The sequence below is a fragment of the Macrobrachium rosenbergii genome, chromosome 5 (assembly GCF_040412425.1).
Source record: "Macrobrachium rosenbergii isolate ZJJX-2024 chromosome 5, ASM4041242v1, whole genome shotgun sequence".
NCBI lineage: Eukaryota > Metazoa > Arthropoda > Malacostraca > Decapoda > Palaemonidae > Macrobrachium > Macrobrachium rosenbergii.
In genome coordinates this window covers 38,578,715-38,722,893 of record NC_089745.1, presented here as the reverse complement: position 1 = coordinate 38,722,893, position 144,179 = coordinate 38,578,715, and the positions used below count along the sequence as shown (strand labels likewise).

Here is a 144,179-nt window from a genome sequence, read left to right as displayed (position 1 = left end):
AAGGAAGAAACAAGAGGTCGCAGGAGAATTTAATCTTGACGTGGGAGAGTTGGAGTACAATCCTACAGCAAGGGACATCAATGATGCCAAATACCATCATCTCTTATCTGATGAATATAAACCAATGAAAAGGGTGAGTAAGAAAAAGTTAATTCATTTAATTTTACTGATTTCTTTAAGTGGTGGTATCCTGATATTCATTTGCTGAGGACAGCAAAATCAGCAAATGTTTAAGAGCTTTTATATAACATAATGACTACAGCAGTTATAGAAGTAACTTGACCCACATTGAAGTGGTTGTATGTTGTTGACATTCATTTGCTGAGGACGGCAAAATCAGCAAATGTTAAATAGCTTTTTTGTAACTTATTTTGACTACAGTAATCCTAGAAGTAAATACAAAAATTAATATTTGCCAGATAATTATTGAATGTAAGATAGCATTATCTGCGATCTCAGCAAGAATTTTTTAAAATATGCAGTGATTCAAGATCTGTAAATTAAACTCCAAAGAAGTTAGTGTTGTAGCAATGTTTAAGTACTTTTTATTGAAACTTTTTATCGTAACATATTGGGCAGTCATATATTGTATATTAACTGGACTCTTATCTGCGTCGTTCCTTATTGTAAATTAACGGACTCTTTTCTGTGTCGTTCCATAATAGCATCGTGGCAGCACATACAAAAGGCATGCTGTCAGGGATGACGACGTACAGACACAAAGCGACGTCAACCATCATAATGTGTACCTTCATACACGCCAGTATGTCCGCAATATCAATATCAGGAATAGGAAAGCAAGAAAACCAGTAAGTTTTTTTTTTTATAAATATTTGTTTTTATTTTTTTTACAAACTCTATTATCTCGTAGGGACACGAAAAATGCAGCTCTTTGTAAGTTGTCTAATAGCTTCTTGAAGTGCAGACTGTTTCAGTGAAGTCTTGCATTTGGAGAATTTATTTTCCTGAAGCTAAGTTTGGAATATGTGAATATCTATTTTTCTTCCTTATTCTTTTCTGCTTCAGGAAATTGAGTGACCTTTATTTTGGAATATGAAGCTATAAAGCTGATTGTCAATGATTATTTTAAAGTGCTCAGCGTATTTGGCCTTTTGATATAATTCTCTACTTTTTCCCTCTTGAATAGGTAACTTAGAAGACTCCTTATATAGTTGCACTGTTTGACTGATGCTTCATTGAAATACGAAGCTGAATATGATTAAATGCCTCTGGAATGGTTTGTCTACAAGTTCCTGTAAGATTAAATTGCAGATTGTGTGTGTGTGTGTGTAAGCAAGTCTATTATGTCATAACATTTCCAGTTTTTTTTTTTTCATTGTTCAACATGACAGTTATGGGCAAGCAAACAATAGCAGGGTACATTTTGTGGACATGGGAGAGAGATATGTTTTTTTTTTTTTTTTTTTTTTTTTTTTTTTCTTGGTACATGTTCTGGCTACCAGATTATGAAAGATAAAATGATGATAATTACATTTCTGCAGGAAAGCAGCTGTGAGTCAATACTTTTTCACCATTTTTTTTATTTTATTTGAGGTATCATTGTCCATCAAGGTTAGTTCCTGTGATGGAGCATTGGCCGTTCACATAGGCTGCTAATTCTCGTGACCAAATGGGTATTCTTTACATCAAGGAAAGTTATCACAGAGGTTGATGGGGAGGTCGAAGTTGTGGCAGTAAGTTAGCAATGATATTGCAGATTACATTGTAGAAAAATTAATGGACACCTGATCACCAGGCTATATATTGGTAAGGTTAGTGTGTTTGTATAAGCTAGGCTACATACTGTTAAGGCATTCTAACGCTGAGGTAAACAAATTCCAAGTATTTTATTATAAACATCCCCATTGCTGTAATTGGTCAGTTAACAGAGATCACACAAACATTTATTGGTTGACTCATGGTGCCTGAAGCTAATTTTGTGCTCTTCGTAATCAGTGTTATGTTTAAAATTCCAGTGTTTTTAACGGAAAATATTCATCCTAATCCCAGAGGTCCTAAGATTGTGTGTGTGTGTGTGGTATGAAGAGAGAGTAGTTTTTGTATTTTATCCATTTATAGAATCTTGAATATGCAAAGTTGTCAATTTGCAAATGTCCAAGGTCACATGGCATAAAGATAATTTCCTTTTTTTGTCAGTTGCCTCAAACCCATCATTCACTCTCATTTAAAAGGTAACAGGAGTTTATTAAAATGACAGATAAAACTGCTTTTGAAAAAGGAGCATTATGATTACAAAAAAAAAAAGAGGAGGAATGACAGAAGGGTTTGCAGTATTCAGTTATTTAAATAACGGCTTCTCCTTTGTTAATAAAAAGAATTGGGAATGATCATCACCACATTTCAGTGTGGATGTAATGATGTTAAAATTGATTTCGGTCTATCATTCTGTTTTCGACATTGCACACTTTTGCTGTGTTGTATCTCAATAAGTAATTATGAATTTGGTCAAAATTAAGAAAAGTAACCACATTCTTAGGTTACTGCTTCTTTCAATAATGAAAAAGCCTTTTTTGTATTAACTGCTAAATACTTAGTTTTCATATTTTTTCTAGGCGTATGTGTGAATGCATGCCTGCCCATAAACCTCAGACCAAGTGTTAGGTCAAGTTGTGTGTTATGTACACTCTTACAGATCAGCCACGCCTACGGTTCAGGGGGGGATTTTGTAAATGAAATTTATTATGAACTCATCCACTTTGGTAGCTTTAACTCACTGTTACTGCACCAAGCCTTCCAGATTGGATTTTACGCTCCTCATGCCTGCACCAGACTGTAATAATTGTTATAGATGAGTCCTTTTTTTTCACAAGACAGCAGTTTCAATTGTATGTTCAACCTCCTTTGGAACTGGTATGAGGGATTGCTCTAAAAGGGTGGGAACTTTACTATGCATAATCATTGCAAGGGATAATACTGCAAGCCCAGCACCCTTGTCCCCAATGTGCCCAAGGAAGTGTAGCCTCTCAAGCCATGACATCATTTTTACTAGGCCTGGGGAGAGATGAATTCCCATCATTTAGTATTTGGCTGTTTGAAAGACTGAGTGTTGAACTAAAGTAATTTTTTCTTCATTTGCCCAGACCAGAGTTGTTTTCATATTGAAAATAAGAGTGTCTTTAAATCTGTGACATAGTCATAACCAAGGATGATGTACACAAAAGGAGCAAATTTGAATTTTTCAGTACTTAAAGGTGCAAATTTATTTTGTTCTTGATTGCATATTTATTTTAGTGACAACTGGTATTTGTGTATTACTAAAATCATCTATGAAGGATTGTCTTTTTAGGTGACATGAAATTTGTTTATTTTTCATGAATTGCAAACCTGGATAACAATTGATGTCAGTATTGTACATGGGAACAAACTGTTGTGGGATGGTAAATTTTGGTGGTGGCTAAACTGTTTTAAATTATTCTCAAAAGGATTTGGATCATAGTTTTTCTTGAGTTATTTCCAATGCTGTGATTCCTTATAATTAATCTCCATTCTTTAGTATTTGAGTGTTTTAAAGTTGAAAGTGAAAAGCAAAACATGCTATTAAATGGAATATTAGAATATGACCAAATATTTCGTGTTAAGGGGGCATGCAGTAAAGAATAATAAAAAAAAAAATTTAACCGAGTTTTTTTATATATATATATATATTGTGCCCCTTCAGTTTCCTTATGAGGTGATTTTTATGCATGTTTTCTTATAAGTTTAGCCTAATGGTTTATTCTTTATTCCCATTGGCCTATGTTGTTAATTCAGAACAGCTCTAATGTAAACTGATAATTTAGGGTCGTGTTGATGGTGGCATTAGTGAAGAGTATCTGTCTCCTCAGGAGTTCTCTGAGATCGTTCAGTTTATAGATGTGCTGGAGGCCTACAACAAGGTAATTGCATTGACATGCAAGCAGCAAATTGGATCTCGATGGTACTCGTGAAGTTTGAACAAGTGCCATAACAAAACCACAAAGTTGGCTTAGTCATGTATTTGACCTACTAAAAAACTGCTTTAGGATCTGTGTATTGTGTATCATTAGCAGTAGCACACATTGCTACCCCATTACTCTACAATATTAACTACACTTTTGACTGAGAGTTGCCCTTTTTTTTTAATTAGCTTATATTTTTAGTGTAAGAGTTGCATGGTGATCTTTATATCTAGAGGATGTGTACCTTGTTCGTTTCTTGACTTTTCTTCTATGCCACATCCTCTTTATTCCTTTCTTCATGACTGTGATCAACATGCGTACTGTACATGATTACTGTGTACTCATAAGTGACCAATATCCTTTACCTGTTCTTTTGCTCAGACTTCTTGATCCCTTTATAGGATAAACTGTTAAGCATGTGCAGTGTTTCCTTAACTATTCTTGAATGTGGTGTGTGGTATTATGTATGTACATCTGAGGAGATTTACTTCCTAATTAAAGACTAAACTGTATGTACCCTGAACATTTACAAAAAAAAAAAAAACTACTTGTGGTAGTGCTCTAAATGCTTTGGATATCAAGTAAAATATTTGAAATGTTTTTAGTTATACTAGCCCCTGCTTGCATGGTTAAGGTGTGTCATGGGGTATTTTATTAACTTAATAGATTGTGTAACAAAAGATTTACTTTAAAACGCCCTCTAGCAAAATCAATTTTAGCATGGAAATTGTCTGTGGGAGGTGATGGGTAATACTGGAGCACTTCCCATATTTCAGTAGAGTTGGTGGAAGAATTGTGTGGCATGGAACTAATTTGCATAGGTGTTGGTACAAAATGAATGTCTCCATGATAAACCCCTTGTTAGTTAACTGGGTATATGAAGTGCATGTGGTTAAGGAGAAAGTAAGTTCTGTTATAAAACCCACTAGGTGGTTGGGCTATTATAAAAGACTTTTTTTATTTTCTCTAACAAAAGGAAATAGTCTTTGATATCTATATTTCTCCCTTCACTGTTTGATCTGATAATCTCAGCAACCTAAAAGGCATTCTTTAATTTACTATAAATAAAAGATTTGTTAAAAGTTCTTCTTTATATAAATTTCTTTTGCATCTTTTCTTGGTTTTCCTGTATAACAATTAATACTCTGTACAAGTAATTGGCTAATTGTTGGTAGGATGGAATCTTGAGATGTAAAGTCAAGATGGTTATAGATATTGGACTGTATTTACAGTAGTTTGGTATTTTTCAGGCGGAGAATAACGTCAAGGGAGACAAAATGCTGTCCAGTCCACAAATGCAGTACCAGAAGAATGGAAGTGCCATCAAATTAAAGAATGGTGAGTACTACAGTTTTCATGAGCAGAAAATGCTTGCATGGATGGTGGTTTTATATAGTGCAGTATTTTTTTCCTTTTCTGTTTTATTTTGCCAAATACTTAGGCATGTGCGTAATTTTGAAGATTGAGGCTTGTTTTTATTCGCTCTTAGCAAAAAAAATATAATTCAATAAATGTTTGTACCATGACCAGATTTATATTATTAGTGCAGTACTCACAGTTCATCACAAATGCACCACTGCACAACTGTGAGACAGTGGCATACATATGATATTAATTGTCCAGTAACTGCAGATTTCTGTCACAGTCTAAAGCTGATCATTTTAGTTTTATTTGCTGACATTAGTTTTGCATGGTGTTTGTATAAATGTCCACCTTATCCTTAGACTACATGGAGGAAGTGCTTCGTGACAACCCAGCTTTCGAACCAGATGAATATGACTTCACACCAAGCTACCAGTATGGTAACAACACAGGTAAGGCAGCATCACTGTTTTGCTGCAAGTGGAGAAGGATGTTTGTCATGTCATTTTGAATTTGGTTCCAAATATATGCCTCTTGGAAGCAGCTGTAGTTATGCCTTTGTGTTTGTTATATGCTTTTTTTGGAATACAGTAGTAATGGTAGCATTTAGCATATCGTTGCTCTTGTCAGCCTAGAAAGAATGCTGCTTTTGCTTTTAGTGATTTGGCAGTAAGAAAATTTGTCTGTTTCAGTTTTTTAACTTAAATTTTAATGTGATTGTTGCTTTCAACAATCTTCTTTCCAGTAGCAACTCTATTCAAAGCATCTGTTATAACATTCTCAGTCACATAATGTACATGTACTAAAAGTATCTTTCAGTGAGAAGTTTTGTATAATTTCAATATTGACCCAGATTTATTTCTCTTTATTTTTGTTATAATTTCAGTGTTATATAATACAGTAATGTATGCTTCATGTACGAGAAGTTTTATGTAGTTGGTTGTGAAGATACTGCACAAGGTCTCATTTGAATGGCTGTCAATTTAACATCTAGTGGACATCATTGATTCTAAATAGTTACAAGATGTTTATGTACATCACAGCATCTATTTTAATGTGTAAATGCATTTTTTGTGGTGTAATTTTGTTTGTTGTATGTATTAAGTACTGCACTTTGTTTTGGGCATAGATTCAGTCAGCCAACCTTTGGAAAGACTGGAAATCCAAATGCACCTTCAGGAGACCAACTTAGTAAATAAAAAAATAAGGGCCAAACATTCAGTCATGAGGTTCCATTAGGAGACCCACTAAGATGTTGTAAAGGAAGCATCTCTCTACTGCTGTACAGAGTCAAGCGGCCCAGGTCATTCATTGTTTGTCAGCTTCCTTGTACGATGCTGCTTGTTTTATAAACTGAATTTTGTTCTGTTTTCCTTTGGTTGATAGTTGTTTTTGTATTAGGTTTTTGTAAGACCCCTATGATATGAATGCTGCAAACTATCGTTAATCTTCATGTTGTTAATGTCATAATCCAGTGTAAACACAGTAAGAATTAGTTCTTCATTATGATAAATGTTCCAGTTAGGTTAGACATGCCCTAATTGTATGGTTCGTTTTAGTGCAAAGGCCAATGGGGCAGTCAGATGTCCCTTTCTGTTTCAGCCCTGACCTGGAAAAAAAAAAGAAGAAGAAAGGAATCTAACCACAAAAGAAGCAGGAAGAGAATTCTGAAGCTGGGAACCACAATCATTGAACTAAGTAACCTAAGGATATATAAGTTTCACAGAGTAATGTAGGAACAGGTGGTCTGGTGTGTTAGAAGGCTTCTTGAGGGAATTAGGAGTCCTCTCCGTGACTCATTAAGATAACTGAAATGCTGTAGTTCCAATAGCAAAGGAAGAAAGGTCACCGTTCAGAATGGAAGAAGGATCATTGATCAGATGAATTTTAGGGTAGCACTGTTCTTGGTCAGTCTCATGAAATCTTTTGGGCTAGTCTTCTCTCTAAGTAGCCTGTCTTAGGTTGTCCTAGATTGAGCTATCACTTCGATAGTATCGTGCTTCACATTTAGGCTAAGGTAATTCTTTCTTCCGTTTGGTAGGCAAGTTTCATGATAATACCAGTTTTTCAGTAGTCCATGTGAATAAATCTGTTCACTATGGGAAGATTATTTATCAGTGTATCAGATTATTTCCTGTACAGTAGTTCAGTTTGCCATCTAGTCAGATAAAGTTTTTTATTTGCTTTATTTTGCCATGCTCACAACTCGCGTATTTTCAGTTTCTTGTGCAAGTTACATGGTCAGCCTACTGGTGACCAATTGCATTATGAGCTAGTGATTTTGATTTTTTGGTCAGTTGCATTTTTCAATGCATGTGTCAGTCTTCATATAAATCAGGTAGAATGACAGTCTGGTGTTTTTCTGCATGTCTTCTATGTTCTTGAATTTTGTGCACCTTTTTGAAATGTCAGTATCCAAGCTGCAGTCAGACCTTTCATCTTGCATATTTGAACCCCGGTTATGTTACTAGTGAAGAAGAAATAGTTGTAACTCCATTGGTTTTGCTATTATTCCAGAAGTAGTAGTTGAATCTTGACATGCTACTACTTTAGGTACTGTACTTAATTTGTAATTATTCAGCATGACTGATAAAGATTTATTATTTTTTTGTGTTGGCTAATCTCAAGTTGATGGTGGTATTTTTCCCTAGACTTAGAATGAGTAGAGTTGACTGAAGTTTAATCTTTGGTGTTACTGTAAGTCATGATGATGATTGTATGAAGCATGTTTACACAACCTGGCCGATGAAGATCATTAACTTTTGTGCCCAGACCATGTCTCAAGTGAAAATTATTATTTAAAACTCCATATGATCACCCAATATGCTCATACATTAATTTTTGTGACTGCAAGTATGTTACCTGTCAGAAAATTAATTAATCTTTTTTTTAGGATCTTCTACACAGCATTGTTGGGTCGTGTCATTGCCTGACAGTTGTAGGTACATTTCGTATCCTGTCAAGTTGCTAGGTTTTCTTTGTAGTTTTATATAATAGTTTTATAAATGACTTACAGATTCAGCAACAGAGAAGCCAGACAATAGGAAATCAAAGAAAGGACCAACAGCTGCAGAGACTGCTCTGCCATGGAAGAGATATATAAATGGTATGTTGTCTGTCTTTCATCCATTATGTGCAATCATTCATCTTCGTATCACGTGGATTTTGTGCTTCATCGTAATCGGTCCTAGAAATGTTAATTAATTTTATTACTCATTTTCAGAGGATATGCCAACCTCTGCTAGAAAAGTTCAACGGCAGCTTAGCTTAGCTGTTGATGATGGAGGTAAGATAATATTTTTGTTTGGAAAGTAAAAATCTCATATAACTTTAATGTGATAAAGCTTAAAAAAATTAGATTTATGACTTTAGATTCTCTACTACTCTACATAATACAGCACTTTAGAAGAGTTATTTTTAAATGCATTACTACCCTAAAACAATTCATCTTGTACATTCTCTTTTTTCTGTATTACCTATTATCTAATGCAACTGCTTTCAAATAAACACCAGATTTCAAGGCAATGGCCCCTGTAGGCTTGTTCCACATGAATAGGGTTTATCTTCTGAATAATAATAGTGATTTAACTTTTAATTTTATACTTCTGCATTGTTGCCAGTACTATTTTGTGATTAAAGTTTGACTAATCATGTGATTTACAGTATTTACGAAGTTCTGATGAGAAATGCATTGCTATATTCTATATTTTCAGATGATGGTAATACCGCACCAACTATGGCCGAGATTCTGCTTCCCTGGAAGAGACCAGAGGATGAGGAAATGTGTGACAAACCCCTAAGGCAGTCAGAATTCCCAGCATGGGCTTCTAACAAGGAATATGTAGGGTACTACTCCCCTTCAAATACCTTCTTATGTAAGGCGCTTGTGTATTTTATAAATAAGTGTTCGTCCTGATAGCATTGTATAATTATTGTTTTGTTTATATTGTGTAACAGTTTAGTGGTACATGCCTATTTTTCTTTAGGCCAGTTTTGAAGTAAAGAGGTAAGATGTTTGCTCTATTATCATGACAACCAGGAACATGTTTTTTGCATATTATTCATAAGGAATTAGCAGTTTTATTATACAATCAGTGTAAATTGAGGAGGGATGATAAATTAATCAGTTCCTACTTTATTAGTTTTATTCTCAAAGTGATGGTTACATTTAATGAAGATCTTTTGCTAAATTTTGCCTTTTTTTAAGCTATACAAATTGGTTTACCACACCAGTATAAGCTGGCTTCGTAACAGGAAAGTTACTGGTACCAAAAGTATTATAATTTGGTGAATGAGAAAGGATTGAGTAGCATTGTTTATTGTTGCTAAGGAAAGTGCATGTTGAGGTAGTTAAGATTAATCATTTTTGGAATATTCTGATTTCAGGTGGCATTGGCATTAAAGATCAGCCATATCCCAACATACGAGACATCTTTGCAAAACGCACAAGTAGCAGTATGTCCCTAGGATCTAGACGTGGGTCTGTGAAGGATGGCTTACCTGGATCAAGGAGGGGATCTGTCAAGGATAATATCCCAGATTCAAGACGGTCGTCTTTGAAAGACAGTGTTCCCAGCTCGAGACGAGGGTCCCTAAAAGAGGGCTCTCGAAGTAATTCCTTGAAAGAAATACCCATTTCACCTCTAGCTAGTCCAACACACAATCAGGTATGGTAAAGTGTGCTGTACTTTTCAAGCTTGAATGTTGATTGTAGTAGTACATACTTCTAGAGAGGATTCTGAATTCACATTGTTGCATTGGAAATTTTGATGTTGAGCAGTGCCCTTAGAACTTTGTTATCTTGTATTTGTGAGAATATTGCAGTATTTGTTTTATAGCATCTCCATTTTTTGAGAATTAGAATAAATCATTTGGAAAAGCATGTGATTTTTTATATAAATACACATTTTTTTTTACCTACAGGACCCGAGTGCCTTACGTCGGAGGTCCTCCTCAGGGGATAATTCCCTTTTAAATACAACAATAGCTGAGGAGGATGGGCGTCGAGGGGAATATGTTATAGATATGGATCCACACGGAAGCTCGGAAAATACTCGTATGTAAAGTGAAATGCACTTAGTGATAGGTATATTGTATATATATATATATAATTAATTTTAATAATGTTAATGTATAATGAATGCTTTTACTTACTTTCCCAAGCCATGTATAGTATCAGTATCTCGTTTATCAAGTGTACCCCATAAGTTACCTCTAAAAATGTGACGAATTTTATTATGCCATAGCTTATGTACTGTGAACAATTAAAAGTTCAGTGCTTTTATCCTTTATTATTTAAAAGAAGTTTTAGACATGGAAAAATTTTCCTTTTTATTTTACAGAGCTGTAAAGTTTTTATGTCTGTGCAGTGGGTAAAAGACACCCCTTAATTTTAATAACACATTAAAGTGACCAGTTTTGCAGTTTCTTGCTCAAAATATTTGAAAAATACATCCAAGGGAAATCTTTTAAATAGGTTTGTCTTGAATGTACTATGGTATGGTATCATACTTGAGTAATGATGTGATATAATGTAGTTTAATGAAACACCGAATTTTAAAGTTACTGTATATGAAGTGCATGAGGAAAAAGTTACAATTTGTATCCTTTAATAGTTACATATACAGTACTGAATTGTAGCATTCCTGTTACAGGTTTTTAAAAGTTTAGAATTACTTTTTAAACCAGTTTGAGGATAGAATGTGTATAGATGTTGCTGCTGGGAGTCATTCATTAATAAGTCTAAATTTTGTGTATGTGTATATATTATATTTGTGCATGATATAAATTATATATATATATATATATATATATATATATATATATATATATATATATATATATATATATATATATATATATATATATATATATATATATATATATATAATATATATATATATGATTTACTGCTTATATTCACCAGAAATATGCATTTTTAATAACCATGGTACGCTCATGATTCCTTACATTTCTTCACACTTTCTGCTTATGTGAAACACTATAAGCCTTGAATCCTTGTGGGAAGTAGCTGAAGAAGCTCTCTCTTAGTGAGATTTGAACCTATGCCCACCAGTAAGGAAGAGGTTAGTGCTGTCCAACTATGATCTTGAGAATGATAAGTGTATATTTCAGCTTGTACATGCATATATCCATCAAACTCTGAAACATTTTACGAGAGCAGAAGTAGATCCATCCTCACCATTGGAAGTTGGTGTTTTTCAGTATTTTATGCTTCGCCATGAGGATAGATATGAAGTGTATTGGTGATATTCACCAGGAACTTGTGTATCCCTAATAGTTATGTTGATTTAGACTTCTGTGGAAGTTTATTGTCATTGTGGCTAATATACTGTATAGTATATAAATACACATATATGTACACATTATTTGTCGCTTAAGCACATGAGACTTTTTTATATTCATAAATGTTAAGCCATAAATATCACTTAATATCCCATTCACTATACCTCAGGAATAACTTACACCCAAGGATGATCATAATTGATAAGTACTTCATCCTTGGCAGGATTCGAACCATTTCCTGGTTCAGAAACATTGGTAGACAGTGACTTTGACCACCTGGCTATCAGTATGATAAAATATATATATATATATATACATATACAGTATATACATATATATATATATATATATATATATATATATATATATATATATATATATATATATATATATATATATATATATATATATATATATAATATATATATATATATATATATATATATATATATATATATATATATATATATATATATATATATATATATATATATACATATACACACACACACCCACCCCACTCTATCAAAGGATACTGTAATATATAAGAGGGTCATCACGGCATGTCCTATACATAAAGTCATCACTTACCTACCTTCCAAGAGCTCAGAGACAGGTACCTTCATTCTCCTTACATAAGTAGAGAAGCCAGTGGTGAGAGAAATTGGCTCTAGGCTGGAAAATGGCCCAGTTGTATTCTTTACCCTTCAAGTATTGTTGTGACACAAGTGATAAGATGTATGGATACAACACTTAACAGTATTCTTCTTGAGAAAATTAGTCATATATATATATATATATATATATATATATATATATATATATATATATATATATATATATATATATATATATATGTGTGTGTGTGTGTGTGTGTGTGTGTGTGTTATATATATATATGTATATATATATACACACACACACACATATATATATATATATATATATATATATATATATATATATATATATATATATATATATATATATATATATATATATATATATATATATATATATATATATATATATATATATATATATATATATATATATATAGATGTGTGTGTGTGTGTTTTATACATATATGTATATATATATACACATCTATATTTATATATATATATATATATATATAATTATATATATATATATATATATATATATATATATATATGTATATTGATATAAAATTAAATTTATGGTTAATTATAAATTTATAATAACCGAATAATGTAGACAGTCGTTATATAGTATTTAAATTATACATTTATATTTTGTTCAAACTACATAAATTATTTTGTTTGGGTATTTCTTGTAAGCATAGGTCTGTAACAGAAATTTATAGAAATAATATGCCATTGTTCGAAGCTTGATACTCTGTGGTGCTGTCAAATGCAGTGATATGTAAAAAGTTATATTATCGAGTCGAGGCAGAAGCTGATGGTTTAAACAGATGCTAATGTGAAAGTGTGTCTTGAAATTTAGTAGTGTATATAAACTTTTTATTGCAGTACAATCTGCCTAATACCTCCTATGTGGGTGGCTAACTTACTTTTGCATTTTTAGATTAGTGAATTTTGTAGGATTTTGTAGATTATAGGGTGCTAATAGTTAGACAGCGTGTTTACCGCATAAGTTTTCATACTGTATATTGATAGTTAAGTGTTAGCTGTGGTTATCTGAATTATGAAAAAAAAAATTTTTTAAATATTCATATATTTAATCCTTTGTAAGCTTGCTGTAGGTCACGTTGCTAGGTAACCAGTTGGTTCTTAGCCTCGTGAAATAAGTCTAATCCTTCAGGCCAGCCCTGGAAGAGCTGTTAATCAGCTCAGTAGTCTGGTTAAACTAAGGTATACTTAACTTGATGAACATTTTTTTAGGCAAGTAGTGGCAGTATACCTTATTTCTTCATCTAAAGAAATTTAATTAATGCTAACAGGTCAATTTTAGTCCCAGTTATTAGAGCAAGGTCTTCAATAGCTTGCTTGCAAAATTTTATTTCTACCAGAATATAAACCATCACCTTTTATGTAGGAGTATTCCTCATTGTGTGCTGAGTCGGTTGTTGGAACTTTGTAATGATAGTTCATTGGTGGAGGTAAGTGAGTTGGGGGAAGCCCCTCCCTCACCTCCCATCACCAAGCACTTTTTCTTTAGCTATGGTTAAGTTAAGACTTCTTGCTGCACTCTGGTTAACTGTCAGATTGAAACATCTTTCATAAAAGTGAACAAAGCAAGGTGTGAAGGATGCAAGCAGGTGTTTTACTGCTTCACGTCTGTAGTTTCCAAGAAATAGTTTTGCTGTTCTGCACTGTTGCAAGGACTTTGCTGGCTGGTCTCCTTTGATGTGGAGAGTTTTGGCAGCAATGAAGGAGGGCCAGCAGTTACTAGTCAGCTTCTTCAGATGGGATTTCAGCACTTCCTTCTTGGACTGGCCCCCCTCTCTCCCTATCTTCTGCTCTCATGAGGTGGCTAAATTCATTGAGATGCTACTCCCTGAGGAGAGTACAACTTTAGGACAGAGTAAGAGGAAGAGAAACACGGGGCACATCATGTCGAGAGAGTATATTCTAGGATACATTCAGGAGGTGAAGGCAGTCGTAGTAGCTGCTTGTTCATGGTGCTTTGAGTCAAGTTAACAGTCTGGTCTGCACCTCAGAAATTTCCTTGTTTTCTGGCAGGTTGAGCAAGCTATTTTCTTGCCATTAATATTTCAAAGGAAATTTTATGTGCCAGAATATAATTAGGCTTCTTAGTCTGATCTTTTCATAAGTTTGACTGCGAGTAGTATTGTTCAGGAGAATGGATTGCTCATGGGATTTGTTTCACACTTTCTAAAGACTAAATTTATGGCAGCAGTGGAGAAAAGTCATTTTGACCCGTGGCACCTTCATCAAGCTTCTGGTCTCCAAGTCCTCAAGGGACTATGGCCAAGCCTACAGGGGCCTCCTTTCCACAAAACTGAGACAAGGAACCCAGACTTTCTTTAGAAAGGGCCAGGAGCCTTCCCATACCTTTCAGCCTCCTCCTCCAGCTCCAGCTAGGAAGAAAGGTAAGAGAAGAAGGGAGTGGCATATGCTGAGGTTGGCAATCCCCCTTGCCAGTAGCCATGAGTAGTGACAAAGGTGGCAAAGACAAGGGTTAGAGCCCTGGATAGTCTGTGTCCTTCAGGTTGGTTACAGACAACATTTCAAAGATTGATCCCCACAATTTTCTCGTTTACCAAGACCATTCCCGACCTACTCTCCAGGATCTCTTTGAACGCTCTTGCATAGTCAGCAGAGGTGAAGGGGATATTGAACAGTACAGTAGTTTCTTCCTGTGGTAGAAGATAACTAGCAGCTGAATGGTTGAATGGGTGAGTAACTGGTTCTGTCTTTTCTTCCTTTTTTTTTTCTTCCTCTTCGAAGCAGCAGTCAGCATGAATATGTGCTGAACTTCACAATTGGGCATCCTTTCTTGAAGCCTCAGCTCATAAGGTGTGCCTTCACTTGGCATTTTAACAAGGGGGTGTATTGTTGTTAAGCTATTATCTGAAGTCATCACTTCATGATTGGCTGCTTTCCAACCTGTACTACCTGATCTTTAGGGCAGCACTAGGTTCCCCTAAGTTTTCCTAAAGTGACAATTCCAAAACTTCTTACTCTGACTCAGGGCCTTATCAGTTTTATGTAAGTCATTGCTCTTCTGATTATGATATCTCTCCTACATAAAAGATGATGGTTGTATTCCTGTAGGAGCAAATCTCAAATTTGAAAGGTGGTTTGTATTTTTCCTGTGGAAGCAGCCCAGAGCTGTTTAATCACACTCAGCCACACCACACTTAGGACCTTAAGTTGAAGGAAATGGTGCTGGGAGCAAGCATATGAGTTGGAGTACCCCCATCAATTGTTACCAAGCTTCAGTGACTGATTCCAGCTCATGCTGAGGAATACAGCTCTTATACATAAAAGGCTGTGGGTTTTATATGATAAAAAATGTACATAATTTCTGATAATATAGTTTACAAGTACGTACTGTACTGTAATTGGCAAAAAAATTTTTTTAAACTGGTAGGACTATTCACATAATACAACAAAAATTTATAAATTTGTCATTGGAACATGTGTTGCTCAGATGTTTTATATTTAATTTACATTGTCCAGCATTTCTGATACCTTTCCTAAAAATGAACTTACATATTCATTATTCATAAAATTGCCCATTGATTTTGAGGAAAGTTGAATTCTGCTCAAGAACCAAGTTAAGTATAATAGCATTTATAATTCATTTGTTTATATCTTTTGACTAATGCTTTTTTACCTAGTTTGTTTTGGCTACCTAATTAACACATTCCATTATCATGTAATAGAAACCCTGATTCTAACAACTGTATAAATTTTCAAGAACCAGTTAGATAAATAATGATGTTCTTTTAGCAAGACCACCAACTAGCACCACTAACAATGTGAATATTGTGAAATATTCTGTCTTGTATCATGAAAATGTAAAAAGTGCTTATGTTAAATATTTATATAACTATCACAATAGAAAATGTATGGTTCGCTCTTAGTGAGGTTAGGCCACTGAGATTGCCTTTAGCTGCTTTACAATTCATCATCATCTAGTGCTCATCAAGCAGTTCGTCATCATCATCATCATCATCTAGTGCTTCACATAAGTTAAATTAGTAGAATGAATTTAATCTATGCAAACTGTAAAGTTGTGTGAATCAAAACTCTCCTTTTTTTATGAATACCTTAGTTAAATACTCTCATATAGTCCCAATTGATAATATTGCAATAAAATAGGCAGTGCAAATGGAGGATTTGAGTACCCTGATGTATATAAATTGTTGAATTTATAATTTATATAAATATTATATGAACTAAACTCTTCCACTGATATACAGTAACCACTTTAGATTTTCCTGTAGTAATTCCCCTGAGGATGTAAAGGTGTAGGCATCACCAAGTTAGGCCTTTGGTCCTGCCTTATATAAGGACTGTGATCTAAATTTTAAGGTCCTGAGTCAACCACTTTGTGAGCACTAAGTTATATTGTCATTTTGTAAGATTCTCTTGTTGACTGATCTGCCCCTTATCCTGTGTTTTGAGATAACTGAGATGATTATCAGAGGAAGTGTTGTAAAAGGTAAGTTTGCAGTGAGTTTATTTAAACAGGCTGTGCTAGCTGATGGTCATCATAATGTCATTTTGTAGAGCTTTTCAAGTTTGTTTTTGCCATCAGCTGTGTTGAGCTTATTGAGAAAAAGCCGAGAACTACATCCCCCCATCTGTTTATCTCCCTTAGCTAATTGTACATGTGATATATTGTCACTGCATTTTGGGAGTTTATTTTTATATGATTGTACATAGTCAATAAATGCTACAGAAACATTTTTACTGCTTCTTTAACCTTGATGAATTGCTTTTAGCTTTAAGGATTTAACCATTTTATCTTACAGCTTTCCTGTTAGGGGAGACCAGTTAATAGGATTTGCATCACACAGTGTGGGTAGTACTACTGGAAAGGTTCTTTGCATTATCCTTTTTGACCCAGCAAAATTAATCTGTAGTTTTTATTTTTCGTATCCATTCAGTTTAGTATGTTTGTAATTAGGTTCAACTTTTAATTGCTTCATGAACTAGTTACCTCACAAGCATGAGGAATCAAATCTAGAGTTAGGAGAGAAAGGTAACAGAGGGAACATTAAATTAAAAACCAGTATTATGATCCCAAGATGGGGGTTTATTACCAAATCAGCAATCCCTCAATGAAGAACCAAGAAGAATTGCATGTTTGTCAGTCAAATGGGAACTCTCAACACAGTTGGCGTTGTGTGAATGGAAGGTATAGAAGAGAGACAAAAATTAAACAGAAATAAGACCAATCTGAAGGTTCAGAAGGGATTAAGATAATGAATGTTTGCTATCCTATCATGCTCATCTGGGATTTGTGTTGCAAGTTGAATGAACTGTCCTTTCTCACTGGCAAGAGCAAAGGCAAGTGCATCATTGAGATTATTTTGAAATCTTGAGAATGCATAATTTACTTAAGTTTTCTTTAAATTCAAGTAGGTACTGTCTTAGCAAGCTATTGATGTGCTTTCCAAGATAACTATTTCATAGCATAAAGGATTTATACAGGATGTAGTAATGGTTCGTTGTTGCTAGAGGACAAGCATGACCTATTTTCTAGACGGGATTGATTTGTTTTTTCCTGCAGGCAATGTAATTACATTTCCATGCTTGGAATTTCTTCACTTTAGGTGGCATTGGCATTAAAGATCATCTGTATACAAACATCCGTGACATCTTAACAGAACACGCAAGTGGTGGTACTTTGTCAGTAGGATCTAGGCATGAGTCCACGAAGGATGACTTTTCAGGATCAAGGAGGAGATCTGATGGGGATATTTTCACAGATTTGAGGCGGATGTCTTTGAAAGGCAGTGCCCTTAGCTCAAGAGAAGACCCACAAATTAATTCCTTGGAAGAAATGCCTGTTTTTCCTATAGCTAGTCCAGTATACAATCAGGTATGGTGAAGTACTTTGATATTTTTTTCATCTTCTTAGTTTTATTGCATAGGTTTTGATGATTCCTGTAGTTGCCCTGTTGTGTTACAAATGATGTGATGATGATGAATAGTCCCCAAAAACATTAGTTTATATACCTACATTAGCCCCATAGAATATTGCAGTCATTGTTTTGAAGCATCTCCATTTATTGTGAGTTGTAATAAATCATTTAGAGAAAGAAATCTATGATTGCCAGTTGAATACATTTACATTTATGTAATCTACAGGAACAGAATACCATACGTAGAAGGTCCTCTGTTGGAATTCGTTCTCTTTTAAATATGATAGCTGAGGAGGATGGGCGACGAGAGGAATACATTATGCTTGTGGATTCGTGTGGAGACTTGGAAAACACTTACATGTGAAAAGAAATACACTTATGGATAGGTCTACTGTACACTAACTTACTTTTTTTTTAACTGCAGTGCAATGAGGTAAACTTATGCTGGATTGCGTATCCAAAACCTTATTTGACCCTTGTATACTGTAATTAGCCTACTCTGTGAGAACAAACATTAGTTACTAAACCATAAAGATTCCGTAGAAGATCACAGCATTATAAATTGAGTTTAAAATACACATTTCACTTTCCTGTAGCGGAATAATGCTGTCAGTGCACCTCAGGTAGTGCACTGGAGGCATTTACTAAAGGGTGTTTGTAGCATCCCTTCAATCCCTAAAATAGCTACATCCACTTTTTAGCCTTTTCCTCTACCTTCATTCCCCTGACTTCCTAACATCTTGCAGTCCAACCACTATAACTCACTCTTTCACTGTCTTTGGTGCTAGATGGCTGAAAGTGCCCCAGTGCTTGGCCTTAAAGCCCAAGAAAGAAATTCATAAAAAGCTTTAGAGGTAAACAAGCAGGTTTTGGAAAAGGCAGAAGTTGCACAGATCAAATATTGAGTTGAGACATACAATACAGCAGGATGTTAAGTCTAAAAATACCCTCTGATGGCTTTTATCGATCATAAGAGGCAGTTAACAGCACCCACAGACCTATTTTATGTAGTAAGGTCTTGCGCCACTATGACATTCCTCTTAAATATGTAAAGGTGATTGAAATTATCTCTGAATGATGTAGATTTAAAGTTAGTTAATGTTGATGAAGTCTTGTCAGATGAATTTGCAGGTCAGGTGCTCCAAGGGGATGTTATGTCACCTTTATTGTTTGTCATTCTCATATATTTTATATGTAATGAAAAAGGTGGTTGGAGATGGAAAAGAAAATTAAGACTGGAGTAATGATAAAGTCGATACTTAACATATGCAAATGATGCTGTTTTAATAACCAAAACATCACAAGATTTGCAAAACTTGCTTAATAGAGGGCATCATGTTTCTGGAGAGATGTGACTAAGAAAAACGAAAGTAACGAAGACAGAGTATACACAAAGGGATGAAAGACGCAGGGAGAAAGAATTTAGGAAGAATTTCGGAACCGATGTCCACGACAAATTCTCTTCAGCTGGAATTTAGTAAAACATACCAAAAATGGAAATGAATTCGACAAAGCATATATATTATTATACATGTCTAGTATGATCTGCATTACTATACACACATGAATCATGGGATGACAGCAGAACTATATCTAAAAAATTTTGTCCATTTGAAAATAAAGCTTTGAGAAGAACAGAGTGAGAGAAATGATAGCATAAAGGAAATTACAAGGGCTCCATATCTGGAGATGGCTGGTACATGTACAACCCCTGGGAGAACAGTAGTGATTGTGTCAGCTGGGCTCCTGTGGTCACCAGAAGATTTAAAAAGACCTAGACCTACTCATATAAGAACTATGCCCCGTAGGGGGTACGTAGTACCATCAGTGGGTGCACTATAGGCTTTACTTAAGGTTCTTTGCAGCTACCCTTCAGCACTTAGCTGCAGCCTCTTTCTTTCCTTAATTGACTGTACCTCCGTTCATATTCTCTTTCTTCCCATCTTACTTTCCACCCTCTCCTAACAATTTTTTCGTAGTGCAACTGCGAGGTTTTCAAATCTCCTTTACTCTCAATTTTCCTTTCAGCACTGAATGACCTCATAGGTCCCAGCACTTGGCCTTTGGCTTAAATCTTGTATTCCTTATTATATTCGTATAAGAACTATGAGAAGGGAAGCCAAAGATTTCTGAAAGACAAAGTGATGTTAAGATATCTACGTTACTTCTGTTTTTCTTAATCCCATTTCTCTAGATGCATGATGCCCCCTATTAAGCAAGTTTAATTAAAACAGCATCATTTGCATATTTTAAGTATCCCCATAGTGGGTAGGGCTGTTAGTACACCTCATGTGGTGCACTGCAGGCATTACTTAAGGTTCCCTGTAATGTCCCTTCAGCCCCTAGCTGCAACCTCTTGCTGTCTTTTTACTATACTTCCATTCACATTCTCTTTCTTCCATCTTGCTTTCCACCCTCTCCTAACAATTGTTTCATAGTGCAACTGCGAGGTTTTCCCCCCTGTTACACCTTTCAAACCTTTTCACTGTCAATTTCCCTATTTTCAGCGCTGAATGACCTCATAGGTCCCAGCGCTAGGCCTTCACCCTAAATTCTATACTGTGTGTGTGTGTTTACTCAAGAGTAGTAGGCCAGTAATTAAAGTAGCAATCTGGTATATACTGTACATACAGTATATACTTTAGAGGTATGTATGTATGAATGTAAAGGTAATTGAAATGATCCATGAGTGAATTAGATGCAATGTTAATGTTGATGAGGTCTTGTCAAATGAATTTGCAGATGGGGTGCCCCAAGGAGATGTTATTTCACCTTTTTTGTTGGTCATTCTCATATTTTATAATGAAAAAGGTGCTTGGAAATTTTGAAAGAAAGCTTTTTTGAACATGCAATGAATTGAAAGCATTAAATCATCTTTATTCTGAACTCCATATATTCATTTTTCAAAGGCAAAAATGCTGCTGTGCTCTCTCTCTCTCTTTTCATATATATATATATATATATTATATATATATATATATATATATATACATTATATATATATGTTTATATGTATATATGTGTATGTGTATATGTATGTATATATATATACATTTATATATATATATATATATATATATATATATATATATATATATATATATATATATATATATATATATATATATATATATATATATAATATAAAACTAGATCTGAGAGAAGAGTTTGTAATGTTTCATTGGCTTTTAAATATGTCTATGGATGGGGTATGCAATAGATGATGAAAGAAAGAGCACAAATAAGTGCAAAGTTGTGGACTAATGAGGGTCTTGAATGAAGTGTGGGAAACCTGATGTTTCCAGATGATACAGTGCTGACTGGGAATGGTGGTGAAAAACTGCAGAAAGTAGTGAAAGACTTGAAAGTGTTTGCAAGAGGAGAAAGTTGAGATTTGCCCAAATATTCAGTAGTCTTCGTGAGGGTAGTGCCATCAATACCTCATGCGGTGCACTGTAGGCATTACTTAAGGTTTTTGCAGCGTCCCGTCGCCCCAAGCTGCAACCCCTTTCATTCCTTTTACTATACCTCTGTTCATATTCTCTTTCTTCTATCCACCTTTCCACCCTCTCTCAACAATTGTTTCATAGTGCAACTGCGAGGTTTTCCTCCTGTTACACCTTTCAAACCTTTCTTTTCTCAATTTCCTTTTCAGCGCTTAATGACCTCATAGGTCCCAGTGCGCTTGGCTGTGGGCCAAAATTCTATATATTCCATTCCAAACATTCAGTATTGATATTAATGGGTTATGGTAGAATGAGAGAAGAGGCATTGTATATGGAGGAAAAAGAACTATCTGATAAAGTAAGAAATATTGAGATTTGCAGAGTTGGTAAAATGGTTAGTGTATGTGAAACAACGATTTTTTATATGGTTCGGTCGTGTGAAAGAATGAACAATTATAGGTTGGTTAAAGGCGTGTGTAATGCACAAATGTTATAAGGAAAGAGGAAAGGAAGGCCTTAAAAGTGTTAGATATTTGATGGGAAAATTCTACTGTACTGCTCAAGAACCGAATTAACATAAAATAACCTCTTCTTTTTATTTATTTTTAACAAACTCTGCATTAGTTTATTTGTTTTGGCTACCTAATTAACGTATTCCATTATCATTTAATAGTAACCTTGATTTATTTCTAACAATCTTGTCCATTTAAAAGAATCAGTTACATGAATAAAATATATTGTTCACTCAACAATACCACCAGCTAGTACTACTAACAATGTTTAAGTTGAATAATCATATAACAATTATAAGATAAATCAGTTTCACTCTTAGTGAGGCTTAGGTTAATGAGATTTCCTTTAGGGCTCACAATTCATTATCATCTGGTGTTCACATGAGCGCAATTGGAAGTATAAGATTAATCTATGCTCATTTGTGGTAGAGCACTGAGCTGTAAGTGGTACACTTCGATTATGCTCCCAAATTATACTGTTGCAATGTAGCGATTGCAAATGTAGCATTTGCATACCTACTTATATACAGATGATTTTACTTGTAATTCGAAAATGTTATATTAATTAAAACCCTTTCATATCTAAAGGTCTGTAGGCACTTGACTAAGCCACTATGAGTGTTAGGTTAGGTAGGCCTTTTCCTATACTGTTAGATTATCATTAGTAGTGGGCGAGAAAGTTTTTTAAAAGGTAAGCCTGCAGAGACTAATTTATTTAAAGCCTAGTACTACATCCCTCCCATCTGTTTATCTCCTTACACTAATTGTACCTGTGATATTGTCACAGCATTTTGGGAGTCTATATTCATATGATTAGTCAATAAATTCTGAATAAACATTTTTACTGTTTCCTTAACCTTGATGAAATGCTGTTAGCCTTAAGGATTTATCAATTTCATAATTAATTTTTATCTTACAAATTCCCGTGGAGACCACCACTCACAGTGTGCTTCGCGTAGCAACCTCTTTGTAGTAGCAAAGGTTCATCGCATTACTCCTTCTAAGCCAGCTGCATTATTTAATGACTTTTTCTCTTCATCTCTTTAATTTTGTCTCTATTCACCTAACGATCTCATTCATTAACTGTAATTTGCTCAAGAACTAGCCTTGTGGACGAGTCCTATGGCATAGAAATGTGGGTTGGCAGTCTTATTCGATCACATACATATTGATTAAGCCAACATAGGCTTAATGTTCTTCCTGTGATACCATGCCGGAAGAACAACTGGAGGAATGGTTAAAAGAACCATAGCTTGGTTATGCAGAGTATTAATGTATGAAATTCAGTGAATGGGAGCAGTAAATATAAATCCCATGACAGTAATTCCATGACCTACAATATTTAAAGGAAAGCAACTACTCTACGAAATTTAAATGGGATTTCTCATGCTCACAGAATACATTATGATAAATGTAATGCCCTAGAAATCGAACTATGTTACATCTGACTCTGAGACAAATTTGATAATGGATGAGTCATTACACTGAAATTTATCCTACTGCTGTCTTCGTAACTGAGATGTTAGATGTAAGATGCTGTATCTTGGTCAGAGCTTTGCAAGTGACTGATTTTGGAATGCTCCGAGATCTGTCTTGTGCGATGTTCCACTTAACTACTGTTATTTCTGAGATATTGGTGGTTTTAAGTATCTACTAGCGGCATTAATGTTTGTGTACAACATTCTACAGTATGCAGGTGATGCAATTCCTGCTGTGGTTATTCGCTGCCCTCCAATAGGCCTACAAAGTAAGTTACTGGTGTCTTTAAAAGAAATTTGAGACATAGGAGAGGGTACAGTGGATTCAGCGTTCTCAGATTGTCTCGATCTGTTCTCTCCTCAGTGATTCTCCACCTCGCCACCAATGTCCTTTACCCGTCCCTGTCGTTGGGGTCTTGGAGGGTGCAAGCTGAATAGCAATGCCCCAGTGCTTTGATATCAAAGCCCCGGAGTGAGTCTTGCACCTCAGCACCGACTGAACCAACTGTAGATTTTCTTCTAAGAAAACTAACTTGATGATGAAGGTGCTAAAATAAATTAAGGAAAATTCTGTTCCTGAAACTACAAAATCTTTTACTGAACACACCGATTTTAGTAGGCTACTAAGGACTTCTCCCAATTTCCGAATATCACCACGTTGTTAATGTCTTGCAGTCAGGTTCTTTACGAGGTCTCCCTCTGACTCACTCTATATATTACGTATCACAATTCTGGGTTAAAGCTTCTTCACATTTTTTTTAAACATTTACATTGTGTATATTACCATTCTCATGTGAAGCACCATTATCGGGCTAGTTCCCCAACCCTTTCCGCCTGCCACTCCATGATCCATCGTGACTTTCCGTCCACGTTTCGGCTTTTCATAACACCTTTCTTCTCTGTAAGTCTGTTGTAGGCGACTTAATATTCCTTTACAGAAATATGACCATTTCTCTGTCCTAGTGGCATCCTCAGTTCATCTTTACCAAAGGGTTCAATTTATATTTCCATCTGGTTTCAACACGAAATGAGCAATTGAGAACCATACTTTTCTAGATAATAAAAGAAGTAACTTAATCATTTTGTCAGCATTGAGTACAGAAACCCTTTCTTAACATTGCAATCAGATTTTTTAGTGCCAAATGATTTATCAGTATTGAATATTTTTGTTGTTGAAGATTCACACTTGTGATACTGAAGATATTCATTTGACTGATTCAACCTTAGACTGTCAGAGTCGGAGCAAGACCAGGTCAGTTTCTCAGAGTGACAGTCTGGGAGCAATCTAGTGACTTCAACCGAAGTGTGAACAAGTAGTAGGTGTTATCCCTCGTACCTTTCGTTTGTGTTTACGCATTTCAAACCTCGGTGGGTACATTGAAATTATTAGGACTCATGTTCGCTAAATTTTAGAAGGAAGGACGCTAATGGCAATTTTGCATCCTAGTATAGAGACTAGGCCAAGACTGAATCTTCATCCATGTTTATTTTTTGAGAACCTCCTTAGGCCTATGTCCCATCAGCGGACCCACCGCATTACTCAGGTAGTGTACAGTTTTCTCAAGTAGCTCTTTTTATTTGTGTTGTAATTATTTTTATTAGAATTTTGGCCGTGTTTTACCCTTTCATTTGTGCCGTGACAGATTTTTTTAGTAGATTTCTGGTATTTATCTTTTGACGTATATAACTGTAGGGTACAGTTTAGGCCTACATATATTAGTATGCTATTTTCTGTCACGGTACTGTATATCGAAAAAACTGACCATAGAATTTTCCTGAAAATAATCTCGTTTCCCACACCCAAATTACTCCCAAAACCAACCTTAACCTAACCTAACGTAGGGTCATGGCAAAAAAACCGGAGCTGGTGCAATACTTCACTTTGTTTGGTTTTAGTACAGCCCTCCACAGGGATAATTCCCTCTCAGGCGGGTCCATGTACGTTTTCAAAATAAGGTGCTTCTTATATTTTTATTGTCTTTCAGTGTTTTCTCGTCAGTATCGTAGCTCCTGCAGAATAGGAGAGTCTTTAGGCCCTTTTTAAATTTGCATTCTTTTCGTACGCTCTTCACTTCAGGCAATTTTTTGTTGTATCTTAGCCAAGTCTCCGTTAGCATGCATAGGCTATATCTAGATTGTGATTTTTTATAAGGTTTCTAATAGTGTTAGTTTTATCTCCTACGGACTGTATGTTTATTAAATTGCAAAGAAGATTATTAGTCAAAGCCATGGTCCGTATTATTTTTCACCCTTGACGCATATTCTTTATATGCTGTGCACCTATTGCCATCGCATGTTTTATGTTTAGTATCACTATGGCCTTTCTTTACACAGTTTTTACACTTGAAACTTGAAGATGCTCCTAAGCACATTCATTTGATTTGTGATTTTCACCACATCTAGGGCAAGCTTGGTCATCTCTGCAATTTGTTGCGCTATGACCAAGTTCCTGACATTTATAGCGTCGATAGGGCATGTAACAGTCGTATTCTTTGCAACGGCTATACAGTGTACACAATTTGTCACCTCTATCACTTCACTTTGTTTCACTTTGTTTGGTTTTATGTACAGCCCTCCACAGGGACAATTCCCACTCCGGCTGGCCCTTGTACGTTTTCAAAATGAGGTGCTTCTTATATACTATATTTTATAATTGTCTTTCAGTGTTTTCTCGTCAGTATCGTAGCTCCTGCAGGATAGGAGAGCCTTTTGTTCTTTTTTTTTTTTTTTTTTTTTTTTTTTGCTTCTTATTAAATTGCATAGATTATTAGTCAAAGCCATGATCCGTACAGTATTATTTTTCACCTTTGACGCATATTCTTTATATACTGTGCACTTATTGCCATCAAATGTTTTATGTTTAGTATCACTATGACCTTTCTGTACACAATTTTTACACTTGAAGATGCTAGCACATTCATTTGATTTGTGATTTTCACCACATCTGGGGCAAGCTTGGTCATTTCTGCAATTTGCAGTGCTGACCAGATTCTTGACATTTATAGCATTGATAGGGCATGTAACAATCGAATACTTTGCAACGGCTATACAGTGTACATAATTTGTCTCCTCAATCATAGACAGCCTTTCGTATTTGTGGTGTGCATTTGATGATATAGTGTTTATATTTGTCACCTTTGGCTTTCATGTCCCTTACAATTTTTAGGTCGTCATTTTCCATGGATTTTTCTTTACAATGTTATCGACAACGTCATCTTTATCTTTCGGGACATAGACTACTTTTATTTTTGGTTTAAGTTTACCCTTCACATTTACTGATATATTGCTGATTTCTTGAATCTTCATTTTTGCCTATTCTAAGTTTTTCCTGCCTGGAAATCTTACAAATAAGTGTCCATCTCTTGTTTTAGCCTGTTCAACTGTTGCCGTTATTTTACTCATAATTTGTCTCATTTCATTTGCTGCTGTGCTCTCTTCTTTTGTTGATTTGATCAGAAGCACTTTTTGTGTTTTTAGTGATTCATCATAAGTTTTGACCATGTTTGTCATGGTCTTTACATCTTTATCAACATTGTCAATTTTGTTTTGGATTGCATCTATGTTGATCACTGCGTCACTAGTTTTCTGAGCCGAATCCAGAATCAACTTTGTTAATATCTCTGTGTTTTCTTTTATTTGTTCAAGTTCATCTTCAAATGAGTTTTTTATGTGTTCTGTGTTCAGGCCTCTTGCAATTATTACAGATGTACAATATGTTGTCACTACGAAGTATAGGTGTGTATCTGACCTCGATACTTGAACATCCATAGTGGAACCGTGCGTCACACATTTCACAGCAAGCTCCTTCATCATCAACTTCCCCAGAGCAATGTCCACAGGTTGCTGACTCTCCCTCTATTTGGGTTGACTCATCCTTCTCCAGTATTTTATTTAGTGTTTCATCTTTACATGCTGCTTTGATAATTATGAGATAATGTTCGTATGATAGTTTGAGCTTTCCTATACTTGATTTAATTTCTACAGGATTTGTTTTCCCTTTTCCATTCCTCCTCTTCGTATTCACTTTGAACATCGCTCAAGCCAGGCACTTTTCACAGAGCACTTCACAGACACGTCCTACCCACATGAAAGCGCACATCTCAGGAATTTGCAGACGGGACATCAGCCCCTCCCCTTGAATTTATTAGTTTTTAATTTAATGACATGATTTTTTTTAATTGTTTAATAAACTTCATTACTGTAATATGTATTTTGCTATATTAATGTAAGGTTATTTTGGGGCTAATTTAGGATGTATTTTAAGTTTTAGGTATAGAATGAAATAAGCCTCAACCACCTTCAGTGTTAGCTTACCAGTAGGTAGGCAGTACATTGTTTAGTCATGGCATATTTAGAACTGTTTTAGAATGGTTTACATTCAGTGTCAAAGATGCCTGATAAAATTAATGATAGCAAGGTAATAGCCAAGAGTAAAGCCTATTGTGGAATGTCATTTGAAAGTGAAGGTTAGGCTGGGCCCTTAACATTTTTAATTTTTTTATTGTGGGTGGGCTAGACATTATATCATGTCTGAAAATAGACCATGATTGTGCCTCATAAGCCATCCCAGCTGAAACTCTTGATAATGTAGATCAGCTCATTTTGTTTATGAAACTTCGATCTTTTGAAAGTTGTTCTTAAAAGTTTGATTTTTTAGTTGTTTCAACAATTGTATATCGAATGGAAAGTTGCAAATTGAACAGTTGATGTGTGTCACTGGTAATATTTTACCATAGACCATCATTAATAGCGTAGCTTTTTCAGCCTTGGTTATGAAAGCTAATGTCTTGCAGACAAGTTGTCGGGAATTGTAGTTTCAAACAAGGCATTCTGAGTATGAAATACAGCATTGGCAGATGGCTATGAAATTTTAAGAAGCAGTGGGAATTTGTATGCTTGCAGTCTGTCATTGCTGGAGAAAAATAAAATTAACCAAAGCAATATGGTAGAATGGCAGGTTAAAGGAATACGTCATAGGTTAAGCTCACCCAGGAGGCAGTGTTGTACTTGACTGCTTTGTTCTGCAGGCTCCTCATGCTACATAACCCCGTTGAGAAAACTCTCTAATTTTTAAAGCTTCACAAGTGCAAGGTTAAGGATCATGCCCATGTGTGCTATGGCTTTAATTTGGGAAACCCCTTTCTTTCAGTATTTTCTTAAATCACTTTATCCATCTCGCTCATATCGACTTTAAGGTACACCTTCTATTGTTCAGTCACAGAAACTGTATTCTCTCATTTGCTTATCAAGAATTGCAAAATATGGCTCATTGTGAAAAAATGTACCTGTTTTAATGGAAATGGAACAAATGTTTGAAAAGGAATACCAAGAAAAAGTGGGTTTTGGAAACCACTGATATAAGGCAATGGTGGAAGAACCGATCCAGGTTTTATTCTTCCATATAACAGAAGTAGCTATATTTTTAAAGGCTCTAGGGTTAGTTGTGTAGCACACTAACAAGGGTTTCAGCTTCAGATCCCCTGAAGTATTTCCACCAGTTTTGGAGGGTCAGTCTATCCTTGGCTGCTTTTAAAGTTTTTTTTTTTTTTTTTCCAGTATAATCCCATCTTCTCTACATTGATGATTATCTGCGGTAAAAAGTTCCCTCCCTCAATGATTTTCATGAGTGCTTTGGCAAATTTATAGGCAGCTATTTCATTAGCACTTGATGCCTTACCACCCAGTTTCACATTATGGAGGTTGGTTAGAGCCTTAAAATGACGAAACCAACCACATCTAGCATTAAATGATGTGCTGCTTGTCGCTTTGTTTTATTTGGTTTTCAAGGCAAGAATAAACTTATAGGTTTCATTTAGATCAGACTTAAACTTAGCTATAATGATGCTGATTGTGTATCCACATACATTGATAGACAGCATTGGCACAGTAGTTTATCTCAGTGCTTGAGAATTGTGCCAATAGTAAAATGATCCACATGATGTGAGAATGCAGTGTCAACAATCTTCTCACTTCTCCTTATTCCACTCTGTTTTTGTAACTTTACTCCATTGTGATGGTGTGGCACTTCTTAGCATGACCAGCTGTTTTTATGTTTTTTGCTTAGTATTGTGCAATCTTGGTGTTAAAATTAATCAAACAGTAAGTAGGTAAAAATAGCTAGAGCACCCTGAAGAGCACTTGTTGAAAATTTAGTGTGTGAGACTGCTGTTTTTTTTTTTTTTTTTTCTCGGTGTGGGATCCCACATGCTGCTAGGTTACTGAGAGTTATGCTAACCTTATGCACTGCAGCGAAATTTGGAATTTTGCCAAAATTTTTTAGTTGATTGTATGGGTAAACAAATCAGTACCTTTTATGTAGGAGTATCCTTCAGTGCTAGCTGAAAATAGTTGTTGAACAAGGTAACAAGGTGGGTTAACAGGTGATGGGGTGCGTGGGGGAATACCCATTAGTACTCATGGGCTGTCACCAAGCTCTTTTCCTTTGGCCGTCACTTTATGCAAACATCGTGCTTCACTCTCTGGTTGGCTGTCTGTTGAGCGTGAGTATTCCTTTTGTATAATTGTTAGTGTTTGTCTTTTCATTATGGAGACAAAACAAGGACAAAGGTGTTGCGATGGGCAGTAGCATTTGTGAGGGTGCTTCTTGTCTCCTGTATGTACTAATGCTCAAAGGTATTGTAGTTTTTTGTAGGGGCAAGTTGTGTACTTGCCTCGCACCATATAAGTAGTGTGCTGTTTGGTCTCCCTTGTAGTGGGAGAAGTATGATAGGAAGAAGATGGACAGGAAGTGAGACGGTTGGTTAGGTCGCCGTGGCCCAATTTTGTTTGTGTGCTTGGAGCCAGGCTAACAGCCTTATTTCAGGGTCAGACAGTTCCCTGTTGTTCAGCAGTCATGCAGGCCACTTTCTTGCTACCATGGGAGATGCCCTTGCAGTATCAGTCATGGCTCCTTTGTTGATAGTAACAACAAGCCTAGCCTAGACCAGCTCTCTTGAAGTGGGGAAGCAAGACTCGAGCCAGGGCCAATGAGGAAATCATGAATGTTTTCCTCACTTTTCCTCATTGTTTATAAATGCTTTCTGTCCTCATCTTCTCCTTTAAGAAGAATGCCAAGAAGACCTCTCAGAAGCCCCACTAGACTTTAAATGAGGAGCCATCCGAGGCTCTGTGAAGCAATGGTATTAGGCCACCCAGTATTGACCGAGGCACTCTAAGTAGGGCTGACATGGGTTTTACTGATTACCGTACACTTGGTAGCCTGGCCAGATTGGTTTCTGGCTTTTCCACTCATGTTTTGCCATGAACACATCCATATGAGCCAACATTGTGCTTTTGCTCAGTGTGGTTATGTTCCCCAGACTGTAAGCACTCAGTTAAGGGGTTTCATACACAACAGGCATATGCTTGACAATCACTTGTACCAAGGCAATCTGCATGCCCGCAATCGCGTTGTTCTCTGCCTAGCATGCGACTTGCCACTAGCCCTAGGGTTGCATTCGCATGACTGCATGCATGTACCAGTTCAAGTACCAAACATATTAAGTCATATGAGTCTCTTGACCGTGACTCTGAACTTCTTTCAGGGTACAGGTCTTCCATGGGCTGGAATCGTCAACTGGTGCTGAATGTACCGATTAAGTGCCACAGTTCAGTGAGCAGGCATTGGAGAAACTGCTGTAGTGTAGTTTTCATGAAAGAACCACCACTGTCTGTAGCAAGTATGTCGTAGAGACTATGTCCTCGGAGGGTGATGGCTCTGTGAATTCACAGAATCATTGATGATTGACCTGCAAGCCACTCAATTAACAGGAAATTTTGATGTTCCGCTCTGTAATGCCCTATAACTGCACACTCTCTCTCTCTCTCTCTCTCTCTCTCTCTCTCTCTCTCTCTCTCTCTCTCTCTCTGAGCAGGTTTCTGTAGCATCAGACCACCTGTACCTCTTCCTACTTGAGGGGCTTCACATGTTGGTACCCTAACACCTTTTCTCTAGGATCTATGGTGACTGCTCAGCAGGTTGTCTGAGCCCCTAACTCCTTTTGGAAAGAGATGGTAAGGCTTGGGTCAAATGATGGATCGGCTGGCTTCTGTTTGTTCTAACTTCTTACTTCATGTGCAAAGCAGCAGCTTGGTCTGAGTACGTACTTGACCCAACATAGATGTAGGTGGCTCTCAACTGAGCAACCAGCATTGGAGCTTCAACGTTAAGATGTAACTCCTGCCATAATTTATAACAAGGGTGCTGGATGGTAAAGGTGTATTATGACCCAAGATACAGTTGCCTTCCTTCTTGTGCAGCCCTTACAGTGGTAGCACATGGTTCTCTTGACTTTTTCCTTACTTGAGCATAGGTCTTCACCCTCTCTCAGGCTCAGGGCCCTACTGTTCTGTCATCCCTATGCCAGACCAAGTAGAAAGTTACAGGAGTCTTGCATCTCTTGCTTGCTGTCACTACCGAGATCTTAGTAAATCCAGGTGGGTTTTCAACTTTGTCAGTTTCAGAGATGACCTCTACCTATAGAGTGAGCCTCCTACATAGACTAAAAGCTAATGGCTTGTGTTTTTGAAACAACAAATAGCTAATTTTTGAAGCAATGCTTATTTTTCATAGGTATACAAACAAACATCTTTTATCATGGTTCATGCCTCAGCCATCCTGCTTTGCTCCTGAGGCTGAAGGGAAAGTGCTTGGAGATGGCAGGTGAGTTCTGGGTATTCTCCCCACCCCCTCTTCCTTCCATAACCACCAGCTAACCTCTTTGTTACCTAGTTCAACAACCATTTCCAGCTCATGCTGATGGATACTCCTATATAAAAGACTCAGGTTTATATACCTAGGAAAGATACAGATTACTTTAAAAAATTGTGTACATCAACTTCCAGAAAACATTGCTTAGGGTTCCCCATTGGATTTAACTGCTAATACTGCTGATGTTTATGCTATTCTTACTGTAGTTATTACATCAACTCCTGCTGCTCTCCCTTCCTGCCTTTTCTGTGAACTCTGGTGAGGCTGAGGTGTAGACAGTTCAAGTTTACCGAATTGCTTTATGACACGATCTGGGGATAGTGATAAATTGGGAGAATTCCAAACTCTTCTCCAGACAGCAAGAGCTCATCTTTTAGACGCTCGTTTCAGCAAATTCAGGGAGATCTTAGCATAGGTCCTCTCATGACAAGAGTCCTCCTGAGTTACCTGTTGCCTCTGGAGAAATTTTTATTACGTGTGAATAAGAAGAAGAGGAAGGAAAAAGAGAAAACAAATCCTGTAGAAATTAAATCAAGTATAGGAAAGATCAAACTATCATACGAACATTATCTCATAATTATCGAATCAGCACATAAAGATGGAACACTAAAGAAAATACTGGAGAAGGATGAGTCAACTCAAATCGAGAGAGAGTCAGCAACCTGTGGACATTGCTCTGGGGAAGTTGATGATGAAGGAACTTGCTGTGAAATGTGTGATGCATGGTTCCACTAAGAATGTTCATGTATCGAGGTCAGATACACACCTATATTTCAGAGTGACAACGTATTGTACATATGCAATAATTGCAAGAGGCTTGAGCAAAGAACACACAAAAAACTCATTTGAAGATGAACTTGAACAAATAAAAGAAAACACATAGATATTAACAAAGTTGATCCAGGATTCGGCTCAGAAAACTAGTGACGCAGTGATCAACGTAGATGAAATCCAAAACAAAATTGACAATGTTGATAAAGATGCAAAGACCATGACAAACATGAACAAAACTTATGCTGACTCAGGAAAGACAAAAAAAGTGCTTCTGATCAAATCTACAAACGAAGACAGCGCACCAGCAAATGAAAAGAGACAAATAATGAGTAAAATAACGGCAACAGTTGAACAGGTTAAAACAACAAGAGATGGACACTTATTTGTAAGATTTCCAGACAGGAAAAACTTAGAATAGGCAAAAATGGAGATTCAGGAAATCAGCAATACATCAGTAAGTGAGAAGGGGTAAACTTAAACCAAAAATAAAAGTAGTCTATATCCCAAAGGATAAAGGTGACATTGTTGATAACATTGTAAAGAAAAATCCTTGGATAAGTAACCTCATTTCTGAAAGTGACGACCTGAAATTTGTAGAGGAAATGATAGCCAAAGATGACAATTATAAACACTATATCATCAAATGCACACCACAAATACGAAAGGCTATCTATGATAGGGGTGACAAGTTGTGTACACTGTATAGCCGTTGCAAAGTATATGACTGTTACATGCCCTATCGATGCTATAAATGTCAGGAATTTGGTCATAGCGCAACAAATTGTAGAAATGACCAAGCTTGCCCTAGATATGGTGATAATCACTAATCAAATGTATGTGCTAGCAGCATCTCCAAGTGTAAAAACTGTGTAAAGAAAGGCCATAGTGATACTAAACATAAAACACATGATGGCAGTAAGTGCACAGTATTATATAAAGAATGTGTCCAAGGTGAAAAATAATACGGATCATGGCTTTGACTGATAATCTATGCAATCTAATAAACATACAGTCCACAGGAAATAAAACTAACACTGTTAGAAGTCTTATAAATGATCACAATCTAGATATATGCATGCTAATGGAGACTTGGCAAGGCAATAATGTATATAAGTGATTATTCTAAAACGACAAGAAGAAAGCAAATTTAAAAAAGAACTAAAGACTCCTATTCTGCAGGAGCTACGATACCGATGAGAAAACACTGAAAGACAAATATAAAATATAAGAAGCACCTTATTTTGAAAACGTACGAGGGAATTGTCCCTGTGGAGGGCTGTACATGAAACGAAACAAAGTAAACAAAGTGAAATTGAAGTGTTGGTTTCTGTTGTGCCTGGAGCTATAATGGTCGTAACCCATCGACCCTTGATCCTCTGACACTCAGTGTACCTTGGACTGCAGAGATGAAGGATGACTTCTTGAGGTGTACTCATAGGAACCTACCGTAAGAGTTCCATGTAACTCCCCCACAGGAGATGCGTTGTTCTTGGAGGCGTTGATGTAGGGTTGGGATAATAACTTGAATGACTCGTTTGTCTCAAGGGTGTGACCTAATAGTTATTTGTGACCTCACCTGAGTGTTGGATTAGGAGCGACATCCTCTAAGTCTAGTTAATAAATGAATGGAATGCAATTCAGTAGAGTAACAGTGGTCCCTGAGCGTGGACTGAGTCTCTCATATCATTTCTTTTTATGGCTACTGCAGCTCTGTTTTTCTTCACTTTTTTTTCTGAAGCTAACCACTTCAGGAGGTACAGTTTTTTCAAGACAGGGCCCATAGTAGAGGTAGAGGCAGTGGTTTTTTTATATGGCAACTGCCCCTTTATTTGTTGGATGGAGGTATATTGCACGTGATACCAAAGGAAGTCTTAACTTAGTTGCTTCTCTGCGCTTTGCGCTTCCATTTTATAAAGTATATATGTAAGGCTTTTCAGTTTTCAGAGTATTTCCTTATACGTAATGTATGGTGAATATAAAGATTTTTTTCATGGATGGGGTTAACATTTTATTATTGTGATATTTAATCAGGTGGACTATTTATCTTTCCTTTTGTCCACAGCATCTAAAACCATTGCACACCCTTTTTGGCTTTTTCCAGTTGACCATTTGCTTCTTGTAAATATTTAGCTTTGGCTGATTCAGCATTCAGGTTGTCAAGATTTATCAAGACGTTGTAGTAAGCTCCCCATGCACCTGCCTCCAGGCATCGTGCACCAACCTGCAAAATAACAGTTGATTTTATTTTAAAATTGAAACCTAAGACAAATTCAAGATCATTTTCTATTATATGAGTTTGAGATCTGTACCATTTCAAAGAGCAGAAGGTATTGGTTGACCATAATCAATCAGTCAATCAATCATTTCCTGTGGCACCCACGGGGATGCATAGGGCCTCGACAAACTCACGCCACCACATTCTGTCCTTGGCTAACTCCTTAAGATCTCCCCAACACTCGTCTCCTACTTCCCGCCTCATTGTCCTCAGTCACGTCTCCTTTGTCTATCTCTACCTCTTCTACCAAGGGCAACCCACCCCGGTGTATCTCGTACTATTCCCTGTCTTCCATACACATGGCCTAGCCACTTCCAGTGTGAGAACCTAACATACTCATCGACCGGCTGCACCCCCGTTACTTCTCTAATTCTGTTATTTGATATCCTATCCCTCCAATTAATTCCTAATATTCTTCTGAGCACCTTATTTTCAAATGCTAAGAATTTATTATCCGAAGTCACTGTACTGTACCATGACGCTTGCCCATATAATTAAAACGCTCCTAACAATCACCTTATAAATTTTGATTTTTGTATGCACAGAAAAATTGCTATTATTCCAAAAGTTTTTAAGCATTCCCATTGTCTGACGAGCCTTTTTTAATCTTCCATAAATTTTGTGCTAAGAGAACCATCCTTATCTAAATAAGTACCTAAATATTGAAACTTATTCCACTTGCTTTACAACCAAGCCTTCAATTAGATAATCCTGTGCATTTTCAATATTCATATTCATGATTTCAGTTTTTCCACAATTAATAACCAAGCCAACTTTTCGACCTTCACTCACTAGACAATCCAACACTCTCTGCATCTGTTCTGGTCCCTCGCAGATCAAAACCATATCAGCATAATCTAAGTCAAGAAGTTTCCCCATTTTCTCCCCAGCGTATACCTGAATCGGTTTCTCTTTTAACCCTTCTCATAACGTAATCTGCAATCAGTACAAACAACAGAGGCGACAGAATGCCACCCTGAATCATAACAGATTTAACTTCAAATGGATCACTCGGACACCCATCAACCATCCTTTACAAGATGTGCCCTCATGCATGTTCATGATAACCGTCACAAACTTTTTCGGTATTCCATAATGCCTCATGATTTTTCCCATAGTCCGTCTCGAAATACTATCAAAGGCCTTTTCAAAATCAATAAAACAAAAACTTGCGGATTCTTCATTTCATTAGGTTGCTGCATTAATGCCTAACAATGAAGATCCTTTCTTTTGAACTTTAATGATCACACCATTCTTCCAACCTCATGGTATTATCCCCGTCACCCATATCTCACTGAATAATATCTTCAAGACAAATACTAATCTGTTAATTCATGCAAAGCTTTATTCACATCCCCCGACATTCTCCCTCCTCCAGTGTTTCCAACACCAAAAATCCTTCCCTTTTAAGCATATCAATATAGTACCTATTAACGACAGGTTTTCCCTTCTGGCGTTTTAGCTCAAGTCTTACCAATATTTTACAACGCTGAGATGATGATCACTACCAGTATCTGCTCCCCGATTAACACGAACATCTAGCAAAGAGCTTCTATGCCTGTTACTAACAGCAATATGATCTACCTTATGTTTATATTTTCCACACGGTGACACCCATGTCGCCTTGTGTACATTGTGATGTTGAAAAAGTGTGCCCCAATGACTAAGTCTTTTGCTAGACAGAAACTCCCAAACCGTATTCCATTTTCACTCATCCTACCACCGACACCCATCTTACCCATACAAGCCTCAAATCGCTCATTCGAGCCGCCCATTATTGAATTGAAATCTCCAGTACAAATCAAAACACCATGTCTAGCAACTCTTCTTATTCGTTCCTGCAGCTTTCCATAAAATGCGTCTTTCCTTTCATCAGGTGCATCATTAGTGGGTGCATAACACACATACAGACTGATGTTACCATGATTTGACTTGAACCGTGCGTACACAATCGCTCGTCCTTAGGGTCCCATTCACATAGAACCATTCTTTGCCTTGCATCCCAACAGCAATCTTACTCCCTGATAATGCATTCCATCTCGTCGGCCAGACGTCAGTTTATCGACTCCAGTTAATCTTGCCCTTCTGTTACATTCCAATTGCCAATTTTTGTAGTATTTTTAGCATGAATACAAGAATTAGGAGACCGTAAGATTCTTAGCACCCCCTGCCCATTTAAGGGATGCACGGGACTGGGGACCATTCTTCTGTCAGAGTCCATCAAGGCTAACTACATGAACATTTCGCCACAGTGTTGCAGTCGCAGTAGGCAGCTAACTTGCCTGCGTGCCCACACCCGAAAGATTCAGCTATGCTGAGGCCAATCGGATGCTGGCGTGCTTCCCAGCCATTTCACTCTCAAGGAGTTTATCTGCCTGAGAAGCATGAATTATTTTACTTTCTCCCCTCGCAATCCAAAAGGTGTTAAAGCCTGGCAAGTGATTTTTGAATGATTGATTTATGCAATATCTAACCGCAATAAAAATGCAGTACAGTATTGTCCAATTTATGTATAGAGCCTTGACATATTCCCAGATCATACCGTATATACATTGCTATAAAAAGTCTTCAAATGACACGTAAATAATTGTCTAGGGATATAATTGTACAACTTCTGAGTAAAGAGGGAATGAATTTTCTTGCACACATTTTCATTGTAATGTAATAATGACATATACAGCTGCAACGAGGAAGCATTTCATTCTGGGTCTATGAACTGACTTAAGGTGTTTTACTAAAGAAGCCAGTAGTGTTAATAACAGCAGTCAGAGTAATACAACCATACATTACCTGAAGGTCAGACTTGCAGTTAATATTGCCGACAGCAGCCATTTCGACGAGAGCCTCCCACGTTGTGTGGTTGATGTTCTTCATGAGCGAGAGAGGCACTTGGATGGTCCTTTCCGTTGCCGCTGACATCGCTGCCTCTCTGGCCGCTTTCTCAGCTTCAGTTTTCTGAGGTAATTTCATTGCTGCCTGGTTGTGGGAAAAAGTAAAAATGAAGGGTTGTTATGCTTGGTTTTTCCAAGGAATTACAGTACGTTTTCAGCAGCAACTATGTTCGTATATGTCTGTATTGGACGTTTGCAAATGTCTTTAACTCCGAGTTCGTTGAAAAAGAAAGACATTACAATTGTGACCATCACGAACCATGAAGTTATTGAAGGCGTCGGTATCTGCATCGATGGCTGGGATAAGAGACATGGCAGTATGGTGAAGAGGAGTGATCAGCCTCCTCATAGTAGCATCCAGATGTTCCCATTGTCGCTTGCCGTACGTCAACTGTCCCACCATGGCTCCAAGAGCTGCACCCTGCGATAAAGACTCTGTTAATGACACCTTATAAATTGGAAATTTAACAGATTATTTCTGTGAATTTCTTGAGAATATGAAATATTCACAGTACAATATAAATTTACTAACTTTTAAAATGCATGCTATTTGACAAAGTATCTTCGATGCCGAATCACTAAAGTAATGCCTGACTGTGTTCATAGCTTATGAGTCTACTGGTTAGTTGGCCAGTTGGAAAATTGGATAAGGTAGCTTACCAGGTGTGTCTCTGCCATAACATTTAATACCTTGATACGGCAGTAGATGGTACCATTCATCTAAAATGGCTAGATAATTCTGATAAATCACAATCCAGTTCATGGGAGGGTTACATACCATTGCGGCAACTGTCGCAGCAACAGAGCCGCCTCCAGGAGCCGGCGTGCGAGCTGCTATACCCCGGATAAACTGCTCAACAGTTCCCTGGGACAGTTGCTGGTCACCACTCTTCTGAAGACAGTATTCGATAATGCGTTCTCTGTCATAGCCGAATAGGTCTTTTAGATACTCAAACAGCACACACTTTTTGTATAGATTTATCAATTTAAGTGATGTAAACTACTGGAGTTGACAGTCTTTACACAAAACATATAGGTGTTCTGTGATGACTTATAAAGGAATCTGTTGGTGCTGGATACTGAAACGAATGCAGTATTTGCAACTCCAAGGTTTGTTTTTAATTCACAAGAATTTCAAAAGAAACAAGTTAATGAGTTCCAATGCAACCACACTTACTTTGGATTGAAAGGGGAAATAGTTGTAAGACCAAGTCGATTTATAGCGAGATGGACTTTCTGGTCTTCGTCAAGGATAAAGAGGCCTTCCTTTTGGATGTAATATTCCGCGGCTTGGAGTATTGATGCGAGAGGCACCAGCCCTACAATTTCGGATCCAGTGACCGCTAGTTTCATCTCCTCTGCGTCTTTCTTAGCCTGTGTTGGATAGTCAGAGTCAGTTAATCAAGAGTGGTTGATGCTTTTCAGCTTGAATTCAAAATTCAGGAAACTTAAGATACAATTCAAAATAAGAATTCAAAGTCTGAAATACAGCACTAATCTGTTATACATAGATATCACTCAAGGACCTTGGATATCACTGTTACCTCTTCGTATGCGACGTGGATGGGTGTCACTTCATAATCTGTCAAATTCATGCTTATCTGCGCAATGTTTTTCTCCTCGAGGTACCACCCAATTCCTTGGCAACACTTGAGACGTCCTGGTTGGTCGGCTCCTCTGCCCTGCTCGCGAAGATTGAGTGCAATCCTGAATGATTAAACCAGATATGCTGATGAATATCTAAAAAAATTATTTTTCACTCTAATTTCACCTAGTGAACTGTGAGTTGGTCAGCTTTTCATCACCTTTAGTAAGTTTAATTTTTTCAACAACTTGAATAAACCAGGGTGAAGTTTGACAGCTGTGTAATATATTCAGTTTCATACTTGATTTTACTTATATAGGCTAGTGATGACATTTTAGAATACTTCAGATAATACAATTTAAAAACTTACAAAACGAAATAAGTACTTCATAAAAAAAAATTAACAGAGTGGAATATCTTAAAAAGTTGGTGCACCAGCATTGACTCTATTGTCTGTCGTGCAGATAAGGTAAATCAAGGTGAACTGCAGATATATAATCGTAATGGAAAAAAAAACGAACCTGTGAGCTTGTTCCTTTGTTGACAGGAGGTTGATGTTGTAGGCTATAAGGAATTTCCGAACACCTGTCACAGTGGCCCCCAACTGGGGACAAAATCTCTGGTTCCGAAATCTGGGGCCCATTCTGGTTTTTGTAGCTGCGATTGAAGAATGTGGATTCCGTTACTGATATCACATACTAACTTAATCATATAGTAAATAAGTATAATATATGAGTATAAGGTACATGATGCATATATAAGTATTGGAGTATATCTCCATCTGGATGGAAGCTGTGCTGATTGAGAGTATATTTCTGGACTATTTGTTTGAATGAAGAGAACGAGAAGCTGTCAGTAAGATTTGTTAAGGGAGATGAGGTGGTTCTACCAATAGAAAAACAATGACGTTACCGCTGAGCTACGTTTGATTAGCAGTGTGACAGGTAATCAGGTTTTCCTCAGTTTGGAGTACATTTACCGAATGGAGTAACATTCCTGTTTTCTCAACAGTTGCAAAAAGAACCCTTATTGTTTAACTTTCAAAAAAAAAAAAAGTTCAACTTTAAAGCTAGTTAACATTTTTCACAAAAACAAAAAGAAAATACTATTTAGGTCCACGCTTCCAGAAGCATCAAGGTTTTGAGAAAGTTTCCTCATTTCACTAGGCCAAACAGCTTAGCTAGTGAGGTTAGATTCAGGAAAATGAGAATGAGTTGAATTGAGTTTATTTACTCTACTGACTGTCAAACACTGTAGCCAAAAGGGTTGCCATTTCCTCTGGACAGTGAGTGACATACTCATCTGGTTTAAGCAAAGGAGGAACTGTTCAGTCTAAACCAAAAGGTTCAGGTTTGAGAGCAGCTCACCGTATATGTACCTGAGTTGCACCAGAAACGTTTATTTTATAGTCAAATCTTATTAATTGTCCAATCAGATCTGTCCCTTTCCCAAAAAATTATAGGCCTCCTGTTTCTCCAGATAATCACGTCCAAACCAGGCTTTATCTAAAATACGATAATTCAGCAGACGAGAAGGAATTCACCCACATACTGTTTTGACGAAACCATCAGTTAAGAACATCTACATAGAAGATATGTAACTGCACCTTTTCCTTCAGTCCTTCATATTCCCCAGCTCGTATTTGGGGCATAGTTTTCCGATAGTCCTTGGTAGCAGCGGCACCATAAAGAAAGACGGGAACCCCGACCTCTTTCGCCATCCGGGCTCCGAAGGTTTTAGAAACTTCAACACAGTCTTCAACTGTCACCCCTCGGACGGGGATGAAAGGGCAGACATCAAGGGCTCCCATCCGCGGATGCTCACCTGTGGAATTAAAAGGTTCCTTGTGAATGGCTCTTAGTAGTAATTATGATTAATAAGTCTCCATTGAAAGGAAATGTCTTGTTTTTCGTAGCATCACTTGTAACTTTTCAAATGAACACCATAATTCTTTGGAAGCTTTTTGAATTTCAAGTTAGTGGCCCCTGTGGTGGGCTTGTTCCAGATGAATAGGGGTTTATCTTTTGAATAATAATAATAATAATAATAATAATAATAATAATGACTGTGAATCTGTAAACTCTTCAGGATTTAAAAATAACATTCGTGAACCCAGAGTATCAAAGAATTATTCAGTAGTATAGTTTGAGAGCTGACGCGTGCGCAAAGTTTAACTCTATTCTAGGCCAGGGCTCCAAATGCCAAACAAATCCTTGAGCTAAGGAATATAATAATGATAATGATAATTATTATTTTATTTTGTTATTATTTTATTATTATTTATTATTTTTTTATTATTGTATTATTTTTTATTTATTTTTTATTGTTATTTTTTATTATTTTATTTTTTATTTTATTTTATTATTTTATTATGTTTTTATTATTTTATTTTGATATTTTTGATTACTATTTTATTATTTTTTTATTATATTTTTTATTATTTTATTATTTTTTATTTTATTTTATTTTCATTTTATTTTTATATTATTATTTTATTATTATTATTATTATTATTATTATTATTATTATTATTATTATTATTATTATTATTATTATTATATTCAGAAGATAAACCCCTAATCATATGGAACAAGCCTATCACAGGGGTCTTGACTTGAAATTCAAGCTTCCAAAGAATTTAGTGTTCATTCGAAAGAAATAGCAGAAGGTAATGCAGTAGGAAATTGGGCGATTTTAAGGAGTTTCGGCTCAGTTTTGCCAATTATTTTAACAATTCGGACCCCACAAAAAGGGTACCCTTAAATGTATTCTGTGATGAATTCATGTTTATATTTTAAAAATATCTGCAGCAAAGAAAAATTTAAAAATTGCAATATCATTCTTATGTAACAAAATTTGTTTATGGAGTTTCACACAAGATACCTCGTATTTTTTTAACTAAATATTACACACAAAAACCATGTGCCTGGGAGCATCTCAGTGATGAGTAGAGTAGGTGATTTCAGATGGTAAATCATGCTAGTCATTTGCCTCGAATTCCTTGTGTAGACACGAATATTTTTTTTCTATTTTCATTAGCATTTCTGTTCTTTCTTTACATTGAACATCCGTTAGCACAAAATCTCTCTCTCTCTCTCTCTCTCTCTCTCTCTCTCTCTCTCTCTCTCTCTACTTTTTTTTTCTCTGGTCGTTGCCACAAAGCTTGTCGCTAATTTAATTAAATCTAACCGTTTTCCTCCTTACCATTAATAACGCCCAAGGCTGAGAACAGCCCAGTAACAGTTTCTGTGCAAACAAGAAAGTGGGAAAATGCAAAAAGGCAGGTTAGTTAACAAAACATGGAGCAAAATCCTTCTGGACTCTTGAAACAAAAATGAAGTTGGAAATCTGTCAAAAAAGTGTCCTTTTCAGTCCTTTTCCACCCTCTCCTAACAACTGCTTCATAGTGCAACTGCGAGGTTTTCCTGTTGTTACACCTTTCAAACCCATTGGCTCTCATTTGCCTTTATAGCACTGAATGACCTCATAGGTCCCAGCGCTTGGCCCTTGGCCTAAATCGTATATTCTATTCCGTTCTAGTCTGTCCTTTTCAGGGCGCAGTTAACTTGACTTCACAAGTTTAATGGTTGTTATAGTATCACCTTACATATCGGCTCTCTATCTTGTATTTGCATTGTATTACCCTGTCCCATACTCCAGTTAACTGTATACATCGGCAAACACGTCTGGGAGGTTTTATGTTTCCTCTTCTTGGAATCGAGGGTTTAATCGTGACAAAAAGTGTCTATTAACTGTTCCAAGGTGTTTTTGAAACTCTGCTTACCTTTATGTTTTGTCATGTCAATAAGTCTGAAGGCAACTTTAGCAGCGTTGAGTGCTCCTTCTACAATACTGATGGGATCCCCAACAAAGGTGTAGACTGTACGATTTGTTGATGCCCCAGGGTCAACATCCAGCAAGGTCACACCGAGAGTGTTACGAACAGCGTCAGCAATGGCATCAATGACCTGTATCGGGAAGGAAAGAAAAGAGTAATTGCACCTCCAGCATGGAGTTGGGAAAGTAAAGGTACAGTCATATTATATGGTATATGATAGTAGGTTGTTAGGCCAGTCGTTTTATTATTATTATTATTATTATTATTATTATTATTCAGAAGATGAACCCTATTCATATGGAACAAGCCCACAGGGGCATTGACTTGAAATTCAAGCAGATTCCAAAGAATAATAGGGTGTTCATTAAAAAAAACATGGTTTATTTCCGAATGGAGAATAAATACGAAAAGCATACAGGGTTATTTATAAAAAGTCTATGAGAAGAAATTCGGGCATTAGTCAGTGAGACCACAGGAATATGGATTAGTGGGAATTTCAGGCTAGGTAAGGGATGTTGATGGTCAGTCTGGAACGGGCAAACATGCAACACTCAAGTCTTGCTCACTCCCTCGTCTAGTCAATGGGAAGGTTGGTGCAATGACTGATGATCCTGTAAGATTGTCCGAAGGTTACGGTGGTGTTTCAACGTCGGTAGTGTGAGTGGTTCTTGATATAGTAAATTAATTGAAAGTGATGGATTTAGGAAATTTGGCGATAAAGCCAATCGCTGAGGCACTTCCAACCATTCTGCACTTAAGACTTTGACAAGAGGAAGTTGGAGTGGTTGGACAGCAAGGTGGAAGAAGGGAAGTGGATACGGAGGTCAAGTAAAAGGGTGAAAAGTGGATGCAGATAGGAGTCAAAGGGACGCTGCAAACAAATTGTAGTAATGCCTATAGTGCCCCATGTGAGGTGCACTAACAGCACCCCCTCGTAGCCTACATGGGAATCGACAGTGGGAGGCTGTGATTCTCCCTGTAGTGCTTTTATGATGGCACTGTCCTGAAGGTGGCTGGTTAGTCTCCTTGACAGACAAATCCCAGTCATCCCAATTTATGAAGCTTGATGGGGGCCACATTCCTAATTTTGGCAATTTTATTTATGTATTAGGTTGTTCCTTTGGAGTTCTATGGATTGATGGTGTAGAACAGTAAGTTGACCCTTTCTCTGACTTTTCGTAGCATTTCATCCACGGAGACAGAATGGCCAGCACCTTGGCACCTACTTATTCTGACATACTTCGCTCAATTCATAAAGTTAAAAGTTTAGTTAAAGTCCTCTTGGGCCTCTGTAGGCTCATAGGGCAGGCGCTGATCTCCTGTTTCTTAGCCGACAGCCAGTGGGGACAGGTCCCAATGCCTATGACACGTGGCCAGTGTGTCGCTAGGCCCACTGTTTAACTAAAACTTGTATAATCACTCACAACAAAACGCCAACATCTTCAAAACCTTCCATACTTCTGAAAGACACGGGTTACTCTTCCTTCTGTTTGTATTACTTGCCTTTTTTTTCTCTCACTCTCCTGACTACCCTTTTTTATCCAAGTGCATCATCATCTCTTCTGTAACCGCGCCTATGTTATCCATTTTTCCGTAACTAAACCTCGCGTTTCCTCATCTCTTACGGTTCTTCCACTTATCTCTAACCCTTGTATCTCTAACCCTTGCCCATTTTTCATCCATCTCTCCTTACATTGTGTCATTCTCAGTTCCTTAATAAACTAACGTGTCCTAATTACATTAGTTGCCACATTTGCGCTTCTTCCTGTCCAACTTAAAAGCTCTGTTTATCTTAACTTTTGTTTCAACTCAATAATTATCAGACATATCTCCAGCCACCTTTCCTACCCACTTCACAAATTAACTGACTTTCATGTGATGTAAAGGGAAGGTTTGTGTGAATGTTAAGGGAAGGTAGTGATTGTGTATAGGCCTAATAGTGTATACTTTTGATATCAAAGATTTGTTTGCTTATTAAATAAGTTGAAGGGAAATGATAGCAAGGTTAGGGTTATCTGGGTAAATAGCATCCAAGGAAATGGGTTGATAAAATAGTATGAATTCTGTAAGAATAATAAATTTACTCGTAGAAGGTGATTGACTCATGAAAGTACACAAGGCAATTTACCTGGTGATGCAGGATTAGGAAATGGGTAAACGACACAATTGGGAAAGATTGAAGGTACTGTTTGGGGTAGTAGTGATAGGTATTTATAAAGATATTGTTGGGCCACTAATTCCTGTATAAGTAAAGGGTGGTTGTTGAGTGTGAAATGGAAAAATATGGTAACAGATGAGATGTGTATTCTACGTTAGCGGCGTCGATGACCCAGGAACTTGCGAGGCCAGGCAACCCCTAATTACTTACTTACTTAGGTTGAATAGGAAAGACCTAAAAGTGGGAGAAATACTGAGATAGACAAAGTATATAAAATGTGATTCTGGTGAAGGAAATGTAGACAAGTGGGGGGAAGCTGTGGTGTTAGTATGAAAGGGCCTTGTTCTCCATCAAGGAGAGTGGCTCATTGTATATAGGGGATTGGATATACTGATCAGTTTTCCGAAATGTATTGTGTGGTTAATCCTTAGGAAGTTTTATGCAAACTCAGTTCAATCAGTGATTAAGTAGTGAAGGGATGGATATGGCAAGTAGGAGATGGTATTCCGAATGCATGCCATTCACTGCTATTTTGTTCCTGTTAAATTTTATCAGTATTTAATCCACCAGTTGTTTAGAGAGGTTATCCAGCATTTCTGTAATCTTGTTTGGCAGATATCGATATCTTACGGCTTATTAACAAAAGTCAATATTTGCAGGTCCGCTAGTCTCTCTAATTCAGGTACTATTGACAGTTCAAATGAATTTCTGATAAGATTGAACAGAATCAAACATTAGCGGGTGGAGTCACTCGTTAAATTTACCAAGCTTGAACAAGTTTAAATGGCAAATGATTATCTTTCGAACGGAAAATTACGTTGTGTTTTATTATAAAGAACGTCACAGCTTGACTACTCGTTTGCGAGTTGTAATCGTGAAACAGTAATCGGTTGTAAAACGGTTACGTTCGTGTTTGGTTGTTATCCGTCGCCTTAAGAACTTTGATTGAATTTAATTGAATAAAAAAAATTTAAAACATGTTTTTATTAAAATGCACTAAAAAGCAAAAATTACTTTTTGAAACACCAGGATTTTCTTACAATTAATCTTGTGTACAAAAATAAAAGCCATGATTAATTGTAAGAAAATCCTGGCATCTCAAAAAATATTTGCTTTGCTTTTTAGTGCATTTTAATAAAAGCATGTTTTACATTTTTTATATTTGTTATTCATGCTTTTTAGTTTTGACAGAAATTGTAACCGATTTATGATTGTATTTAACGAAATTGATATCGTTTACATCTTTCCTCCAAGATCGTTTACGGGGAGGGGGACTGAAGAGGGATGGGAGGGGGAGGGGATGGAAGATGGAAGGGAAGGGGAGGAGAGGAAAAAGGGAAGGGGATGGAGGGGAAAGAGGAGGGGGAGGGGTGGAGGAGGAAGGTGTAGGGAAGGGGATGGAGGGGAAAGAGGAGGAGGAGGGGGAGGAGGAGGAAGGTGTAGGGAAGGGGAGGGATGAGGGGGAAGTTGGAGGGGAGGAGGAAGTGGCGGGTGATGGAAGAGGGAAGGGGAGGGGGAGGACACAGCTAAATTAACACTTGATCGTGTGCTCCGGAAAGGGGGGGTGTGAGGTGGACGGAAGAGGGAAGGGGATGAAGAGGACGCAGCTAAATTAACATTTGATCGCCTGCTCTGGTACGGGGAAGGGGATGGAAGAAGGAAGCGGAGGAGAGGTAAGGGGAGGGAAAACAGGAAGGGGATGGAGGGAAAACACTGGGTGAGGGGATGGAGGAGGAGAAGGTGGCAGGGGAGGGGGAGGACACCGCTAAATTAACACTTGATCGTGTGCCCCAGAAGGGGGAGAGGAGAGGAGAGGAGGTGGATGGAGGAGGGGAGGTGAGGGGATGGAAGAGGGAAGGGAAGGAGGAAGACACAGCTAAATTAACATTTGATCGCTTGCACCAGAAGGGGGACGGAAGAGGGAAGAGGACAGGGGAGGGGGAGGACACAGCTAAATTAATGCTTGATCGTTTGATCCAGAAGGGGGAGAGGAGGGGAGGGGAAGAGGAAGAGGATGGAAGAGGGAAGGGGAGGACAACTGAATTAACATTTGATCGTGTGCTTCGGAAGGGGGAGGGAGATGGAAGAGGGAGGTAGGAGGTAATGGAAGAGGGAAGGGGAGGGGAAGACAGCTAAATTAACACTTGATTGTATGCTCCGGAAGGGGGAGAGGGAGGGGAGGACACAGCTAAATTAAAACTTGGTCTTGTGCTTTGGAATGGGGATGGGGATGGTTAGAGGAAGGGGATGGAAGAGGGAAGGGGGAGGGAAGATGGAATGGGGAGGAGTTATATAGAAGATAGATTCTAACCGAGTCAGAGAAGTTGTGAAAAATCTGAAGAGTTTCATACAAATCCTGAGATACTGGGGAGAGGTCACTAGAGGTCACTGCTGACCTACTGATCATGTAAAGTTGTATTATCACCGGGATTGAGTAACCATGCAAAATTTCAAGTCCATCGGACGAAGAGAACAGGTCGAAAATTGAGTTACAAAATTTGACCCAAACAGACAGACAAACAGATGCAGAAGTCAAGGTAAATGAAAGCATGTAATATACATACAAATATATAAATGTGTATATATATATATATATATATATATATATATATATATATATATATATATATATATATATATATATATATATATACATATATATATATATATACTCATACATATATACAGTATATAATATATACATATATACATATATATATATATATATATATATATATATATATATATATAAATAAAATCCATATGGAGTGCTGCGAGGCCTTTCGACACTAGTCCTTTACTTAGCAGACTAGTGTCGAAAGGCCTCACAGCACTCATGTATATTTTATCTTTATTTATATATTCATCACGTTCCATATTTTCGTGATTCAGTTATACATATATATATATATATATATATATATATATATATATATATATATATATATATATATATACAGTATATATATACAGTATATATATACATATATATATATATATATATATATATATATATATAACATTGTAGTAGTTCAGTGCAAAGATGTGACATTATAAACTATTCAAGTCACGGCCGTACATGCAGTGGTGAATATAATCTTTAGAGAGTATGTTTACCCACTTCAGGCCTAAGAGATGTTGTATTCCACTAATAATAATGGCTCTCTACTTTCATAATACATTTGTAACATTCATAATTTATAATCGTATCACCCCCATATTGCATTTTGTTTTTTATCCAATATGGTGCATCCCAAAATGTTGTGTACATTACAGATTAAGTAAGGACTGGGCGTCTTCTCCAGTTGTTTTTATCGAAAGCATATCTACCTCCGCTAACCCTTTCTTCAACAAATCTTCCTGCACTTTATCTCATCTAAATAATCCTCTGCGTCCCTCTTATCCTTACCACAAGCTCATGACATCTCAGCGTCGACTTTATATCATCACTATTCTGATTACTGTATAATAGGTTTTGTAAACCAATCATTACTTCAGACATTTTTATTTTTCCACATATATTACTGCCTGTCCATTGTCTTTAAACATCTTTTCAACCAACCCAACCAACTTTTCTGTCATTTTCCTCCTCCTCAAACACCAGAACACCACTACCTCCCTTTGTATTCTGCCCGTGCACTCTCGAGCCCTATAAATGCACAGTATAACTTCCGAATACCTTCCTGCCTCATTTCAAGGAATTATTTCATTATAAAGACAGCTATACTTCTCCTCTAATGAATGAAACCATGCTGATATATTTTCGTAATTCGCTTTACTTAGCTAATATTACAAGTTTTAGATGGTAGTGCTCACCTGCTTTTGAATTATGATTATATATATATATATATATATATATATATATATATATATATATATATATATATATATATATATATATATATATATATATATATATATATATATATATATATATATATATATATATATATACCAGGCGTTTCAAAATTAGAGGCCCCCTCCACAGAACAAATGGAAAGTTGTGAAGTTTTCTGCTATAGCCTATCTCCAAGTACATTATTTTAAGTTTCTGTTAATCTATTTTTCATTTTACATTTCTTGTATTTTCAGACTGAGTGACAGTTAGATACAGCCATGGCTAACGACTCGGAGGAAATCAGATGGATTGACCGAATCCGGGCTATAACCTTCAGAGAGGCCAGGCATGCTGGCGCATCCTTCATTTCACGTTCCTGGATAGCCAAATACATTAAAAGAGATGAATCCTTTGTTAAAAGAAACTGGAACAAAAATCCATATGACTGTCATCGCGAAAAGAGTGAGAATCTTGGAAGGCCTGAAGTCCTTTCTTTGCGATTTGCTGAAATCATACCCCTCAAGAATGCAGGCTGTGGTATAGGCAGGTGGAGGCCACACAAAATATTAAATACTCAGAGAGAAACTTAAATAAATACCTGTTCTGAATTACCTTTGTTTTTGTCCATATCAATTTTAGTTTATGCTGTAGAGGAGGGGGCTCTAATTTCGAAAATATATAATATATATATATATATATATATATATATATATATATATATATATATATATATATATATATATATATATATATATATATATATATATATATATATGTATGTACATATATATAGTATATATACATGTATATATGTATATATATGTTTATATACATGTATATATATATATATATTGTGTATATATATGCATATACATATGTATATATATAAAATTTTTTATCACACCGTGATTTGAATACAATCATGAAGCTACAAATGTCGCTTAATATCAAATTCACGCTACCTCGAGAGTATCTCCGATGGAGAATTATCACCGAAGGGGAATTTATATAAGTGATGATGGCGCGGTGGTAACGTCCTATGGAGTCGCGGAATGGGTCCATGTCAAGGGTTCGCGTCCCGGTGGTACTTATTCATTTATCACTTATATAAATTCCCCTTCGGTGATAATTCTCCACCGGAGATACTCTCGAGGTAGCGTGAATTTGATATTAAGCGACATTTGTAGCTTCATGAATGTATATATATACAGTATGTATGTATACATATATGTATATATATGTATGTATACATATGTGTGTATATATATATATGTATGTATACATATATGTATATATATGTATGCATATATATATGTATATACATATATATATATGTATGTATACATATATGTATATATATATTGTTACATGTGGGGGCTTGGCTGATGAGTTTATTACTTAATTAATGTAATTTATGAGGCCCTGAGTGCCAAGAACACACATAAAAATTAACCTCAATGACAGACAATTATTAATTGAATAAGGTCACCAGTTGAGAAGAAAGACCCGACACAGAAAGACTATGTAGTTAGCGAGGAAATTTCCTGAACAATTGCCCCACTTCGGACGCAGTCAATTTTCCCTTTGCTTCAGTAAGGTTTTAACACAACGGATTATATCGTACGCAATTTAGTACTGGTAAAGGCTATTCCTCTTCCGAAAAATGGGATCAAGACACAAGGCTGCATGAATGCTAAAAATTACTTACTTAACCTTCCCTAATTCCTGATTACTGCACGGGAATAGTTGAGTGTCGCTAAGCAATATAAATTATTCTTACTCTAGACTTCCTAAAAGTAAATTGTTTATATCCTACTATCGTAGATGGTGGCGAAGAGGGAAAACAAAGGAGTGGAAATACAGAAAGAGATTATAGCGAATCGACAAAACTTTGCAAAAATCCAGACTTCCCTTTACGTAGGCTGCTTGCGCACTGCAACAGATGATCAGAAGTCCTGGGATTATTTCATCACTTCACTTAGTAAATAAAAGACGGAAAAGGGACAAAGCGTCGGAAGCACGAACGCATGCTTCCTCTACGACAGTTTCTTCTCTCTCTGACCTCCCCTGGTCAAACCAAGGCGGCTGGGAACGCCCCAATATGTCTTTATGCCTCGGGGCAGTCTGAAATGTTCGTCAAAACATTGCCGAACATAGGACAGGGAAAAGGAAGCTTAAGACCACCTTCAATAGAGGTTACTATGTGGAACTTTCCTTATGGGTTTAGGCCCCTAATACTAACTAAAAACGTTACCTTTTGAAATACCTAGCACTACCCCGCCCGATAAAAAGACGCCTTCTCGTCTTTGTTAGAATGATATTCCTACAGTAAAAATGCATAGAGGTGAACAGCAGAATATTTATAAAAGCTCCCCCCCCCCTTAAGAGGGCTTTCACTCCCTTTCGGGCATGAAGGTCTGTACTAAGCAAGCTGTTGGCCTCTATTAGGTTACTCTTCTCCCCTGAGCAGATTTGTCCCGTGCAGCCTAACTAGCTACGGATCTACCTAACTCTAGATAGGATATGAGCTTTGATCATTATATTACAGAAGTCTAACTGTACTTGAAGGTGCTTACGGTTATTACATGCTACCTCCTGTAATTGTTATGTTTTTAGACCTAGCCTAATGGTACATTCTATGGTATTCCCTAGCCTAACCTATCCTAACCCGACCGTAGCACCAATGTAAGGGATAATGTCCTAACTAAATTACAAGGTTTTTGTTTTCAATACAATTCGTAATTACTGGTTAATATATGAGGTTGCCTCATATGATAAATATTTGCCTCCCTGAGGTCTTAGACCTTGTGTGTCATGAGCATAGTGGCTCTTTTCACAATGGTTTATATTTTCTGGTTTTAGTTACACTACTTACGTGATTACTGCGGCTCGATGGTAAGTGGAAGGGACAAGGTTTCTACTCTGATGTACAGTACTTAATCTGGTCTAGGCTATGTATGAGTAAGAGATCACACTGGCTACCTCCTCTGGGCAAGGGCCAGGATCACTCTAAGATGGTAGGGCACTATGCCGAGAGGGCACTAGTGCCAGGATGAGCCCATGGCTCGGCAACTACTGTGTTCTCTTCTGCCCCGTCTTCTTCTTCTTCGGGTTCCTCCAAGGCCTAGCTGTGTCAGACCTAGGAGGTGATGAGGGCACCGACTCTGGGGAAAGGCCAGAAGGGCTAGCGGGCGTGAAGTCAGGGGTAACTTCAGAAGCTAGAGGAGGGCTCCCTACTCTGGCTGCTGCGACAACCGGAGCAAGAGTGATCTCGACCTCTGCGTCCGAGGAGGCCAGTTCCTGGTCTCCCAGAGAAGGTGTAACAGTTTGGTCCACCAGGGGTTCATCCTCTGGAGACTGATTTGGTGAAGAAGTGTCGGGTGCCGGAGGCTCTCCAGTTGCTATGATTAAGTGCCGTGGGGAATCCTGAATCTCCCGGAGGAGGATCTGCCTCATGATTTAGACCCGGCACAGGGTCCTTCTCAATTGATGGCTCAATGTCCGTGCCAGACGGAGCATGGCACTGCTCAGTGCTCGCAAGCGGCACTGGCAGGAGTTGAGAGTCAGGCATGCCTGACAAGGGGTCCGGAGGTGCAACACCTCGCAGATGCCTTGAATTTGGCTGCGGCAGAGATTCCTGCCCCAGCTGGAGATCAGAGCCTCTCGGAGAGTCTTGCTCGGGGGCGTCCGCTGGACGTTGCTTACTTGGGCAGCCCTCCCAATTTGCGGAGTGGCCTGTCTGCTTGCACGAGTCTCGTTAAACTCTCAGGTAATCCAGCTCTTCGTCTAAAAATTCGGGACTACAAATCCTATAAGCCCTGATGGCCAACCCTGTCATTAATCCTATTTTTATTTCTTTCCTATGACTGGAGAACCTATGTATATATGAATTGGTGTGTGTCTTCTTCCTGTATACCTTGAATTTTAAATTTTCCCCTTCCCTCTTGACCAGGACATCCAAGAAAGGAATTTCTCCCTCCTCCTTTTCTTCTATTGCGAACTTGATGTGTTCATTTAGTTTATTTATGTTTTCTAAAAACTTGTGTAGATCTTCCCTTTCTCCCTTGTAAATAATCAAGTTTTTAGAAAACATAAATAAACTAAATGAACACATCAAGTTCACACTAGAAGAAGAGAAGAAGGGAGAAATTCCTCTCTTGGATGTCCTGGTCAAGAGGGAAGGGGAAAATTTAAAATTCAAGGTATATAGGAAGAAGACACACACCAATTCATACATACATAGGTTCTCCAGTCATAGGAAAGAAATAAAATTAGGATTAATGACAGGGTTGGCCATCAGGGCTTATAGGATTTGCAGTCCCGAATTTTTAGACGAAGAGCTGGATTACCTGAGGGAGAGTTTTAGGAGGTTAGGCTACCCTAAGTATTGGTGGGAGTGGGCACACATCAAAGCAAGGAAAAACTATTTTGGGGAGAGGGAAAGGATAGAAAAGGAACATTTGGTAGGAGAGAAAATAATTACAGTCCCAGACAACAACTCTATTGCACCCATCAACAGAAAGCTAAATAATTTCAAATTGATAGGCAGCTACAAAAACACCATTAGGAATAAAATAGTTAGAAACAAAAAGTCGGTAGAGGGGGAAGAGATTAGAGGGGGGTATATATGGCAGCATGTCTAGACTGTGAAGAAGGGTACTATGGCGAAACTGGCAAATCATGTAAAGAGCAAAGCAAACAACATCTGCAGAACATAAGGCATTATAATCAGACGTCGGCAGTTGCCAAACACTGTTGGGAAAATGATCACAGAATAGACTGGGAAAATATGAGTTTTCTGTACAGAAACACCAACAAAACATCTAGACTGGTTGTAGAGAACGGCTTCATAACTTGCGCCAACAACACGATGGCAGGGAACACCGGAAACCGCTTTGAAGACAGCATATCTAGAAAAATCGTATACTCCACAGTAGCAAGGAAACGAAGGAGAAACGCAAGAGAACGCACGGAAAACGGCTACCTGGAAGGAGGGATCAGAGAAAGACCAAGATCACGAGGGGGTGGGGGTCACACAGGAGGAGCTAGGCGATTATAGGATTAAAAGTACCTAGCACACAGATATAAATACAGCTGGACTACGCGTCTGCTCATTGTACGGATGCTTGATAATGTGGACTGTTTGACCAAGAAAGCTTGCAACTTTTTCTGAATAAAAAACTCCGTTGATACCATCCAGTTTGAATGAGGTCCTTTTAGTAATTCTACTAATGCACAGAACAATTATGTATGTGATAAAGTTAATATGTATATATACAGTATTATATATATATATATATATATATATATATATATATATATATATATATATTCATATTACACTAGTATTACAGGAAAAGACATTCATAATATATATATATATATATATATATATATATATATATATATATATATATATATATATATATATATATATATATAGTTTGTGAACGGAATGCCAAAATAAGAGAATAATTCTTACCTCCTTGTTACGCCCCTCCGAAAAATTTGGCACACACTCGATTATTTTTGACATTTTTGTTATTCCCGTTCCTTGCAGCAGATTCGACGCTTTCGGCAGGATATATCCCTGTATGATATTATTCTTCACGTCGACCCTCCCTCCTTTAGTACCAACCGTGAGGCCTGTCGGCGTGAGAAGAGGAACCTCTCTCGGCTCTCTCACTGCAGACGTCGTATACCCCCTCCCAGAGACACCCATTGGGGGGACTGAGATTCTCTGAACTCGGTTGGTAACTGCCATGTATTTGTTCGTAATGGAGCAATTCATTAAAACTCGTAGCATTACTGTGCCTGTAGAAGACTGGATAGAATTGCTTTGGTAGGTGTAATTATACTTTCAAAATTTCTTCCCGTTGTCAGATTTTAAATGTTAACGAAAATAACTGACGCGAACTTACTACTTATTGGTAAAAGTCAACCTTATCGCATTGGATGCCTCTCAAGGTCGATCTCCTATTGGTCGACCCTTGGTCTACCCTCGTTGTGATTGGCGTGTCAGTATCCACGCCCACGGACGCATAATTAATTAATCAGCTTCGTATCTGTTTGGAGTCTCTAAATATACAATTTTGCCCATTTCCACCGATCTAAGGAGGCTTGTTGAACTTCACATGAGACTTGTGCACTATTTTATTAATAAGATTGCACTGTTTTATTAATAAGATTGTTTAAATGTGGATTATTAGAGTTGCCCGCGAATTTAAATAGGCTGATAGATCGCCTGTGAAGCGTGTGAGAATAGAAGTGAAAATGTAGACGTGGTTACATAAGCAGATACAAAAATTTAATTTGATTCATGAATTCAATTATTTGAATTCACGTTGTATCGAGTGGTCTGATGCGGTTAGTTTTTATGGACAATTTTTTTCTTTTTGCTTGAACGCTGTCAAGGACAGCGTTTACTTGTCCCCAACCAGAAGACAGGATTTCTGAATGTTGTTGATGCAGAGCACGAGTTATATTTGTTCATTTGCCAGTCATATAGTGTTTCTGGTTAGCAACAGATGGCACTCACGATGAATACTGTACTATATAAGAGCGCAGTTATTTTCTTTTATCCCAAGCCGTCATAGTTTCGTGATTGTAATCGTCAAGAATGAAAATTGTGACTGTGATGGATGAGGAGGTATCATGGGCTGTTCCAGTCATAGCCAGTAGGCCTAAACCTTTTTGTAGTCGAGATAACATCTCGACGCTTTCCTTAACAAGGGATGAGTCTGAAGGCTATGGTTTGGGGTGGGGCTTGTTTTGGGATGGGGGTCGAGCGCTGGGGACAGGTTCTTTGTAAAGGAGGTTCTAGAGGGTTCTGTATAATGGGAAATCATGCTACAGCTAATGTAAGGATCTTCTCTTACCGTACATTTTTAAAGATAATACGAAACATTTTTTCCCTTTAAAAAAATTGTGAAATTACGCGCAAGTTGAACAGTTATACGTAAACGTATAAAAGATTTTTTGCAATGAGCATTTAATCATTAGTCGGTCACATGGTTCAGAAATGCACAAGACGCGTAAATTTATGGATAATATAATCAGTCTAAGGCTGATAAAATCAAACATACACTGCCAGTTTTAGTCATTCCTAAAAGACAAATTTTCCTTGGCTTTGGACATTTATTGCTATGGCAAATGTTTATCCCAGTGCCTTCAGTATATTCCTGAAATGCATCAAATTTGTTTTGATAAAGGTTGCTAAAGAACAGTGAATGGTAGGTCCTACAAATGACCGTAGTTTCCAAGACTTGTTATTGTTGAATTAAAATTATTCAGTGTATGATCGTGAATAACATTTTTCGAACAGGATAGCAAAACCTTAACCAACTTTGGCAGTGGTTACACCAGATGAGACACCAACGAGTTTGGTGCTTGCAAAGCTGGGAAATTTATGTGTTAATGAACCATATTTAAGTGTGTTTCATTGCCAATAGTTGATTTAGGCCAACCCACATTCCACTAGGGTTGGTGTTAAGGGGGACGTGTTCGTTATTCATTCTTCGAGATTTTTAGAATTTCATCAGTGGATACATTCTCTCTCTCTCTCTCTCTCTCTCTCTCTCACACACACTCTCTCTCTCTCTCTCTCTCTCTCTCTCTCCAGACACACACACACACACACACACACACACACACACACACACACACACACACACACACACACACACACACGGCCTCTCCAGGTTGTTTTGACCATGTTAATTGAGCTAGGTTTTACTTGGGTTAGACAGCGTATAACGACAATTGTTCTCGCGTGTAAATATACAGTCTGTCAATATCGAGGGCCTTAAAATAAAATAACGCCCTTTCAGTTTTTTTTTTTTTTTTTTTAGCATCCCTTCGTTTAATATTGTATACGCCGTTTAATGAACTGAAATTTAAAACATTCGAGTACAGCCGTTTCTGTCAAGGTGAAAATACAGTTTATAAAAACGGAAGTACACAAAATTAATTCAGAGTTGACTCGACAGTTTTAAGTATCAAGAATGCAGACACTGATAGAAGCATTTTGTGTTTATAGGCAAAAAATGTGCAGGGTGTTATCCTTAACAACGCTTCTTTTTATGTGTGTGTGTGTGTGTGTGTGTGTGTGTGTGTGTGTGTGTGTGTGTGTGTGTGTGACCGACTTGAGTTAGAAAAGATTTGGAGGGAAAAGGTTACGTCTATGATAGTTTAGGGCATTTGTTAACCTTCTAACTCTCTTCGCATTTTATCCAAAAATATCAACACAGTAACCTGCCACTTCTCAATGAACAACTCAAGTTTCCCTTACTGTGAAATATCTGAAAGGTTGCACTTTGCCAAGAGGTTTTATAACAGTGGCCGTGTGTAAGCCAGATGTCCTGATTATCAGCTCATACTCTACAATAACATCCCTAATAAGTAGCGGGACAAGTGTAGGGGAAAGAAAATGCAAAACCGGTTCTAGTAAAATGACAAACGAAAGTTGGAGGGAAGGATCTAAAATGAGTGTCATAATTTAGAAACCACGATGAAATGTAATTTTCTTTCATTTGATTATCAACCCGCTTCATAAATAGGCAGATCATCTTTTAAGCTTCACTTGAAGCTGTGCTTGGGTGGGCCCAAGCTAAAGAGAAGCTTTACCTTGGGTAGAGGCCTAAGGGGACACCCTGAGGTTTGTGCATCATTTGAGCCGGCCAAGAAGAGCTGTCCTACGGGACTAAGTCTAGTTAGTGGTTTTCCTCGAGTACTGAATCAAACATTTTTAGGATCTATGTGGTCACAGTCTCCATTTGTTATTGGAAGTTTCAGCAGTTTGGAAGAAAATCCTTAGGAAACATTACAAGAAAGATGAACTTTATGTTGAGAGTTGTTAAATGTTTTAACCAGAGCAAGGTAATCATCACACTGAGAAGGCAGGGCTGGCGCTAAAGGATTTTTACTTTAAAAATATATTAAGATTTTTAAGACTGGATATACAGTAAGTTTATAGCTGCAAAATTTAACGATGTGATAAAGTAAAAATGTTACAGATTCTGATGACGTTTTCGTAAGGAATTAGCGTCCAACAATTGATATTCTCTGTTGGTTGAGAATTTGACTGAAGTAAAACATGTTTAATACTGTAAGCGTTATTTTGCATTTTCCAAAATGTGGAATTGAGCCATGTAGTTCATTCATCAAATAACTCATGATCAAACGAGTGTGCAAAGTTTAAAAGACAAGGAACAATTCACTTGTTGTTCAATGAGGAATACAACACTCCAGCAGAGTTTAATAAATTTTTTACTGTCATATTCATTAATCTAGAAAGTCTGTGATCTATTAGGAATGGTGGCTTGTGTAGATAGTAAATAATCAGGCATAAATACTTACATTCGACCTCATGTGGTGCACCACAGGAATTACTAAAGGTTCTTTGCAATGCCCCTATGGCCCCTAGCAGCAACCCATTTCATCCCTTTTCACCTTTTCCTAACAATTTTTTCGTAGTGCAACTGCGAAGTTTTCCTACTGTTACACCTTTGAAACCATTTTACTCTATCTCTTTCAGCACTGAATGGCCTCACAGATCTTAGTGCTTGGCCTTTGGCCAAATTTTATATTCCATCCCATTTCATAGTTGGAGCTTCAGCAGCTTTATCTGGTTTATTTTCTTTTGATGCCTACATGATTAGGAATTCCAACAATGCTATCATGCGACTTCTAACTGGGGATTTCTTTGAGACATCAGTTGCCCTTTAGACTATGGAAAGTGGGAAAGTCATCGATGAAATTCCCTTTGAAAGAGGAAATGACAGAGTTCTTTGCTTATCCACAAATGTTTCTCTAGCAAGTAGGGGCTTGTCTCCAGAAATACTTTGTCATGGCAGAAGATACGGGTAAAGCTGTGGGTGGTGATGTCCTCAGTGTCAGCTGTTGACTCCTTGTTTGAGGCAGTCTCCTGGCCTTGATTTCAGGACTTCCATGCATTGGACAGCAATGATTCCAAGTAGGTGATTGAATCTTTGGCTCTTAGTCATCTCCTCTTGGTGTCTAAAGGAGGTTGACATTTGATCACAGGCCACAGCACCCTGAACAAGTATTTGCAGCAGACCCCCAAAGAATGAAGAGAGTGGAGACAGTCATTTTGTATTTATGTCTCCGAGTCTTTAATAATGGTAATTTTGAAATACAGATATATCTTCATTCCCATGATGGCCTCCCCAGCCCTAGTGCAGGGTCATATGGCCTGATTTTTCATATTTCCATTCACATTGTAGTGCACACTTGTTAAGTCTGCATCCTTTGAGTGAATTTTGTGTGGTGCAGTATTGCCTATCTTTTGGGTCTTCAGGCCATTGTAATATTTTTTTTTTTAGTGTGTTACATATACACAGCATTCATGAATTGTTAATGCAACACCATACATACACTACCTATGGATTTGTGGTGATGATAAATTGATCTTGATTCCTTAGTTTGGGTTAAAGTGCAATATTAATGGACAAATTGCAACTAATGCATGTTTTTTTCTTTTGTTATATATCTAAGCTAGACAAGGTTAAGCTGGGATTTTGTGGTAGACAACATCAACTAACTACATTTATTTTATATATTTAGCACTTAGCTATAAATAATACCCACATAGCTATAAATAATACCCACATCCCACTGGGATCTACAGTCTTACAGTAAATAATGTTTCTGTATAAAGCATAAAAAGGGTAAAAAAAGATTTTATAATTACACAATATATTTTCTGATTACAATGCACAATAAAACTGGTATACAATATTAATTCTCAAGATTATTTGTATAAAAATAAATAAGTTAAATTAAGAGAAACTTATGTAGCACTGAATTTTGTACAAAAAAAATAGGAGCAAACTTGCCATGTTGGAAAAGGAAGAGCATGGCAATCAAGGGAAGAGGTTATTCCTTGGCTCAGCACTTTCTGTGCTGTGAAAGTAAACGAGATAGAAAAATAAAGAGTGAATATGACATGCCAGAGTTAGCTGGCTTCTTCGTTGTCTGATTCTCCACTGAGTCCAGTGTTTTCTCCTGTAACTCGACAACGGTGTAAAATGGCTTTTTCATAGGCTTTCTTCACTGCTTTTCTCTCTGCTGGTTTCCGAGATTCAACTAGCTTGGCTTTATCTAAAGCTGAATCTACACCTAGAGGTTCTAATTTAACACGTGGCAGCCACTGCCTGTTGGAAAAAGAACAATGGAAAGTAAGGAAAAATATTTTTGTTTATGGTTGGTTGCTGAAATAAAATGTTTTATTTTCACAAAGCATTTTTTCATACAAGCCTATTCCCCACATATTGCCTCATTACTCAACAATGAGGGCTTCTACTTAGTATGCCAGGTCAGGGCATGCCTACATTGGCTTTTGACTCATTTGGCACAAATATAGAGCACTCTGCAGTTAAATGGCGATAGCAGTCACTCGGTGATTAATAGGCTTGTAAGAATGTGTTTTGTGTAAAGTGTCTTGCTAATAAAACCCCATATCACAGATAACCTTGTCCAGTGTACCAGCTAGATAGATATTGAAAGACAAGATCTTAATTATTAATCTCCATAAATGCTTGTCTTTCTGTAGTGACATTCACTTTCTGATGTATGGTTATTGTAGGTCTTGATCAAGTAATTTTTGCTTCTAATTTTCTGGAGCTTCATATGTTGTAATTAAATAACATGATTTCTTCAGTAAATGTTCAATGAGTCAATGTAATATATCAGCAACTTTCATTGTTTCAATTTTATTCTTTTGTTTCAATTTTATGCTTTTGTTACATTTGCCAACATTGTTTGCATGAAACTTGTGCAGTGTGGGGACTGGCATGCTGATCAGTGGTCTGTACATGAAGATATAAATTTATTTACAGACCTCATAGTCGCATAGCATTCGATATGGCAACAGTGTGTAATTCCTCTTCACGGTTGTCCAACATCAACGTCCTATGTAGCTTCAGTTCAACCCACAACCTCGTGGCATTCACAGGCGGACTGTGAGCGTACATTTTGCGAAGTGATTGTGTTTTGTGTGTCTTGAAAATGAGCATGCACAGCTACTGGCAATGCTGTACTAAGTTTTGTTTCAAACTCTGACACAATGCCACTGGAATTTATGCAAAACTTCAACTGGCTCATGGGGAGACTACTTTGTCAAGAGCACTTTTCAGATGGTTCAAAGCATTTTGAGAAGGCTGAGAATCCATTGAAGATAATCCTTGGTCAGGAAAGATGGCCTTCCTGACCGAGGATCATCTTCAGTGGATTCTTGGCCCTCTAAAAATGCTGTGAACCATATGAAAACCTGTGCTCTAGACAAAGCAGTCTCCCCATATGCCAGTTGAAGTTTTGCACAAGTTTCAGTGGCATTGTGTCCAAGTCTGAAACAAAGCTGGACTGAAATGTTGCCTGTAACTGGGCTTACTAATTTTCGAATCACAAAACAAAATCATTTCGTGAAATGTGCGCACTCAGTTCTCCTGTTAATGCCATGAGGTTCGGCTTGAACTGAAACTGCATGGGATGTTGATGTTGAACCACAGTGAAGGGGTATCATACAGTGTTGCCAGAGTGAAAGCTATGAGACTAGTCTCATTACTTTTATTTACAGACCTTGTATGTGTCATGCATCCAAGACCCCGTGTGATGTTTCTTCTGTTCCTTCCTCATCATGTTGTCAAGGCTCACAGAATCTGATGAAATAACTTATTTATGCCTTCTTGCATAAAGAGAAGAAGGAAGAACATGCCTATTCAAGTTTCAACTTCTGTTTCCTCACCAGAGATGAAGATTTGCCCCCTCCTCCAAGTGCTCTCCCTGTTATTCTCAGGGGGGATCTTTTAATCTCTCTTTCTCTTCTTGTTTCTAACCCTTGACCTCTGGCTTTGTGCCTACTACTTGTCTTCTGCTGGCTCCTGCCTTCACCTTCATTGCAGATTTTTGTGACCAGTAGAAGAGTCTTCTACAGGGGGTGGCATCTGGTTTCCTTACCAAAATTCTTGTCTATACATCTTTGCCATCAGTCTTTATTCCATGTGCTGTAACCACTAAAGATTCAATGCAGTATACTGAGGCCTTGTTTTCCTTGCAAACTGTGGACTCAACTGCAACCATGCCCTTCAACATGGCTCCACTGTACATACAGCATCAACAGTGCCAGCTGTCTGTGCCTTTGTCTTCTGTTGCTGTCTCAGGACCTAGCTTTACTACTTTTCTTCATTGACTGATGGTTCATCCACACAAGGAAGCCCAATTTGCCTATGAGGTTACTGAATCAAACTCAAAAAGTAAAATGAGCAGTGCATAATACACAAACAATTACCCAAATAAGTAAAACAGAAGTAAAGAAAACAGAAAAAATAAACAATTCAGCCTGTATGTGACACTGAAAAATATTAAAACTTACTGGTAACTATTGCCGAACATAAGATTTAAGGCAAAACATGCACACAATAGCAGTAAATGATCACTAAAAAACAAAGTAATGAAAGAAAAGTACAGAAGGCTCACTCCCACTGAAATATAGCCAATATGCAAAGCATATCAGTGAAAAAGGATTTAGGTGAAGAACAGACTCCAGCAAAACACTGCGCAAGAATATGAAGTATGAGTCACTAAACACAGACTTTGTTTTAGTCCTCCAAACCTAACTCATTTACTAGTTAAAACTTATAAAAACTGTGTCAAAATAACCAAATCATCCAAATACAGTGGAAAACACACATATTCCTGAGGCAAAGAGATTCTCTAGAAGTGCCAGACCTGAATCAAATGGTTGCTTAGGGCCTAAGATATCAGATTACGTACTTGATGACTGTCATCTACGTGTGACCTCCATTTTCTGTAGAGGACCTCTACCAACACACAGAATGGGCAATATCGAGATATGCCGCACTATCCCCCGACAAAATGTATCAGTCCTCTCTACCAGATAATCCCCTCAGTATTTACAGCTGACTTATGTGCAACAGCATCAGCCATAAAAATTAGAGAAGCCTCATGTAATAATTTTGTGATTTATAGCGACTCCAGAAGCGCTATAGAAGCCATTCAAAGCTATAATAAAAAAAATAATCTTGTACAACAAATTAAGTATTCATTCCATAAATTGTATTTTAGTGGAAAAAATATTGAAATATGCTGGATCCCTGCCCATGTAGGGATTAAAGGAAATGAAGAGGCTGATAAAGCAGCTAAAGAAGCAGTCCATATGGCAAGAGCAAATGTAGAATCCCTATTAGTGACTGTTTTTATATAAAAACAATCATTGTAAGTAAATGGCAAAATATATCGAATGAAGAACCTGAAAATAATAAATTAAAACAGATAAAATCCAGTGTTGGAAAATGGAGTTAGTCATACCAGAGAGAGGCCATACTTGTTTGACACAAGAACACTTGATGAACAGTGTATGTGGCCCTCCTCCCAAATGCCCAGACTGCAGTGTTGATAAATGTGAAACAAGTATTGCAAATGTCCAAAACATAACCTGCAGTGATAATCAGATTTTGGAAATAGATCAATGAAGGAAATTTTGTCAATCTATTACATTTTCAGTAATACCAATTTTAATGTTCATGAGGAGCTGTGCTTTAATTGATAAAATATAAAAAGCAAATAATAGAAATACAAAACCCCTTAAGGGTCAAATGAATTTTAAAACAACTAAATTTTAAAATTTTAATCAATTTATTTTAAATTTCAATACGCCTTTTTTGGTGAGTATATATGGAAACGTGAGTATGTATGTATTTATTGTGGGTGTGTGTTCCAGTATGAGAGCATGTGCCTCTGTGCAGTTTTTAATTTCATTCTCATTCATTCATCACCATATCAAATGACCTATTTGGTCCCAGTGCTAGGCTTCTAGCCTAGACCTGTCATTTCATCCAAATCCTTCAGGCCAGCCCTATGAGAGCTGATAGTCAGCTCAGTGGTCTGGTTAAACTGTTTTAATAATGATATAAATAATTGGTCTGTTATAAAACAAATATAATATAAATTTCTTAATGTAACCCCAACAGAAGACATTTCAATTGCATACTGAAAGTAAAAACTTACCAAGTTCTTTTATTATCGAAAAAGAGAACCAAATACATAGGAGATGGGTAATTGTTGGCTAAAGCCAACACATCATCTGGAGGAACAGGAATGGGCACACCATTGTGAAAGTAACCAGTCTTTGGCATTTTTGGGTTAATGATCTGCAAGAGAGTTTAAACCAATAATCATACCTCTGTATAATTCCCTGAAATGCATTCTGTATTTTACCAGTATGTCAGACAAATATCCAGGATAATTACTATTGAAAAGTGAAGTACAAAAGCTATAGGAAATGTTGTAATATAAGAGCTGCACTATACTTACTAATGCAGGATACCATGGGTATCCTCGACATTTTGCCCATACGAGGTCTAGAGGTTCTAACGGAATCTGATCTCCTGTTGGTTCTGATCCAGGGGAATCACCATCTCCACTAGAATCAGTCTCACTGCCTCCACCCTCTGAATCTGTGTCTGTTGCAGTGTCATCTTCTGTGTCGCTTAAGGTTGAATTAGACTCGGAGTGCGTATCTTCATCAGTTTCTGGAGGGATGTCTGATTACAAAATAATTGAAAGAATTAGTCTTGGACTGGGCATCATCATCAATTTCTGGAAGGATATCTGATCAAAAAATAATTTCACAAAGCTTAGAGCCCTCTTGCTGTTTCAAGATACAGAAAAACTAGATTTCATTTAGATTATGCTCTTCCAAATTTTTATCATAAGAGTAAGACAACATAAATCTTAACCTACCTCCCCCCTGTCTGTACATTTTAAAGGAATCCTTGGCAGGAGGCACACCTGCATCTAGATCTAAAATGGATATGCCATCTGGGAACGACAAAGATGATGAACTGGTTTTTGCAGTCTGAAAGAAAATAATTCATCATGATGTTTATACCTGAAAGAACCAAAATACAGTGGCACCTCAACTGACAGTCTTGTCATATCTTGAAATAATTTAAAATTCTAGTTTTATAAGGACTGCAGGTAAACGAGAACCTGATATATAAAGCTTAATAGGTTACATTTTAAAAATACTTTTTAAACTTCTATTAATGAATTACTAAAAACTTCTATTAATGAATTACTGAATGATATAATGACAAAAATCCAACATTTCAGTTAGACATTTGATACAGCATACAACCAACTCGATTAGACCACCAGCTCACTCTTTGCTGCTTGTGACCACAAGTTGCGCCAACGCCTGACTGTTATCCTCAGTTGTACTAGCTGATTTTTCTACTCTGACAGTTCATCATTTCATTCTCTACAGCAGATTTTCTAGAGCATATTAAAAATTGACAACTATTGTCTTTTTCTTATAAGCTGAAATATGTTATTTTTTTTATATCACAGTACATTACATAAAACCCTCTATTAATAATTACTCTGATGTGCAAATGGTAGCCTTTTGTTTGGTAAGTAATAAAGCCTAGCCTCTTGCAGTGTACTTTGGCTTATGCCACAAGCACATACTTGCATGAGATGTTACGTAAATATGGTAATTATTTTTTATTCCATCCCCCTAAAACTGGGGCGTTTCAAGGGTGGTTAGTAACACTGCCTGCTTTTCTAATTTCAGGCATTGTTGGAATGGAATGGAATATAGAGTTTAGGCCAAGCACTGGGACCTAAGAGGTGATTCAGCGCTGGAAAGGAAATTGAGAGAAGGTTGTTTGAAAGGTGTAACAGGAGGAAAATCTTGCAGTTGCACTGAAATAATTGTTAGGAGAGGGCAGATAACAAGATGGAAGAAAGTTAGATAACAAAATGGAAGAAAGTTAATATGAAAGGAGGTACAGTAAAAGAAATGAAAGGGGTTGTAACTTGGGGCTGAAGGGACACTGCAAAGAACCTTTAGTAATGCCGACAGTGCACCCCGTGAGGTGCACTTACAGCGCTACTCCCCTATGGGGGTTCAAGCATTTTTGAACCCCACAGCTATTTTTTTTTTTTAACCAAAACTAGTCTTACAAAAAAATTTTTTTGGGGTGATCTGAAATAGTTTTTTATTACTTATAGATGAATGTTATAACATCAAAAAATTTCCTATGTAAAAATGTCACTAAACAAGATATAACTAAAATTGAAATGTTTACAAGCTACCATTAAACTTACCATAGCTGGACCCTTCTTTTTCTTTGTTGCTTTCACCCCTTTTTCAGAACACTGACTTTCAGTGTCACTGTTGGTTTCCTGATTCCCCTCAGAACCCCGACGCTGGCGAGATACGCGCTTCTGTGGAGAATTATCTGGCTTCTAGAAATAATAAAATTAATATCATTATTATTTAATATCATCAAACTCATTGTCTACAATTAACTAAAGTCAGTAACCTATACTATTATCCCAAAAGATTTTTATCCAAGAACAGTTAATTTCTTACCCATAAAACAAATCACTCCTCTTTCCTAGCCAATACATAAGGTTTCAATAAACTTGTCTCCTGCAATACACTGCCAAATGTAACTTTCGTTTTCTGCTGAACAGTAATTTGGAGATCCATGGCTGTCAATTCTGGCTATCTCATGAACTAATTTTTTCCCCTCTGTTCTACTAGGTAATAAAATTGAAAGAAAAAAAAAAAAAATTTCCTGCCCAAATGAATTTTATTCCAGTTGCTTACAAAGCTATTTGGTTTAACAATCTTTCAAAAGTTTTGTGCAGCAAACAAATTTCTCCCTATATCTGGTTTATTTATGAAATCACAAAATGGTCATAAGAAAAACAATTCATTGAAACACCAATGTTTAAAGATTAGGCTGTAAGACATTAATATAAAAAAAGAGGTATTCAGTAAAATATAAATGAATTTCTAGTGTTTAAAGATGTAATTCACAATAATGTTTTTAATACATACAGTAATTACAAAACAGGTAACAGGTTGGCCAAGGTACCAACCACCATCTAGATATACTGCTAGAGGAAAGAGGGGCCCTTCAAGGGTATTAACTCAAAATGAGTTAATACCCAGCCGAAAGCAGCACCAAGCCTGGAGCTAACTGAGGTTGAGCTCATAAGTAAGGGCATTAGAAATTGTAAAAAGATACGAGCTTCAATATCAAATGATTTCTGAAACAAAAATGGCCCTAGTAACCATAAGCACTGAAGTAGATGGGAAGTGAAAAGATAATGCAGGAAATATAAAAAGAGACAAGCTCATTAAAACTGGGCACTACAAATGTGAGAACAATGGTAGAAAAGATAGACAAGTGGTGGAAATGCTGACAAGAATATACGTGGACACTTATGGTGTGCAAGAGTTAAGGTATAAATATAAAAGATCTGGCAAAAATTAGTTGGAAGTGACATGTACAAATATATAATTTGGAGAAATAGTGGCGAGATAAGATAAAATGAAGTAAAACATAATCATTATAATCACATGCAATGGAAGGTTTGATAGAAGTGGGCTGAATATATAATCCTAGGAAAGAATGTATCGCTTGTGTTTTCAGTTTGTTTTTAGTTTACTCACCACAATCTGGTACAGTCAGATGGGATTCTAGTCAGACCTAAATGACCACCTAAGAATCGACAGAGCTGGTTTTAAGGACATATGGATACAACTTGAGAAAAAGACATTAAGAGAGAGAAGCCAATAGGAAAAGCCATTGATTAAAGCTGCTGGAGACAATATTTTAAAATACCCACAGGGAAGCTAACATTCTCCAAAGAGGAGAATATGATGATTAAAACATAGAATCAAAGAAATTGACTGCACTATTATACTAGGCGAGGCTTTCTTAATGTAACATAAAAATGCTACATGCAATTTTAAGAGTGAGGAACAGTGATGAAAAATATCAGCAAATATAGCATGCTATGAAAATGTTGCTGGAGAAAAGAAAAAAATGTTTCAAATCAATACTTGTCAATCTGGCTTTATGCCAAAGATCAACAGCAGAAGCAGTCCTTAAAACAAGGCAACTATAGGAAGCATATGAAATGTACCTTACATCTGAAGAGATTATATTGCAAACTGGATTTGTGGACTGGATATCGTAAAGGCAATTTGACAGAGTAGTGAGACAAATTATTAAATGGACATTATGAAGGCAGAGGATACAAAAAAAATTTTTTTTTTTTTTTTGCTGAGCCAGTAATGTTGCTCTACCATAACATCAGATTCAGAGCAAAGAAAGTGGCAGGTGTATCAGAAGAATCTGAGATGTGTTGCCTTATCTATCAAAGATCAGCAATGGAAGAAGATACAAAAGAATGCAGAAAGGAAGGCCAATGGGAGCTGCTTTTCAATATAATCTAGTGCTGCAGCACAATGAAGCTGCTTTCAGCTGCATTTTCCTTTAATTTCTTTTCAGTCACCATAACAGTGGTTTTGCAACTCTACAGAACCACAGCTGACTAGGAATTGGTGCAGCAGACAAAACAAGGGACTTAGTGTATTAATTACTTACTAAGTATAATCAGAATCTAGTTCATCATGCCCATTGGGCATCAAGATGACAGTTTATTTTATAAGAAAAAGCATGAAGTCATAGTCATATTACTTACCTTAAAAAGTGCTCCTGCTTTTTTGGTGAAAAGCACAGAGGTTCGTCGATTCACTCCCGATGGTGAGCTTGGTACAGATGGGGTTCCTTCATCTGGCCCATCTTCATTACCTTCCTTTGTGCTGTTTGCAGCTTCACCAATATCACTATCAACTTGAAATACAAAAAAAAAAAAAATTTTCTGTGCATAAGTGCTACTGTATGTGGCGGGATATAAGAACCATCTAAATTCGATATGAATAAATGTTTCTGAGAGAGAGAGAGAGAGAAAAGAGAGAGAGAGAGCACTACTATTGTTAGTTTCACTGTGTTTGCATCTGGTGTCTAATGCATCAATGTGGGTGTTTGTCATCTTCTGTATGAACGTATGAATTTAAGCTCTCATGCAACCGGTAAATTACAACGAACAACCCTTTCATCTCAAGGGTGCCTGATAAATTGCAACTATTTCTAAGGGACACTATTTCCATTTAATACTAGTAAGAGGTTACTGCACTCAATATATGATGATGATAAAACCCCAATCTTGGTGCTGTAAGGAGATATATAGGTCTCCCAAACGACTTTTGGACAAAACAAAACAAAAAATATGACTGATATCAGATTCTAGATAATTCTAGTTGCTTTAAACAATTTATTCTGCACCTTCCTCAATTAAATGTGCAAACACACACATACCTATTTTAGTTGTTGCATTTACAGTCTGTTCTGTAGAGATGCATAGTCGTTTAGGAGGTCTACCTCTCCCACGTTTCTTTGGAGTTTCCTTAGCCGAGTCTGTGAAAGTTAGCACTCCTCATTAACACATCAGTTACAAATTGACAAGCATAAAATTATACATCTTAGTACCGATATACTGCCCATGAGAACATGCTTTGAAGATAAAAATTCTTATCAAATAAAATTATACCCTCAACTGGAAGAGAGAATGTGATGGTGCTTATCAAGAAGATCGCAATATTAAGGTGTGCTTATTAAAAACATCGCAATATTAAGTTAAAATTAGAGGTATGAGGCTAACCTGAATAAAGAAACTGGGTAAATGCTTCTAAAACTAATAATCAAACATTTAGGTTGTGAACTAAACCCAACATGGGCATGTATAATTACTATAGGAAGACTGGCTTATTTTAGCAAAAATCTAAAACAAAAATAGCTCTTCTCTGAGTAATTTCATACCCTCTGGAATCACAAGAAAAAACAACGCCACTACCTGTAAACATTATTTTCATGAATGAAAGAAAGCAGTAAACCATGTGACTGCCCTCAAAACATCAACATTTTTTCTGAATACAGCAAGATAAGACGGTATCTCCTTATTATTTTTCATTAACAGGCTTACAATTACATCTCAAATACGGAGAAAATAGTCACTAACTCTAAGTTTTTTCTTGAAAAAACAATATAATTTATCCGTTAGCAGCTAGACTTTCGCTCTTCTTGTTGGTAACAAACTAAACTGATACCTTACAATATCTACATCACAACAGGACTCTCCATGATACCTTAAGAAAAAAAGTTGCCTTGTGTAGTAACTTGACTGCACAACTGCTAAAGAATGCGTAGGAACTGCGTATAATAAATACCTTCTTTATCAGGTTTAGCAGCCTTTGCTTCATCTGCAATGGCCGCTACCGATTCTTGTTCGGCTGGAGGCGGTCTGATGGGAGTTTTAGTAATGCGTGTGAAGAAACTATCAATTCGCTGTTGTTTTTCATCTGTCTGTAATGAGGAATGAAACAAAAACATTGATGGTATAACAAAAAAAAAAACTTATTCTATGTGGAGGCCTCCATCAACTGTTATCAACTTGACGTAAAATTTACAGTGACAGATTATCATACATTTAATGCTCTCAAATTAATCCAAACTTCGCTCATAATTAACTCCTCAAGGTACCCTATGATGTTTACGCAGATTACTGAGCTGACACTAGCAATAACTTGTGTGTGGAAAGCAACACTGATAATGAAAGATATCTTAATACAAACTAAACAATCAAAAGTCCTCTACATACAAAAGTTCCATTCCAGGGGCTTGTTTGTAAATTCAAAGTTAGCCAAGGCATCCAGCATTGTAGTTAATCTACTGCACATAGCACTGTGCAGTAATTAAATATTCTATCAAGCCACTTTAGTCTTTGTACATATAATAAATCTTTAATCTTTCCTTGAAAAAGTAGCAATGAAATAAAATGTATATATATCCCACATATTATGACATAGTAGATTGTTTCTTTGAAAGTTTGTATAAAACCTTGAGTAATGACTTGGTGACACATGAAAAAAGTTATACAATGATATACCTTGGAAGCACTTTTAATTCCAATTCTTCTGGGTGCACGATTATTTCTTGGGGAAGAAGCCATTAAGGGTGTAGATCTCAACGAAGTAATTGGAGACGAAGTGCTTGTATGATGTTTGAGATGTGTCCCAACTATTTGAGAAGACAAAGGGGGTGGAGTATTTGGACGAACAGGTTCACCAGGTTCTGCTTCATCATCAATAACAGAACTGTCATCAACATCTGAAAATTCAAGATGTATGGAATATATTAACAGATTCGAAGTAACTACACCAACAATAATGCATATACGGCAAAAGCCAAGGTCAACTATGAAATGAAAATTTTAATTACTTGGTAAATACAAATACAAATAACTGTTTCAACATTACTGTACTCTTGTACTCATTAACAAACCTCCCTAAGATATGTAACCTCTTTACAGCACTGCATATCCTAGCCAAACTTGGACTTCATACAAAATGTAAAGCCTTGTACACATCTATACTTATGGACACTATAAAGATTTTTTTTTGGCTGCAGTGTGATAAAGCCATAGAAAACATTATTCTCATAACTAGATTAATTTAATCTATTTCAATGGTTTTCATACTATCAAGGTGGGGTTTGGTTACCAAAATTCACACAGAGCGGGTGAGTACTTTTACAGTTTATTATGAGTGAAAGTAGTGAGGATTTTGACAGTCTATTATGGACAACAGTAGAAAAGATTTGGATAAATGAGTGAAAGTAGTGAGGATTTTGACAGTCTATTATGGACAACAGTAGAAAAGATTTGGATAATAAGTTCATCCACAAAACATAGGATAGAATTTTTGTACAGTATAAGGAGTGTGAATATATAAAATTTATAAAGTAAAAAAAGAAATTTGAAAACTAACACAAGCAAACAGTTAAAATAACTACAATCTATAGTGTAAATAAAACTGTAAATTACTAACAATTGAATGGAAACTAAATCAGTTACAGAGAATTATGAGAAAAACTGTTCTGCACTGCCTAAAAAAATTGTCTTCAGATATTCAATGGAGTTAAAAACTAATTTTACTCTTACCAGAATCATCTTTATCTGTATCCTCATCAGAATCATAGTATGCCGACTTATGATGATTGAGTGACAGTTTCCTACGCACCATACCAATTTCCCTCCTGGAATTAATAAAAAAATCATTAACAATCAAAAACAAAGTTGCAGGGAAGAAAGAAAGAAAAGGCTAATTGAGACATCACAAAATGACTAGGCAATTGTGGTGGATTCCTTTTCCATCTTGATCAGAACTAGTTAGCGCAACTGGGGTCTGTTGCAAGGAACAAAGGAACATAATTAATAAGACTGCAATGAAAAAAATAATTACAACAAAGTAGCTACCCCATTATCCACTGTCCTCTATACCAAGGGGTTAATTACAACAAAACAGCTATCCTATTATCCACTATCTTTTATCCCAAGGGATTAACAGCTTGAGATCTAGCTAAACAAGACAAGTTTTTGTAATAATCCACCTTTTTCCTGGGTATACAAATGCAATGGAAGTATACTCTTCCCAAGTCAACTTGCCTTTCAAGAAACTTGTTTTTCAAAGAACTTGAGTATACAAATGCAACGGAGGTATACTCTTCCCAAGTCAACTTGCCTTTCAAGAAACTTGTTTTCCAAAGAACTTGAAGTAAAATAAATTTATCTCACTGCTGACACAAACAGTCAGCTGTGGAGAAATTGCTTCTTCTCTAAATCTCTAGTTATTATTCCCTTGGCGGCCTTTTTTGTCCTTCCCCTGAACTTGTGACTGCGTTAAGCCCTCTTCCAGCTTACTAAGCCGTCCTTGGAGATAATCCCCGCTCTTCCGATGACAGAAGTGAAAGTCAGACGGACCGCATGGCGCGCAAGCAACCCATGATGTCTAAGCCCTTATCATGTGGTCAACATGGCTACCCACAAGGTCAAAGGTAACATGGCAAAAGCCATATGTCTCATGACAGAAAACAGGCCAAAAGCCATATGTCTTATGACAGAAAACAGGCAACACCCTGGAGAATGGGAAAATTAATCCAGCAGAAGGCATAAAAGGGGCTGCACCACTTGCGCTAGACAGACGCACACCCGGACGCAGATCCGACACACTACCCCTTGCCCTCTGCTCCTTTAGAGCCTGTTCCCCCCAACATTGACTGCCTATCCAGTCCAGTATCTTTCCAGTGCCTATTTCCCAAATACCGCCCCATTGTTGGTACATCTACAAGGACTCATCTCTCAGGAATAAGGTAAAGTGCCAGGAATCTGTGGTTTACCAGTCACGTAATTCTTTTCCTTGTGATAATCATTTTCCATTTTTCGACCACAATTCTCCTACAGACAGTCTCCGGTTTACGATGGGCTCGGCTTACGACGTTCTGAGTTTACAACGCTTTTCAAATATATTCATAAAAAAATTATTTCCTAGGTTACAACGCATGTTCCAGGTTTACGACGCTGACAACGCGTGACCGACGGAAGAAATATGGCTCCAGAATGGTCAATTTTGGAGGTTTTTCTGTTGAAAAACTCAATGTGAATGCAGGATAAATTGTTTTCAAGGCACCCAAAGGATTAAAAGTAAGGTTTTCTTACGATTTTCGGTGTAATTTCGGATGACACCAGTCTGACGGCGATCAAAGAAATATGCATCCAAAACAGCAGAATGGTCAATATTTGGAGGGTTTTTATTATGAAAAACTCTATATAAATGCAGGATTCATTGTTTTCAAGACGCCCAAAGGATTAAAAGTAAGGTTTTCTTATGACTTTCGACAGTGTTTCGGGCGACGCAAGTCTGACGACGATCGGAAGAAATATGCATCCAAAATGGCAGAATGGTCAATATTTGGAGGGTTTTTATTATGAAAAACTCAATATAAATGCAGGATTCGTTGTTTTCATGACACCGAAAGGATTGAAAGTACGGGTTTCTTACGATTTTCAACGGTATTTTGGATGACGCCATTCTGACGACGACCGGAAGAAATATGCATCCAAAATGGCAGAATGGTCAATATTTGGAAGGTTTTTTATTATGAAAAGCTCAATAATAAAAATGCAGGATTCGTTGCTTTCAAGACCCCCAAAGGATTAAAAGTAAAGTTTTCTTATGAGTCTTGATGGTAATATTTGGGAGGACTCGGTGTCCAACACATATGACGGGAGAAAATTCACATTTGCGGATTTTTTCATAGAGCAATATTCACTAATTACTGATTTTTATTTTATTTTCATGACTAAATACATTTTTTATGGTAAAAAGTTATTTACTAATTTTAAAATATTAATATTAAGGTAACCAGAGCAAAGTATCCATAAAAAATTAAAATCCCGTGAAATCATAAAACTGCTTACCGATGTAATCATTTCATTCAACCTCTCTCTCTCTCTCTCTCTCGAATAATTCATGAATAATTTCACTTTTGAGATTTAAAATAAGGCCAACCGTCTCTCTCTCTCTCTCTTTAAAACAGTAGAATGGTAAAATAAAATTTTGGAGGGTTTTTTTATGAAAGACTCAATAAAAATGCCAGTTACATCATTTTCAAGATACCCAAAGGATACTCAAAGGGTTAAAAGTAAGGTTTTCTTATGATTTTCGATGATTTTTTCGGTTTACGACAATGCGTCAGAACGGAACCACCATCGTAAACCAGAGACTGCCTGTATAGACCTGACTTTGTTATTAACATCTGTTCATAAGTATTTTTAACAGTGTTTTATAGCTGAGGAATCTTGGCGCCATCAGCGCACCCTCGAACCCGTAGTTACACTAATTCCGCCAAGTAATCGTATGCATTCTCCATTGCAGACGGAGTTTTCTCGTTGCGGATCCTTTGCTTCGATTGTGCTTTACTGCCATGGTTACTCCACTGTAATGTAATCCACGGTGTTATCGAACTGGAATTCCCAGCACCTTCAGTTATCATCTCTCCATCATAATTTTGTACTCCAGCAGGACCCCATTTACCTGTCTTAATTATTCCCATTTTCTGATTTTGTTATTGTAAAATATGAGATTTTAGTTAACCTAAGAGTTGATCTCAATTTCCCCCTTCTAGTACGGCCCTCACATCATTGCCTTTTCTTCTTATGTTCTATCGGTCCACGAATTTTAGTTAGATCAGCATCATCCCTTGTGGTAAGTTTCTTCCCCCCTAGATTTGAACATAAAACAAACAAAAGCTTCTATGTATAGATATTTATAGTACAGTATCAGTAGTGGTAAGAACAGTGATGAATAATATGGCCTTACCTGATGGCTTTTACACGTTTGATGCGCGCAACAGGGTGTCTTATCACGTTGGCTTTGTCTAGCAGGTCTAACAAAGACTTCTCCCGGTCCTCATAGCTCATGGATTCATCCATATCCGTTGAAAGTACTTCATCAACTGAAAGCAATTGAACGTGGCATTATGCTTTAAAATATACTGGCTACACACTAATATCAAAACTTTATAAACAAAACTCTTTTAGAAAAAGCAATATCCTTGAATTTACAGCATTTACATCACACATATCTTTCAAGATGACTAATAGTGTACTGTACTTCTTTCTTGAAAGCAAAATGAATGAGTTAATGAATGAGTGACTTATAGATTATAAGTAACATTTCATGAATGGGTTAAATATATGCTGATTATGTTGCAACTGCTTAAATATACTTATGATCCTTTAGCACCACAATTTTCTAAACTGTTCCTTTATACACACAATTAATATGCTACAACATTTAAAGCTTAATATGGCAACAGATGGATTACAATTTGTTAAATATGCAGTTTAAAAGGTGTTTCTGAAAGAGCATTACACTTCTGGAGTGGGAGACACATTAACCTAAATGAATTACATTTAAAAATCTGATATTAACAGTTTTTCAGGTGTCATATTTTATATCTACAGTATTCTATATAGTTTTGCTTTAATTGACTATCATTCTTAGTCTTTTTCTCCGGTGTCACTTTTGTTAGTCATGGCAAAAGTCCCACCTAGAATAAACTGGTCAAGGGGCCTGGATAGCTTGGCTTAATCATTCCCCAGATCTTACACCCACAGATCTGTTATATTACAGAGATTCATTAAAGATGAAGTGTGTTTACTGTGCTTCCCTTATCTTTAAATATGAATGATAACATTACAGTACCATGGCAGTTTGCTGAGGTGTTACCCGAGATTCTATGGCAAGAGGAAAGAAACTTACGTAGGTTACATCCTACTGAACAATGACCATCAGATAAAATGACTTATTTTCCCACCCACTCAACATGTAAAGCCTCAGAATAAATATAATGTATTCAGTAAACGATTTTAAAATACAGTATACTGATTCTGAAGTTGAAGTTCTTTAGAGAATGCCACCCTATGGATCTACATAAAAGCAAACAGCATAAGCAACACTTAATGTTTGCAAGTTAGGTTTCTGAAACCTCAATAAATATTGAAGATTTCTTGACAGTTGTTCCTGATACCCAAGGTCATAAAATAATATTCCCTGATACCCATGGTGAGACAATATCATCCCCTGATACCCATGGTGTGAAAATAATATTCCCTGATACCCATGGTGAGAAAATATTATTCCCTGATACCCATGGTAAGAAAATAATATTCCCTGATACCCAATATAAGAAAATATTCCCTGATACCCACAGTAAGTACATAATATTCCCTGATACCCATGGTTCGAAAATAATAACAAAAAATACAGAATTTTCAACATTAATTTCAAATTTTCGGTGCAGCTACCTTCTCAGCTAGTACTCTATGATTCTTCTTTGGCTGCTGTTCCTACATCCAGCTGAACCACCACACATTCCCTCATGGTGCACCACATACTGGTATCCACAGTACACAAACACTAGTACTTTTTTTTTTTTTACTGCTAAGTAGACAAGGTTGGATACAAGATTGACCCATGCTTGTTCCCATCTGTTTCCATACTGAAAACATACTGTACTTATTTATATGGGGTCACAACCATTTGGGATTTCACAATTCTGCACAAGGGGATGGAACCAATTTACTACAGATAACAAGGGACAACTGTAATGTGTAAACTTCCCACAAACAATTTTAGGAAAAGAAATCAATCATAAATACAATTATAGATATCAGGGGAAATAATTTATCTAAACAGATCACCATAAATAAGAAAAAGATAGGCTTAATTTTTCATGAAATAAGATATAGAATTGACTTGAGATTACAAACAGTCCTTTGGGTCAGCCTAAGTTAGTAATTTAACTCAGTGGTCTTGTTAAACTACTTAATATTAACAATTATTAACTAGGAGGTAGAGAGACAGAGTGTCAACAGAGCAACACAGTTTGATAAAGCAATCCAGTGCAAAAAGTAAAACCCTACACTGTTGCAAGCTTATTACAATTAAGGAATATTAACTAGAATAGAATAAAGCATAAATCCAGACAGGAATGGATATTATAAAGTACAGTAAAGAGGTCAAATAAACAGAAGACTATAATAATCACTGACATACTCATTTCACCTTCTTTGATGATTTTGTTGTCTGAATATTCGGGTGTTGGTTTTGGTCGGTGCGGCAGCAGCAATCCCGTTTCCATATCAAATCCAATGTTCTCAATATTTCTTCGAAGCTGACGAATTACTGCACCTCCCTACAAAGATGAATTCTCTTAAGTTCCTTCAGAGGCATATAATAAGCACACTGTATATATATGATTCCATATTTGGTTGTGAACTTGTATAAACAACTCAAACATATCATAGTTAACCATCTGCAATAAAAGGTCTTTAAAGCATTAGGAGTTTTACTGTGTGTGAAGACAAGCAAGAAATCATTTTGTCAAAAAGAATGCATACCTTCCACTCACCTGATCCCGTAACTTAATGGCAGTCCGATAAAAAATGGTTTCCTTGGCATTGTAAGTCAGGCAGTTATCAATCATTAACTCAAAGTCACTATTGAATTGATCAATGTTTTGATACTGGTGTGCCTGGGCTTTCTGCCGCATTGTAGACAAGTCCATGGGATGTTTAACCACATCTAGATAATCCAATACCTGATGAGAGAACAAAATAAATGTTAGCAACGGCACAAGTCATGATAGTATAAATTCACTGGCATAAATATGTATTTTGATATACATACTTTTACTTGAATATATTTCTGAAACTTCTCCTAATACAGAAATACTACCTATGCCCATGTATCCTCATACACATTAATTACATTTGTGAGTATGGACTGACCAAAATCGCTACCTGAAGTAAAATGAGCAGGAATTTGATAAAAATAATTCTTATATAAATAATACATTTATGTTTAATACCACATAAAATACTTATCATAATGGTCATTTCATATACTTTTAGGAACTCTGCAGTTGCGTTTCCATGCAACATCTCTTTTAAAATTATTAAAATATCATCAAAATAACCCAATATAATTCCACAGACATACAAAAATAAGTTTTTTACCTGCCCACAAATAACTACTGAATTACAAAAAAATCTAGTGAAACCAAAGCAAAAAGGGTACGAAAGACTGAAACAATATGAAAAATTAAATGAATGATAAAATAAAGGAAAAACAGTAAAAGCACTAGGATACCATATTCTGGTAAACAATGCACCAGTGTGTATAATACATGGAGTGGCAAGAAAAAATTTTTGGTCAAGGAAGTGTACCAGGTGGACTACTCATGCAACCCGAGGTCAGAAGAATCTTGGTTGGTAGAAGTTGGTGCAACAGGGCTCCGTTTCATAAACGAAAGGCAATAAATGAAGAAAGGGTTGTAAGGAACAAATCAAATTAGTATACTAAATGGAATTTTCTATGTTATAACACTAATAGTGTACTGCTGTAGTATAGTAATGCTTGCAGGTGCTTGGGACTTAGGGATATACCAACAGATTCAAAGTAGCACTGGCTGACTGCTGGTGTCTTCCTCTAAGAGGGACCAAAGCAATTTGGATTTCATACCAAAAAAAATAGGAAATTAATAATAACTTGTCTGTGCTGAACAAAGTAAGACTGCTGTCATTCCAGTATAACATACCTCATCAAAATCGACTGGCTCTGCAAATATCATTTGCTGATCTTTCTCTTGTATCAGATCAATAGTTTGAAGCAGCAAATGTACGAAAGGTGCCAACTGTACCTTCACTTCTTCAGATCTCCTGGAATGAGATAATAAAAATCTTATAAAACCAGAAATACTATACAATGTATTTATGATGAAATTTCTTAACCAACTGAAAATGGTCCCTGACTTATGTACAGGCTCCATTTTGCAGAGCCTTAATTTTTTGGACTTGGCCCTTCCTCTACCTTCTAAAATTTTATGTACCAATGTAGCAAAAACACCGTATGATTTAGTGCCAGAAATCTAAACAGAATTAGAAAATTTGCCCCTTTTGATCAAGTGTACTGAAGAAAATGTTATATTACACACATTTTATTGCATAAAAGTAAAAAAAAAAAAAAAAAAAATTGTTTTTGTGCAATGTTCAGTTCTCAGTACACTGCAGAGTACTACTCTTACTGTAACATCAAAACACCACACTGCAAGTAAAAACTTGATCACCAGCGCATAGAGACTGGTTTATAGAAATATAAAACTATTATAATTACAGGCATGACATGCATAAATAATTGCTTCAAAACAGACCTTGGAACAAAAGTATGCCAATCCTTTATTTTCTATAAAGCACTTGGCTTAAAGACCATTAAGGGAGGGGGCATATCTGCTTCTCTGAGTGTGATAATTCTAAATGCAGTGATCAACTTCGAAGGTGAGACAGAACAGAAAAACAACTGAAATCATTCATGTCTTCATACAAATGAAATAAGAACAACAATGGCCATTACAGTGAGTCAGTATGAGAGAGAGAGAGAGAGAGAGAGAGAGAGAGAGAGAGAGAGAGAGAGAGAGAGAGAGAGAGAGAGTGTGTGTGTGTGTGTGTGTGTGTGTGTGTGTGTGTGTGTGTGTGTGTGTGTGTGTGTGTGTGTGTGTGTGTGTGTGTGTGTGTGTGTCCAGCAATGTCATGCACTAAAATGTATGTTACCTTTCCCATTCCTTATCTTCATCATAGAAATGATCACATTACCCTTAAGGGGTGTTAGTTACACTGCGCTTTATGCAGCATATAGAAGACGTTATTACTAAAGGTTATTCTGCATACACCCCTTGCTGCCAACAGCTATTCACCCATTCTCTTTGGTTCCCTCCCACTTAGTTTCCAAATCTTCAATTTTACTTGCTCCAATTTTCAGTTCCCATTTGAGAAATACTTTTGGTTTACTCTATTACAGTAAATATCCTATTCAATTACTTCATCATATTTATCTAATGCTTCTGCCTGAATTCCCATCTGGTCTACATATCATTTGCCATCTTCCATGATTTCCTGGGTAGTCTTACAAGTTTTCATCCTGTAATCTATGTATATACTGTTTTTATGACTGATTGTTCATCATATGTCCGAACCATCACAATCTTTGAGGCTGGATACCATATCTCTCTGCCACTTCCTCTTTTGTAATAATGAGTTATCTTTTTAATACACTCTGACCATAAATCATAGCATTTTTTAGTCAAAATTCCCATTTTGTTTGTCTGCACCCAGGTTTGTGCAACAAAATGTGATAACAGCATTATACATTTCCTATAAATCTTTGCTCTGACTGCCTATGGGATATTTTTATTTACATATAGTCTACTTTATCAAGGTGTTAACATTTTCTTTTTTCTATTGCCCTCTCAAAAACTAATTTACAGTTCAGAGTGCCCCAAAGTGGCAGAAATGTTTTACATCTTCCAGATCTTTTGCAATTCTAAGTATCCAGTACTCGCTTATCCCCACATTTTACCCCAACATTCCCACAGCAAATTTTTTGACTGTACTTTCTCTGTAAAATCATCCCCATCTCCCAAGGAATTGAAAGGGTTATTGAAATTAAAAGGAAAGGCTAAACAAAAAAGTCACATACTTAGAATAATGGTTGTCTGATTGCAGTATTAGGGAAATGGAAGGTAGAGAGGCAATGTGGCATGAACACCTAGGGAACATGGTTTCCAAATGTATGTATAAAGTCGAGTTCGTTAGTGCAGCAAGACAGTAAGCAAAATCTTGTGTTTCATGGATTGTGGAGTTAACAAAAATTGCGTGACAATAATTAGAAATGGTGAGAACAGATTGTCAAAGAGTCCCTCAAGGTAACGTAAAAAGTGCTTAAGATGAATCCGTACCTATGCAACTAGTCCACTGATGTGGATTAAGGAAAAAAATGAATGACCTAAGAAAACAGAAGTTACTTACACTCTGACAAACTCTCTTTTCATCTTCTCTCTCTTCCTAATTAATTCACAAAGAAGCCTTGCTCTCTCTAAATCCTGCCGCAATCTCTGCCAGTACTTGATTTCTTCTCGTAGCCTTTCTGAATCCTGAATAAAAAGGTCACGGCAAAAAATCAACGTTAAAAGAAGAGACTCAAGTTTAATACACAAAGTCATCTGCTTCAACTTAAGCAAACAAATCTGAATGCACTTATACTACAGTACTATGTGAAAATCACTTTCAAAAAAGAATGCCTATGATAATCATGAGAATGAAGACAGGCTTTTTAAATAAATGGAGAGAAAAGGATATGTTAAAAAGATTCTTCATATGTAAATTTTAGAGTTATGAAGCTACATCGCTAACACCAAAACAAATAATCTACAAACTGTCCCTCAACAACCTTTAAATAGGAATCTTTTAAAATATTAACTTATTTTCCCACAACGAGGAACCTCTCACAGGTACAGCTGACTGCTTCTTACACCATATTAGGTTGCAGGCCTCTAAATAGTGTCGAAAGATGCTAGACCAAGTTATTAATACAAATACAAAGCGATTACCAAACATCACCCTTCCCCAAGAAATTTGAGCTTCTAAATGAAAGTGTATGTCATATTTCAACTCCAACAAGAGCATAGGTGTTCTAAAATAAGCACTAGATATCTAAAGACTATGACCAACTGAAAGTAGACTTATTGACAGTATACAAATTTCTGTTTGATCATTATTGTGCATTTGTCAAAGTTGACCAATGGGCCTGATTTTAGAGATAATATGTTCTAAACATCCTAATAAACAAATGAAAGCATTAAATAGTAAATGAAACAAATATGATGACACTCCACATGCCAATAACCAAGAATACTCCAGTCCAAAGGGGGTATGAAAAATGCAGTACCCTGAAGCAAGACCAATTTGGAAATGGAAAAGCTGGTTGCAGAGTAGTTCTATAGATACCAAAGCCTTTTCATAGATATGTAGATACTAAAAACGAAGTGTAGCTGGGTACTGAAGCAAGCATAACAAAATGTAGTGTAATAATGAAAAAGAAAAAATATAAAATGTAGTATCTAAGATCACTCAAATTTTGTTGTAACTACTGTAGCATGAATTTAAGAAACTTGAAGCAATGGAAAACAATAATTGTAATAATGTTAACAATATACTATAAATATACTGTATAACCTAAAACTATATCAGACAAAAAAAAAAAGTATTAAAACTAAATAAAACAAAATACATTAGAGGAACAATTAATATGAACAGTTAAGGTTTAGTTCCCATGTATGCTGATGAGACTGGATAAAAACCTCTATTGAAGAATAAGCACTAAAAAAATTTTATGATAGCTGATGAGAGGCTATGCAATCAGATAATTATTTCCATGTGACAAATTCCTTTTCAAAATTGAGCCTAATATGTGCAAACATTTTTACCTTTCAAAGTATATGAGTAATACTCTAATCTTACCAGAACAATTTATTTCTTAATGAATGAAATTGAAACTGATAAGGGTCTTTAAAAATTCTTGGGTAAAATTCTTACCATCTTGCTCAACCATGCAAGAAATGACTATCATTTAATACTTTGCAAACTACTATAACTCTTGCATTGACTGTATCAATGACCAAGGTGTTCATAAATCAAGTTACTTACACTGGCAGACTTCTCTTTGTCTCTCATACAAACAGATTTTTCTTCCGTTTGCCGATTACTGCGACGGGCATGTGATGTTGTGAGACGGCGGAGAAGAGGGACACCGTTTCGAGACTGGCGTTTCAATGTCCAAAATGCAAGTAAGCGATGCATGAACTGAGATCTCTTTTCTATGTTGACTAGGGATGCTAATTTCTGGATACTGAAAAAACATTGCTTGTCATTTCCAGAAAAACATTTTTAACAATAAGAAAAGAGAAAAATTTCCTGAACAATTACTGATAAATGGTGAATTTTCATGTGTAGTTTTACCCATACTGCCTTGAGTAAGCAAACTTCTGCCATCTCAAGTAGAAAACACTCACAAATGAAATGCTCCACTGTACCAAAAATCTGTAACCACCTTCCAAGCATTCTGAAAGCAAAGAAATCATTAAGTGCGCACAATTTACAGCCCCAGTACAAGAGTAAATTTCAAGCACGTTCATGATATTACATTATGGAAAAATGGGTTAACTGAAATTATTATATATTAACATTTATGATGAGAGAATGAGCCTCCCTGTAATTTGACATAGGTAACCTAATTTCTTGCAGTTTACATCACAGTATATTATCATCACATCTAATAACAAACAACATGAAACTAAATGAGATTACTGTAGAGGAAAAAGGAAGCTCAGTAACAGGTGCAAACTCATGTTTTTTATCAAGTAATCTTATGTAACACTGTATTACAGCTGCCATGATCACCTTGACCTTGGCCAATCACTCTCACAGTTCTCATCATGTCTGTTGTCCAAGGATGGGCTTAGAAAAAAAAATGCTCAGACAAATGATCTGTACCCTAAACTCACAATGAATTCCTACTCTATACAAAACTGAAAATCAAACTACAGTGAAAATGAAGCAAATTACAGGTCACACATGAGTTGGAGGAAAATACAGGAACATATTCACAAGTCTGCCTGCCTGTAATCTGGTTCCTTCACTAATTTGACAAAGACTTCCAGTGAATTCACATTTCACTGGTTGCATAAGATTGCTTTTCAAGCATTTAATACAATTTATTCTTTTTCAGACCCAGTTTTGGCCACAGTGAATTAAGGATGAGTACTGTATCCTGTGTTGTGAAGATCGTAACGTGTGCGTGTGCTTGTGTGTGTGTGTGTGTGTGTGTGGAGGGAGAGTATCCATATTGCAATACAAAAGGCTGGGGCATATTGCCTGTGATTCACAAATAAAGTAATAAATTAATATAGGCTTTTCAGATACAATATACAATAGGTAATAACATGATGCATATTTGCAACTGAAAGTAAAATAAAGAAAAAGTAAAGGAGAAAATACAATACAGTAATTTGAAGCTATAGGAATTTTAACATTTTACTGAGAGATGCCAACCAAACTGGCATTAACTACATTCTGTTACTTATCATATACATTTCAGTCTGGAAAAGTACCAATACTTCATACTTATAAAGGAAGTGCCCTAGACACCGTAAATGCTGGAATGAATGAAATTGATGCTGTCCTGTCTTGTCTTGTCTTGTTAAGTGCAGCCTCTTACCCATCATGGCCTGCTCTGTACCTTTCTGCCACTCAACTGAACATATAGTGTGTGCTTGCATTGTAAAGAGACTACACTTCACATCAGTCAGTCAAGATTAAGCTGGCCATGTGCTGAGCATGGGGTCTTGCTACTGGGGTGCCCACTTCATACAAAAATATGATCTTTCATGTCTAGTGTAATTCAGTACAAAGCACCCTGGCTGAACTAGCTTAGCACAGGTGCTTTTTGCTGAGCTATTCTTTTGGTATATTTTTGCTGTGCTTCATTTTCTCTTTCGTATGAATAAATATATTATCACTTCTGGCATGTTTTTATTCTACAATGAATATCATGCTCCTTTATGTGAGACCTTTTAAAGGGTGTTACTTTCAAATGTATGTACCAGGACAAACTTTGGCTATATACCCATACCAACATTTACTTTCCTTTCTTTAAGAATGAAGTTTCAAATGATGGAACTTTCTTAATAATCATAATCTCTGATACTCCTGTCAAACATAGGTTTCCAGGAGACCTGCCTTTGGTCCTTAGGTGCTGCTGATACTTTTTATCTTCAATTCCTAACTTTCTGAGTTAGGTTGTCTTACCCTTCCTACTGAATGGCTATTAATGTCTATTAAGGCAACAATTGATAAGGAGTAAAAAAAATGCATTTCAAACAAGAAATATTTTTTCATATCCACTAATTGTAGAGCAAGTGACACCCTCCTGCTGTGCTTGCCAAGTTTTAGCAGACATGTGAAGTTTTCAATTAAGATCTGTCATGTGAGGTTTTTAATTAGGATCTGTCACCTGTCTCCACCTGATTGTCACTGACCCTTTTTGTTATGGCTGTCAAGACAGCACCCAGTTGTCCACTTTCTGTGACATTTTGTCCCATCAGGCAGCACCCATCTTATGTATGATGGTCAGTTATTTACTCGTATCCCACTGAACCTGTTAACTGGTTCATGTGTGTGCCCACTTGGGTCACTGCCCAATACCTGTATTAGCACTGTTTGTCTGCCTGCCACCTGTTTGTCTGGATGTGCATGTTCAAGCTGCTGACCACTATTTGCAACAGAACTGTTTCGCTATCTGGCACCTGTATATGACTGCTCAGACTTCTTGCCTGCCTGGATTGTTACCAACTGTCTACCTGTGCCCATCAAAGTCAGAATCCTGTTCATCTGTGCCAGCTTACTCACTGGGTACTCTTATGTATGCTGGTTTGAACTACTGTCTGCTGTTGGCATCACAAGTCGACTACCTGCTTGCGTAGTACCTGGTTATTTGTTCCTACAAGGACTCCAAGCCATCTACCTGTTTCTACACATCCTTCTGTGTATTTCCTAGGATCATCCTTACTACTGCCTGTCTGTACATGCTCAAGTAATCACCGATGTGTTCTTGTTTCTCGCTGAAACCTTGACATTCTTTGTAGTCTACCCCCCTATGGTTTCCTACTTTACCAGCCCTGTTCAATGTTGGTGGCATCAGCACAAGTTCTAGCGGTACCTTCAGAGCTCTGCTCAAGCACAGGTAACTCTACTTGTTAAACTGACCATTCTTGCTCCAGTGACCATTCTTACAGTTATGCTCACACCTACAATCATGATCGAGCCTCTAATTGTGTAAAGTATGTACTCCAGTTTTTTTTTTCTATTGACTATTCCAGTCATCAGTGGCCAGGCATTTTACAATGATTGCTCTTGCTATAATTCCTACAATCATGACTGATATACAGCCTCCAGAGGACTGTTGAGTGATGCCCCTGTTCTCTTGTGGCAACTCTGGAATGTATGGTGGCAACACTGATAGGCAACTGTTAGGCAGTTAACCATCTTCTGTCTGTCAGTTTACCATTTCTAAGCCTTCAAGTTGAAACAGTTTCCCTTCATCTAGAGCTCTGTTTCACTGGATCTTTAGGATGCAGAAGTTTACAGCCTAGTTCATCCATCTTTGAAGAAGTACCTCTCATTTGTCTGTCACAATGATCCCCCTTGATATTTCAGACTTCAGATGCATCAAGCAGACACACAACTTCAAAGGATCCTGAGATGAACAATAGATAATGGAAGTAACAGCAACATTATTATAACAACATATACTGGATCAATGGTACTGACTTCTATAGCCTCCTACACAGCATGGCACAGGGATGCAGAGGCCGATAAAAGCCCTGTACCAAAGTTCAGTTCACCAGTCAACCTATACTCCTAAGGAATATCCAGGAATCTTGTCTTTACTGCAAAATGGGATAAAAGGTTGGTAGGCAGAAATGTCATCTTCCAGGGATGAATGACAAGAGTTCTACACATTATGAAAGGAGACTGAGAGAACACATGGGCAGTTCTACGTCTTCAGATACTTGTTTCGTTGTGTAGCTCTCCTACATATGCAAGGGTCAACATACATAAATTAATTTTCAAAAGGCTTCAGGAAAAAACTGGCCAAAAATGGAAAATTTACGGAAAAAAATGCTAATAAACACACCCGTTTCAAAGGTTAGGCAGCATACAACTCTCTTGCTTGCCAACAGAGTGTTCGCTGAGATGAAGTGCTTTTTAAATGAATTCTATGAGGGAATGAAGCAATAAAAAAAAGATATGTACTAATATTCAGCTAAAAGAGTATTTTCACAGGAAAATGGATAGTGCTCTTCTTATTTATTGCTTATCATTGGTGTCAAAATGCATATGTATGTTATACCTAATCACAATGCCTTGTATGTTAAAAATTATATTAACTATCACTTTCTTTAGTGTGAATCATACCCAAATGTTTTGATGTTTTTATGTTCATATTTCTAACATGTTAATACATCACTACTCCTGTAAATTTTTCACTTCTTTGTTGATCATTTTCAAGTACATACATATTATGTTATAATGTATAATATTGTTTTGAGCTTCAATTTAATTTGATGTGTGTGTAATAATAGGCCAATGTTTTGATGTTCATTCTTCGGCAACAAAACACTTGCTTCATCCACTTGTATTGTACATCATTATGGTACATTTTTATTCATTTTCTACTGCATATTTATTTTATGTTATGACATAACATAATATTTTATATATTAAAACTCTGCTATACATTAAAAACTTTGATATGATAAGTATAGCCTGTGTTCTGATGTGTAATCCAGCCTAACCTAGCTTTGAAGTGCTTAGAAAATCTTGTCTCAAACTTGACTTTTTGGCAAAAAGGGGTAGAATATGACAGGAGTGTATGTAGTAATTTCTGACAACAAAGTAGGCAGTATTACTTGGTCAACCCTTGAATAATTTTTTATGCCTACACATACAAATCTCCTAAATCTTACCATTACTCCTCATCAGTTGACAACTGTTGCAGTCAAGAATTTCAACTACATTTGTTCATCTGTCCCTGTGTTCATATCCACCAGCATTTTTGGTGAGTACCCATGTTTCTTATTTCTATCTTACAAGTCTTCCATTCACCCACGAGAAAATAAAGTTTTGGATAAAAATCATCACTGGTACAACTTCCCAAAGAGAGCCTGGGATATGGACATGCACAAGGAATCATTGCTAAACCAACTTATAATCCCACAGATGAGTGTTCAGTCCACAGCAGAACAGTTCCTCCTACACACTTTGAGAGATCATGGAGGATCACCCATAGAAGAGACTCCTGAGATGAAGGAAAGGAGAGAGAGGAGGAGCTCAATGACAGAGGAAGGGAGAAGGCAATCATGTTCCTTACTCTCACCTCACTCTCTTCAACCCTTTGCTAAAGATATGGAGGGCAACAGTTGCAGAGCCTGTCCCAAAACATGGACTCCTGGGACAATCATAAGTAACTTTAACAACACACTCAGTGGCTGTTTCGGGGCACAAACCACCAAGATGGAAGGGGTCAGCTATCTATCCATGATCACCATTCCAATATCGTAAGTAATGTAATGACACTAATACACTGAATGCCTCCCCAACAAAGACCAGTACATGGGAGAGTCAAGAGTAGAGGAGGAAGAGAGGAAACATGGGCACAAGCACAAACTCCCATGTCCCACAGAAGGAAGAGTGCATAAATGCACTCTCCCCTTCGTTAAGATCTTCTCCTAACCTCTCAAAAGCCCTCATGAAGAGTGGTCTGAATGAACACACACAGCAGTGAAGCCAAGTACTTAGCAAAGTGGTGGCCTGTGTTGATTCCAGCCAACAAAGAAAACCGACCTACACCACTCTTAGAAGCCTTGCTGAAGATCGGTCACAAACCTCATGAGTAACCAAGAGCTCCTTCCACTGATCATTCCCATTAAAGGGAATGCAGACCAGTGTGACTTCAAAAGAATGTAACACTCGGAGGAAATCCTGAATGATAACACACAAGTAGAAGCAAGTACAAGTTTCCCCCATTCTTAACTATCTGGAGATCAAGAAAGGAGGAGAGTGAAGGAAGGGCAGAGAGAGAACCTCAACCTCTGCTCCTCTACAAATGGACACAACACTACTTTGTTTCTTAAAACCAAAAGTCTTACTATTTATAAAAAGTTAAATACACTGTATGAACACTTTATACTACATTTTTTTCATTTCCATTTTTCCCTTCAAATAATCAAGGCTTCTGGAATTTCTTCTCTTCAATGTTTTTCCTTTGGTTTTTCATGATTTGCTGTTTCATTCTATGCTATTATTTATACTATTTTTCAGCAGATTTTTTGATGAATCACTGAAGCCTCAACATCTGGGTTTAATTTAGCCTCTCCACATACTAAGAAATCCAAATGAAGCATAGAGGTCAAAGTGACGAAATGTGTTAGAATTCTGGTCAATGTTTGGGGAGGGAATATATTAGAATTCTGGCCACTTACTTTAGGAAGGAATGTTTAGGAAGGAAGGAATAGAATCCTTTTCACTTGTTGATACACTCACTGAAGACAATACACTGGTATAGATAAACTACATATTCTACTCAAACTTCAGGCATAATCTAACAGTTTAGTTTGTAATTCACAGTTTCTAAGAAAAATTTTTTTTTTTTTATTAAAAACCGCACTCAAGAATTTTTAGGGTAGAGTAATAAAGGACCACGCAGTAGACTTCATAAATGGTGAGACTCCCTGGTATAAAGATTACCAAGCTTAACCCTAAGGTCACCATCATCACAGTTCTAGCTTAGATGTATCTGCATCCCAAGTTCGGTTGATGTAAGCCTACTGAGAATTTTCTAGCTAGAAGTGTTAAAAAACTTCAACAACAAAAATAAATGGCAAAAGGTTGGATATTTTTTACCTCATCCAAAGGTCACACTGAAGCTATAAGGTATTCCAATAAGGAAGCTAAATGCCACATATGAAAGCTATACTTAGCATGCATCAGAAGGTATCAGTCATTAGAATAACTTTAACCTAAATGTTAATTTTCAATGTACAAACTAGACCTTGACTCAAGATCAAATTGAAAGACAGAAAGAATGGGATCTGAAAGGTGTTCCAGTAAGGAAGCTACCCTCCAAATGTCAATTCATGCTTCATAAGCTTCAAAACTTATAGGAATCTGGAAAACTTTCCTTTGCTCCTGTGACTGAAATTTACGACATCACTGTGTGATCACAATACCTTCAAGGCCATTTGTACCATTGAACTAAAAACTCGTTATTCAAAGTATGAAGGCAATTTCCCAAGAGTAAGCACTAATCTCTTTGAAAATGAAGTGAAAAAGTTATAAATCCCAATTCTAAGTCAATTCTTTTTCATTTCTCACAAAACATTAAGCTTCACACAGGCACAAAAAATAGTAATACTTAAATCAAGATGTCTGCAAAAGTCATTTGGAGAAATCTTAAAAACCATAAATATGAGAATTTTTTTTGTTGAAGTAAAGGCAAATGAAGTTGACACACACCAAGAACTTGAAGAAATAACCTTAGGATTACATAATAAGTACCAGTATACAAATTTACTCATTCAATGCACTAATTTCAAGGCCATCTCAAACTACATAACTACAGAACCACAGTATTAGTTCAAGTAAACATTCCTTATAATTACTAGCAAAAACTTCTTCAAAAAGCCCAAGATGATGTTAGTTATTATAAATCACTCTTGTTAAATTAACCACATACCACTCCTATAGTATGCTGAAGGAAATTCTTTTAATAACTGAAAAGGATCACCTGAAATCCATGCTACAGTATGTAATTTAACACATCTAACTCAAAATTTGTATGTTCTATGCTTAAATACCCTCTTTTGCTGTGCAAAACTAAAACTTACAGGAAAACTCCATGTATTCCAAGTAAAAAAAAAAAAAAAAAAAAAAAGGTCACAAGATACAAGAGAGATTGCATCAGTGATAAATGAACTATCTTTAAAATCATGCTATCTCACTATCACAACCACTTTCCCAGTCAAATGTGCTACATGCTTATCAGGGTGATGGGATTATCTCAAAACAATACCAGAACACTTAGTATAAAGATGATTCTCCATTTACACAGGTTCTAAACACACGTTTTCACTTTAAAACAGGCTATGGTTAGAGATAATGATCTATTTGCATATATTCCTTACACACTGACAGGAAAAGCACGAGTGAAATTTCCCATGCTGTCCGTCATCAGCATCCAATAAAAAGTAGAGATGATATTGCCTCTGGCAGTAACCCCCTATTATACCACTGTTTTGTACATATAGGGAAATGTGGAGTCATTGCCTGAGCCAGTAGCACAAATTAGGAGAGCAAAGTGAATGAAGGTAAGGCAACAATGGAGAGTGAAAACTTGTAGTTTCAATATCCAGTGTTACTCGTGACGTCCACATAATATTTTACAGATTTCCTATCAGAACCCAATACAAATGGTAGTTTTCCACTGTGTCAGAATTAACCCCCTTATTACCATAGATTCTACAGTGGATTTTATTAGCTATTTATATGATGACTTCAGGACCATATCTTCTGTGTAAATGGAGGGTTACCTGTACTTATCACTGTACGGGTTAACACCTAATGTACCTTGCAAAATGCACTATAAGCTCCCAGCTGCATTGCATCTTGTCTTTTACTTTCCATCAGTTCTTTCAATTGTCTTGATCTAGTTTCCTTCATTCATTAATGAAGGAAAATATGGAGCCATTTAAAATAACAATAATAATAATAATAATAATAATAATAATAATAACCACCATTCAATGGTACCCTTAGTATTTGAATCTAGTCGTTGTTCAATTAGAATCTCAAAAATTCAAGAGAAGATGCAACCCATTACTCCCCTATTACAATTCACTTTGTATTTTAATAATTTACTTATATTTTTATTTATTAATTTATTAATCCACCTTTTTTTTCTTTTCAAATAACTGATCTCTTCTTTCTGTATTCCTATTATCTTCTGCAACTTCAAATGAACACAATATTCTTTGGAAGCTAAAAATTCATTGACTCAAGTCAATGACCTCTGTCGGATGTTCCATAAGAATACAGATTCATCTCAAGCCATTTGTACTACATAAATCTATTCAAAGAATATATCAAGCCATTTGTACAGTATTGCTATTCTTAATTTTTCATCATTATCCTATAACACTATTTTTTATTTTTGCTATTCTTTCACCTGACTTTGTTTTCTTCTTCAACTACCTCGGTGCTTACCAAAAGCTCTCCACTAGATTCTCACTGACATGCTGGAACTCTACATAAAAATCTCAATGTACACAACAATAAATACTTCCGTTACTTGAAAGGTGGTTTAGTTAAAAAAATTCTGGAAAATAATATTCAATGGCCAAAACAAGTTTCTGTTCATAATAATTATGCACCTAACATCAATAGTCACTTCTACACCTTAAGGGGCACCCAACCACCAAATTTTGAGGAATTACTGAATTTTAGTAATTAACAGTTTTCAACTGTTTTATGTCTAAATAAACATCCTGAAGCGATATGCTAAAAAAAAAAAAAAATTTTTTACATTGGTTTACTGACAATTTTGTTCATCACTTGTAGGGCACTGTGAACCACAAATTGTAAAAAGGGCTGTAAAAAAGTCTGTATGAATAATTCTGCATACGATCAAGTTATACAGTACACTGTTTTGGACTGTTATATGTGTAAATAAACATACTGTATTTTGAAATGTTATTGCTAAAAAAGAAATGTTTAGATTCTTTCATGGACAATTTTGTTCATTATTTGTATGGCATTTGAATGACAAGTTGTAAAAAATCCTGTAATATGTGTCAAAAAAATTTATACAAATAATATCCCATTCTCTTTAGCGGTAATGTAATAGAGAAAATGGGTAACAGTGATAAAGGAATAACTTGCTCAAGATGTCCTGATTCTCTCAGGATTCTTGAAAGTCCAACAATTATTTTATTTTGCTGTTTTCTCAAAACAGTTTTTTTTTTTTTTTTTCAAAAGAAGACTTAATCAAATTCAATGGTACTTTTACAGAGTATTTTGTCGTTAAGAAAATCACTTTTCTGAGCAACTTTTATTTTTGCATGTTATTTTTGAAAAGTGACATCATGATTTTTTTCAACTGCAAAACAAATAAGCTTAGAGGTCGAATTTCTAAATTTCCCCCACCAGAGAATTTTCGTTATTAGTTGTAGAGTAAGTGGTAAAAATTTTAAATAAATCCCTTCAATCATAAGGTGGAAACAGTCATTTACTTTATAATGGAGCCTTATGGCGTAGGTACTCCCCTTAAACCATTGGTACTTTTCACACCTGGTACCTTAGCATTCAGTCTTTAGTCCTTTCTCACTATTTTAAAGTAGTCCTTTCATACTATTTTAGAGTCCTGTCATCAACTCTGGCAATTATTTCTTCTATACAACACCTATGACTTCACGATGACATAAGGGCAACTCTCATTAATAATCTGTTAAAATGAATGACTTCAATACCATACTTACTCACTCACTCTCTCTGCTAAGGTTATACTGTAATATCTCCCATTGTATAGTTTCGTTTTCCATCATTTTTGACTTTACAACAATTTGTGTTAAATATGAGGGGCAAAGTATCACATGACACACACTGGTTTATTCAACTTTATGCCTATCAGCAACAAACGTTAAAAAGCCATAAAAAAATCAAAAAACGTTAAAAAGCCATAAAAAAATCATCACCTACAACAAGAAAGTACAAAATCTCAAACACAAATGTTAGAATGGGCAAGTGCTCAAGTCTAGATAATGAACTTAAATGAAGTTGAAAGGTGATTTAGTTAAAAAAATTTCTAAAGTTAAAAAACTTCTATAGCTAAAAAATTTCTAATGTTAAGACGGAAAATAATATTCAATGGCCAAAACAAGTCACTTCTACACCTTAAGGGGCACCCAACCACCAAATTTTGAGGAGTTATTGAATTTTAGTTATTAACAGTTTTCAACTGTTTTTTGTCTAAATAAACATATCCTGAAGCAATAATTCTAAAGAGATTTTTTTTTTAGACTGGTTTATTGACAACTTTGTTCATCGCTTGTACGGCACTGTGAACCACAAATTGTAAAAAGATCTGTAAAAAATGTGTGTGAATAATTCTGGACAGGATCAAGTAAGTTATACACTGTTTTGGACTGTTATACATGTAAATAAACATACTGTATTTTCAAATGTTATTGCTAAAAAAAAAATGTTTACATTCTTTCATGGACAATTTTGTTCATTGCTTGTATGGCACTGTGAACGACAAATTGTAAAGAATCCTGTAATACAAGTGTAAAAAAATTTATATAAAAATTGTCACTCACTATAATATCCCATTCTCTTTAGCAGTAATGTAATAGAGAAAATGGGTTATAATGATATAGGAATAACTTGCTCAAGATGTCCTGATTCTCTCAGGATTCTTGAAAGTCAAAATATATATATATTTTTTTGCTGTTTTCTCAAAACTTTTTTTTTTTTTTTTTTCAAAACTAAATGCTTATTTCTCCAAGACGACTGATCCAAATTCAATGATACTTTTTCAGAGTGTAGTAATATATACCTACATTTTGTCGTTAGGAAAATCACTTTTCTGTGCAACTTTTATTTTTGTATATTATTTTTGAAAAAAATAATATACAAAAAAAGAAACAAATAAACTTAGAGCTTGAATTTCTAAATTTCCCCACTAGAGAATTTTCATTATTAGTTGTAGAATAAGCAGTAAAAATTTTAAGCAAATCCCTTCAATCAAAGATAAAAACAGTCATTTACTTTATAATGGGGCCTTATGGCATAGGCACTCCCCTTAAGCCATTGGTACTTTTCACACCTGGTACCTTAGCATTCAGTCTTTAGTCCTTTCTCACTATTTTAAAGTAGTCCTTTCACGCTATTTTAAAGTCCTATCATCAACACTGGCTACTATTTCTTCTATACAACACCTATGACTTTATGCTGACATAAGGGCAATTCCCATTAATACCCAATGTTAAAATGAATGACTTCAATGCCATACTTACTCACTCACTCTGCTAAGGTTATACTGTAATATCTCCTGTTGTATAGTTCTGTTTTCTGTCGTTTTTGACTTTACAACAATTTGTGTTAAATATGAGGGGCAAAATATCACCTGACACACACACACACACTGGTTTATTCAACTTTATGCCTATCAGCAACAAACATTAAAAAGCCATAAAAAACATCACCTACAACAAGAAAGCACAAAATCTAAAACACAAATGCTAGAATGGGCAAGTGCTCAAGTCTAGATAATGAACTTAAATGAAGATTAAGAAGAGATAAGAGGGAATGTTTGGACAAACATGCCGATGATGCTAACAAAGCCATGTACAGTATTCAGGGAGTGGCAGTGGTGTTTGGGTAGCCTACAAAATTATTATTGAAACAACCATGGAAGAGAAGAATAAGAGGAAAATACCTGTCAAAAAGAGGAAAGGGTTAATAAGTCCATCAGAAGATAGTGCTGGGTGGAGCATTTTTGTGAGGTCATGAATATGAGATATGAGGGGATAATTTGTTTGATGTACCAGGCGCTGATGAAGATCTGAATTTGTTTATCAATAATAAAAGAAACTTAGGAGATGGAAAACACCAGGTTATGCAATGGAATCACTGCACAGATAATTTCACCTAAAGCTGAAATGGTAGTTAATATACTAACTAGACTGCTTTGCACGATATGAAATGAGGAAACTAAGCCTGATGACTGGGAACAAGAAATCACAGCTACGGTACCTAAGGAAGGTACCTGGCTAAGTGTGGTAACTATACAGGCACTGAACTCACATCAGTTGTAACGAAAACATCCAGTAGGCTCATTCTCAACAGGCTGGAGAAAAAAATGGATAATAATAGTTTAGCTTTAAATCTGGCAGTCTGTTTTCATTTCCAACTTACTTTGGACTACTCCAGACTACTTGGGGCTAGCATTTCAGTCATTTTGTTTAAACTCCAACAATTTGCATTCTGGAGTACCAAAAGGACCTCAACTCTTTGCTGTCTTGTGCACTAAGGATGCATGGCAACAGAACTCTGTTTAGCTGGTATGACTACAAACAGTCATCAGGTACAAGACATGAATGTTCAGTATTCAAAATTCAACAACTTTCCTTGCCATAAGGAACTCTCATGTTTTTTTCCAAGGGGCAGAACTGTCATCATTTCTTGAGGTAGGCTTCATTTACTACCTGTCCCCTTCATTATTATTAATTAAATTTCAACCCTGGACTAAATTATAGTCATTAAGTCAGACTTCATATCATAAACAGGAGGGCAAGCTTTTATAGCCAGCTCCTATTCCAATAATTTAAACATCCTTCAAACTGCAATCCCACGAAACTTTACACAAAAACAAGAGCAACTGAATGGCAGAGCATTCACCACATAAAATCAAGACCCAGATGCTATCACTCCCCCATCTCTTAACACTAATCACCATACTGCTACACATGCAGAAGCTCAACCTACCTCTAGCATAAGGCTGATTTTTCAAGACTGTCTTAACACCAGTGTTCAAGTTGAAATTAGTCAGCATGTGATTGCTACCAACACTACTTAGTTGATACCTTTCAATTCATACAGGTTAATGTTCTCAAAATCAAGTCAGTCATATTTCCAATGAGTAATACCACCACTAAAGGCAAACAAGGAACCCAAATTACAGTACTACAGCATACACCTTCAACCATGGACTAAGCAAATCCTCCATGTGACAAGAGGAACTCTCCTTAAAGGGTAGCTTAGTTTAATCACTTACTTTTCAGGAGGCAAGATGGGCACAAAGTTGACAACACCACTATAGGAGGGGAGCATTTGACTATGACACAACCAACACACGGGACAGAAGGGGATGGTGCGGGCGGAAACAAAATAAGCAGTTAATGCAGGATGGTTCCATCACACAAAAATGTGCGGGATAAAGTACAAACACTTCTTTAAATATTAATATGCTAAACTAACAGTAAAATAATAAAAAAGATGGAATATATTTACATAAGTGCACACTAGTGGTTTTCAGGGAGAGGGTAAAGCCATTTCATGTACAAAGACCTAAAACCGATGTGTAGCAAGCCGCACCTCATGCATGTGATTGGGTTAACACACATACATGCTTAGTGACCAGGCTGGGCAAGCAGGGAACTGTCATTACTATATCAATTATGATCTACTTATACTAATCTTAGGTTATAGCAGGGAAAGCCAAACAATAAATAAGTTTTACATCTGTACAAGAGAGACATAAATTATATATACATTTTTTTTTTAGAAAAACCAAACTTTAATACTTTGCAGAGGACACGAATGGATGTCTGAATGCATCCCAAGATATTTAAAATGAATTCTGAATGCACGAGGATATCTAAAAAATAAATACAACTCCTTATACAGTATCTTACATTAAAAGACTTACACTTTATAATAACGGATATAAAACTATTGTATCATCAGTGAAACCTCACCAAAAGCACAATTCTAACTAAGAGCAAAATTATCCCTTAAAAGCATTTTTATATCTAGAAAAGTGCCAACAAACTTCTTGTAAATATTTACTAAATATTTACATGTGCAGAAAACTATATGGTAGGTGGTACATAAGCAATGATCTTAAAATTTAAATCATATACTTCTGCAAAATCAATTCCCAAAATTTAAATCACCAAGCAAAACTATATGTGCACTCAAGTCTGGCAGTGGTAAAAATAGCTGTATAGCTCTTTTCAGTCTTATTATTCAATGCTTTTCCTTATCTCCACTACAGTACTGTTAACTGTGAAATGCAGGAGTGACAAGAACTGCCAGTAAGAAATGATCTCTGCAGATAAGCAAAAGACTTATTTTCTTAACCCTTAAGGGACGGGCTAAACATATATCAAGCACACCCACAGCCCAGGCAAACTTTAAGTTGGCCAATTAAAAAAAAAAAAAATCAGTGGAAAGAGGAAGATATGCAAATGCATATAGTGTAAGAAAAAAAATTCTAAAAAATTTTCCCTAAATTTTCCATACCTTCCACAGGAAGTTGAAAGTGACTATTTATAACCCTGCGTGGGGCCTCTTTTACAAGACACTTGTAAAAATATGCTAACGTTACCAAATTATACATGTTTTTTCTAATAATTTATTTTATTTCAGTTTGTAAAATTATAACTGCAGCTCACACAATATCAAAACAGATAAGAACTAAAATCAGTAACAAATTCTGAGTATATTTGTTGTAAAATATTGATGAGACTTACTGAGATGGGGAGATGCAGTAACTTTTTGTGAGGTATACATGTTTTTTTCTAATACAGTATTTCTTTGCAAAATTACAATTATAGCTGACATACTATCAAAATAGATAAGAACTAAAACCATCATCAATCCCTGGGTACATTTATGAGCAAACAAATAAAAAGACGTCCTGGAGCACCAGAGAGGTAGTACATTTCCCTCTGAAATCTCAAGGTATACTGATCGATGTCTCTCCCGAGCTGAGCTAAACAGTTGCCATAAGTCATTTATAGCCCACTGAAGTGCTACTGAGTATTTTTCCCACTAAATTCATCCAAACTGAATGGTGCATAATATTAATGCTCATATGAAGAGTCCCGTCCATCACCCAAAACCTGTTATAGATACTCATATGAGGATTCCCGTCCATTAAGGGTTAAATATTCTTATACAACATGTGTGACACACTATTTTCTGAATTTTTCTCAAATAAAATGTTCTACTCATGCTGAATTTTTCTCAAATAAAATGTTCTAATCATGCTAAGTTTCCTTTAGTGACTTTTCTTCTCAGTCAGTGTCATGAAGTGACTGCAAGAAACCCATTTTAAAACAAGGAAGAAATATTCTTTATGTTTTCATTCAAGATAAGTTTTTATGCCGTTGGCAGAAATCAGTATGTTTCACCTTGGTACCACGCCCACAAGAACAATGTGACAGATGCCATACAGCTTCATTAATGACCTAGAAACTGGCAAGTTTGAATATTTACAAACAACTCCTGCATATCACGTATGAGGGACATAATCCCAGGAAGCTGATATTCGTTAAGAGCATACATAAGATGAAAAAAAAAAAAAACATAAGCCCAATTACCAGGATGTACTTACCGTAATCGAAGATCCTAATTACTTTGTAACAAAACTGATAATCCACAGATAAGAAAATAAAATAGAGAGGAGAAAGGTTTCTCTACTAAACTTCTTTTACACAGTAATATATATGCTGAAATCTTGTATCCATACCAATATTCTACTACTCAGCATGTAAATATAAAGGGGTCATAAAAACATTAAGTTCACAATGCCATTGTGTTCTCTGGAATATAAACCCTCGCTAATGATGAGTTTATTGCTTTAAGACATTCCCTCCCAAAGAGCATATAAGGAAACTGGACACAAACTAATCAACTATTCCAGCTTGAGAAATAAAAAAGATATCAATTCACTGCCTTACTAAAGAATCAACTCCTGTCAATTTCAGTCATAAGATTTCAATTTCCTTTAGAGGTGATTTACTTCAACAAGCAATTTCTTCTTTCCTGTCTAAGAAAGCAATTACACTGTAGAGTAATGGCAGTATGTACATCAATACATAAGAAAGCAACTACACTGTAGAGTAATGGCAGTATGTACATCAATACAGAGAGAGTTTAACTCCCTATAGTAAGAGATGTTTTCCCACTCTCAAGACCTTTTTTAAACCAGTCTGGACACAGAGATCACAATACAATGCCTAACTGCAGCCACAATGGTACTTTGTCAGCTAAATTTCATGACAAATGTGCTGTACTAAGACTTAAAAAACTTCTTAAAATTACTGAATAAATGGGCTTAAATCCTTTAAATATCTCTGATGATTTCCAATGTGTCTGGCCCAGTGAATCAACTCCACAAAACAAAATGGTAAAAGATAGCACTCACTACATTCTAATTCTACATATATAAGACAGTTCCCTGGGTTTACTGTGATGGTAACACTTTTTCCTTGTAAAAATTCACCTACATGTCCCCCCACCCCCACTGCGTAGAAAATAGAAATGTTTTCAAACTCTCACCCTCCACTCCAGTCCTTTGAGGCACCATTAAAATATTTTCTTAACGCTTCTCAATTTCCTTTGTATTAACAATGCAATCAAGAAGTTTTTTTATCCTCAATGTGAAGAACTTTTAATCAATAGATATATTATCACTATCTAGTCATATGACAAAAGTAAAAATCTAATACAACACTTGAGAAAAATGTTCTACAACTTTAACAATTAAACAAGATTATCAAATGCAAAGGATACTTTTCATATGCAAGCAAGGTCAGGGGCAGAGATTTTGTACAGTATCTACTTTGTCTTCCTGTATGAAATATCCATTTAAAGTACTCAGGCCAACCTTTTTCCTTTTCACTTTTCAGTACAGTAAAACACTTACTGCAAGTCTGATCAATTTTCCAAAGAGGTAAGAAAACTGAAACCAAAACAATGGAGGGGAGTGAACACCTTTGCTTAATGTGTTTCAGGTACCGTAAAGGTGGACACGTTACTCATAAATCCATTACCTCTTCCATGCTGTGTGTTTTTTAGCTCTCCCATTCTTGAAATAAATATTCTAAGAGCAAAAAATTAACATTTCTTACAGTAACCCCCCTGAAATATCCAAGAGTACCCAACATCAGTAGAATATTTAAAGATATGAAAAAAAGTAACCAACTTTAGAACCCAATGTAACACTCACCGATCAGCTGGAATGGTGGGGACTGATACAATGGGTGCTGCTGAGCGTTTCTCAGCCAATATTTTCCGAGCCTTCTTCATTTTCTGACGCGACGCCGCTTTGGCTGCTGCCTTCTTGGCCGAGTCCATGATTTCGTCAAGCTGAGGACGCTGAAAAATGAAAACACACTGGCCCTTTAACCACAAAGATTCTTCACAGCAAAAGCAATGCAAGCACTCGATGACCGTCACAATAAGGACGTGTCTGACTGTACATGCTAGTCCTTAAAAATTACTATCACTAGTCAAAACCAGTTTTATTATGCCAATACATAAATTCCTTTTTGCCAATAATTTTGTAGAAAAAATGATATAAGTCTTAATTTCTAAGCCTTATTCATAAATAGAAATATATCCTAATTTCTACATTGTTAAACTTATCCAATAGAAATTTTGAATAGCTTCTTAAACATAAGCCAGTAAGCCTATATTATAAAAATGACTCCTGACTAACATATCCAGTCTGGCACCTTGGGAGATTGTTACAGCAGCAAAGGCTGGGTTGCAAAGCAAGCTGTTAATGCATCTGTTCAGTGCTGATGGTGCAAAACGTAACAATGTCTTTGCAGAATACACACACAAACACACATCCGTGGGTAAACAGCAAAATGTCTGAACAAAATCTATTCGTTTAATATAAAGGTAAAATCTCTTTGACTCTGTCCTTTGCAGCCAAAACTATACAAAATTTACACAACTACATGGAACAATAGCTCATTTGCTAGCACTGCACAACTGTATATTTGTGGGTAACCTTCTCAAAATACAAAACCAATGTGATGAGATTATAATAATTAAATCTACTCTCAACTAAAGACCTAATGAATATTCTATATATTCACAGCCAAATTTAAATTACAAAACAAACATTATTCTTATTAAAGAAACTTTTATACATGTATGAAAAAATCCATAATTAAGCAGTGTCACACTCAAAGAATAAAAATCAGCAAACTTTCACAAGCATACTGATTAGCATTTTGGGTATCACTAATGGGGAACATCCAACAATATTTCATACCGTACTTCAAAACCCACATGCACTGAACATGTCCAGTGACCAACACTGTCAAGTGAATACAGCATATTTATGTAAGTAGATCTCCAACATGTTTCCAACAATACAGCTTATGTCACATACAGAGTGCAAATAAAACAATCAGAAAGAGAACTGTACCCTTGAACACAAGTGAAACAAGACTACATCCAGGGTTAACTATGTTACGTCACTATCATTCGAGACACAATCAAAGGTCATACTCTGAATCACGTCAATGTCCTGTTGAAAGAGTCTCCTTCCACCACCTGAGAGTCACTCTCTTAGGCAGCAAAGTACAATAAAATTCCCTGTACCTCCAACTTAACAGTATCAAAAGGTTGCAAACTTGATACATTTGCAGAGCATATTTGAACACAGGTTTTCGATTTTGCTACTCTGAAAAACCAGAGCAAGTTTTTCAAGAAACCATGTAACATCACCATCTTTGATGTCTGTGCAACTGCCAATACTGTAATAGGACAACAGAGTTCACATATAAGACACTACAATTTTAATTTCACTGCAAGGAACTCTTCTTCATACATAAACAATCTGGTAGCGGGGTGAAAGGCATATATTACCTTCATATACCGAAACAGGGTGAAAGGCTTATCTTCACATACTTTAAGTAATGCCATGTTTATTAATTACTCGAAATTGAAAAGCAAACATCTGCATTTAGGTATAAAACCGAGTCACAATGTTTTTTCTATATTTCTGGATGCCAATAATTCATTTGACAACAATCAGTAAACAATACTCTGCAAAAGCGAAGTTTTACACACTACTGTAACTGTCCCAAGCTTTCACTACAACCTAAAAATCCATAAACCCATCTCATCATTTCATATAAAGAAATATCACAGTAAAACTTTCTTATTCTTCAAAAAAAAAAAAAAATAAATAAAAAAATAAAAAGAAAATACTGACACAGCTGTGTACTCTTTATAGGCATTAACTGTTTCAACCTTACGAGTGTTACCTATAATAATAATAATAATAATAATAATAATAATAATAATAATAATAATAATAATAATAATAATGATGACCAACAGAACATGAGAGAGGTAAAACAAATGACAGTACTTAAGGGATGCTGGGAAGAAATTGTAGTACCGTCTTCAGTGAGCCAAACAAGGTAAACAGCAGGCCATACCACCCTACAAGGTGCTACTCCTGTTAAACATTTAAAAACCAACTTGCTTTATCAATGAAGCAAACCAGAAGAAACAAACTTCTACATATCTGACTCATGAAACCTCTAATACCATTCTCTCTACATGCAAAGCACGTATTTCCTGATTCTGACCACTGCTTAAAATACCAAAAAGCATCATTATCTAGTAAGGATTAAATGCTCAATAAATACTTCAAAGTACAATATCTGTATTAATAAAAGTCAACCACCAGCAAGGTTTTTTCAACAGTACCAATTTGTGACATCCCAGAAACTTGTCAAGGAACAATAACAATAAAAATAAAAAACCTACTGATCACATATTCTCCAAATCAAATCAGCAAGATTATGGAACTCTCTCAAATTCAGGAGCACACCCATTTTCCGTAATCTGGAATTTCTTACTTAAAATTAATCACTCTAATAGGGATGACAAGTTATGAAAAAAATCTTAACAAAGATTCACAATGGTGTCTTGGACCTTAAGGTAAATACTTTTTCGAATACAGGGATAAATTGTACGTATGAGACAGGGGAACCTTCTAAGCAAAGGCTACAGTCAAAATAATCTCCTGAATTAAAATTTAGAAAATTCACATGTAGCTTTAACAAGAAGTATTTCACTGATGAGAAAAATAAAAGAGAGAGTGAAAGATTAGAGCCTCATAAAAGAGCAAAGCTTTAACCTCTATTTTTCTTTTGTTATTATAAGCTACTCTGTACGCATTTGAATGACATCATTTAGATACCAACTGGCAAAGATTTTGGATTTCTAAGCTTTATAAAAAAAGAAAACCTCAATCAGAGAAGTATGTTGCCTCTTTAGTCTTAAAACATAATCCAACTGTGTACTTTGTCTTACAAAGACAAGTCATAAAGCTACCTAATGATAAGAAAATTACATGAAGTATCAACTACAATGAAGAAAGGTTACCAACTACAATGAAGAAAGGTCTCATGCATTTGGGTAGTGGTGAAACAATAAAATTCACAAAATCTGTCATGTTACATATGGTTACTTTTGAAACAAAAACCCTCAACTACATCCTTCTTTTATAAAGCAACCAAACTAACTGCTTTGCAAAACTCTGAGGACAAAATTCAAACCCATTCCACTCTATGCAAATGGGACTTCAAATTCAAGCTACTGTACTGCATACAAACATCCGCTTTCAAAAATCACAAAGTATTTCTTCATTAAAGAGGGACTCGGCTACACAATGTTATTAGGTGAAAGAACATCAAGCCTAATTTTCTCTACCTGCTTCAGCTAAAAAAAAACTTCAACCTGTTAAGTGTCACCAACAGCATATCTCGGTCTGCTGCATCCCGTATCACACTGCCTTCAACAGAGTACCACGTTCTCCCTCTTTCAAGGCTGGTGCTGCACTGATCTAGCTCAGAAGTACACTGCTCTTATACAAATTGTAGGAACATCACTTGGCAACACTGTAAGCTAAATTAGGGGTAAATGGCAATTTTTTTTTGTAATTTGTAACAGAGAGACAGTCTGACAGAGGACATCGACCTCGCGCCTCCCATGCTTCAGGCATTCACTGATAAGGAACTGATTTCTTTTTGTTTTGATCCAATTTATCCCCCGTAATGAGCATTACAAAGAGAAAGAAAAACTTTTGCCTGAAGAGATATTATCACTGCTCGCTGAAGAGAATGATGATGAATAAAAGACTTAGTAGCAGCTCAAAAGCCTCTAACATAGACTGACTAAGATTTATCTGATTCTGAAGAAAACCATAATTTAGATTTGAGCATCACACTACGAAGTTACCAGACTAACCAATAAGGAGAAGAGTCCCTTTACTTTTCGTTCACCCTAAGGTGTGAAATTTCTTGTTCAGGATAAGAGAAACCCCATGGAATTTCTGTTACTTTTCGTTCACCAAAAGGTGTTAAATTTATAGTTCAGGATAAGGGAAACCCCATGGAGTTTCCTTTACTTTTCGTTCAACAAAAGGTGTGAAATTTATTGTCAGGATAAGGGAACCACATGGAGTTTTTTTTTAGTTTTTTTTTGATGACGAAGTCATGGAGCACATCGTAACAGTAACATACAGATTTTTCAACCAGTTTCTAGATGAATATATAGCAAGTTTGCCTACAATATCACGTGAACTAAACGGTATGACAAAAATATAAATGAAATGAAACAATTCATTCCTCTACTGGCTCTATGTTTCAGGAAATGGTACAAGAAAGAATAATTTTTTCCCTATGTTTCATGCTTATAATCTTATGATATAAAAATGCCAAATAAATTCTGTCATCTTTTCTTATTCTACATTATTTATTATATGTTTGTACAAAAAACAATAGCAATGTAAAAAACAACATAAAAATTAGCATAGACCAAATGACTGCTTTCCCAGCGAGAAAATGTGACGATACAGGAGCCGCGACGTCTCTCGTAAGTGACGCTCAACAGGTTAAACATCAGTGGTTAACATAATATGTAATAAATTGCCACTGAAGTCCGCTTTCACAAAAAAAGTTCTAAAAGTTACCAGAATTAAAGACAATCAAATCATGGGAGGGGGAGAGATTAACATTAACAGGGGAGCACAAAACCAGGACTTGGTGAATTAGTCCCTTAATTATTAATCACATCAATCATCAGGTGTCTTTTACTGGATGTTATCATGCCATACCACATACATTTATTCAAAACACTTCACATTATAATACCACAAAACAAAATCACTGCAGTGTCTCACAAGAGAAAAAAAATCTCACTATCAGAGAGAGAGAGAGAGAGAGAGAGAGAGAGAGAGAGAGAGAGAGAGAGAGAGAGAGAGAGAGAGAGAGAGAGAGAGTGTATTACTGTTTACTGTACTTGTAAAATGGTTTGGGGATAGGGGATTACCTCTTGGGGCCCTCCTTACCTGGATTCAGACATTATTTGTAACAGTTATTGAAAGCAATAATATCACATCAAACTTTAGGACAAGATATAGGTGCTGGTTGAAGTTAGAATAGTGGCTAGTATTGTGAAGGATATCAGAATAGACTAGAACATAGCATTTTGGCCAAAGACCAAGAGCTGGGGCCTATGAGGTCATTTAGCGCTGAAACGGAAACTGACAAAAACTTTTGAAAGGAGTTTTGTTAGGAGAGGGTGGAAAATAAGATGGAAGAAAGAAAATAAGAATGGAATTATAGTAAAAGGAATGAAAGGGGTTGCAGCTAGAGGCTGAAGGAACGCTGCAAAGAACTTATGTAATGCCTACAGTGCACAAGGTGGACTGAGGGCACTATCCCCCTCAAGGGAGTGAAGGATATCAAATAAAGGAAAGCAAAGCATGACTGTATAACAATTGTGGGAACAAGAGAAAATTAGAAGAGCGGGAGATTATTTATCATTATTGTTAGTCAAAATATGGAAGACCCTCAAAGGGCTGGCATGAAGAGCTGAGTTTTAAAACTAGAATTTAAATTTCATTAACATATCGCAGCTCTTTAAAAAAGTTGTAACTGGAATTTGAAAATTATGAGGATTCTGACAAATCTCCTTAGTAGATTTGTTTCCAAACTTGGTACTGTACTTGCTGTTGGCTGAAGTAGAGACATTCACATAAAATGTGTTTCAACTGTTAATGTTGACCTGCATTCACTACTTACAAGAATTAGAGTACAATAATAAAAATATAAATTTTTTATTATAAATTACAATATACTGGCGGGTCAACATCTCGGATGTGTCCAATTTAAGTCTGCAAAAATAGGAAAGACTATTTCATAATTTTGTGTTTTTTTTTAATGAATAAAGTGTGTGATTTTTTCTTGTGTTAAAGTCCTAACTACAGTGTACAACGTCATTGCATAATCTAACACACCTGATGCACACTGTTAAACATACGCTTAAAAAGTAATTTTTTGTAAGTGAAAATTTCACTGTTCATCTGGCAATTATGTGCTCAGAAACACCAGGGTGTTTGGTTCAATAAACAACTAACTGGATACACAAATACACTGGATTTCAAAATAGGCAATAAAATACTATTTGCATGAACCTTTGTTTCACTGTGTATGTGTTGCTCTGAAATTCTAAGATCTATGGTTAAAAGAAGTTTCATTGCATCTGTATGTGTACTGAAAGATGAAGTCACTGTTATTTTAATTCATAAAAACATTTCCTTAAGAGATTTTTTGCACTGACTTCACCATGCCTCTTTGTTTCATTGTGCAAGTACATCCCATGAGTTTGAAACACTGGTGTTTATGCCATTACGTATCAGTGGAATTTGGCAATTCTGACTCGGACTAAAATGTCCTGAGTCATCACACACCCACTGAGGTCCTGCTACACTTCAACTGTTGTCTCCAAGGCAAGGTTACATAATATTTACAATAAATTATTTTGCTGTCTTCAAGGTAAGATTTTGCATTGAAGGTAATTGTGTGTGTGCACATCTGTATGTACACTAGCCTCACATTACAAAATGCTACGCACATACTGTGGCCTCCCCACCTCTCTGTAAGGTATTTTTATTGACATTTATCTAAAGCAAACCAGTCTTGTAGATAACAAAGTAATATGTGCCACATAAATAAATTTTCTCTCTCTCTCTCTCAGTTAGATGTGGAAGTAGAAAGGGCATAGCTGGGGACTTGGACTAAATAGGAATTCAGAAAATGAAAATGACAGGAGCAAATGAAGAAACTCTTCAGATGGCTAATGCAGTAAATGTAAATTCTGCTATAAAAACGATACCAAGCAGCGAGTGCCTTTGAATACTGAAGTAAATTTACAAACTCTGTGTCCTATGGCATATTACACATTGGTGGTGTATCATGAGATGGCATCAAATATCTGCAAGTTAATTGTGAGGCCCATTCTCATATGAGTTAATTATTAAAGAAAACAGCAAAGATGCATCCCGAATAATTAAAATTTTTGCTGCACTTAAAACCGATTATCCAATTCATATGGCCACTGATTCAAAATATAGTAAAATGTTTGGTGTAAGTTCACTAGTCTCTAACAGGTTGCTAAGACAGTTCGTCTCGTCAATTTTTAAATGCCTCTTCAGCTGCACCATCAGATTCTTTATTTCCTACATGAGCAGGTATTAAAAAAAAAAAAAAAACCATAAATAGCAAAAGTTGGACTGATCCAAACAATAAAGCAAGTTACAAGATAAAATGTTTGGGTATTCTAAGTTTTAATTAATAACCATGAGTAGTTTAAGCAGAAAACCGAGTCAAAATTCTTCACCATAAGAGCACTAGTGGTTTTACATCCCAGTTTCACTGCCCAATAGCACCAGTAATAAGGTAGTTTAAATTTGGCAATAGACTGCTAAGTGAGAATGAAAAAATAATGGTGTAAACACGCAACACTGTCAACCAGGTTAATTTTCAATGTTCAAACCTTACAAAAGCATATCAAGTGAAATGATGATTCAACTGTGTATTCAGATGCATAGCAAAGAGGTGCTTTATCATCATGCTGGCTTGCTTTCAAAGCTGAAACGTAAACAAATCACCCAACTTATTATAAAGAAAAAAAAAAAGTGAAGAGAATGAGAACTAAACTAACAGCAACATACCGCATCGGAGTCAGCTGGGGTATGCATATCACAGTAAGCTGCTTTTCGAACAGTAACAGACGTTCCGTTTGCGCTTGTTTCTCGAACAGCATCAATTTTCATATGAAGACCTGCTTGTTGAGCACACGTTACGTGGAATGCTGGAAAAAGAAACCACAAACTTTATCCTTCTGTTCCTGTCCTTCCAAATAAAATTTCCCCAGCACACTTGACGTTTTGAAGGCAAAACAACTCAACAAGGATGGCCCTCAAAAATATATTCTGATACTCAACAGTATGGAAGACACCATCAATCCTTATCATGTCAATTAAACAAGAGCATCTGGTCTCTACTGAGTTAATCGATTATTACCATTGTAGGACACAACTGTTTTGCAAGTATATTTTTTGTGAAAAGTTAATTTCAATTCATCTTGCATTAACTGAAAATGATTTCAGTGCTTTTTGAAAAATTAACATCTCATAAAATAAATAATTAATGTTGGCAGAATATCATCTTGTAACTAAAAAACCAACTACTCCAACACCAGGTGGCACAAAGTGCCTCTGCTACATTCCTCCAATTAACCTTCCCTGTCTTTCCCTCCCTCTCACATTCATCCTAACCAATTTCCACCTCATTCAGTTCTTATCCACAAACATTTTGACCCTTACACACTTCTATAACTTGTAGGTGTCCTTGTCTTTCAATCTTTTTGGGTCAATTCCACAGATCAGTCAACAATCTTTAATCCGGACATCAAAGAAATACTACATATAGTACCTTAACCCTTAAACGCCGAGCCTCTATTTACAAAAACGTCTCCCGTATGCCGGCGGCGTTCGGGAGTTAGCGCCGAAGAGGAAAAAAAGTTTTTTTCAAAAAATCACAGCACGCTTAGTTTTCAAGATTAAGAGTTCATTTTTGGCACATTTTTTTGTCATTGCCTGAAGTTTAGCATGCAACCATCAGAAATGAAAAAAAATATCATTATCATATATAAATATTGAAATATATGACCGCAAAAAACAATTGTCATATATAATTTTATACAAATCGCACTGTGAGCAAAACGGTTAAAGCTAACGGATTATTTTTTTTTTTTGTATTGTACACTAAATTGCGATGATTTTGGTATATAACAAATTGTAAAACGATCAAAGCAACACAGAGAAAATATTATCACAATATGATGCATGAATCCGTAACGCGCGGACGTAAAAAAATGTTTTTTTCAAAAATTCACCATAAATCGAAATATTGTGCTAGAGACTTCCCGTTTGTTGAAAAATGAAGCTAATTGATTAAATATTACTAGACTGTAAGTGTTTTAGCTTACAATTGCAATTTTCGACCATTTCGGTCGAGTTAAAGTTGACCGAAGGTTGAATTTTTTTTATTTATCGTAATTAATATGAAAATATTTCAAAACTGATAAAAGCTACAACCATGAGTTATTTTCTGTTGTATGCTCCATGAAATTGCACACATTTTCATATATAAAAGTTCATGTAACGACTAATATAAAACGGTGCAAACATTACGACAATGTGACGAAAGAATTTCTGAGATGTTCGGCCGAGTTACCGCGCGGACGTAAGGAAAATGTTTTTTTCAAAAATTCACCATAAATCGAAATATTGTGCTAGAGACTTCCAATTTATTGCAAAATAAAGGTAAATGATTGAATATTACTAGAATGTAAGAGTTTTAGGTTACAATTGCGTTTTTCGACCATTTCGGTCGAGTTAAAGTTGACCGAAGGTTGAAATTTTGGCAGTTATCGTGATTTATGTGAAAATATTTCAAAAGTGATGAAAGCTACAACCATGAATTATTTTCTGTTGTATTCTACATGAAATTGCGCACATTTTCATATATAAAACTTTATGTAACAACTAATGTAAAACGATGCAAACATTACGACAACGTGACGAAAGAATTTCTGAGATGTTCGGCCGAGTTACCGCGCGCAGACATAAGGAAAAAGTTTTTTTTTCAGAAATTCACCATAAATCGAAATATTGTGCTAGAAACTTCCAGTTTGTTGCAAAATGAAGGTACATGATTGAATATTACTAGAATGTAAGAATTTTAGCTTATAATTGCGTTTTTTTATCATTTTGGTCGAGTTAAAGTTGACCGAAGGTTGAAATTTTGGCAGTTATCGTGATTTATATGAAAATATTTCAAAACTGATAAAAGCTACAACCATGAGTTATTTTCTGTTGTATTCTACATGAAATTGCGCACATTTCCATATATAAAACTTTATGTAACGACTTATATAAAACGGTGCAAACATTACGACAACATGACGAAAGAATTTCTGGCGCGGACGTAAGGAAAAAGTTTTTTTTCAAAAATTCATCATAAATCGAAATATTGTACTAAAGACTTCCAATTTGTTGCAAAATGAAGGTACATGATTGAATATTACTAGAATGTAAGAGTTTTAGCTTACAATTGCGTTTTTTTACCATTTCGGTCGAGTCAAAGTTGACCGAAGGTTGAAATTTTGGCAGTTATCGAGATTTATATGAAAATATTTCCAAACTGATAAAAGCTACAACCATGGGTTGTATTTTGTTGTATTTTACATGAAATTGCACACATTTTCATATATAAAACTTTATGTAATGGCTAATATAAAACAGTGCAAAAATTACGCCAAAATGACGAATGAATTTCTGAAATTTTCTGCAGAGTTACCGCGTGGACGTAAGGAAAAAGTTTTTTTCAAAAATTCACCATAAATCGAAATATTGTGCTAGAGACTTCCAATTTGTTGCAAAATGAAGGTAAATGATTTAATATTACTAAAATGTAAGAGTTTTAGCTTACAATTGCGTTTTTCGACCATTTTGGTCGAGTCAAAGTTGACCGAAGGTTGAAATTTTTTGTAGTCGACGTACGGTACGTCCACTTGGCACCCAACAGACAATTTTAGTCGACGTATGATACGTCCAGTAGGCGTTTAAGGGTTAAGAGAATGTACTTGTTATGACTATGTACCTACACTTTACCTAACTTCATCTGACATCATACATTGTGCATTTATAATGAATATATCTTAAACATCAAGTACTGGTCATACTACATCCTGACTGTAGAAATATGGCCTACATGAAGCCTACACTTGCTTCACCTGTTAGCACTACTCTAAATGCAGTGTCTACCTCACACTTTAGTGTGTAGGCTAGGTGAAATATGTTTTACAGTGAAAAAAAGGTAAAAGATATTTCAACTTCTTCCAAATGCTAAACACAACTTTACTCATTAGTTATACAAGATAATTTAAGCAGACAACCCAACTAAATGTCATGAGACTCAGAGGGCATTACATCTGTAAAATTTTTTATATGTAAAATGTCAACATCAACCTTTAAGATATCACCAACTTTGCACTAAAGTTCACCACATTCTACTTATCCAGAAAAGGTGTATGTGAAATATTCTTAAAAAATCTGAAAAACATCCACACATGCAACAAATGGAACCCTAGCATTTCTTCTGGGAATTTCTACAAGCAATGAAATTAGAACACATCAATACTATAAAATGTTAAGTAAGTTTAGGAAAAAATATATTAAAAATGTAATTTCATACCTGTATAGCAATTAACTTTGTTACACTGGATGCATGCACCAACACCTCTCTGCTTACAAATGTAGCATGTAAGCTTCCACCTAGCAGGAGGGATATTACCAATGCTATCAATTGGTTCCAAAAACACCTGAAAGGAGAATGATCTTTTATTTTCATAAACTGTAAGTTTACAATAATACCATACTATTACATTACCAGACTTCCATAGTAGACATTAAATATGAGCCAAGTTCTAAAATTCATCTGTACTTTGATGGCATTCTAAACTGTCACAAAGATAAGGTTTTATTGTACAACAAAAAATTTTGCAGCAGAATATGATGACCTAGCTGCTGAAATGGTTAATATGTAAGAGTAAGATGACAAAGAAAGGCTTCAAAACCAATACAGGCAACACAAAGTTTAAACAGTAGCGACTGGAGAGGACGCAATGGAATAACTCATCAGGGAACTGGTCTTGTGGATGTTGTAAAAATGGTATAAGGGTGAATTCATTACTATGTACCAAACATAACAGTGCCACATAAGATGCTCAGGACTGCAAAATATAAAGAGTACCAAATGCAAAAGAAGAGTACAGTAAATGGAGAAGAGAGGGAAAAGGAGCATCTTTTTGTGGTAAGAGGACAACCTTAAAAAGACAACATTTCTACTGTCTTAAAGACACACTGAACTGTGGAGAGGACACTCATAGGGAAGTAAGAAAACAATGGCAACATCGTCGATGAAGAGGAAAAAGATTTGCTACAATACTTTTAATAAGAGTAACATGGAAATTTCAGACCACCAAAAAGGTATATTTCCATCAATTTATGGGAAGAAGGTAAACAAGCAGCATATATGGTAGAAAAATAGGAACCAGTAACTGAATGTAAAGTTTGACTACGCTGATCTATTGCAAATGTCAGGGTAACTGAAAATACAATAACTTGGACTCCTGTGCAATATATAGTTTTCAAACACTTTTAAGGAGAAGAAGCCCCAAGTGCTAAAAGTTACTGCACACATTACAAATTTTTTCACCAATCCAATAATAAAATATTAAAAAATTACAGTATATTGAAAGTTCCAGTAAAATGGCATAATTTCCTTGCAAGAGTCATCACAATATCAGTACAATACCCAATAAATATGAGATAAATTATAAAGTTACAAACATTGAAAATGAAACTTACGGTATTAGCAAAACAAACTTCAGGGATCCACATGGCACAAACGACATGTGCCCACCGGGCATCATCTGTCTGCTTAAATGCACCACCTTTGTTGGGGCATAAGGCACAATCTACAGCTCTAGATGGAGACTGCAAGCAACGTCGACACAGCCACTGTCCTTCAGGAATATAAGGAACACCATAGCATTCCTTGAAAAGAAAAGTAATTGCCAAACATTATTTCTGCAAAAGCAAACCTTAATTTTATTCCATGGAGAAACAACTGATTAGTTTATGTAAATAATATCCCAATATCAGATATGAATTTCAACTATAATCAAGAGAAACTGGCCACAGAACTTGAAACTTTAAGAATGACCAAGCTACAAACCTGGTGAACTGCCAAGTTGCACATATCACAGAAAAGTATAACATTGCTGTTTTGGCATTCCCCATCCATACATATGCAGCAAACAGCATCTTCATCTATTGGAACTCCAGAGTCTCTACCAGACGACTGTGCCTGGAAAATCAAAGACATTCACCATGAAATTTAATCTTTTGGCAATGCTAAAAGTATGCCAGCCCTACAAGAATCAGGAATCTTAGTTAAGGTATGATCAAAATAATTAATGCTATAATGACTGACCTGAATAAATTCTTGAAAAAATAAAGAAAAACAAATACACACCGGCTAAAGGCCAGTGACAGTATCAGAAAATTACACAATCAAGAAAATAAAAGCAAAGCTATTTCCAAATTCACGTTACTCAAAGCACCTTAAACTGCAACACTAGCACAGTACATCTAATCACCTGGAAAAAAGATTCCTTCTCGAGTCGGTCCATCAGCAACTCAAAAGACTCCATTTCAACAGGGGGGAGCTGATCAACAGCTCGTTGTTCATTAATGAGTTGCAACCAGGCACGATCTTCCTCATCCATGTCATACTCCACTTCTTCATCCAATTCTTCTAAGCTTTTTTCAATGAACCTAAGAAAAAATGAAAATAACTTCAAATAATGGTTTTTAAATGGATAAAAATCCTGTCACACCATTCAAATCCACAATTAGCATTTAAATTAAGATAGCCTATAAAGCTAACAGAAGCATTAGCATGAATCAACACCTAAAAGAAAATTTCCCATCTTTTCCATTTACTTCTCAAGATGATAAACTAATTTCCTGAGAAATTACAGCTTCATATTGTAATTCAACTTCACAGGACCCTCAAAAATATTGTAAAACTGTAATTTTTATATTACAACTTGCATCTCTTAAACATACTTCAAAACAAGAATTTGTTACACTGCTACTCTTAACACCTGCAACACTGATTAAGACCAGGACATGACATTACAAATGAATTTCAAGACTATACTGAAATGGAGTCCTCAGTTCAATGTTTTATTTTGTTTACTACTGAATAATAATCACATCCCTCTGGTGCACTACTTTCTAAAGAATAATTGATACATTACTGTACTAACATAACACAACAAATGTTATAAGGTTATAGTGGTTCCATTCAGGTCTTCAAAGATTCTCATTTTCAATGACAATATGACCTCAACATTTCTACAGCTTGGGATGGGGGTTTGGGGGTGCCCCCACATCTACCAGCTGAGCCATTGGCACCCATCCGTTTTGTTCCCCCAAGCTCCTAACATAGGCAGAAGAAAACTTGGGTGCTAATCATGTATATACTTCTGTAATAACCAATGCTCTCTTTCTAAGCTGCTGACATTACTCTAAAAACAGGAGCTTGATTTTCCTGATAATTCTCTTAAGTATAATATCAGTCCTGCTAACTATCAGCCTTTCAGTCACTATCAATCTGGACAGAATTTTCAGCTGTACCTTAATTATTAAAACTTAACCATAAACTTATTAAATGCTACCCATCCTAGAAGAATTTACTTAGAAGTGTTTGCTTAATACATGTCTTAGTTACAAATAATTTCACACAAGCAGAAGGTCTGAGAGATGGAGGGTCACACGCAATCAATTTTTCCTTTCTGTATCTGAGAACATTTCCTCATTTCTCCCTCCACTACAGATGATTTGAATTACAATCAAGTTGTGAATTGAAGACTTTTAAAACTGGCAAGGACTGACAAAATCTTCATGAATTTTCATTGGTGCATACAATAAGACATGTGCACAACTATGGAGGACAAATTCCAGCCAATCAGTAACAAAGCAGAAAGTAGTCAAAGGAATTATTTACCAATCCAGTATAATTACCTATGATAGTTTGACGGCAGTGGTGGTGCATCTGGTAGGTTTTTATAATAATCTTCTATGACTCTAAAAGAAGCTTCAGGGAGCTTATTTGTTTTCTTGTCTTCGATAGTGTACCGTTGCACATCTACTCCTCGGTCCTTGTCAGCAGTCCGACCCTAAAACAACACATAAAAAAATGTAACAATAATATAATTTTCCACTCTGCATCAATAATAAAAACTATATGCCGTATAATCATGCTGAGCTACAGTGATAATTTCTACTTCAGTGACAAAAGAAAAGGAATTGCTACACAATTTACCTTTGGTGGTTTCTGCACTGATGTACTAGAATTTGTGCTGCCATTGCTGCTATTCTGACCAACTGGTGTTTTAGACTGTACTGGCTTCAAAGTAGGTGTCCGTGCTTGTTCTTGTGGTGGGGGTTCTTCTAATGCAGGAGGCATTGATGCTTCATATTCTTCCTGTGTGTAAAATGGTATCAACTATCTTTCTTCAGAAAATAAGACTACAGGACATAAAAGCTACATGTACGCTACGTACACCAACATCAAGTAGAAAATTAAAATATTTCAAGAAGTTAGCAAAGATTCTTCAAATAAAAGCTATAGTAGGTTGTACACATAATAATACTGTTATAATATGAGTTTTATAATCAGTGATATTCATGGTGTACCATGCTGTAAACATTTGTTTTTTTACACAAAGCACAAACAGAGAGAGAGAGAGAGAGAGAGAGAGAGAGAGAGAGAGAGAGAGAGAGAGAGAGAGAGAGAGAGAGACTTGGTTTTGCTCAAAACATACACACCAACAAGAGAGAGAGAGAGAGAGAGTTTTTGAGAGAGAGAGAGAAGAAGAGAGAGAGAGAGAGAGAGAGAGAGAGAGAGAGAGAGAGAGAGAGAGAGAGAGAAACGACTCACCTTTGACAAAATCTCGATGGGGTCATACACCGACAGGCACGTCAGCTTTCCATCAACCTCAAACTCAACAGTTTTCATATCGTGAGAGTAAGGTATGGATGGAGGCTCTGGATCCTGATTAGCTAAAGGGGAAGGAGGTCTCTTCATATTTTTCTTGCGTGCTATAAGAAAATTAACCTTAATTACCACTCATACAAGAACACATAGCTACGTTAATCATTTCATGACGACTCCCATGAGAATGCTTTAACTCTTGATGGCACACTACGCCTGATCATTAATGGCCTGTGGAGTACTTCATGGCAATCAATCATGGATTAGTTCCCAGGGAAAATCTGAATTTAACCAGAGACCATAACAGAAGAATAGCAAATAATTTCTATGGGCTTGAGCAGTTCCCCCAACTCTAATGACATTAAAATTTCAAGTAATGAATATATTAAAACATCCCTTGAATGGCTGTTAAAATCATAATAGACTTGCATGAAATAACACTGCCTAAGACACTGGTTGATAGAGGATGGACTCCCATGAGAGAAAGCTCGCTGTTCTCCAAAGCAGGATACTGTCACCTGTGTTCTTTGCCATAGTCAATAATTACATAATTATGATAACAGATCAGTGCTGAACTTTGAAACTTGAAAAAAAGACCACAGATTAGTTCCTTGTTAGACGGGTCGGTATAGTTCTCGGCTAGCACTCTGCTGGGCCCGCGTTCGAGTCTCCGGCCGGCCAATGAAGAATTAGAGGAATTTATTAATGTGATAGAAATTCATTTCTCACTATAATGTGGTTCGGATTCCACAATAAGCTGTAGGTCCTGCTGTTAGGTAACCAATTGGTTCTTAGCCAAGTAAAATAAGTCTAATCCTTCGGGCTAGCCCTAGGAGAGCTGTTAATAAGCTCAGTGGTCTGGTAAAACTAAGGTATACTTACTTTGGAGAATAAATATATTAAAGAAATCCACATAGTTTCAGAGCATTACGCTCCCTCTTCAGTGCACTGAAGAGGGAGCACAATGCTCTGAAATTGTACTTGGATTTCATAAACTTATTTGTTCTCCAATTTGTGTATTTTTTCAGATTATTACATAAATAAAAAGTGTGCTCAAGGATAGCCTTTAAAAATAAATGGAGGGATGTGTGGTTCCAAATTCTTATTTTGCCTCACCCACCCAAGTGGATGCCCAATGAGGGTTATGTGAAAGTAAAAAAAAAAAAACTTGATTTTGCTGATGATAAACAGTAGATGGCACCAAGAGCTCACCAGATGCAAAAACAAGCAAGTGCTAATAAACAAAGGAAGGAATGAGAAGATTTTTTTGGGTGCACCTACATAATTTCAATGTTAATAAAGTGTTCTTGCTACAGCATTGAGACACCACACAACAAGAAGCAGAGATAATTCGTTAGTATTCTTGAGATTCATGACATATTTAAGGAAAACAATTCATAATCATATTTACGACACTATCTTAGAACAGAGATCAATACTGAACTGTGAGCATAAACACCCGTACAGTGCAGTAGCTCCAGCAAGGATACAAAGATTCTTTAAAAAAAAAATCTTGGGAATTATCATTATTGGGTAGTTTAACCAGACCACTAAGGCGAGCCTTGAGAATTAAATATAAGCAGTACATTCCAAGCAAACAATATATGAGAAGCAACATGATCACTGCTGATGACTGTAATAGGTTACCAAGATGGCAAGAGAATGGATGGCATATATGAAACCTCTAACAGTTCCTGAGTAATAGCTAAGGTTAAAATACTGTACTGTACAGAACCTATGGAATTTGGAACACCAATTTTGCTTTTGGCAAAGGCTGTACTTGATAATCAAAAATACAAGGAAAGTGCACACTAAACGGACAAGACACACTTAACAGATGGTTGATTTCTCTAAAGACACACCTTTGCAAGATCATTTACCACCTTTGTACCTGTTTTGACTGAAATACCTTAAGCCATGTAGGAGTTAAAATAAGGTAAGCATGACAGCAACTAATGGACAAACAACCGAGGGAAACTACCCTAGCTCTGTTGGTATGGGACTAACAACTAATAATGAGAACTGACCAGGCTCTCCCAAGTTATCATGACACCTTTTACAGAAGAACTTAATTCTTCAGTAAGTACCATATTTGATGGCATACAATACCCTACTATTCCCCAATTTCAGAAGAGACTATTAAAAAAAATTTTTGTGTTTACATACAACCATTTAATGTTATCAAAATATACAACTACAGAATGGCAGAAAAAACTTTGACAAAACATGCAACTAGGACAGCGGGAGAAATCTTTCATAATAATAACTCTACCGCCATTTACAAAAGAAAACAAAAGCAGACTAAGTGCTGTACACTGTAGCAGATAACAGGCAAATGGACAACCTCCCATCATGCACATTGCTATATGAAGGTCTACCCTCAAACTAAGTTTAACTGAAAACTCTTCAACCATGTAGGAGTTGCAAAGGCAAAATAAACCAGACTCAAACTGAGGAATGGGCACACAAGCAGACAATCTCCAGTCACGAATATCTATACATAATGGTCTTCCTGTGCACCAAGTTCGACTGAAATCTCTGCTACCACATATGAATAATTACAACATTAAGGTAAGTGTAACAGACACAGCTGGCCAACAAAGGGAAAACCACTAACTGTGTAAGGGGGAGACTGATAGATAAATTACACCTTTTATAAAACTGGAACTTTTAAAATTACTAATGACTGGATAATGTGGTAATGGGTTTTTTGCAAAATTCAGTATTTCTTACAAGACATCTGTTGTTGGTGGATGACTGTAAAATTGCAAATACTGTACCTGTTGTTGGTGGATGACTGTAAAATTGCTAATACTGTACCAAGTTTCTTTATGATCATTAGCATTCTCTGCATTTTGGCATAGGGTTATGAGGGTTTTCAATATTTCTCAGTTAAATTCACTACTCTAAAAAGTTTACCAGATATTAAAGAAGAGGCGCTTTGTGTAATCTTTATTTTCCATTAAATGTCAAAACTATTTGCTCTGTCTGATAAAAAAAAAAAAAAAATACAGTCTAATTGGAACCATGCCCTTCTCTTGACTGGAATACATAAATCGGAACATTCACGTGACATAACTGAATTCTATTTTATCAGATTAAAAAAAGTTACTCAGCAGTACTGGGCTTCTTTTTTTGCTACTTGATCATAATTTGCAATGAAACCTATCTTCTCTGATGGTCTTAACAAATAAAGAACATCAATAAAAATGATTATTAAGTTAATCATAACTCAATGTGAATCTCCAACTATCAACTTGAAACTCAGCAATTAATGAATCATCTATGGCAAGCTCTGTAAACTTACCTATAACATTAGGTATTTCAGCAACTGCAAAACATGTGTATGCTGTACAACTATCCTCTGAGTTAATTGCCATGCTATACTTCACCAAATTTAATCTTACTAGTCAGAGTTAAGGCATCCTAAAATGATTGGTAGCTAAAACAGCAAAGCAAATGCTCAACCACACCAATGGTAACAGACAGCACTCAAACAAAGGCAAGTTTCCAAATCATGCCTTTCCTCACTATACACTGAATGTTTACTTAACTATTCTAGATACTACAATAAACATTTCAAAACCATCTAATGCTGTAATATACCTTAAAAATATATGACCATTCCATGCAATGAAGAATGAAGCATAGTAAAAACCTTATTTGGTATCATATTTAATTCTGCAAAATGAAGTTTCTACATATTTTCCTTTTTTGAGTATGATAATAGCTTATTGCTTCAGACAGCATATCATAGGCTTTTCATACCAAGAAGCATGGATTTCCAAACTTATTGATAGATAAAACTGAAACCTCCCTCCAAATCACTTAATTCAGACTGGCATGCAGAAATCTGATCATTTGTGGATTTCATATATTTCTGCATTTCACTCAGCTCGGCTATTCATGTTTTGAGCAAGGCAATCATACTAAGATTATGTTAGCCTTGGTAAAAAATTATCAATTCAGAGGCCTTGCTTAAATTTCTACTTCATATCCCTCTTTTACAAGGAACAATGCATTATAGGTTAAATGACCCCCAAAAACCCCACTGAAGAAAATCTATCTCACTCTTTCTTCTCTCTCTTGTTATACAGCATTATTCAATTGAAAGTTTTGAGGATGGTCTTGCAAACAGTTAAATTCAATAATGGATTATAAACAATTTAGGCCAAAAGCTAAGAACTGAGATCTATGAGGTTATTCAGCGCTAAAAGGAAAATTGAGAGTGAAGGTGGTTTTACAGGTGTAAGAGGAGGAGAACCTCGCCGTTGCACCATGAAACAATTGTTAGGAGAGGGTGGAGAGTAAGATAGAAGAGAGTGAGTATGAATGGAGGTACAGTAAATGGAATGAAAGGGGATGCAGCTAGGGGCCAAAGGAAAGCTGTAAACACCCTTAAGTGATGCCTACAATGCACCATGTGAGGTGCACTAATGGCACTAACCCTCTACGGGTGAATGCAACAATAGAGGTAGGAATAAAATATAAAAAAAAGCACTGTATGCACTGCATGTGAGCTTTTGTCTGCTGATCTTGTACCATGTAAGTAGCTACTATTTAGGTATGGCCACATTTAAAATCTAATAAACATTGTATCTAGATCTTCATGTATATGTGTTTGTGTAAGGTTTACTGAAGATAAATTATGGCAATAGCGTCATTCAGTCTGTTAGAATGAGGTGCCAGTGGATTTTAGATTTTGTTCCAAAAACATGAAAAAAAGAATCCTTTCTCCCATTGGGCAGTTACTTTAATCCCATACGACCACCTCCCCAACTTACCCTCATTTGTCACCTCAGTCTGTATTTAACGCAAAAAATACTCCTCCCTTTTTTCCTTTCCCTCTAAAAATCTGAGCTCCAAATATGCTTCTAACTATCTACCACTAAGCACTGATTTTAAAATAACGAAACCAACATTAACAGATAATAGTAAGTACCAGATAACAGGATTTTCAATCTATAATGCTTGCATCTACCCTTTTAAAGCATGTGCTATGGCACAAAAATAAAAAAAAAATTACATCAACATAATAAAGCATAACTATAAACCACTCTCAAAAGGGCATACCATACCTCTGCCAATGCCAACTATAAGAACTAATACTTCTATCTACCAAATTAAGATACCAGACTGCATCAACATGAAATCTTAAACAGATGAAAGAGCATCTCTATCAAACTTAAATGGCAGAAATAATTAAATTTTGGAATTATATCTCAAATGAAAGCATAAAAAGCTTAAATTTATTCAATATTAGGATAATTAAATGTGAAAAGATCCATGATTCACCTCAAAACCTGATCAACTTATTGTTGACAAAGGTAATTTCCTAAACAACCCCAATCTGTAATGCAATAATTATTTCCTGATTTTCAAGGTGCGATTAATTTCATGAATATGCTGTATGTTAGATGCCATACTGTTACTGACTGGATGATATTTGAACAATTTTTGAAATATATAACTTGGCAAAATCACTAACCCAATAAGGCTAAATTTAGAACCATGGGTCTAAATTTCACTGATATACTGTATTTATCTTTCAAAAGAAAAACTTTGTTCCCCCTAATCTGACACGTATCACTAATTTCTATATAAATGCAATTTAATCCCCATGACTGATAGTAAGCCAGCAACTCGACTAGAACCACTGTCATTGCTTTCGATTGTAATAAGATTTCTGATGTTCAAACAATTCATATACCACTAACAAGTGTTAATTTTAGTGGTAATTGCAAGTTACGTATAATCAAAGTCACTTTTTTAACCAAATAATGCTAGTCTGGTAAACATACGAGAATGACTATACAGTGTTTGATATCATAAACTGACTATGCACATATTCGCAACTATGGAGACCTAAACCAGATAAGAACCCCATAAAAGGAAAATCTAGCATACAATCTTTATAATGATGATGAGCTAATAATGCTTTACAAATAATTACAGTCATGACATTCTTATGCAATGAGACAAAGCTGTTGAAAACAAACTCCATATGCTACAAAGAGGCACAACATATTTTGTAACTACAGCATAAATGGTCATGAAAATGAACAGATGATTCCATGAAAATGAACAGATGATTCAACACTAAAAGTTAATTCTACTATAATATCTACCATACATCATATTCACACATACACTAAGTTAAAAATCGTATATAACAGAACAACTTAATCAGATCAGATTTATATGTTCTTTGTTTTCCTAGGATGGTCCAATATGGTTAGCAATTAAAGTAATTATGCCTAATCTAAAAAGCCAAACCCAAAAAAATTTTCCATACTGATCCATTACTTATAATTAGTTCATTTCATGGTCACATTATCATTCTGGACACTAAAATCCATCTGAAACAAAGAAGACTGCACTCCATGCATGAGAAGACTCTGGTCACCTAACAGAAATCAAAATCAATGTTCTTGTCTACTCCATAATTGGTGGAAATTAGAGAGGGTGGGAGGAGGGAGCTTGTATCATATGAAATGGAATGGAATACAGAATTAAGCCAAAGACCAAGCACTGGGACCTGTGGAGTCATTCAGAGCTGAAAGGGAAATTGAGAGTAGAAAGGTTTCAAAGGTGTAACAGGAGGAAAACCTCGCAGTCACATTATGAAACAATTGTTAGGAGAGGGTGAATAGCAAGATGGAAGAGAGTAAGGGTTTGCAGCTAGGGACCAAAGGGAAGCTACAAAGAATCTTAAGTAACACCAACAGAGCACTGTGTGAGATGCACTAACCCCCTACGAAGCTTGCATCATATGTAACATATATGTACGGAGCTGCTATTGTTACCCTGAGGATCCGCCCAGGCAAACGCAATCATGACTGCCATCTTTACATCACAAAGATTGTAGTGTCAGGAACGATTTTGTGACCATAAAAGAGGCTAGCTAAAAGTAATGACTTGTACTGAAATATTTACAATTTCTTAAAAACTTAAATAGTGGATAAACTGTTTCAAGGATGAAATTAGTACTTATGGTTTCACTAAACATCCACGTATTCTTGTATTGTTGTAATCTTTTTATTCATTATATTGGATTATATTCCTCATTCAATAATAGTTTAATGCACTGTACAGCATTAAAAAATTACAAACTTGAGTGACATTTTCATTCATTCAGTGGAATATAACAGCTAAATTGCACTACAATAGAGACCAATTTCAAATTCTTTCAAATATTCCTCTCTAAATACAGTTACTGGAATTAGTTTCTCCCAAGACTGTATTATCTACATCCTTGAAAATCAGCTTGCAAAAGCCAATGAACACAATATATACCTAAAAGTAAAAGGATGAGGGGTTAGATTATAAAGGAAAATTAACAACTTTAAGACATGACAGCACTAGAAACTACAACTTGTATGCAACCCTGTCCACAATGTGTTACACTGAAGATATTAACTGTTCTTTTATAAATTCTGTATCAAGAAATGGCCTCAATCTTGACTTTTTCAAACTTAAATGCAGCATTTGTTCACACCAAAGCTACATGGCTAACTATAAATGTATCAAAAGAAAACTTATTATGGAACATTTTTCTGCACTTTAAAAGAAAAATCTTTGTATTACCATCATCAAACGACATACATGCTTCCCAAGTTTAAAAAACAAACACCATTAGACTATACAAAATGCATTCTGCTTGTGTGAAAATACAGTAATAAAAAGCTACAAGCCATGTGCTTACTGGATGAAAGCCTCCACAAGCTATTTATATCTAACTTTACCTTCAAAGTCTTTACTTACCGGATTTGGGCGTAACAACATTAGGAGGTGGATTTTCATGGTCGTACGTCGTCATGTGGTTCTGGATTCCAGAAAGACTGCGGTAAATCCTACCACAGGACGCATGAGGGCACTCGTAAGGGGGTTTGGTCATTCGACAATGTTCCAGGAACTGGTCCATGTCAAAACCAAGGCCTAGGCGAGGCATCTTGAATTAATTAATTGTATCTGAAAAACAGAAAATAATAAAAATTAAATATGTTGCACATTACTCTTCCAAAAATACAATTATTATTCTAGTTGTAATTCCATGGAAACAATGTATAAATGACAATACTGTTTTATGCAATAAATTCAGTCAAAACTTTTGAAACAATCTGGAATTCAAAAAAATTCTACAGATTTATTAAATTTTTCATATAATTATTATATACAACTAAGTTTGGAAGGACAAGTAAAATGCAGCAATTTAAAGAAATACATTTTCAGAATTGTTGATTCTTTTCATCACTCTGATACCATAACTATCAATTTAATAAAGTTTTCTTTGTCACATGGCATCAGGTTTCCTCTGTACCTATTACATTCTGGTAAGAATAATGATAAACTGAACTGCCCAGATAACACTAACACTCACTACACATCAGATTTAAAATGTCTGTCAATAAAAGTGAAATGTGTGAAACTTTAAGGAGACTGCATCCTTTACTTTTAGAATCTAATAAGGGCTTAAGAAGTTAAAAGTCCAGGTATCCATTTTGTAATTTTATCTACTTGCATTTTTATCTGTTTATTAATTTGTTAATTGATTTTTTCTTTTTTCTTTTTCTTAAACTCCTAGCTAATATGTGAACCACATACTTTTCCAGGTAATTTTACAAAAATGCTCTGTAGGGTGCCATGTTTAGTACCAGTCCCTCGGGGATGAGCGTAAAAACAAACCAAAGTGAGACATCTTCTCTCTGTATTTCCCTTTGCCTCTTACTTCTTTCAGATGAACACCATATTCTTTGGACATTTGAATTTAGAGTCAATGGTCCCTGTGGGCTTGTTCCCTATGAATACGGTTCATATTCTGAATAATAATAATAATAATAATAATAATAATAATAATAATAATAATAATAATAATAATAAATAATAATAATAATAATAATTTTTTTTAAATAATGGCGGTTTTTAACGAATTAATCTTATACAAGGTTTTTTAAATTCTCAGCTAGGTTGTTGAGTAGCATTCCAATATTCATATCTGTCTAAATTGGGATGTTAGTCAAAGATTATATTTGCTTAAATCTTATATATTGGTGGTCTGCATGTTTCGACCATCTCAGTGGTCGTCGTCAGGACATTGGTGAGGACGAACTAAATGTGTAACGACTAACTAGTTAGATTGACTTATATGAGTGGTGGGCGGGGTCAAATTCGGCGCTGAATTATCATTGGAGGCCTGCGAGCATTCCTTCTCACTCTAAGCTGCATTTCGTGTGTTGATGGTCTGTTTTGCATGTGAGCGCTGCATCGCTGGGAAGGGGCAGGGGAATTTTGATAGGCTCTTCCGTTGAATGATGAATCTTGTTCAATGGTCATGTCTGTGGGACGCTCGTTGTGGGTCTCCTGGTAGCTGTAGAAGAAAGGTCTCTTGCGTGATGTTCAATGATGGTCTTTCTTTTCTTATATGCAAGGCTTCCAAGAGGCGCGGTCGGCAATGGTCTGATGCTTGATCTATAATGTCGATGTTCGGGATAATGTCTTGTCGTTTAATTCTCTGGTTGTGGGCAGCTTTTGCATGATTGAAGATTGCTCCCTCTTGTGCATGGCAGGACATCTCTTCGAAAAACGCATCGTTGTCATTCCGATGTAACTGCCGAGGCATCCTTGGACGGGGCATAGGTAACGGTAAACTACGTTGGTTTTCTTGAGAGGGTCCTGCTGAGGCGCGGCTGGATTGTTCTTCATTACCAGACTGCTTGTTTTCCGGTTCTTGTAATAAATTACTGAGTTGACCTTTTTCTCGGGATTGGTGGTGTTGACGTTCTCTTCTATGATTTTTCGGAGGCCGCGCTTGTCATCTTTGTACTTCTTATGGAAGAATCCTCTATAGGAGAGATCTATATGCTCAGGGACGTCGGGGTGCAGCTCCTGCTGGTACCAGTTCTCAATATTCCTGCGAATAGATTCTCTTATTTCTTTATTAGGGTGTCCGTTATCAACAAGGACCTGGGCAACACGCTCGAGTTCATCGTGGGTGTCGTTCCAGGAGGAGCAGTGCGGGAGGGCCCTCCTGACATAAGCGCTGATGGTAGAGTGCTTATACCTCTTGGGGCACTCACTCTTTCCGTTGAGACACATTCCCAGGTTCGTTGGTTTAGTGTATACCTTGGTGGAGAAATGGGCCTCTTTTTCTTCAACCAGGACGTCGAGGAAAGGGAGGCAGCGGTCTTTGCTGTGTTCGATCGTAAAGGTGAGACTGCTGTGCCGATGGAAGGCGCGCCTCAGGTCTTCTATTTCTTCCCGCGAATCAGCAACAACGAAGGTATCGTAGATGTACCTCACGTACATTCTGGGTTGGCTGCTATTTTTGAAGACCCTTTGTTTGATGCTTCCCGTGTAGAAGTTAGCAAAGAGAATACCTAGAGGGAATCCCATTGCAACACCGTCAATCTGTGTGAACATATGTCCACGGTGGTTGGAAAAAGGGGCCTTCTTCGTGCAGATTTCGAGCAGAACGGAGGGCGTGTTCGGGGATGTTCAGGGTAGGCGTGGTGGGGTCCCTATACACTCAGTCTAGGATCATCTGGATGGTTTCATCAACAGTGACGTTTCTGAAGAGGGACTCCATGTCCATGGAAGCCATGAATCCTCCAGAGGGGGTGGTCCTAAGGGCTTCAAGGAACTCTACCGACGATTTCAGGCTGAATCTGTCCGGAACGTACAGGGTCAGGATGGCATTTAGCCTCTTGGCCAGCTGGTAGGTAGGGGCAGGAATCTGACTGATGATGGGGCGTAGGTGGTTACCTCACTTGTGCGTTTTTACATTCCCATAAATGTACCCAAGGTCGTAGTCACCAGTGATCGGAGACAGTTGGCAGGCATTAGAGGGCATTGACTGTCTCAATGATCCTGTTAGCCTCCCTTTTGATTTCGTTGACGGGGTTCCTAGTAATCCTCCAGAACTTTATAGAGTTGGCCAAGATGTCATCCAACTTCTGACGGTACTCTTCGGTGCTGATGAGATCAAAAGCCGCGGTCTTCCTTCGGCACAGCAGTCTCACCTTTACGATCAAACACAGCAAAGACCACCACCTCCCTTTCCTCGACGTCCTGGTTGAAGAAAAAGAGGCCCATTTCTCCACCAAGGTATACATTAAACCAACGAACCTGGGAATTTGTCTCAACGGAGAGAGTGAGTGCCCCGAGAGGTATAAGCGCTCTACCATCAGCGCCTACATCAGGAGGGCCCTCTCGCACTGCTCCTCCTGGAATGACACCCAAAATGAACACGAGCGTGTTGCCCAGGTCTTCGTTAATAACGGACACCCTAATAAAGAAATAAGAGAATCTATTCACAGGAATGTCGAGAACTGGTACCAGCAGGAGCTGCGCCCCGACGTCCCTGAGCATATAGATCTCTTCTATAGAGGATTCTTCCATAAGAAGTACAAAGATGACGAGCACGCCCTCCAAAAAATCATAGAAGAGAACTTCAACACCACCAATCCCGAGAAGAAGGTCAACTTAGTAATTTATTACAAGCACTGGAAAACAAGCAGTTTGATAATGAAGAACAATCCAGCCGTGCCTCAGCAGGACCCTCTCAAGAAAACTAACGTAGTTTACCGTTACCTATGCCCTGTCCAAGGATGCCTCAGCAGTTACATCAGAATGACAACGATGCGTTTTTCGAAGAGAGTGTCCTGCCATGCACAAGAGGGAGCAATCTTCAATCATGCAAAAACTGCCCACAACCAGAGAATTAAACGACAAGACATTATCCCGAACATCGACATTATAGATCAAGCATCAGACCATCGCCGACTGCGCCTCTTGGAAGCCTTGCATATAGGAAAAGAAAGACCATCATTGAACATCACGCAAGAGACCTTTCTTCTTCCTACAGCTACCAGGAGACCCACAACGAGCATCCCACAGAACATGACCATTGAACAAGGTTCATCATTCAACGGAAGAGCCTATCAAAATTCCCTGCCCTTCCCAGCGATGCAGCGCTCACATGCAAATCAGACCATCAACACACGAAATGCAGCTTAGAGTGAGAAGGAATGCTCGCAGGCCTCCAATGATAACTCAGCGCCAAATTTGACCCCGCCCACCACTCATACAAAAGCCAATCTAACTAGTTAGTCGTTACACATTTAGTCTGTCTTCACCAACATCCTGACGACGACCACTGAGATGGTCGACACATGTAGACTACGAATATACAAGATCTAAGCAAATATAATCTTTGACTAACATCCCAATTTAGACAAATATGAATATTGGAATTCTACTCAACAACCTAGCTGAGCCAGAAAAACGAATTATCAGGAGAATTGAAAACACCCTGTATATATAAAATTAATTCGTTAAAAACCGCCATTATTTTTAATAATAATAATAATAATAATAGGGTGAATATCCCACCAGATCCTCAGGCCACGATAAACATTTCATGTTACATAGGATCTTCCAGTTCTTCTTTGTTGAAAATTTGTCTGCAACAGGTGTATGGCAAAGAAAACTTTAGAACAAAAAATGCGTAATAAGAGAATACGTTACAAAATTCATCTAGGAGTAACTATACACAAAATTTCCATCTCGGTCTTTTCTTATTTTTCACTAGCCTATCTTTTCCTCTCTTTTTGCATCTTTCACAATTTTTTTTACTAGGCATAAGTATATACACAAAATACAAGTTTTTGTGATTGATTACTTTGTGATCTCTACATTTGCTGACTTCCATATGCTGCTGGACTTCCACCATAATAACTGGATATAGCCAGAGGGAAAAGGAAAGCACAAAGACTTGCAGTTTGCACCAACATAAAATACAAGAGCCAACCACAAGGAGATAATTCTGAGGAAGAGCTCAGCACAGAAATATTGTTTATTAATAAAATCTTTTGACTGAACAATTTAGAAAAGGGTGAATTGAGACACTAAGAAATTTACTGATAATTTTGAGAAATTCACCATCTTTTGGACATATTTTGAGAAATTCACCATCTTTTCTCTTTTACACTCATCACTGAGGGACTGGTACAAAACATGGTGCCCTGTAAAGCTTTTCCATAGAATTACCCAGAAAAAGGTAATTCTATATATTAGCTCCGCACCTGCTTTTACCTTTTCAATTGGTTTTTTTTACACTTTTAGGGGTTCTGATACTGGCATTGTATCTGTTTGTTTTCAGCCAAATGGAATGTCAAAACATGCGCAGAGGTAATACTTGGAATTACCAAAATTGCTGTCCTAACCTAACCAAACCTTACCTTCCTAACCTGACTTAGGGCAAAGTGCAATGACCTAATATCCCTGTCTCCCTAGGCTACTCTGCACACTGCCCAGTGATTCATTCATTTGCTATGTAGTGTCTCAATGGATGCAAAGACCCTAGGTCAGGTCAGGTCAGCTTGGGGCAAGGCACCCTAAGAAAGGTTAGGTTAAGGGAGGGTTATTAAGCTAGGTTAGGATGCATTTCTATTGAAAAAAGTTAAAAGTATTGAAACAGCCGGGCCCAGCCTATCTTCAATTTGCTTTCAAGCAAGCAGCAAACGGCGGAAATAAAGTGCGCAACTCTTCTGCCTGACCTTTTGCCAAATGACCAATTCTGACCTCATAACAAAAGTTTACTATTATAGCAGTAATGTAGTAATTATTCTAGGCCACTGGCTTGGAATAAGTCAACTTGGTTTGCTATCAATCTAAGATCTACCGTAAACTATAAAGTTAATGGCCAGACGTCACAATAATGCTACCCACATGCCCTGCCCCCCACCCCCCAAAACAACCACCACACTTTCACTTGAGAGAACACTTTACGGTAAACGACACTTATCAAGCAACTCACCACCAAGAACGTCCAGCCCAAGTCTGGGGCAGGTTCGTCCTCGCCTCTGCTTTGAAAAGCCCTTCATTTAACTCAAACAAAACCTTTAAAAAGCATTTAACAAACAAAGAATAAACAAACAGATATCGCTCTTTTCCTTAGCCTAATTTATATTTACCTCCGCGGTGTGTGAAGGACAGGAAAAGCGAATAAATATCAGAGTGCGGATCGATGGTCGCATCGCACCGCCATCGCCATTGTTCACCAAAACAACTTTTCTGACTGGGCTCTCGACCAATCAGCTGCCGTGGTCGCCGCCCCGCCAAATGCAACTGCTACGAACTTCTATCAATGACATTTCTTCTTCTTCTTCTTTTTCTTATCCTTCTTGATTTCTTTGTTAAGTCCCTCTCTTTCAATCTCTCTCTCTCACCGCAAGATGCAAAGAACTTCTTATTTACATTCCTTCTTCTTCTCCTAGATTTCTTTATGTGCCTTTCTCTCTCTCTTCGTCAAATATAAGGAACTTGTTTCAATGACATTTCTTCTTCTCCTCCTCCTCTGTTTCTTTGCCAAGCCTCTCTCTTCCTCTCTAATTTTCTCTCTCCCCGCCAAATGCAAATTCAAAGAGCTTTTATCATTGATATTTCTTCTTCTTCCTCTCCACCTCCTCCTTGATTTCTTTGTTGACTATCTTTCCCAAATCCATGGGCCTTCTATCAATGACGTTTCTTCTTCCTATCCACCTCCTCCTTGGTTTCTTTGTTGACTCTCTCTCTAGCAGCGCCTAATCCAAATACAAGGAACTCCTATCAAAGACATTTTTTCTTCTCCTTCCTATCCACCTCTTCCTCAGTTTCTTTTGTTGTCTATCAATCTCTCTGCGCCAAATGTAAGAAACTTCTGCCAGTGACATTTCTTCGCTTTCTTATCCTATACGTTTTTGCAGTCTTTCTCTTTCCACCAAATGCAAATGCAAGGAACTTCTCTCAGTGACATTTCCTCTTCTCCTTGATTTCTTTGTTGAGCCTCTATCTCTCTCTCTTTCTGCCAAGTGTAAATGGAAGAAGCTTCTATCAATGACATTTCTTCTTCTCTACCTCCTTGATTTCTTTGTTAACTCTCTCTCTCTCTCTCTCTCTCTCTCTCTCTCTCTCTCTCTCTCTCTCTCTCTCTCTCTCTCTCTCTCTCTCTCTCTCTCTCTCCCCACAGCCTAAAACATGTTTTTGGTATGATAAATGTCTGGTTCGGTGCATGTGTGTGTCTACAGTAAAAATTGTGTAAAAATCGCTTAAAAGGATTTGTTAGTTACAAGAGGAAATAGCATTAGTTTAAAAATTATTGTAAAGACTATTTTAGGACAACTAATTCATTGTTCATTTTTTGTCATTTTCAGGATAGTCAAAACCGAGTTTTGACTAAGTTTCTTGTAGCCCCAAGCCCACAGGACCCGTGATTATGCAATCATTATCGAAATAATCGATACTTTCTCCAAAAAAGAGAGAACGAATGATAAAGAGAGATTGCACGACTGAAAATGGTCGAGGTTCACATTCTTATACATTTATTCTAGCACTCTTTCAAAGCTTCAAGCAGGAAGTACGGTTTCAGATCATCAAGAAGAAGAAAAGATGTAAATCATTACGCCATTTTACATTCATATTCCAGCTCATGCCAAACGCCAGATAGGAAAATGAGTACTTGTTACGAAGTGCACGAAATGTACGTTGCAATTTGACATTTTCGGTAGTGGAGGTATTGATCGCGTTGTGGTCATTTGTCCGGACAGAGGAAGTGGTCGGATGGACTAATGGGGGAATGAGGGGTTGACGGGGGAGATATTTATATACGGAGAGAGAAAGAGAGAGAGAGAGAGGGACGAGGGAGTTGAAAGCATAAGGGGATGATGATGAGTTGCAAAGGGAAAACTTGACGTTGCTACTGGTGCTGCCGCTGCTGTTATCCGTTTGAAAAACAACACAAACGCGTTAGTCTCATGCTTTTTCAAACGCCTCTATTAATTCTTCTTCATAAGGTGCAAGATATTTCGTCATGGGAACAGAATCTTGGCTCTCTCTCTCTGTGGCTGTTTAAATCGCGTTGCCATTAATGATGCAAGAGGCTCGGATTGCGAAATTATCCTGGATGTGGCAGTGCGGACGCAACAAAGAATGTACGGAAGATGAAAGGAAAAAAGGGGAGGTGGGGGTTGAGGGAATGGTGTAGGGGAAAGCGAAAGCGAACTGAAGCAGGCAGCAAACCCCTTTTGATTGACACTGTTCTCGATGAGATCTCCCGCCGACTCGAATGCAGGGAGAGTTACTGTTTTTCTTCTTTTGTTATGAATATTTTTACAATTTGTTAATTCATCATTTTAAAGATCACAGCTACAAGCCTTCAATCTTGCAAGACAAGTCCTTAGCTCTTTGCCATTTTGTTTTGCCTATTTTTACAATTTGTTAGTTTATCATTTCAAAGATTAAGACTGTAGGCCTACAATCTTGTAAGATAAATGCTCAATTCATTGTCAGTCAAACTGATATTGTTGGAAACACAACAGCATGGTCTTGTTTACACGTCGATGCAGTCTGTAATTATTTATCACCATAGAATTACGGCGTAATGTTATTGTTAGTTGTGCATGACGCAAAAATAAGGAAAATGCAGGTACTTAAAAGCATGAAAAGGCGGCTACAGTTGCCTTAACAGTATTTTTTATTTACATCACAAAAGACTTTCAATTTTTTTTTTTTACTTCCGTTAGCCAAAGGACAAAAGTAAACAATGATGAAAAATGATATAAAAATATATATATATATATATATATATATATATATATATATATATATATATATATATATATATATATATATATATATATATATATATATACTACTGCATGGAAGCTGTGGAACTGTATTACAGGAGCTAGTGAAAGATTTTGCTAGATAAGAAGTTTGAGACTGACCATTCCCTCTGTAGCTACTATTTAGCTCTTGAACTCTCATTTTTTGGGAACATTCAGTTCTCAACGGTTTTCCCCAGTCTGCAGTTTCCTTGTCAAATTACCAGTCTGCAAGCATCAGTCACTTCACACTCCATTTGTAACACCCTTTTCTTTTCCGAAAACTTGACTTTTCTTGTCAATCCTTCAAATAAAATACATCAATTCTATCGTAAACTTCCTGTGTCCAAAAATAAGACATACAACTCTTATCCTTGCGCTCAATTGGAATATACTTAGAAAATAAAATTTCGGCCAAAGGACAAGTGCTGGGACCTATGATGAGGTCATTCAGCGACGAAAATAATCTTGAAAAAATTGTTAGGAGAGGATGGACAGTAAGATGGAAGAATGATAATATGAAAGGAGGTAAATAGCACGAAGAGGGTTGCAGCTAGGGGTCGAAGGGACGCCGCAAAGAACCGTAAGTAACGCTGACAGTGCACTGCGTGAGGTGCACTGACGGCCCTAACCCCCTGCGGAAGTACTTTTCTTTACTCTCTCAGGCATTTTCCACAACTGGTTCACAATAAACATTTTACCTGCGCTCCCTCTACCTTATGTAAACAAGGATTACGCTTCCTGTGTCAATATTTCAACCACATACCTTAAATTGCTTGTAGAAACATTGTTTTCAAACATGGTAGCCACTGTATCATATCCTTCTTAATCTCAATGTGACCTTACTTTTTCTTTTACCTTGTTATTCGTGGTTGCTTGCTTGCTTTTGTTACGTGTTTACAGCTCCTGGTGTCGTCTAGGGGTTATTGAATAAGATCTGAAACTCCTACCCAAACGACTACAGTACATGCGATGTGAGCGCAGAAAACACTGTCCAAATCCTCTCCGCCAATTCCTCTTCTCTAAGTAGCATGACGAGAATCAAAGAGCAGAACCATAACTTCATTTATTTGGTGATGAATTTAAAAATAATAACATGGAGCACTTTTCATTTGTGGTATTCTTAAACTTTGTACCTAAACGGAACTTCTTTGGCTACGTGTGCCCACTTATCCATCCACTTCTGGAACTTCGCTTCCAGCTCAGGAGTGAAATAGCTGCTCCAGCCACCAGATTCACCTGGAAAAGTGTTGACATTTTAGCTTTCGTGATTTACTCGAGTTTTTCATCCTACAGGTTGGGTCCACGTGGTGGAAAAGCAGCAAACTTTAATGTACTCGTACGTGTAAGCAGTTAAATACGTAACAAATCCGTTTTGAAGACATAATTTGATCTTGAAAAACACAGCAGTTTAGAGCCATACTACGAACTGGAATTGGAATATGAAAATTTAGGCCAAAAGAAGCGCTGGGACCTATGACTAGGTCATTCAGCCTGAAGATAATGCTGAAACAATTGTTAGAAGAGGGTTAAGGAAAGTAAGACGGAAGAAAGAGAATATGAACGTCGGCAAAGTAAAAGGAATGAAAGTGGCTGCTGCTAGGGGCCGAAGGGACACTGCCAAGAGCCTTGAGTTATACCTACAGTGCACCGCGTGAGGTACACTGACGGCACTACCCTCTACGGGGGAGCCACACTAGGATCCTCTTCAAATGACAGTAAAAACAAGGAAGCAGATAAGAAGAACTGTTGTGTTTTTCAAGATTAAAGAATGCCTTTAGAACGGTTTTCAAACATTTTTAATTGTAGCAAACTTTAAACTTTGTTCTATGCTTCGGCCTATACGGCAACAGCTCATGCACGCAATAAACAGCAGAAAATTATAATTATTCACCTTTCCTGATGAACCCTTCTTCACCTTCGACGAAGCGCCCGATTCGGGTGGCTGCTTCGGTGGGGTCAGACGTGCCCCTCGCCTTCATGTTGGAGATCTTGGTGTGGTTTGCCACCGTCTGGAGCTGCCGTTCCGTCAGGGCCGTGTTTAGGAAATCGTCGAGGCGGCGAAGCTCCCTCAGGATGTCTTCTTTCATGTCTTCGTAGAATAAGAAGAGGACGTTCGGGTGGCTGCGCTGCGCCCAGCCTTCCGAGACGTGAAACCAGAATGGTCCCTGGGTGACTCCATGGGGAAGGAAAGTGGTCTTTCGTAAGGCTTTCTTGACAAAGTTATAAAATGCGTAGTCTCTTTCGTAAGATTTTCTTTACAAATTTAATTGAAAGCAATATTCATACTTCAAAAGAAAATTAGTATATACAAATAAGAGAGAGAGAGAGAGAGAGAGAGAGAGAGAGAGAGAGAGAGAGAGAGAAAGAGATTTAGGTGAAAGCAATATTCATTCTTCAAAAGAAAATTAGTATATACAAACAAATAGAGAGAGAGAGAGAGAGAGAGAGAGAGAGAGAGAGAGAGAGAGAGAGAGAGAGATTTAGTTGAAAACAATAATCGGTCTTCAAAAGAAAATTAGTATATACAAATAACAGAGAGAGAGAGAGAGAGAGAGAGAGAGAGAGAGAGAGAGAGAGAGAGAGAGAGAGAGAGAGATTTAATTGAAAACAACATTCAGTCTTGAGAAGAAAATTAGTAAAAATAACAGAGAGAGAGAGAGAGAGAGAGAGAGAGAGAGAGAGAGAGAGAGAGAGAGAGAGAGAGAGAGAGAGAGAGAGAGATTTAACTGAAAGCAATATTCCGTCTTCAAAAGACAATTACCACAACTAACAGACAGGGGGAAAAAATAGGAAATTAATGCTCACGTAGGTCTTGGCACCAGTAATCCACGAACTCGGCGAAGTCTCCGATAAACTCGGTACATCTGACCAGTCGTTGGTGATGGTAATAAGAGACGCAAGCGTCCTTCGGGTTCCGGGTGCAATAGACGACCTGAGAAAAAAAACATTTGGGGCAATTAAAAAACAGAAAATTTACGCCAAGTGTGACAACTAAGAAATGTCTCACAATGGAATGGAACGGAACATAAAACTTGGGCCTAAGGATCTATAAGGTCATTCAACGCTGAAAGGGAAACTGAGAGTAAAGAAGGGTTTGAAGGGTGTAACAGGAGGAAAACATCGCAACTGCACTATGCAACAATTGTTAAGAGAGGGTGGAAAGTAAGGTGGAAGGTAGAGAATATGAATGGAAGTATAGTAAAATAAATGAAAGGGGTTGCAACTTGGGCCCGAAGGGACGCTCTGCAAAGAATCCCAAGTAGTGTCTACAGTGCACCGCGTGAGGTGCACTCACGGCACTGCCTCCCTAAGGAGAATATCTCACTGCGGACATACATATGACAACTATCTTTCTTTATATTAAATCTTCAGCTGAAAACCTTTATGGACAGAGTCTAAGACTTATTATAAATCCAAGAGGGTTCTAAGTATATCTTAGTTTAACCAGAATCAGCCTGCAGAGAGAGAGAGAGAGAGAGAGAGAGAGAGAGAGAGAGAGAGAGGTGATAAATGAAGAAATAAGATGGAACAGAAAATAAAACCGATACACCTGAAATTCAGGAGACGTCAGCAGCAGAAAGAGCAACATGAATGAATTGGCTCTTCACTTAAATGTTTGATGCTGCCGTGATAAAAGTCGGGGCCTCTCACCTTGCAGGTGTCCAATAGATTTGGGTTGAGGTATGCGAATGGAAGGTGAGTTTTGATGGTGCGTGGTGAGGGGGCTCGCATCGTCACTTCTAGATGCAGTCCAACATCTCTGTGATCTCTTCCTGGGTTTCTTTCGTTGAAGGCGTCCACCGTAGGCTGGAAGGGTTTCAAATGTGGACCCTCTAAGGAATCGAATCTGTGGAAATTAAATTTATATCGTGCAAATGGAACCTCAAAAGTTCAAATGGAACTCGAAAGTTCAATTGGAATCTCAAAAATTCAATTGGAACCTCAAAACATCAACTGGAATCTCAAGAGATCAAGTGCAACCTCAAAAGTTTAACTGGAATCTCAAAAGTTCAATTAGAATCTTAAAAGTTAAACTGCAAAAGTTCAATTGGAACCTCAAAAGTCAAAATCTCAAAAGTTCAACTGGAATTGCGCAACTGGAATCTCAAAAGTTCAATTGACTAGAACCTCAAAAGTTCAACTGGAATATCAAAAGTTCAACTGGAATCTCAAAAGTTCAATTGGAACCTCAAAGAATTTCAATTGGAACCTCAAAAGTTCAATTGGAATATCATAAGTTCAACTGGAACCTCGAAAGTTCAACTGGAACCTCAAAAGTTCAATTGGAACCTCAGAAGTTCAACTGGAACCTCAAAAGTTCAATTGGAACCTCAAAAGCTCAAGCGAAGATGCAATGCATTACTACCCTAAAAACAATTTTCTTTTTATTTTAATAACTTACTTAAATTTTTATCCATTTATATTTATTAATTTGTTAATTTATTTTTCTTTTTTATTAACTGGTCTCCTCTTTCTGTATATCCTTTTACCTTCTGTAACTTCTTTCAAATGAACACCACATTCTTTGGGAGCTTCTTGAATTCACGTCAGTGGCCCCTGTGGTGTTCTTGTTCCATATGAATAGGGTTCATCTCGTGAATAATAATAATAATAATAATAATAATAATAATAATAATAATAATAATAATAATAATAATAATAATAATTCAAGCACTGGGGCATTTCAGGCTATTCAGAGCTTAAAATCTGAAAAGAGGGAGTTGGAGTGGTTGGACAGCACACGATAAAGAGATCCCGAAAATAGATCAGTAGTAATGCCTAGAGTACACCACGTGAGGTGCGCTAAAGGCAATAGCTCTTTACCAGCCTGGGAGAAAGATATAAATCATTCACTGCTTCCTTAGCAAAGGACAAATGTCCATTCAGTTAGAGAGAGAGAGAGAGAGAGAGAGAGAGAGAGAGAGAGAGAGAGAGAGAGAGAGAGAGAGAGAGCCCTGAAACTTTCAATATTCTATTCGCATCTGTTTCAAGAAATAGGTTACAGCCTCTTTTGGGGTCCAGCCCAGAGAGAGAGAGAGAGAGAGAGAGAGAGAGAGAGAGAGAGAGAGAGAGAGAGAGAGAGAGAGAGAGAGAGCTCTAAAATTCTTCCTATATTCTATTTCGCATCCATGTTTCATGAGATAGGTCTATAGCCTCCTTTGGGCTCAGTCCACACACACACACACAGAGAGAGAGAGAGAGAGAGAGAGAGAGAGAAATGAAACTCTTCCTAGATTCTATTTCGCATCTGTTGCAAGAAATAGGTTACAGTCTCCTTGGGGGTTCAGCCCAGAGAGAGAGAGAGAGAGAGAGAGAGAGAGAGAGAGAGAGAGAGAGAGAGAGAGAGAGAGAGAGAGCTCTGAAAATCTTCTTACATTCTATTTCTCATCTGTTCAAGAAACAAGTTACGGTCTCCTTTGGGCTCAGCCCACAGAGAGTGAGAGAGAGAGAGAGAGAGAGAGAGAGAGAGAGAGAGAGAGAGAGAGAGAGAGAGAGAGAGAGAGGAAACACTTACTCAATGAAAGGAGATCGGACGTCGAGGGCTAGATCCGTGTTAATGTCGACGCCATTTCTCATGGTCCAAATAATCTCTTGAAGCCAGGTCGTGCCACATTTAGGATGGGTCATTATAACCACATCGTCTTCTCTGAAGCTAAATAAATAACAAAAAAAAGTTCAGGATGAGTCTAAAGCTAACAAGAAAAAAAAAACGTACACTAAATGTGCCTCGCTGTAGAACTTCTCAGTTCCAGAGATCCTTTATTCCTAACATCGCTGGAGTGTGGAACAGTCTTCCTACTGAGGATGTACTGTAGTGCAATTTGAACCTCAAAATTCAAGCAAAGACGCAGTGCGTTACTAACCTAATACAATTCTCCTTGTATTTTAATAATTTATTTAAATTTTTATCTATTTATCTATTTATTTATTAATTTGTTTGTTATTTTTTCTTTCCCAAAAACTGATCTGTTCTTTCTGTATTTCCTATATTCTATTACTCTTTTCAAATGAACACAATATTCTTTGGAAGCTTCTTGAATTTTAAGTCAATGGCCCCTTTGGTGGGGTTGTTCCATATGAACAGAGGTTAAACTTCTGAATAATAATAATAATAATAATAATAATAATAATAATAATAATAATAATAATAATGAAACAAAGTCTTCAGGGGTCAGAAAATCAAGAGCATAAAAGACTTGCAAAATGTCAACACGGTTCGATTTCACAGAAATGACAGAACTGAATAATGATGAGGATAGTTACCAGAAATTGTAGTATTTGTCAGCAAACTTCGAGTACTGGGAAGGCATCACGTAGCCACTGGGCTGCACTCGAACAAGGCCTTCAGTGTACGCCAGGAACCTCTTCTGCAGTGGTTCCTCTTCAGACCTTTCCATTCGAGTTAGTTCAAAAGGAAAAGGTGACGCCATTTTCGAAGGGGCTTCTTCTTCTTCTTCCCTGGTGGTAGTCAGGCTTGTGGCTTCTTCTGTCAGTGACAGGTAGGAGTACTGAACAAATGTTTCTACGTACAGACCGCTAAAAAGATTGTTGTTATAAGATGTATGTAAGGATTATAGCAAGTATCGATATGAAGATATATATATATATATATATATATATATATATATATATATATATATATATATATATATATATATATATATATATAGAATCGAAGTAGAAGGCGGTTGCTTTAAACCTGATGAGCAACATCGAGTTAAGGGAGAAGGAGAATTCATTTATTTCCTTTCAATGTGCTTTACTACGCTGGCGTTTCATTTTTAATGGGAAAGCGTATGTTCAAACTAATGGTATGGCCATGGGATCTCCATTAGGTTTTACCTTCGCAAATATTTTTATGTGCTTCCTGGAGGAGCGCCTGTTGGACGATTGTCCTTTGGCTTGCCATCCCCTTTTTTACAGCAGATATGTTGATGACACCTTTCTGCTGCTTAGGAACAAAGGTCGAGCAGATGAATTCCTTGAATATGCCAACCAAGTGCATCCAAACATACTGTAAATTTTACAATCGAATATGAAAGTGAAAATAAATTGCCCTTCTTAGATATAATGGTTTCAAGACGTGATGATCATTTTAATCCTACGGTTTTTAGGGAAAAAACTTTTACCCGTCTGGGTTCTAATTTTTATAGTCATTGTCCCTTTAATTTTAAGTTCAATTCTGTCTACTCTCTTCCACAGGGCCTTTTGTTTAACATCTGATTGGAATAGTTTTCACGAGGAAATCTATATCTCCACCAATATTTTATTAACAACTGTTCCCCATCTGAGCTCTTTTACAAACGTTTGGGCAAATTTTTAAATATTTTTCATCCAAAACTCAAAATACCAAGAGTACCTAAACTATCTTCCTATGCAAGTGTCCCGCTTATCTATGATAAACACTTTTACCAAGACTTACGACAAGTAATAAACAAATATTTACCGGCTGTCGAATTAAAACTAATACCTAATACTCCAGTGACGAACAAATCTCTGTTTAAATATAAAGAAAGTCTGCACCCTTTGATGACCTCAGGAGTCATCTACCTGTTTAATTGGCCCAGACGTGACCTGGGGAAGTATGTGGGCTCCACTCGTAGGTTGCTGAAGGTGAGATTACTCTCAGCGTGGCGTATGTTACCGAACAGGTGCTAAATTATCAAACCCCGAATTTTCATGCATAAGAGACCACGGGAAAAAATGCAAATATCAATTACAAGGATTTTAAAATAATAAGCAAAGCTCCGAATGACCACCAGCTGTCAATACTAGAATCTCTTTTTATTAAATAACTAGTTCCCAATTAAATGCTCAGTCCACGTCAACAGCTCTCTACCTCTCGTGAGTTTCCGTTGGAACCAAAACGGACCCGAGTATCAAGCAGCTCTTGCCTTCAGCGCTATCTGGTAACATTGTTCCTTTCTATTGTGTTTCTTTTTATACTTTTATGCAAAAACTTTTTCATCGTTTTTTAAATCTGATTCTATTTTTAATTCTGTTATCTTTTTAATTTACAGCTTTGAAAATGGGACACATGGTTCTGAAACGTCAGCATAATAAAGCACATTGAAAGGGAATAAAGGAATTCTCCTTCTCCCCTAACCTGATGCTCTCTCTCTCTCTCTCTATATATATATATATATATATATATATATATATATATATATATATATATATATATAGATAGATAGATAGATTCGAAACTCACAGAATAAGTTATTTCTACAACCAGGATTACACTCAAGCCAAATTTGGGAAATATTACAAACAATGACAATACACAAGAATAGAACAGATAGAATTTAGGCCAAAGGCTAAGCGCTGAAACGAAAATTGACAGTAAAAAGCCATTAAAGGTGTCAAGATGAAAACCTTGCTGTTGCACTATGGAACAGTTGTTAGGTCAGAGTGGAAAGTAAGACGGAAGAGAGATGTTATGAAGGAAGGTAAACCATATTCTCTGGAAGCTTGAATTTCAAGTCAATGGCCCCTGTAGGCTTCTTCCATATATGAACAGGGGTTTATCTTCTGAATATAATAATAATAATAATAATAATAATAATAATAATAATAATAATAATAATAATAAAAAGTGGGAAGCGAACCATGATTAACATTGATATTCTCAAGAATAAATAAAGTGCAAAAACACATAAATTACATAACAAATGTCATCCTTATCAGACTATAAAACAACTAATCTATCGCAAGATAGATTACAACCGTCTGTCGCCAAGGGCTATATATCCATTTCGGGTGTAGGAATGACATTCCTTATCGTAACTGCGGACTTTACTCAAAATTTGATATAAACTGAATTGAACCGAATACAAATTTAGGCCAAAGACCAAGAGCTGGGACCCATCAGGTCATTCAGAGCTGTAAACAATACTGAAACAATTGTGAGGAGAGGGTGGAAAGTAAGATGGAAGAAAGGGAATATGAATGGAGGTACAGTGATAGGAATGAGAGGGGTTGCAGCTAGGGGCCTAAGGGACACTGCAAAGAACCTTATCAAGTAACAAGCTTGATGGTGCGCGCTACACTGCGCTGGAACCCGGCACTGCCCATCATGTCTCCCCTACCCTCCCGATCCCCTACCTGACCCGGCCCCACCCGGGGCGGACAAACAGGTTTGCAGGAGAAAGGTGGATGTTTCATGTCTCCCCTACCCTCCCAATCCCCTACCTACCCCACCCCAAGACAAACAAGAAAGATCCACACGGATTTTATTATTATAGATGCCTACAGTGCACGGCGTGAGGTGCACTGATGGCACTACTCTCCACTAATGGGTTTCACTTAAATCTTAAGCTCCGAAGGTTTCCAACACTCACTGAATCACACAAGTCTTGATGCTGATTACATATTACAAAGAGATCATTCCTTCAGGGCCAGTTATCAGTTATATAATTCGTTCCTTCTCACATGGAAGACACTTTCAGTTTAAAATGATTGATCAGTTCTTCAGTTCTTCTCGGCAATCTTTCAGATTTAACCTTCATTAAGTTTGGTAAGTGGTGTGATACGTAGTTCAGTCTCACAAAACATAAAGTTAAGCAAAATGCATCAAAAGATATCTCATAAAGTTTAGTTCCACAATATATAAAGTTAAGCAAAAACGCCATAACATATCTCATAAAGTTTAGCCCCACAATACATAAAGTTAAGCAAAAACACCAAAAGATATCTCATAAAGTTTAGCCCCACAATACATAAAGTTAACCAAAAACACCAAAAGATATCTCATAAAGTTTAGCCCCACAATACATAAAGTTAACCAAAAACACCAAAAGATATCTCATAACCATAAAGTTTAGCCCCACGATACGTAAAGTAAAGCAAAAACACAAAAGATATCTCATAAAGTTTAGTCCCACAATACATAAAGTTAAGCAAAATCACCAAAGATATCTCATTAAGTTTAGTCCCACAATACATAAAGTTAAGCAAAAACACCAAAAGATATCTCATAACTTACCAAAAACTCAAGTGTCTTTTACACTGTAAAGTAAATCCTTGGTTAAACGCCACCCTTGTACAACACCCTTCGTGAACACAACTGTGACTCTCGCCTGCTGATTCTACCACAAGGCTGCTGCTGGGCACGACCTTGAAGGCTCGGACATTGTGGGGATACCCTTACCCACCCCGCTGTACCCAATCACTTCCTATCTCCCTCTATCTCCCTGTATCACAAACACAAACACACATGCACATACACGCATATGTACATACATTCATACATAAATACATATACTTTTGCAGAGCTTAAAATTCCCCAAGAATATCATACAAATCTCGACCTCAAACACCATTAGTTGGTTTTTTCAGACAATTTATTTGTTTACTACGAACCAAACACTCATAAACAGGTTGATATTTTTGAAGCTAAAATGAGTTCCTCGATTCCCATTAATAGAAAAAATTCCACATTTAAAAGAGTACAGAATAAAATAATTGATTACATTACACAAACCGACAGTTATAGCGGTATGTCGTTCACAGAGCAT

General features: G+C 36.6%; 4 protein-coding genes across 28 annotated transcripts in view; 1 reads left to right on the top strand and 3 right to left on the bottom strand.

Annotated features, from left to right (window-relative positions):
* LOC136838682 (Na(+)/H(+) exchanger beta-like) overlaps window positions 1-10,432 on the top strand; it is a 270,073-nt gene extending 259,641 nt beyond the window's left edge. The window contains exons 11-20 of one of the 4 annotated variants that reach the window (XM_067104083.1): window positions 4-133; window positions 666-809; window positions 3,801-3,896; window positions 5,189-5,276; window positions 5,663-5,752; window positions 8,317-8,406; window positions 8,524-8,586; window positions 9,014-9,175; window positions 9,687-9,967; window positions 10,224-10,432. In XM_067104083.1, coding sequence (XP_066960184.1) covers window positions 4-133; window positions 666-809; window positions 3,801-3,896; window positions 5,189-5,276; window positions 5,663-5,752; window positions 8,317-8,406; window positions 8,524-8,586; window positions 9,014-9,175; window positions 9,687-9,967; window positions 10,224-10,364 — 1,285 coding nt within the window. In that variant the 3' untranslated portion in view covers window positions 10,365-10,432. The remainder of the gene's footprint in view (window positions 1-3; window positions 134-665; window positions 810-3,800; window positions 3,897-5,188; window positions 5,277-5,662; window positions 5,753-8,316; window positions 8,407-8,523; window positions 8,587-9,013; window positions 9,176-9,686; window positions 9,968-10,223) is intronic. The other 3 variants (XM_067104086.1, XM_067104085.1, XM_067104087.1) reach the window with 3 other exon arrangements.
* A 24,644-nt stretch (window positions 10,433-35,076) lies between these two features.
* LOC136838681 (formimidoyltransferase-cyclodeaminase-like) lies at window positions 35,077-55,368 on the bottom strand. Its single transcript, XM_067104082.1, is given in 12 exon segments — window positions 35,077-35,177; window positions 35,180-35,315; window positions 38,160-38,345; window positions 38,520-38,681; window positions 39,039-39,180; window positions 39,438-39,634; window positions 39,805-39,967; window positions 40,367-40,442; window positions 40,445-40,502; window positions 41,452-41,669; window positions 43,630-43,813; window positions 55,162-55,368. Coding segments are annotated over 12 exon segments (1,623 nt in total). The 5' UTR covers window positions 55,216-55,368; the 3' UTR covers window positions 35,077-35,130.
* Window positions 55,369-60,378: 5,010 nt separating this feature from the next.
* Br140 (bromodomain-containing protein 140) lies at window positions 60,379-131,433 on the bottom strand. 20 transcript variants are annotated; one of them, XM_067104061.1, is made up of 28 exons: window positions 130,993-131,433; window positions 124,784-124,990; window positions 116,966-117,126; window positions 116,348-116,509; window positions 116,047-116,201; window positions 114,615-114,792; window positions 114,191-114,322; window positions 113,821-114,009; window positions 112,646-112,772; window positions 109,057-109,196; window positions 101,233-101,381; window positions 97,270-97,329; window positions 83,526-83,727; window positions 81,849-81,973; window positions 79,586-79,706; window positions 78,398-78,586; window positions 78,043-78,181; window positions 75,802-75,937; window positions 72,585-72,679; window positions 71,532-71,752; window positions 70,813-70,948; window positions 69,905-70,003; window positions 69,228-69,379; window positions 66,831-66,971; window positions 65,460-65,574; window positions 65,031-65,260; window positions 64,725-64,867; window positions 60,379-60,853 (listed from the first exon to the last, which is right to left on the bottom strand). In XM_067104061.1, exons 2-28 carry the CDS (start codon window positions 124,968-124,970, stop codon window positions 60,655-60,657), a joined length of 4,083 nt encoding a protein of 1,360 aa, XP_066960162.1. In that variant the 5' UTR covers window positions 124,971-124,990; window positions 130,993-131,433; the 3' UTR covers window positions 60,379-60,654. The 20 variants fall into 20 exon arrangements, with proteins under 20 accessions (XP_066960162.1, XP_066960163.1, XP_066960164.1 ...); XM_067104062.1 differs by having other exon boundaries at window positions 78,052-78,181; window positions 130,993-131,150; XM_067104063.1 differs by having other exon boundaries at window positions 101,233-101,372; window positions 130,993-131,144.
* Window positions 131,434-134,712: 3,279 nt separating this feature from the next.
* Window positions 134,713-144,179, bottom strand: part of LOC136838677 (sulfotransferase 1C4-like) — a 14,374-nt gene continuing 4,907 nt past the window's right edge. The window contains exons 1-7 of one of the 3 annotated variants that reach the window (XM_067104058.1): window positions 143,648-143,787; window positions 139,927-140,199; window positions 139,178-139,315; window positions 137,314-137,509; window positions 136,468-136,594; window positions 135,554-135,835; window positions 134,713-134,898 (exon numbers count right to left, since the gene is read on the bottom strand). In XM_067104058.1, coding sequence (XP_066960159.1) covers window positions 134,783-134,898; window positions 135,554-135,835; window positions 136,468-136,594; window positions 137,314-137,509; window positions 139,178-139,315; window positions 139,927-140,093 — 1,026 coding nt within the window. In that variant the 5' untranslated portion in view covers window positions 140,094-140,199; window positions 143,648-143,787 and the 3' untranslated portion in view covers window positions 134,713-134,782. Of the gene's footprint in view, window positions 134,899-135,553; window positions 135,836-136,467; window positions 136,595-137,313; window positions 137,510-139,177; window positions 139,316-139,926; window positions 140,200-143,647; window positions 143,788-144,179 lie in introns of those variants that run through there. The other 2 variants (XM_067104056.1, XM_067104057.1) reach the window with 2 other exon arrangements.

What these genes read in the sequence shown, in the direction of transcription:
- Br140 (XM_067104061.1), bottom strand. Translation starts at nt 124,970, where the DNA reads ATGCCTCGCCTAGGCCTTGGTTTTGACATGGACCAGTTCCTGGAACAT. An exon ending in AGCCAGTCGATTTTGATGAG is followed by an intron (nt 78,587 to 79,585) that starts GTATGTTATACT and finishes TTCTCTCATCAG; the next exon opens with GTATTGGATTATCTAGATGT. An exon ending in TACAGATAAAGATGATTCTG is followed by an intron (nt 71,753 to 72,584) that starts GTAAGAGTAAAA and finishes TTGAATTTTCAG; the next exon opens with ATGTTGATGACAGTTCTGTT.